This window comes from Drosophila arizonae, chromosome 5 (genome assembly GCF_054131065.1).
Source record: "Drosophila arizonae isolate 15081-1271.41 chromosome 5, UAZ_ARI_1.0, whole genome shotgun sequence".
Lineage (NCBI taxonomy): Eukaryota > Metazoa > Arthropoda > Insecta > Diptera > Drosophilidae > Drosophila > Drosophila arizonae.
In genome coordinates, this window is record NC_142925.1 from 6,183,706 (window position 1) to 6,305,601 (window position 121,896).

At 39.9% G+C, this 121,896-nt stretch overlaps 8 protein-coding genes and 1 long non-coding RNA gene across 9 annotated transcripts; 7 read left to right on the forward strand and 2 right to left on the reverse strand.

Annotated features, from left to right (window-relative positions):
• Positions 1–7,535: 7,535 nt before the first annotated feature.
• Ote (Otefin) lies at positions 7,536–9,365 on the reverse strand. The gene has a single exon (XM_018012174.2). It carries the CDS (start codon positions 9,044–9,046, stop codon positions 7,748–7,750), a length of 1,299 nt encoding a protein of 432 aa, XP_017867663.2. The 5' UTR covers positions 9,047–9,365; the 3' UTR covers positions 7,536–7,747.
• A 740-nt stretch (positions 9,366–10,105) lies between these two features.
• Positions 10,106–11,746, forward strand: pen-2 (presenilin enhancer, gamma-secretase subunit). Its single transcript, XM_018012179.2, has 3 exons — positions 10,106–11,267; positions 11,335–11,439; positions 11,500–11,746. The coding sequence occupies exons 1-3, from the start codon at positions 11,207–11,209 to the stop codon at positions 11,637–11,639; spliced, it is 306 nt and encodes a 101-aa protein (XP_017867668.1). The 5' UTR covers positions 10,106–11,206; the 3' UTR covers positions 11,640–11,746.
• On the reverse strand, positions 11,744–121,409 carry sbb (scribbler). Its single transcript, XM_089471234.1, has 12 exons — positions 121,222–121,409; positions 119,225–119,918; positions 24,213–24,489; positions 22,779–23,052; positions 19,333–22,153; positions 18,473–18,590; positions 17,245–18,409; positions 16,128–17,181; positions 15,833–16,061; positions 15,495–15,772; positions 14,124–15,430; positions 11,744–14,039 (listed from the first exon to the last, which is right to left on the reverse strand). Exons 3-12 carry the CDS (start codon positions 24,261–24,263, stop codon positions 13,966–13,968), a joined length of 7,371 nt encoding a protein of 2,456 aa, XP_089327360.1. The 5' UTR covers positions 24,264–24,489; positions 119,225–119,918; positions 121,222–121,409; the 3' UTR covers positions 11,744–13,965.
• Positions 27,354–29,325, forward strand: LOC108616754 (uncharacterized). Its single transcript, XM_018012176.2, has 3 exons — positions 27,354–28,602; positions 28,679–28,831; positions 28,887–29,325. Exons 1-3 carry the CDS (start codon positions 28,528–28,530, stop codon positions 29,226–29,228), a joined length of 570 nt encoding a protein of 189 aa, XP_017867665.1. The 5' UTR covers positions 27,354–28,527; the 3' UTR covers positions 29,229–29,325.
• LOC108616757 (uncharacterized) lies at positions 29,933–30,755 on the forward strand. The gene is made up of 3 exons (XM_018012178.2): positions 29,933–30,052; positions 30,127–30,279; positions 30,339–30,755. The coding sequence occupies exons 1-3, from the start codon at positions 29,972–29,974 to the stop codon at positions 30,669–30,671; spliced, it is 567 nt and encodes a 188-aa protein (XP_017867667.1). The 5' UTR covers positions 29,933–29,971; the 3' UTR covers positions 30,672–30,755.
• On the forward strand, positions 31,189–32,042 carry LOC108614867 (uncharacterized). The gene is made up of 3 exons (XM_018009089.2): positions 31,189–31,360; positions 31,424–31,576; positions 31,636–32,042. The coding sequence occupies exons 1-3, from the start codon at positions 31,292–31,294 to the stop codon at positions 31,981–31,983; spliced, it is 570 nt and encodes a 189-aa protein (XP_017864578.2). The 5' UTR covers positions 31,189–31,291; the 3' UTR covers positions 31,984–32,042.
• On the forward strand, positions 32,250–33,200 carry LOC108616756 (uncharacterized). Its single transcript, XM_018012177.2, has 3 exons — positions 32,250–32,411; positions 32,488–32,640; positions 32,693–33,200. The coding sequence occupies exons 1-3, from the start codon at positions 32,343–32,345 to the stop codon at positions 33,035–33,037; spliced, it is 567 nt and encodes a 188-aa protein (XP_017867666.1). The 5' UTR covers positions 32,250–32,342; the 3' UTR covers positions 33,038–33,200.
• LOC108614868 (uncharacterized) lies at positions 33,349–34,510 on the forward strand. The gene is made up of 3 exons (XM_018009090.2): positions 33,349–33,745; positions 33,804–33,953; positions 34,018–34,510. Exons 1-3 carry the CDS (start codon positions 33,686–33,688, stop codon positions 34,357–34,359), a joined length of 552 nt encoding a protein of 183 aa, XP_017864579.1. The 5' UTR covers positions 33,349–33,685; the 3' UTR covers positions 34,360–34,510.
• Positions 103,296–107,253, forward strand: LOC149268414 (uncharacterized). The gene is made up of 4 exons (XR_016270483.1): positions 103,296–104,235; positions 104,292–105,767; positions 105,848–106,300; positions 106,377–107,253. It is a non-coding gene; the product is annotated as an uncharacterized LOC149268414 (long non-coding RNA).
• Positions 121,410–121,896: the final 487 nt, after the last annotated feature.

A 121,896-nucleotide genomic window follows, 5' to 3' on the forward strand; every position in this document is an offset into this window, starting at 1 on the left:
AGTGATTCGAGATGCGTTTCGTAGTTAGCTGCATAGAGTTGCATTGTTGTTTATAGTTATTGCTATTGTTGTTGTTGTTGTTTGTCATATTGCGGCTTTTACTATTCAAATTCCTGCTATATTAAACCGAAAAGAAAGTGGGCGGCAGTGGAGCGCAAAAGCAATCCACTGAGCTTTCTTGTAGCCTTTTATTCTTCTCGTTGTTGTTGTTGTTGTTGCTGCTGTTGTTGTCCGCAACTTTTTCCCTATCGAGTTTCAATTTGCCTAGTTTTGCTTTGCAGTATCTAAATACTGTTTGATACACATACATACATACATATATGTATATGTACATACATATGTATATATATTTTTTAAGGTCACCTTTGTTGCTAACTGTTTCTTTTGCCTGGTTTACTGTTTAGACGCGTTTATTGTTGTATTTGAGAGCTGTATTTTGTTTGTCGAGCGCGACCTTCTTGGAGAGCTCGAGTTAAATACAAAAATCACTAAACAAAAATTGTTTATTATATAATATAAATATAAATTTAAATGATTAATTTAGTTATAGTGCTTCTCCTTTGCGACTTTAACTATCTTCCTTTCCTTTTTCCTTCAATATTTGTATGTCGTCTCTCTCTCTCTCTCTATCTCTCTCTCTCTCTCTCTCTCTCTCATCATTATCTCTCTTCCTTTCTATAACTCCGTATCTATCGCTTTTAAAATCTATATTTTTCCTATCTCTCTCTCTCTTCGTCGATCTTTCTTTCTAAATCTCTCCCATTGCCAACTCTCAAAGAAAATGACAAGAGCATAATAAAGGACACGAAAGTTGAGAGAAAATATCAAGCGTAAAATAGATCACAGACGAGAGTTTGGAATTGAGCTGAATTATTTAGCTCATGAGAATCGAATAGAAAGGTGCTTCCCATAGCGCGCCTTGGCTGACCAACAAATGTCAAATAAAACATGTCAACAGCTTTAATTGCCGCCGAGATTGAAAGAAAGTTCTCAATGCATACGACATGCGATAACAGCTGCATGCTAGCTGCAGTCGGAGATCGAGCATTCAGGCAACATTCACTTTTCATCATTAGGGCAGCATTTTATGTGTAGCACTTAACACTCGCGAGTATTTCGAAGAACTTGGCTAAATTGTAAATTATTTGCAATTTCTCAATTTGCAAATTGCTTGAATTAGCCCAGGCGACCAAAAGGCACAGCGACAAGGCACAAGAAGAACAAGAGGAAGAGGTAGAGGCAGTAGAAGAAGAAGCGACAACGGATACTTGTTTGCCAATGGCACCCACCCAAGTGATGGCAAATGCTGCGAACTGAGCGCGTTGCCGTCGCAACATTTTGATGGCGCATGGCGGCATTTATGCTGATTATGTTGCATATAAATTCCGTGGCAACATTTAGAGTGAGCGAGCGAGAGAGAGATAGAGAGGGAGCGAGGGAGCGAGGGAGCGATAGATGCCTCGGCCACCTTCCCAATGCCTCGTTTGCCGTCGCTGGCCGTTGCGCCTTGTGTACTTGGAGAATGTTTACACGCGTTCTCGTTGGCCGTCGTCGGGCTTCTTATTTGTCCATGGCCATGGCCGAACTGGGACGGTTCATAAATTTTGCTGCAGCTTTGACTTTAACTCGTTCAACGCACTTCAAGCCAAAGACAAGGCAGAAAGCAGCCCAGGCCCAGCCAGCCAACACGGCCAACAACAGTAACAACCCAGGCGCTGGGGTAAAAGGAAATCTCAACTGGTCAACTTGAGCGTCGACGACGACGACGACAACGAAAAATAAAGTTGCATACAAATTGTTGTTGTTGCTGCTGCTGTTGGTGCCTTCTTGGCCACTTGGCCACTTGGCCCCCCGGCACCCCACTCCCCGCTTGGTCTTGGCCTGCGAGCAAGCGCGTCACCTCCAGCAGCTCCATCTTTGCGTCGCTGGTTAACGCAAACATTTTAGCCTTTTGAGCGCGTCTTGACGACAGATTTAGACGTTAAGCAGCCGCGTTAAGTGTCCCCTGGGAAAACGCGGCTAAGCATTTGCCGTGTTGACAAAACGAGCCAACGCTGAGCAACAGCTGCTGCCCCGTGTTGCTGCCCCTGATGCTCATGTTGTTGCTGTTGCTGCTGTTGCTGCTGTTGTTGCTGTTGTTGCTGTTGCTACTGCCATGTTGCTCAAGTGCTGTTGCTGTTGTCGATTTTGTGCAGTCGCTGCAATTTGTATAGCCATAGATGCAATCGCTGGCACAAAATTTTAACACCATTAGCTGACCAGCGGCAAGTTTTTATTTTTCATGTATTTCTTCTTTTTTGTGCATTTTAGCGGCTCGCTTGTTTGTCTCACTTTGCTGCATATTTTCGCGCCTAATTTGCGGCCACACCCCCAGCCCCGCCCGCCGTCGGGCGCTAAATGAGCAGAAAATCGGTAAAAAAAAAAAAAGAGCTAACGCAACTGTCGAAATCTGTGTCCGCATGCATAAGCCAAAGCCACTCGTGGGTGCATGTGCATGTGCATGTGCATTAGCCAAGTTTATAATCTAGATTTTGGAGTGTGCAGCACAGCACAGCACAGCACAGCACAGCACGGCGCAGCTGCAGCACAGTGGGGCAAGCCAGCTAGCCAGCCGGCCGGCCGGCAATCGATATTGCTTTGGTCAATTTTGTCATAAATAATTCTAAAGTAGCTGCAATTTGTTTAAGCGCACTCAAGTTTATTATTATTAATCGGGGCGTATAGAGGCAAAGGCATATGCCACACCGTTTCCTGATGCCGGGCGTCAAACGTAAATAATTGCGATAAGCGCAAAACGGGGCCGAATTACTCATACGCCATGTGTGCCGCAACAGCTGTTCAGACTCAGGAAGGGGAGAGTGGAAAAGGGGAAGTGTGTGGGGGAAGAGGGCGGCGTCAGTTTAGGCCTCATTTCAATTGTGAAAACCGAGAATTGACAGAGCGCACTTAGCTTTGATTGATTGCCAGCTGATATGAGCCGCAATTGCGGTTAAAGTAATTCAATCGCCAACACCCGAACCACATCAAACGGCCCCAACAGCAGCAGCAGCAGCAACGGCAGCAGCAGCAGCAGCAGTAGATGTGGCAAAGCCAAGTGGCACAAGTGACAAAACAGCAACAAAATGTCATAATTGATAGCGACAAGTGACAGCAGCTGAGCTGATGCTGCATGCAGCAGGAGCAGCAGCAACGGCAACAGCAACCGTAGCAGCAGCAGCAACTGTTGCCGGCAGAGGCTCTGTGCCGGATTAAGCGCAAATTGTGTTTATGTTCAACACATAGAAACTGTGACAAGTTAATATACGAGGAGCAACAAATCCGATTATAGGCATGACTTGATTTCATTTGCATGCGGCAATTTGCTGCACGTAGCTGGCCGCCTAATTGCGATGGGGCGGGGCATAAAAATTAATTATGAAAAATTAACAGATGCACGCATATACATATACATATACACATGTGTGTATGTATTTGGTGCAATAGCTAATAAAAGACTTAGGCAACGAACGCGTTTGTGCTGCAGCCAGCTCATGTTACACTGGATAGGCCATTCGATTTAATTTAAATTAGTTTATAATTTATTTGATGCCCTCACACACACACACACACACACAACACGCAGACCACACACGGCTCACAAATTATCTCGTAGTCAATTTAAAAGCGTCGCTTAAAATGTTTAATTTAACATAAAATCAACGCACGGCGACAGCCGAGAGTCACATTTACGGCAACAGAAACACATAAACAAGCACATTACTGAGAGCTGAAAAACAACAGGAAAATGGAATAAAAGACTAACAAAAAAACAATAACAATCGAACAGAAAACATAACACAAAAAACAAAAACAAAAACAAAAAAAAAAGCCAATAAGACGCTCAACGCGATAAATTTGTACAATAAAACAAAACTGATTTCCGTCTAATGCGATTGACACCTAAAACACCAAAAATTTCAAATTACAATAAGTATACAAACTCGTCCCCGTACAGCTCCCCCTTCCACGCCCCCTCTCTCTCTCACTCTCCTCACTCTGCTTAGGCCCAGGCAGCAACAACAACAAAAATCGAAATACAAGCACATAAATAATGTTATTAAAATAGACACACGATTGTGATTTGGGACTCTCGAAGCCCAAAAACTCGAATCTCGCATCTCCACATACATATCTCGAACGCCGCACAGTCAGCCGGGTCAGCCGGCGGCCACTTGATTAGCTCATCACTTAGTCCACTAAAAGAGACACTTTCGGCTGACACTGATTGGTCGCTGTGGACCACAACTTGACAACGAGTAGTCAGCGCAAATATACATATATAAATATACATAAAAACACACACACGCACACACACATACACACATATATATAGAGATATGCCTATTTATATAGCGAGCAACAGTCAAGTTGTCTGTTTATGGACAGCCTATCATTATTTATAGAATTAAATTGTTTAAATCGAAACTCTTCGATTTTTTATCTGCCTGCCTGTCCACTTAGGCTTTGAGCTTTTTTGCAAAACTTGAGCATCTCCAGCGATTAATTATGCTGATTATTTAGTATATCTAATTCCATTATAAGTCGCGGCTCAGCTGTTCAGACAAATCGATTGCACTTCTTTGGCCTTTGACTGGGGCTTTAGTTCTTTGAAAAATTGAGATTATTCTCGAAAATACAAGCAAAGAATTGGATAAGAGAAATAGAGAAAAAAAAACTATATATATGTACATGTATTATTTTATTTTCATATATATTTTATTCTATGCATAGAAAACTCTGCAATTTTTTTTTTTTTAATTTTACCCCTTTTTTTATTTTGCTTGAATTTTTTTTCAACAATCTGTATTTATGTGAATCTGATATTTATTTGTATTTTAAAGGCGTTTATTTATGTTAGTTTTTAACAGATTTTATTCAAATTTTAAATTATTGCTGAAAGAAAGTTAATGTGAGTGAGTTTAGCGACTGCCATATGCTCTATAGTTAGTTTTATGAAGTTGATTTAGTTAGATTTACACCAGAAAAAAAAATCTGTCACATGCAAATTTCAATAAATATAAAAATAGTAGATGTTACACGTATTAAACTTAGTTGATATGTAAGATCTATATAGAGCAAAGTCTGAATGACTATTGTTCAAGAATGAAATTGCTATTTATTTATTTGATTCATTTCCAATGTCTGTATGTCTAGTATGTATGTATTTAGTAAATACACTTGTTGCCAATGCGCCAATTATATGCCGTGGGAAAGCATAGCAATCGACAAAAGTTATTAAAAAGGAATTTTAAATAGTTCACAACGCTCTTCTCTCATTCACACATTATTCCATATACTCCCTCTCACTCTCTCTCTCTCTCTCATTCACCACACACCCAATATACCCGCTCATGCTCACACCAAACAGTGTATATAATAAGCTTTTGCTCATAAGTTTCATCTACTTAAGCAAAGAGTTTGACATGTTTATGAAAAACATACATGCATATAGCTGGGCTTATTGCTGACTTAGGCCTGGTTAGCTCTTCAGTTTGAACATTAAAATTACATATTTCTAGCATTAGCTACGCCGCATGTAAGTTTGTAATTTATGGCCAATAGTTAAGGCCTAGCGCATATCGTATGTCTCGCATATGCTGGCTGCTAAACAATTCACATTTTTTGGGCAGACAGAGTTCAAAGCGGTTGCACGCTCGATTCTCTCACATTTCGCCAAGGAGTCAGTTGAACAATTAGCTGGCTGATTTATTGATGTGGAGCAACGGCGACGCAGAGCGCAATGCAGCAATGGACCAAGGCAGCAACAGCAACAGCAACAGCAGCAACCGCAGCAGCAGCAGCAGCCTGAAGGCTAGGTGCAATGGCCGAGGCGCGTTGCTTACAATTTGATTTGATTTGATGTGCGCCTACGAATGTTGCCAAGTTGCCCAGTTACCAAGTTGCCAAGTTGCCAAGTTGCCCGTTGCCAGTTGTCGCCAACGTTGCTGTTGTTGTTGCTGGTGGCTGTCGAAACGCATAATCGTAAAATTTGCTGTGGAATGTTGCAATATTTTTGCGAGTAGAGCAATTTGCGCGTGAATTATTCCAAACGTTGCATTTACAAATGATTTTTTGTGCGCAGCGACAACAACTTTAATTGGCCCAACGAGGAAGTCATTGCTCGAGTTGAGCTCAGCTATAGTAGAATGCATGCAGAAGATGCCCAGCCGACCGACCGAGCGACTCCTTTCCCAGTTTCAATTCTTTGCAGCATGCATTCGCACATTTTGCATGGTACGTGACGCAAACAAAAGGCGTTGGTCCAGCCGTTGACATATTCTAAGCAAACGACAGGCCCATAAAATCATATTTCCACTCTGTTTTCCATGAATGTCACACTTGAGTTGCCCGCTTGGTGGGTGCAGCAGCAGCGGCAGCAGCACCACCAGCGGCAGCTACATAGTACGTCTCTATTATTGGTGTGAAGTCATCGCGTGAAACGTTTTTGCAGGCTTCCATTTAATTTCCATGGCCAATGGCTGGCAAATGCATAAACTGTGCACCACTCTCTCTCTCTCTCTCCCTCTCTCTCTCCCCAACTCCCAGTTCGACTCAGCAGCTCTGACTAAGAAGCGGCGAGTGCAGCTGCAGCTGCTGGGCATTGTTTAGCTGGCGGGAGGTGCTTGGCCATGTAGGCAATTCCTGGAAGTTAATTTCATTAAGAGCAACTAGCAATGCGCGTCGTATTTATTAGCCGCACGATACATATACATATCTATATATATATACATATATATATCAGTATGTATATATACATATATATCTGTTGCATAGGCATCGGCTTTGTTTTCAAGGAATCTGCCGCAGCCGGCCAGCCAACTGATGTCGCTCGTGTATTTGTGGAATTCATCATCGGCGACAGGCGGGTTCGACGTTCCATCTTCACTCCCGTCTCCCGCTCACTCTACCTACACCACTTCGTCTTCTCCGTTTCCGTCTACAGCTCTAGTTGTTTAGCTCCGTCTGGCCGCGTTAGTTGTTTTGCAATTTTCATAACTTATTGTACATGGAGATCCGGTTGCTGCTAAATAAGGTAAAAATTTCCTTAAGAAAATTTACGCACAAGTGCGATTTCCAGTTAATAAAATTATCCCCAAACATGCCACGCCTCCTCTCGTCTACCCCACTGCCGCAGCGAATTCTTATTAATTCTTATCGCAACAACAACAAAAAACCAAACAAAAACAACAAAGATTTCTTAGCGCGGCATCTGCTCAACCACCTGATCAGTTGTGCGTGTGTGCGAGTGCGAGTGTGAGTGTGTGTATGTATGTGAGCCTCCATTTGGTCACAGCGATGCCGACAAGTGTTGTACACGCATTCCAAATACTTTTCTATCATTAGCGGCTGCTGTTGCCCCATGTGGTTGGTCCTCCAAGACACGAATGCATGGCATACCACTGCCTAGTTGCGACATAGATAAATCTTTAGAATAACTAATATATATATATATATATATATATATATATATATATATATATATGTGTGTATATATGTATGTTTGTATATTCATTTATTGGTACATGTAAAACAGACACAGTGTATGAACATAAATTTTGCAATGGACCTCATTAACATAAATGTTGCACACAGAAATAATTGAAACATGTAAGCAAAACTGAACTGAAAAACAGAACTAAAGTATTATAAAAAGTTTGACAAATGCGAGTATTTCCTATATATGGCACAGCCGGACATCTAGGTTGCTCTAGTAATAGAAGCGATAGACGGCAAAGAGCACCAGCAGTACAATCAATATGAATAGCTTAGATTTAAGTTTGTATTTGTTATCCAGTGTCTGCCACAAGCGAGCCAGTGCGTTGAGGGATGAGTCCTGTCCCTGGCGTAGAGAACGGCGTCCACCGGTAATGATGCTGCTGGCAGGTACGCTGCGCCTGTAGCTGGAGCCACGCTCCCCTATCCGTTCGGCGCGCAGGCGTGCCAAATTGCGAGCAAAGTCGCTTTCAAATTTAACGCCCTGTCCATCCTCTTCAGCGGCATCATCGCTGAATTCGTTGCTGTAGGTGCGTGGCGGCGAGCGGCGTAAGCTGCTGCTGCTGTAGCCAAGGGCTGAGGATGATGCACTTGTGTAGCTCTGGGCGGGCGAGCTCACATAGCTGGAGTAACGGCCAGTTGCCGGGCGGTAATCATAGCTGTTGATGGTGCTTGTAGCACCTAGTGTGGCGCGTGGCTGGGTGGGACTGGGTGCATCCTCGTAGACCTGCTTGAGACGCTGTTGCTCCAACGGGTTGGGCTGCAGACTGGGATACAGTGGCTTGGCCACATATTCATGAGTATTTACGGTGGTAGCCATCAGCTTGGACCTTGGCTTGGGTTTGCTGCCGATCTGTCTGTTGTGTTCACTGTACTGGTCCTCAGCATCCTGGGCAGCTTGGGCCAGCTGCTCATCCTCCTCGTCATCGGACTCTAGAATGATCAATGAATTAACCAGCAAAGGTTCCTCGCTCTCACGCTGATTGGCTGGCACTGTGGGCTCCTCTGCAATTGGCTCCGGCTTGCGAGCGATCCGTTCTTTTGGCGGTTCACGTCGCTCCGAATTGGAAATGCGACGGGACTGTATGGGCGCAGCCTTAACCGGAACTGGTTTAACGACTGTAACGGCCTCCGGCACGGCTTGTGGCTTGCTCACTGGCTGCTGCTGCTGCTGCTGCCGACGACGACGTTCGTCCTCTTTGGTGTCGCTGGGATTGACGGCAATGGTGCGCCGTGCCTTACTTGCTACTGGGGCTGCATCTGGTTTATCCACCTGTCCAGCAGTTGTACTAGCAGCAGCAACAGCTGCTGGCTGCAAGGTCTCGCGACGTGCGTTGCTCTTCTTCGGACTGCCTGCCGGCAAGGCGGCGTTGCCGCCCAATGAGGCGCGTAAACGTTTCACCAACACCTTACGGCTGCTATCTGTGACTGGTATATTCGGCAATCCCTGGGCCAGCATCCGTGCACGCAGTTCGGCATTAGATAAATTGTCCAAATTATCTGTTTCAGCCATAATTTTTGTTGCCAAACACGCTTTTCACAATTCGTTGAAATTGAAAGCAGTTGCGCGTCACTTTTTTGCGCGGTGCGATGTTAGTTAGCGATGTGCGATAAGCGTAAATAATCGATTAATTTATGAATATTTGCACACAATGAGCTCGCGTTTCCTTTTATTGATTGTTTGAAGCACTACAGATTCTGTAAGATTTTTTTTAGTTTTTGCTTTTACAATTTTTTTGGTAGCTTTATAGAAACTGGTTTTTATAAATTTGTAAGCAAAGTCTGTATATTGTATACAGATGTGGCAGCGCTGCTAGATTTGAGTGCTGAGTAGCTCCAATTTGTAGTTACTTTTCAACACTATTTCAATGGTGTCAATAGAAAGTCAAATAACAAACATTTTAATTCAATTCTCGCGCCTTGCATTGTGAAAGCTTCAATTGGTCCAATTAATCAATTGGACATTTGCTTTAGCCAAATGATCCTATCATGGGTGGCGATATAGAAAATATTCGGTAAGTGGACGCAGCGTAGCTAAAATACGATTGGCACTGGCAAAATTTAAAAACATTTTGTAACAGACTTTTAGGCATAAGCTTAAAGACATATATTATGTCATATTGCCAGTTTGACCAAAAGCCCTTATTTAATTCGATTTTTGTCAAGCGATTTGTATAGTTTACTAAATTTACTTCTAATTTATATCACTTCTCTGCCGTACTGCTTAGTGAAGCACAATAGTTCAAGAAAACAGTTTATACTTCGACCAGGGCTGCTAAAATGTCACTGAGAAAAAATGCATTTGATGATCTGGCAGCACTGGCAGTTTTCCTGAGTTGCTTCACATCGCTAAGAGAGTATACTTGGGTAAAAGCAGCTCATTGAGGTGAACCAGCTCACTCGCTCTTTTTTGTGAAGTGAGCCAACTCACTCATATGGCTCACTGGCTCACCTGCTGATTGCTCGTGAGCTGATAGTGATCGCAAGCAACTTGAACAAAAAACTGTCAAAATACGTTACATTTAAACTTAAAAAAAAAATGACACATTTAAAATTTGTTTCTTAAAGCTAACAGAACAAACTTAAAGTATATATTTTTTAGCTCCCTTCATTGGGAATATAACAAAATTATGAGATAAAATATAACAGAAAATAATAAAAAATACAAAAATAACAAAATTATGAGATAAAATATAACAGAAAATTAAAACAAAAAAATACGCATTCGAGATCCATTCATTGGGAAGTATGAGACATTAAACGCATTCCAGATCCACACATTGGGAAGTATGAGAGATTATATATACTATAAAAAAAGGAATCGATTAAGTATACGGTTTGTGAATTCAAAAAATACTTACTCAAAATTTACATGTTGTTATGCAACAACATCAGGCTTTCGACGTTCTCCGGTTTCAGTAAAGACATTCTTTTTCGCACTGTTTCACCTGCGCTCACAGGGCACAGATGTAGTGACTATGCAGAGCCGTTTTAACATATATGCGTATAGTAATGGGTACTGCGATTTTCGCTGGTTCCACCATATTAAGGGGTCGTCTTTTCAATGAATGTATTCCTCGGCATTTTGACAATTGCCTGTCAATCTGCGAAGATTTGCTCGCCGGAATTTTTGTTGTTTTTTCCAGAACAACTGAGCCTTCCACGATTTTTCGTATACCGGTCTCAAGAGCTGCTGGATGCTTGGTTTTTAAATGTCTATTCAAATTGCCTTGTGACTTGCAGCTTAAAACACTTTTGCAAATCTTGCATTTAGCCTGTTGCGTTCCCATGTCCTCAAAATGAGTCCAAATTCCGCTGTGAATTCTAATTACCGACATTGAAAGTTTGATGAAATACACGATTCGTGGGAAAAAACGTTAACTTTGTGATTGAGAAGAACGCAAAATGAGCGAGTGAGCAAAAATGTCAACCAAAATGAGCTAGTGAGCCAAAATGAGCCATATAGAAGGAACTGGCTCACTGGCTCAGTTCAGTGAGCCATTCATTTTAGCTCACTCACTCATGAGCTACCCAAGTCTATAAGAGAGCTAGGACAAGTAAATGCAAAACAAACGTAAATAAGACTAAATCTCGCTGCTGAAAAAACAGGAGATAATTCTAACTTGGCTGCCTATGCTTGGAGAGTCCACGTAGACTTCATTTAGCATACACAATGGACATATCGAAGGCACCAAACCCACGCAAACTACAGCTCTGCCGCATCTACTTTCTGAGTATGACTAAACTCTCTCTCCCTCCATCTCTCGCCCACTCACTCTCTAAAAAAAACTTTACTTTTAGCTGGCTTCGCTTTTCTGCCCTTCGTGTGGGCCGTAAATGTTTGCTGGTTCTTTGAAGAGGCGTTTCGCAAGCCGCCATACACCGAACAGACTCAAATAAAGCGCTGTAAATGAGTGAATGGCATGCATTATATATACCCTGAGTTATCTGATTTCTCCATTGCAGATGTGATATACTCAGCTATAGGGACGTTCATCTGGACAATTGCACTGATCACCTGGGTTATTCTATTCCAAGCGAATCGTGCGGCTTGGGGTGCCACCGCCGACTATATTAGCTTTATCATTCCATTAGGGGTCCCATGATCTTGAGTCGATTCTAATTTATGGTATTAAAACTAACAAATTGATATTAAACTAAATAAATGAAAACACAATATACAAGATATGATTATAGAGAACACTAAAAATCACTTTTTAAATACATTTTTTATTCACATCTAAAGCTTATTTTTTGTTATATATATTTATATATATATATCAATATATGTGTACTATACTCTTGAAATTCTCTTACACACTAATTATGTGTTAATTCTTCTTCATAATTTGTAATAATTTTGTTTTGAATGCGAATTCGTTTCATTTTGTTGTTGTATCTCGCTTTCGCTTCCGTTTCCGCTTCGTTGACGGCTTCCGGCTGTCTTGATATAACATACAATTTCATTGTTTTAGAATGTCATAAAGTGTTGTTTGCTCTTGTTATTTGCTCGATTTTTAAAAATACATAAATATTTGTTTGTTAAAAATGTCTGCGCTTGTACCATTTTGAATAATCAACTAATCTGATGTCAGTTTTCGTTTACGTTTACGTTTTATATCCTTTGTTAATTAATGTCGTCTCTACGCTGATTCCACTACGAACGAGTGAATTGAATTGTTGCGATGATTGCGAAATTGCGAAGTGAAAATGCAATGTGGGGAGACAAATCTAACACGCACACACATACATAATTAATTTTGTTTTTTCCTCAATTGCCTGTGAGTTCCCAATGGTATATGTGGTCCTAGTGTCACACACATGTCACATATCAATTAATCAATCAATCAATCAAACAGGGAATCGCAACTAATTTACAATTTATAAAAAGTCTCGATTTAAGTTATATTTACATGCAATACTTATTTGTTTTTCACTTGTTGATTGATAAATTCTAAAGAATCGTTTTTCGCTTTTATAGTTTTTAGTTTGTTTTCTTTAATATAAAACATTAAGTGCCATTTAATCACGCGTGTAGTCTATGATGAAGCGGCTAGTGAGCTCTACAACAAACAGAACATTCAACTTCTGCTCCACACTTTACATTCACAATCTAGTTAATTTATATTTATATATAAATGTAAATTACACATATATCATATAGTAATAATAATCATAATCATAATAATAATAATAATAATTATATTTTCATCATATCATACACATACATTTATATATATATATATATTTTTGTATATATAGTATAAATATTTCAAAGTACACGCTTAGAAACATCTAAATGATTCACAAAACTAAAATAATTTTTATCTTTTGTTTGTTTGTGTTTTTTTTTTTCAGGGTTTTTTTTGCTTTTGTTTAGTTTTCTCCGAGGAGAAACTACTGGATACGAATAGTACACACATACATATACATATACAATATATAAGTTATAGAAGAATGGGCGCGCCCTTTGTCTTTTAGATGCAAATGTCGCGCTGGCTCCATTCGCAACACAGATAAGGATTAATTAATACACGATGCTAAATGCTAAATTGTAAGTGCTACGGTTTTGTTGATTTTTCCTTTTTGTTTTTTTTTTGTAATTGGTAAACTGTAAACGGTAATTGGTAATTGGTAATCGATAATCGATAATAATTCGTTAAACAATATGCATTAATATTAATTATATAAATTTTTGTTTGCTTTTGTTTTTTTTTTTTTACAAGAAATCAACACTACAACAGAATTTTGCTTTTACTTCTCTTTTTGTTTTGCTATGTTTTCTTTTGTTCATGTTCGATTTACGCCTCTCTCGTATAATATATATATATACTATAATTATATTATGTTTTGTTTAATATGTATATATATGCAAAATACACTTAGGAAAAACATTGTTAATTTGTAGTTTATGCTATATAATTATATCATATTTTGTATGTACTCTAGAAATATATTCATATACATATACATACATATCTATAGATATATGCATATATAATGTTGTTTGTTTTTTCGTTTTTTCTTGTATCTGGTAATAGTAGTGATAACTTAGGGCTTAAACTAAATCTTTATAGTTAACACGTTAAACGAAACATACAAAAAATACTTATAAATATAAATAGTCGATTTCTGTTGTAGTTGCTTTTGTTGCTCTTGTTGTTTAAGTTGGGGTGCTTGGGACAGTTGTTGTTGTTGTTTTGTAACGTTTGTAAAAATATTAAATATATATTCTTTATTTATATGCTATATATGATTTATGTGCGCACGCCCAGGGCTAATAGCAAATGCATTTGGGTATTTATCAACCACTGCCTCTTCCAGTTTCGATCTCGATCTCCAACTCGATCCGCATTCGAATTCCATTCCAGCATTCCGCTAGTTGTTCTTCACATTGTAGGCTTTCTTCTCGTTGCTGCCGTTCAGTTGTTCTCATTTTGTCGGACCCGGCGGAAATGGATTTATCACAGCTACTGCAGCCGCTTGTTGGCTGGCCAAAACGGCCGCTAAAAGCAAGCAACAATCATGAGCAACTGTGTCTTTTGGAACAGATTGAAACCCCGCTGAGCCCATCTTAACCCATTACTCACCTCCATAGGGCGCCGTGTACATGGGATAGCCGAGGCCGACGTGCGTATGATGGTGTGTGTGCACATGTCTCTGCGGCGGCGGACTTCGCGAATCGGCGGCACCAGCACCACCAGCAGCACCATTGCCAGCACCGCCGCCGGCCACTCCTACAGCTCCATTGCCAGCGGGGCCGGCACCGATGGGCGGTGCACCAGGTAGCGGCTGCTTGTGGGCATCGAGTGCTGCGCCGGGCGCCACGCCATGCGATTTTTGGCCAGCCATGTCTGGTTTGTTGGACGGCGGGCCGCCTAGGCTGCCGGGCGGTGGCTGCAGATTCAGTGGAACACCGCCTGCACTGCCTGGCGCCGAGCCGGGCGGATTGGGACCTGGACCGCCCAGCACGCTGGGTCCAGAGCCGGGCCCACCGTTGCCAGGTCCGCCGCCCGGTTGCGGCAGACCCAAGCTGGGGCTGCTGACGCTGACCTTGACCGGTCCGCTGGCGCTGGTGGGAGATTTGAGTGCACGTTCGCTCAGCTCATGGATCTTGTGCGTGGTGTAGTACTGGCTGGCCGCATGATGCAGTGCGTCCAGCGCCTTGGTGCCCGTATTCCGCGACAGATCCTCGGGCGCATGATAGCGCGTTATGGGCAAATGATACGGCGGCGTATTGTATGGCCCAGCTGCGGACATCAGCACATTGCGGTACATCGGATGATTGGGATCGAAGCCAAATGGCGAAGGCGAAATGTACGAGGGATGCAGGAAGTATTGCGATGTAGGCGGTGGCGGCGGACCTTGCGTTTCCATGGTAGGTTTCTGGCCCTCCTGCTTCACCTTCAGCTGCTGCTGCTGCTGATCATCGTCGGCGGCGCTGTTGCCCTTTTGCTTGGGCGAGTCCTTGGTCAGGTTGGTTGCCTTGTTATTGGCTGCCGCATTGGCTTGCGATTGCTTAAGCTTCTGTTGTTGCTGTTGCTGCTGCTGCTGTTGTTGCTGCTGCTGCTGTTGCTGTTGTTGCTGCTGCTGCTGTTGTTGCTGCTGCTGTTGCGCCTGCTGTTGCTGCTGCTGCTGGTGTTGCTGCTGCGCCTGCTGCTGCATATGCTGGTGATGCTGTTGCAACGCTTGCTGCTGATGTGCTAGCGATAGTTGCTGTTGTTGCTGTTGCTGCTGCTGCTGCTGTTGTTGTTGCTGCTGCTGTTGCGAGCTTAAGCTGGACTCATCTTTATGCTGGGGCGGCATTCCAGGATGCGGTTGCATGCCGGAAGCATTCTGTGCCGCTGCAACAGCTGCAGCATTCTGACGCCGCTGCTGATCCGAGAACATATAGTAGCTGCCAACGAGATGAACAAGATTATAAATATGTACACCAACTAAAAGTTTCATCTGGAATTTACCGTCGCAGCTCATCCTCGCGCGCTGCTGCCGCCAGGCTCATGGAATGACGCTGATAGATGCTTGGATGATAAGCGCCCAGCGCCTGCAGATCCTTTGGATGCAGTGCATGTGGCTGCTGTGGCTGTGGCGGTGGCTGCTGTTGTTGCTGCTGCTGCTGCTGTTGTTGTTGCTGCTGCTGCTGCTGCTGATGCGTTGGCGGCGGTGGCTGCTGATTGGGTTCCTGTTTGATCTCTTGCTTGATCATTGGCTCCTGTTTGATTAGCTTGTTGCTCAGCAGCTGCAAGAGAGAATAGCCGTTAGTATTTTCTGTAACCAGCAACACCTGAGCTGCATTTACCTGCTGCTGTGGCGGCATATGCTTGGGGTTATCATGCGGGCTGGGACTCTCCTTGGTGCGCTCCTCCTTGATGCTAATGCCGGCGAGCTGCTGCTGCTGCTGTTGTTGTGCCTGCGAGCTGGGCGGCAAACCAGGATGACCGCCTAGCTTGGCGGCCTCCTCGGAGGCCACAATCGAAACGGGTCCAAAGTTGGGATCTACGCTGTAAGGATAGCCCGGCGGTATGAAGCTGCAAAGATAGAAGAAGTTTAGATTCAAGGTAAGCTCTCTATTTAAGCCTTAATGTTTAGCTCACTTGTAGGGATAGAAATGACCCAGAGCCTTGGCAGGCGATGGTCCGCCTAGACCCGCTAGCCCAGCAATACCAGGCGGCAGACCGCCAGGTGGTCCAGCCACAGCGCTGAGATTAACCGGCGGCGGTTGCACCTGCGCCGGCTGCGATGGGGGTGGACCGTTGTCCTTGCCGTTGTTGTCGGGCTGCTGCTGCTGCTGCTGCTGCGGTGGGCCACTTGGCTGTGATTGTGGCTTTGTCATCAGGTCCAATGGCGGCTCCTTGTTCTTGTTGCTGTAGTCGGTCAGGTGGCCGACAGCCTGCTGGGCGGGCGGCGCCAACAGATGCGACTGTGGCGTCTGTGAGGTAGCTGGCGGTGCCCCCGGCTGTTGCAGTTGCTGCTTGCCTGGTTGCAGTGCCTCCGGACCGGGTTGCACCATGTACTGTGGCTGCGGTTGCTGTGGCAGCGGCGGTGGTTGCAATTGCTGTTGCTGTTGTTGCTGCTGCTGTTGTTGCTGTTGCTGCTGTTGTTGTTGCTGCTGCTGCTGCTGCTGTGCCGCCGGATAGAACTGATACATGCCATAGCCGGCCAGCGAGGGCGGTATATTGGGCGTTGGCGCTGGTGGCACGCCCACCTCGCTGGGTTTCTTGCCAAGCAGCTCAATATGCTTGACCGGCTGCGATTTGTCCAGCGGCTCTGGCTCCGCAACGGGCGTGGAGTCATCCGAGATATCACTGTACGCTGGACTCTGCACATCCTCGCGCGAAACACTGCCATCGAAATCGCCCGGACCAGGCGATTTCCTGTTCTTCTTCTGCTTGCTGCTGGCGCCCACCGAAGCAGGCCCAAAGCCAGGCGAGCTCTTCAGCCCTGGCGGCGGCTGCTGTTGCTGTTGTGGCACATAGCCGCCGGCGGGTGGCTGTTGCGGATCCTGCGACAGACTGGGCGGACGCAGTGGACTCTGTCCAGGCAGCGACTGCTGCGTGTTAACGCCAGGCGGCGGCTGTTGCTGCTGCTGTTGCTGTTGCTGCAGAGCTGCCGCATCAGGTGGACCGAAGCGTAAGACGCCCGCTTTTACTGCAAGTGCGAAAAAAAGGAATTTTAATTTCGAAACGGAAATATAATCTAGCTTCAACTTACATGCCCCCTGCTGTAGCAGCGCCTGCTGCTGCTGCTCGGATAGCATTGCCGGCAGTCCGGCGCCGACGAGTCCGCCCAGCAGCTGATGCTGGGACAGCGCCTGTGTGGAGATGCCGGCCGTGATGCTGCCGCCTGCAATGGGTTGGCTGCCAGGCATGCCACCGGATGGCAACACTGCTGCTGGCTGCGCTTGTGTGGGCGTTGCTGGCGGTGGCTGTGGCACGGCAGCTGTCGTGACAACCAGCGGCAACACTGGCAATGGTGCCGCCACACCAGCAACAGCAGCAACAGCCGCTGCAGCAGCAGCAGCAGCAGCTACTGGATCTGTGGCTGCGCCTGCAGCAGCTGGCAATGCAGTGCCATTTGCTGTTGCGCCGTTTGCCTCTGCTGCTGCCGCTGCCGCTGCTGCTGCAGTAGTAGCAACAGGCACTGCTGCTGCTGTTGCTGCGGCTGCGGCTGAAGGCGATACTGCTGTTGGTGTTGTGGCTGGTGGTGCTGTTGGGGTGGCTGCTCCGTTAGCGGCAACTGTTGGAGTCGCCGCTGCCGCCGCCGCCGCTGCAGCTGCTGCTGCCACTGCTGGCAGCGGCGATGGCGGCGTTGCTGGCTCATCGGGCGCCTGCATGGAGTCCTCGTCCATGGAGCTGACACCGCCGCCGCCGCTGCTGCTGCCGCTGGCGCCGTGCGCATGCGACTGATGGTAGCGCAGCCCGTTGGCGTGCTTGTACTTCTTGCTGCAGTCCTGCTCGGGGCACTCGAGCAGCACCGGTGAGATCGCGCAGGGCGAGGCAGTCTTACATTTCTTTGTGTTGATTTGCACATTGAGTCCGGTCACTGGATTGAGCAGGCTCTGCGGCTGGGTGGCCAGGCCACCGCCGCTGGCCGAGATGGGAATGCCGCTGGCATTCACCATGCTCACCATGCCTCCGGCACCGTCGCCGGCCTCGCCGTTGAGCGGTGATGGCGCCTCGTCCTTCGACTTGCGCTTCTCGGGCCGCGGCGGCAGAAATGCTGTCGGTGAGGTGCTGGGCGTGGCACCACCACCGCCTCCATTGCCCGACGAGCTGCCGCTATTGGTCGCATTGCCAGTGGCGCTACGCGTCGCACCGCGTCCCTTGGTAGCGCCATTGCGCAGCTTCGAGTGCACCTGGGCATGCGAGAAGTAGATCTGAGAGAGCAGAGGAGAGGGGAGGATTAGGTTAGCCAATTGATCTGAGTTAATTGTACTCACCGAGCTTCTGGTTTCGGTAAAGTTGCTCAGATCGGGCGTCAGACCTGCGCTGCGTCCGCGCTTGCCGCGTCCCTTTGGAGTACGAGAATCTAATTCTTCAGTTGGTGAATCACAGAATCTGCAAAGCGTAAGAATGAGCATAAAGTGAGGTTAGAGCACATCAAACTTTACTTGAGTAGAAGTTGAGATAATGTGGGGACTTTTTAGTAAGGGTAAATTTAATCAAATTTAATTATGTAAACATGTAATCTGATTCCTCTATATATAGAGACTTTTAATCAAATCAAAATTTATGATTTATATAAAAATCTCTATGGGGCATGCCTAGCTATGATTACAGATTACAATATTGAAATCGAAAACCCCCCAAGATTTATTCAACAACCTTTTGGTAGAATTCTTACTGATGAAATGATTCCATCAAATTATTGTGTTTGTAATCCTAAACACGTAAGTATATAAAATATATATCAACATTATAAAATAGCCTATAACTGTATATGAAGCTATATATAAAACTGCCAACCCTATACAAATATTATTTAGCTCTTTAATAGAGTAAATAAATAATCTTAAACATTTTAAACACGAAAACTAATGCCCTATAGAAAAATCTCTATTATTATATTCCTCTTCAAACTGTTTGCTAAATGCAAAAATCTCTCCAAATCAAAAATTTTTAGAAACAAAAAAAAAAATGTCCAAAAGTAGGTTTTACAAAAAGGCATCTTTATTTTTGCATAAACAGTTTGAGAGCGAATGTAGCTAGCAGGGAGTGGGAGTGGGAGTGGCAGTGGCAGTTGCTAAGGATTAGGACTAGGAGCGGTAGCAAAGGAGGTTACTCGAATGCAGCTACTCACCTTGGAGGAGCCCAATCGTGTCGGGTGCAATCGAGCAGGGTGCCCACATAGGTCTTGCCGCGCCACGTCACATTCACGACGAGCACGCCGCCCTCGGTCTCGTGCCACACGATGCCCTCGAGGGTGACCGAGGTGCCGGGCTCGCAGGGGCCGAGGCAGTCCGGCTCGGTGATGGTGCCCACCGAGGTGCCAATGCAGATGTCGACCATGTCCTTGCTGTTGTCGCTATGCTTGGCACGTTTGGCAGGCGGCGATGAGCTCCCCTCATCGGCGGCACCACCACCAACGCCGACACCGCCGCTGTTGCTGCTGCTGGCGGGCACCGAAATCGTGTGGTGCATGGTGGCTGAGATCATGCCGGGCGCCATTAGCTTGGCCTGTGCCAGGCTGGCCGCCTTGCTGTCAGCATTGCTGCCTGCGACGGCATTTGCGGCATTTGCACCGCCCGCCGCAGCTGAACCACTCTGGCTGCCCGTGTAGTTGTTGCTGTTGTTGTTGTTGCCGCTGCTGCTGTTGCTGGCATTGCTGTTGCCGCCACCGCTGGATGATGCAGCCGCTGCGGCCAGCTGTGCGGCAATGTGTGAGGATATCTTAATGCTTGCATCCTTGCCCGGCGGCCCAGGCGCATTGGCAGCCCCAGCATTCAAGCCACTGCCGCTGCCATTGCCCGCAGCTGACTGCGAGGCATTGCTGGCCGCTGTTGTGGCAGCCAGCAGCGAGGCGGCCGCCGAGACCACAGCAGCCGGCGAGCCGGCAGAGGGCGTAAATACGCCGGGCGGCACAGCCGTGGCTGTGGCATTGTTGCTGCCGTTGTTGTTGCCCATGCTGCGGCGTATGCAGGCATGATGTGAGCACGGCGGCGCTGAGCCCGCAGCAACATCTCCATTGCACTGGCAATTGTTGCTGTTGCTGGTGCTGTTGTTATTGTTGTTGTTGTTGCTGCTGCTGCTGTTGCTATTGCTGTTGCTGTTGCTGGCGTTCTTTTCGGGCGTGTCTTTTTCACCAGCTGCCGATGCAGCTGACTTGTCTACGCTGAGGCGATTGGAATGTGCGTTCTTATCCTTTGTCTTCTCGCGCCTATGCCCAGAGCTCCCTCGCTTGTTGCCCTGCGGCGTTGACTGTGCGTTGTTGTTGCTGCTGCTGCTGCTACTGCTGTTGCTGCCGTGCGTATTATTTGGATTGGCATTGCTGTTGCTACTGTTGTTGTTATTGTTGCTGTTGTTGTTGCTGCTGCTACTGCTGCTGCTGCTGGAATTGTTGAGATGCTTTTTGCTGCTGCTGCCACTGCTGCTGCTGCTGTTCGAGCCGGAAGAGTTGCCCGAGTTGTTGTTGCTGCTGCTGCTGCTGCTTGAATTGTTGCTGAGGGAAGACGCATTGGCATTGCTGCTGTTGCTACTGCTGCTGCCGCCACCAGCACCGCCCCCGCCGCCGCCGCTACCGCTGCTGCTGCTGGTGCTGCTGCTGCCGCCATCCTCCTGCTGGCTGCTGCTGTTCGAGCTGCTGTTGCCCAGCGCACCGTTCTGCTGCTGCTGTTGATCTGTGGCCTTGACTATTTCGTGTTTGGCCTCGGAACTTTTGGTGCCGGGCTTCGTGCGTTTGATCTTCATTTTGAGTCCTTTATCGAGCGTTGCCTGATGATCAATGGACATTTTTGCGCTCGATTTACCGCTGCCGCTTTGCGAACCTTGGCCACCGACTGTGGCGCCACCAATTGTGTTGCTGCCTATGCTGCTGCTGTTGTTGTTCCCGCTGCTGCTATTGTTGCTGCTGCTGTTGCCGCTGCCGCTGTTGTTGTTGCTGTTGCTAGTGTTGCTGCCTGCCTGCGAGGACATACCGCCAGCGGAGAGTTTAGCTTGCTGCTGACCGCTGCCGCTGCCGCCGCCGCTACTGCTGCCGCTGCTGCTGCTGCTGCTGCTGCCGCCTGCTGTAGTGGAAGACTGACTGACGCAGGAAGAGACCAAATTGCCGCCTTTGGAGAAGCCGGCAAATGTCGAGGAGGACAATGTGCTGCCGGTGCCTGCGTTGGCTGCGCTGCTGCTGCTGCTGTTTGGGTTGTTGATGTTGTTGTGGCTGCTGCTGCTGCTGGTGTTGTTGTTTTTTGTTTGTTGATGATTGTTGTTGTTGTTGTGATTGAGACCAGGGCTGTTTAGCTGTGCCACTAATGCTGATTTGTAGCCCTTGCTAGCTGTGCTATGATGATGATGATGATGGTGATGGTGGTGATGATGATGTTTGCCCGTGGAAGAGGACGATCCCTTGCTACTAGATAGCACAGCTGAGCTGTTGGTGCTACTGCTGTTGTTGTTGCTGTTGCTAGTGTTGCTACTAGCTGCTATTGCCGCTGCTGGCGTTGCGTTGGCGCTGCCGCTGCTGGCAATGGGCTGGCGTGTGAACTTAATTGTGGTTGGCGATGTGGCCGACAAATTGCTATGCAATGTGGTCTTGTGCGATTTGTGAGCTGCCGCTGCTGCTGCTGCTGCTGCTGCTGTTGATAATGAGGATGCTGCTGCTGTGCTGTTAGCTTGTTTAGCATTTAGCGTTGTCGTTGTTGTTGATGTTACTGCTGCTGCTGCTGGAGTTGTTGGTGTTGCAGTCGTTTGGTTGCCACCACCCGAATGCTCCGCCGACTTTTCGATGTCAGCGTCTAGATCGTCCAGCAGTTCTGGTATGCCGCCAATATTCCACTCGTCCTCGTACTCAAAGTTTGTGTCCTTTGATTCACTTGAATTTGATGCGCTGCTGCTGCTGCTACTGGCCGACGCTGTTGAGTTGTTTGCTGTCGTTGTATTTCCAGCGTTTGCTTTGCTAGCGCCAATCAATTCTGGATACGGAGTAAAATCAAAGACGAACGAGAGAGTGAAATATATTAAAAATATTGAATTTTTCCAAACAAAATGTGATGCAACTCTACTGAATTCCCAAAAAAATGCTTACCGCGTCAAATTCTACACTCTTTACTGCCTAAAAGAGCTCAAGAGTATGGAAGACTAATAATAACACTATGTATGTATGCTACTCGCGCTCTCTCTGTCTCTCTCTCTCTCTCTTTCTCTCTTTAAGCTGCTTTCGATCGGCATTGGAAGTGATAGAGCCTGGAATAAAATTGTAGAGAGCGCAACGCCAGCTGTTTCTCGCCGATTGTCATTCAAAAGGCACTCTAACACGTTTGCATAGCAAATCTCTAAACTGCACTCATAGCTAAATCTGCTGAATTGAGTATTTTTGCAATTCCAATCAAAAGTTATTCCCAGTGATCTATCAATACATCATCATAGCTCACGCTTTAATTTCGCTCTTTTTTCGTGCACACACAATTGATTTCCAGTTGCATTTTGTACTAGGTATGCACACACATACATGTATGTACGCATACACACATACACATGTATATGCATACATGTTTGGGCATATACATACATACATATGTAATTGTGTGCTCTACTTACTCGTATGCTTCTTAATCGCACTGTTGCCTTGCAAATTATTCGTTGCTGTTGTTGCCTTCACTTTGTTATTGAAATTCAATGCTTGGTTTGTGGCTGCCGTTGTCGTTGCTGCTGCTCCTGTCGTTGCTGCTGCCGCTGTTGTTGTTGCTGCTGCTGTTGTTGTAGCCGCTATTCCTGCTGCTATCGTTGTTGTTGCGTTTGCCGCACTTAAATTAGCTAACAATTTACTCTTAATATTGCTTTCCGTTGCTACGTTGCTGCTATTCAGGGCCACCTGCAAGAGACAAGACCATAAGAAAATAAAAATTAATATAATCCAAATATATGTACATATGTGTATGTGTGTATGTATACGACAGAGTAGAATTTTGAATCTCAAAAAGTACATACAACGCACAAAAAAAAAATAAAACACAAATTAATGTGGAATGGGAATATTTTGTGCTGCGTGCTGCCTATGCCGTCGTTTTCTTCTTCTGCTTCTTCATGTTCTTTTTCTTTATTACCGTTTCAAGCGATTTTTCCATTCCATAACAGGCGGCCAAATGTGATCAAATCCAATTGCAAACGATTTGTTATACATTTAAATTGAACAAATTAAATATTTTTAAATAAATAATAATAATAATAAAGAAAACGCCGAAAATGCTTTGCGCGAGCGTTCTCCAGCGTCCTTTTTCGTATGGCAGCGCGGCGACGCAGATGAGACTGAACACAAAAAAAAAGAGCTCAAAGAGCAACCACCGAAAACGGCACGCACGCAAGCACACTGACACAATACACACAAGAAAACACACGCATACATTGCCACAAAATTGAACGGGAGAGTAAGCGTGAGAAAGAGAGCGAACGAGCGAGAGCGGCAAGCGCATAAACAAAAACGCCACTTTAATGCAAGTGTTGGTAAACGACATACAAAATATATAGTTCCTATGCGATTGCTGTTGTTGTTGTAGTTGTAGTTGGTTTTGTATGATTTACCCCAGTCCCATTCCATGCTCGTTCAATAATAAAGAAAGACAGCTTTAAGTAATTGCGATTATATTTTGCTCAAGCCAATAAATCAAACATCACCAATTTTAAGCTACCGCTGCGGCCATAAAAACAAACAACGAAAAAAAAAAACAGCTTGTCCAACACACACACACTCACGCATAGTAATGTCTGTACGTTAGAAAGAGTACTTTGTAGTATTTCGTATTAAATTTTTTGTGTTTGTATTTTTTTTTTTCGCTATCGTCATATTTTCACTTTATCTGCTAACTGTAAAGTCTAGTGGCCACTTGAGAAACCGCACCACTTGAGGACCAGGCCAAGCGAAACAGATGACAATAAAATAATTACGGCTCTTATCGCATTTAGTAGTAGTCGGGTTATTTGGGCGGGGTGGTTGGGATGTTGAGATGTTGGGTTTGCTACATGCCACTTACTTACCTTATTCGGGTGGTGGCTAGTGTTCGCCTCGTTACGTCTCATTGACTCCATGCAGACGCAAACGATCGGGCGGCCGCACTGTGCGGGCCCAAAGTACTGCCAATTGTGCCTAGGAACGTACTTTTTAGTGTGTTGCAGCCAGTGTTGCTGATCTTCTGCGTGTTGATGCTTTTATTCTTGTAGTAGCTATCGTTGATGTTGCACTGCTGCCGCACTGTCGCGTAGAGGGTGGAGACGCAGGGCCTCGGCCCTCGGGCCAAACTGTTCATTTTCAAAACTGCAATGACAGCAAAAACAAGCGAAAAATTAGTATTGAAGAGTGTGAGTAAGAAGCTGCATAAACACACACAATTAATATATCGCTAAAAATAAAACATGCAAAGTAAGAACAAAAATAAAGGGATAAAGAAAATAAAACAAAAATACATAAATAACAATTTTGTTGCCTTTAAAGTTTGGCGGCCTTTCGAGTTTTGCGATTAACGCTACCCGCCTTCTTATCGATCTCTCTGTCTCACCCTCTCTTCGTCAGGCTCCCTCCCTCTCTCTTTCTGACTCTCTGTCGTTCCTGTCTTCCTAGGTATAGCTGCACTGAGGCAGTGATTTGCCGTAGGAACTGCACTTGGCAGACACCTTAACGACTTGGCAATTAAAACACTTTTCGCAATTTACTGATAACCCACTCAAGTGCTTGAAATATGATTTGGGTTAACATGTTGCCGTTGCCCGAGCACACACGGTAGCTGATTTCTGATAAGATAACGTGATAGCGCAGACAGCAAGCAGAGCCCAGCCAAATAACTATTTGTCACACAACAGAAATATGTTGACAAAAAAAAAAAAAAAAAAAAAAAACAACAAAACAAAAAAGAAAACCAAATTATGCTCAAGCTTATCGAAATATTCAAACAGAAGACAGAGAGGGACAGCGAGAGGGAGAACGCACGTTAGCTAGGCGAAGAGAGTGAGTGCGTTCGTTGTTGTTGCCATGACGTCATCGGAGAGAGGCGGCGCTCCGTAATTAAGTCGTTGTGTGTTGTCAACTTGTCACTTAAAACTGCTCACTCTCTTAGTGGCTGCTTATTAAGACGTACTTAAATATACACATTGACAACTAAGCACATGTATAGGTGGGTGCGACTGTCTGCATGCTTGTGTGTGTGTGTGTGTGTCTGTGAGAGTGCGAGGGCGAGTGTGTGCACTTGTACAAGTTGTGAGCAGCTAATCGCTATTTAGTTCCCTCTTTGCGCGTCCACATAAGCCGCTTTGTCACACACTAAAAGCAGACACCACACGTGGATTATCGCTGTGTGTGTGTGTGTGTGTGAGTATAAGCCTCTGTCTGCTGTGTGTATAAGAGCGCATTGTGCTTTATGGTTATACTATCTATGACAGTGCCACAAATTGGGTCGCAACTTCCAACACTTTATGATCGTCATAACTCCCACGCTGTCTTCCATCAAATGGAATATATATATATACACACACACGTGTATGCTTGAACGGGAAAGTCTGCGGATTATTTTGTTGTTTTTTGCTTCTCTTTTATTTAAGCTCAGTCAAAAAAAAAAAAAAAAAAAAAAAAAAAAAAACGAGGCAAGCAATTAAATAAATTTGCATGTGGTTAGCATTTTTTACGATAATTAAGTAAAGCAAACACAAACATATTCACATGTTCGTGTATATGTGTGTATGTGTGTGTGTGTGTGTGATTTTTTTCCCAATGTGGGCCGCTATTTTGTTTGCCGTTTATTTGTTATTATTATTGTCGTTGCTGTTGTTGGCTTTTGTAATTCTGCCTTTTAATATGGATATTTAATTAATTGAGTTGTTGCTTTTTATTGGCATTATTAAAAAAGTGCCCACGCATATCAATAATTGGACAGACATCTGTGTGTGTGTGTGTGTTGTTGATGTTATGAGTGCTTCGTGATGGTTGTTAAGATTTAATAGACCTACGCCTGATGTGAACTTAATAGATATAATAATATCTATGTAGATAGATATAATAACAATATAGTTATGTATAAATTTGCTGCATTAGCGGAAAGGTTTTAAGCCACTTTCTCACTTCACTTTTTAGGGTTTCTTTTTTTTTTAATTTATTTATTTTTTTTTTTTTGTGAGGTAATACTATATTTAGGTACTCTGTTATAATTTTGGTGGTATGTTAATTGCACGCAACATTTCGTCACCTTCTTTATCACTCTTATAAATGTGTCCTGCAATCGCTGAATACTTAAATATTGAAGCGCCCATTGGGAAGCTGATTGCAATGCTCAGTGATTAACGTCACGTGCAGTGCGGGTGGTCGGCTGTGTGGTATGCAGCATGCAGCATGTGGCATGTGGCCATGTGGCATGTGGCATGCGACGTGCCAAAGCGCGTTAAGTGCTATTGCAGCAGCTATAACAAACAACAAACAACAAACGAGGGCCGATTGAAACACTCCATAATTTAGACAAATCAATAAATTACTAATAGCCGCCGTTCGACAACGAATTCGGCTAAAGATTGCCAACGGGGCGAATGTGGCAGCCGGGGCGCAGGGGGCGTGCCAGAGGAAGAGCCGATGAAGCTGCCGGGGCAGTTGGCAATACAAAAGACAGCGCCGGTCATCGTTCAAGTCGTGTTTTAAATTGGGTTTGCGGCAAGACTTGAAAAAAAGCCAAGAAAAAAAGGCTAAAAAAAAGGCAGCTAAAAAAAAATGCTTAAAAGAAATAAAAAATATATTTCCCTTCTGCAATTTTTATGGCTGCGCAAGGAGAAGACAGAAGAGGATAGCAAAGAGAGACCCATAGGGGGATAGAGAGAGACGCTGGGTCTTGTTATGGAGCTACCCAAAAGGCTGTCCGCACGTACTAAACATCAAGCGAGAGCAGTCGAGCAGGATGCGGGGCACTGCGCGGCGTCTGTGCGGCAACTAAGTTCAAGATTTACGACCACATCGTCAGCAAGCTCATACCCATAGCCACCGCTGCTGCCCCTACCCCTATCGTTAACCATTGCCAGCCACAGCCCCAACTCCAGCCTCCAACCTCAACGTCTCATCCTCTCATCGTCGTCATCGGTTGTTTTGCGGTTGTATAAGATCGATCCGCGGCTGCCGCTAAATGAACGCCTTTGGGGAGTTGCCAGTTGCGCGCTTTTATTAGCGAACTAACCGCAAAAAGGCACCCAAAGGAGGCAGCCAGAGATACTCAGACCGGGCCCAGCCAGGCCAGGCCAGGCCAGCGCGCAGGGAGCCTCAATCTCTGGTTTGCGTCAGCTTCAGCTTCAGCTACCTCTGCTGCGACGGCTGCAGCTTTGCCTCAAGTTGTGCGGCACAAATTGAGCTACGTTTATAATTTTGCTGGCTGTTATTTTGTTTTGATTCGCTTCGATGCGCGATAATTTGATTTTATATTCATAATACACACACACAGGCTTCAACTTTCTCACTATCTCTCTCTCTCTCTCTCTCTCTCTCTCTCTCTCTCTCTCTCTGGTTGCGTTGGTGGCTTCATCTGTGGTTCAATTGAACTAAGTGAAGTCGCCTCTGTATTAGAGTAGGTCTTAAGAGCAGCTATGCTTCAATAGAGGAACGACAAAATAAAAAGGGTGAACACACTCGAGTGTCGATCATGCCACTTAAAGCGCAGCCTGGCATTAAGGGGTACTGCAACACTGCGGCACATCATTCAATTGGCTCACACACACACATAGTACATACACACACATATTTTGTTTTCAATATCGATCACTGAATGGCCTGGCAATTGAAGTGCCTCTGCGGCATACTCAAGTGGACGTCGCTTTGGGGCCTCGAGAGATAGAGAGAGGGAGAGTGAGAAGGAGTGCAGTGAGAGAGTAATGTAGAGAGGGAGAGGTAGAGGAGTTGGATATAGACTTTGTCAGGCATTTCAACTGCATTTGTTAGTTATTCATAAAGTGAATATGGTATAAGAGCATGATGTATACAAAGTTCAGTATTGAAGAATAAGTTTAGAATTAGTTTAAATTCTTGCAAATTATGTCTAGAAAGAAGCTGATATGAAGTCGCCTAGCAACATTAAATTATCATCTAACATATTGTGAATATATACTATATATTTCTATAAATACAAACTGTTAGCTTCGGTCTATTATTGCATGCTCTGCGTTATCGTTTTATCAGTTGCCGTCGATTCAAATGAATTTGAAATACAACAATAATTTGTATTTTCGCTAACACAACTTTTATTGTTGTTAACAAGGCAAGTTGCATTAGGGATCTACATGCGATTAATCTATTCTATATAAATGGAAAGGCAACAATAACCGGTATCAATTGAAAATGTTAAAACGTTCGCTGCTGTCGCTCTCTATAGTATGGATACTGCTCTGGCTGCCTGATGATTCTGCTGGCAAGGTACAGTATAGCTAGGACATAGATTACAGGATAACGATGCATATTATAGAACATATATACATATTAAATATTACAGCGCAATTGGGACTATGAGCCGCTGTCCACCTTAACTGAATCCTCCAATGAAGACATGATCAAATTGGAGGCCAAAGTTGAGCGAGTCGGACGCGACGAATACGCTATATCTGCTGATTTATTCGTCAATTTTGATATGGATGAGACCACAATGGTGAGTCCCATTGGCATTAGCAAAGTGAATCAGATTCTGTATAGTTCCTGTGCAGGTTGAATCGTATGGATACCGCAGCTCATCGGGCAACGAGGAGGACTACAAACTATTGCCGTGGAGCATACCGAAGCAAACATTTGAAAAGTTTGTCGAAGAGTATTACGAGAAGATCATCTTCAAAAATTTGCACCAATGCTCGAATATACCAGAGACAAAGGATGCATATCCCTGGCCCAAGGGCACCTACACCTTCGATAAGTGTATCGTTTCTGGCGAGGGTATGCCCGAAATAGCACCCGAGGGCTACTACAAGGTAATGTTTGAAGTTACCGGGCAATACGACTTGCGCTTCACCGCCATCGTGAAGGTGACGACCAAAACTGATATGATTGGCTGAAGGATAGAATAGAGTACGCATCGTTGTTATGGATAAGAAATGTATGAATATGTATGAAATAATATTAAAATGGGATGAGGCATTATATATATAATATACAAAATTCCGAAAGTTTTTTATTGGGATTATCCACAGCTTGGGATGCTATGAATTTTTTACCAAAAGCTACTACAAGGACATCGTTTAGAAGAAAATGCGAAGCAACTGGTGGAAAGACAATGAAATGAATTACTAAAATAAGCTTATCTTCATTTATAATCCACTAGAATATCTATGCAAATATAACTGCACTATATTTAATTTTTGGATGAGAAATAAGAAAATGGCACTGGGAGGGTTTGACTAGGAGATACCCGGAATTTTTCATATAGCTTTATTAAGATCTCTTATCCCTCAAAAATATGATCCCAAAAAACCACGTTAGACAAATATGCCTAGATGGACTAAGCTCTTCGTTCTAATGTATAGTATGTATATGACTGTGACTATTAGTCACGTCTCTTCCCCTCTCATTCATTTAATGAGTTTAGAGAGGTATTATTTTCTGCATTAGCTGGATGAGTTCATAATTATACTATCGATACTATCGATACTCGTTAAGTTTCTGTATCTACGACTGGTGGCCTAGCATGCAATGGCAACGACATGCTGATTCACGATTCCAATTACAAATAATTTATTGCTATATTCCATCACATAGTCAAAATGTATAAATAATGTGATTTGGATAGTGCCAAACACAAATGAATATGTCAACTCGACTGAGAGACGTGCTTGCTGCGACTTTTGTAGTGATTTGCCTGTGCCATAGCTGTGCAGGAAAGGTAAGTGATATATCCGTAAAAATCAGATAAACTGATCTATTCAGAGCATATTCCTATATATCCCTCAACAACAGCGCAACTGGGACTATGAACCCATTTCTGTACACTTTGTAACTTCGGATGCCAGCAAAATAAATGTGATTTCCGAAGTCGTGCGTGTGAGTCGATACGAATATGCCATATCAGGCAATTTAACAGTCACTGAAGATTTGGATGAGACAACGATGGCAAGTGCTAATCACTGCATGATTCCAAAATATTCTATATAGATTTAGTATTTGCTTAGATTGAGGCGATTTGCTATCGTAGTAAATCAGGTGCCGAGGACGACTATTCGATTCTACCCTTCTCCATACCTAATCAGCCTCTCGAAGACTTCACTAAGAGCTACTACAAGGATATTCTATATAAGAGTTTGAAACACTGCTCGAATGTCCCGCCACCCGAGGAGGCCTATCCATGGCCCAAGGGTGTCGTAACATTTGATATGTGTTCGGCAACTGGCGAAGGTTTGCCTGAATATCTACCCGAAGGCTACTATAAAATTATCTTCAATCTCCGAGGAGGGGTCGAAATTGCTTACACTGGCATTGTAAAGTTGACCACCAAATTGTTTTGAATGGTTCAAAGACGTGTAAGAATAATATGAGATATATCTTCATATGACTCCTTATTGAAGCTGAATAAAATTGAAGAATCTAAATATTTGTTGTCGGTTTGTTAATCTTAAATAATCTTAAATAAGATCGGTTTTAATTTTTGAGTTTATATCTGAAACTGAATAAATATTTATAGATTTTTTAATTATTTAAAGTTTTCTATATCTTTCGAAAGGTATATCCTAACAGAGCTTAGATCTGTGCATTACTTCACCAGCGACTTGATTTAAAGTTTCTAGCAAAATTGAATTCACTAAAACCCTAATTAAATAAAAATTGTTCTGCATATTAATTATAGATTTTTGATAAAAACAAACAACAGTTATTATGTAGGTACTTGTAATATATAAAACAGACTTGTTAGCATGCAAAAAATATTCCATTTAACCATATCGGATTGACTGTCATGTTAATCATGCTATTCAAACCGAAATGATTAAATGAAATATTTTTGAATATATTCAAAGCTCGCTAATACTTTAGGATACATGTCATATGATCTTAGATCAAGCCAGTAAGTTGCTATATAAACCAACAATGTGTGGTGCAATATAGAAGTTGAACTGGGACAGCTAAGAGAATGTATATTCAATTCATTCCTCGCTGGATTTTTGCATTATATTTGCTCTCAATGAGCTGCAAGGCAGAGGTGAATATATGGCAATGTGAATATATAGATATATGAGGATTACCATGGATTCTCTTCATGCAGCGCAATTGGGACTATGAGGCGCTGTTCATTACAAGCAGATCATCGGATGAATCACTAGTGAGCATCGAATCGCGAATCGGACGCAAGGGACGCGGCAGTCCTACGATCTCGATCGTTTTAGAAGTTAACTATCAAGTAGATGATGAGACTTTGGTTGGTATAAATTGTATTACCCAATAAGTCAGTATTTAACATGATCGATTTACCTTCAGATCGAGGCTACAGTCTATCAAAGTTACACGGGCCACGACGATGATTACAAGCTGATGCCTTTTGGCATAGAAAAAAAGACATTTCCCGACTATATCAGGGAATTTTACGACAATGTGGTTTATACCAATTTGGGTCACTGTTCGAATCTGCCAAAGCCCGGCGAACAAATTCCCTGGCCAATAATGACGTACAAGTTCGACGACTGCGTTTTCTCCGGCGATGGCTTGCCCGAAATATTGTCCGAAGGCTATTACAAGATATTTTTTAATGTTACTGGTCCGGTTGACTGGAGCTTTGTGATCGGCGTTAAGATTGTCTCTAAGAGCAATGCAATGGGATATTATTGAAAATTGTTAAGAGGAAATTCAGCTTCAGTGTGAAGAATAAAGTTATTGTATTAAATATGTATGATTGAGGATTGAAGTTGTCTCTTTTTGAACGATCCCCTTTTCGATTTCCTCTTGAATAATCCATAATATATATACATAATATAAATTATAATATAATTCGATACATACTGTATGAATGCTAATTAACGTTATTAAAATGAATCAGATAAACTGCCATGTTAACTGGTTGTCGGTTATGCAATTTATGACCCGGTCAACGAGTTAACAACTATCAAGCTAATCAGTTGCTATAAAAGCTTCAAGCTTAATGCGCTTCACAGCAAAACGAAAAGTGAAGCAGAACAGCAGACGGGGAAATGGATATTCCATCAGTTCTTTCATGGATCTTTGTAATATTATGGCTCTCAACGAGCTGCAGCGGCAAGGTAACATATACCTAAGCAAATATATAATCCAATTATATAATAATATAACACCGAACCCAATCTCCTTATCATGCAGCGTAATTGGGATGCTGAGACCCTGTTTGTGAATAGCTCCACTTCGGATGAATCTCTATTGGAGTATACGACGGAAATTGTGCGCCAGGGTCGTGAGAAGCCTACGTTCTCAGCAGTGTTAGACTTTCATTACCAACTGGATGATACGACTACGGTTAGTTATAGAACGCATGGCGGAACGTTTATCTCAGTATATTTGCTCACAGGTCGAGGTGTTAATCTATCACAGTCAAACGGGCGGCGAAGATGATTACAAGCTGATGCCATGGAACGTGCCGCAGAAGCCTTTTTCGGAATTCATAGGCGAGTACTATAAGGATTTGCTCTATGCCAATTTGGGCAGCTGTTCGAATTTGGCCGAGCCTGGCAAGGAAATTCCATGGCCTAAAATTACCTACAAGTTTGAGAAATGCCAGATAACGGGCGATGGTATGCCCGAAATAGCGCCCGAAGGATACTACAAGATATTCTTCACCGCAACGGGCCCAGTCGACTGGAGCTTCGTTTATGGCATGAAAATTGTGTCTAAAAGCAATGCAATGGGCTATTAGCTATTGCAAATTTGCATAACAAGTTTAAAGCATAGCTAAATAAAGAGAATTCAGTAAAAAATTGAGTAGGTGTAGATTAAAATCCTCAGGGATTTTCCTCTGTAAGCTATTCTTTCAAAATTATATTAAATAAACAAATATTCTGTTGCAGATATTAGCTATGTACATCGCTTTGATTATTCAACATATATAATTCCAAAATAATATATTCATCTAAAAATATCGATAATTATCGATAGCACATTTAGATAGACTTGTCAACTATATACGTTGTGTTTGTGTATATGAATTATGTAGGTTTAATTGAGTAGCCATACCCTTGCTCTGCGTGTTTTGGCTTAATATATTTTAAAGTCAATTAACGAATTGTCAAATAAAGAGCAGAAAGTTAGTTTATTATTCAAATAAATATTAGTTTACATTCGAATTAGTTATAGTTCTAGATTACTATCTACAGTTCCTGACACGAAATATTGCCGACAATGAACGCTATCAGATGAATGTTATGGGCATGTTAACAGCCAAAATTGCGAGTAGTGGTAAAGATCTACAAAAAAAAGTACAATAATTAACGGAATCAGATGATACCTAGTAATCCATATATAAGGTATAAATGTTTTAGGTAGACCTTTAAGCGTGACATTAAAAATGTTCGCGAATTCAAGGCTAGTCGTATTTTGGTTCCTGCTCAAATGTTCTCTGGGTGAAGTAAGTGAAAATATATAAAAACGGAAAAAGATTAGATTACATTGTAGTCCTGTTATAGCGCAACTGGATCTACGAACCACTCTCTGTTGAAGCGAAAACCTCGGATCCATCGAAATTAAATATTGAACCATCATTGGATCGTATTGGACGTGATTTTACAATATCAATCAATTTGGATTGGAACTACGACGTAGACGAGACGACAATGGTGAATATTTCGTTAATTATATGAAATTTCTATAGCCATATATTTTATTATATCTGTCTATCAGGTGGAAGCGTTCAGTTATCGCAGCGCTTCGGGCAACGAGAAGGATTATACCCTAATGCCATGGACCATGCCCAAACAGACATATCAACAGTATACCGAAACCTATTATCAAAATATTGTCTACAAGAATTTAGCAAACTGCTCAAATCTGCCCGAGCCTGACAATACCTACCCTTGGCCCAGGGGACAATACAAATTGGAGAAGTGTGTGGCCAATGGCGATGGATTACCCGAAATTGCACCCGAAGGATATTATAAGATAATATTTCAGGTATCCGGCGAGGTCGATTGGGAATTTGTAATGATATCAAAGTTGACAAGTAATACAAATCTGCTTGGTTGAGAAGTGTGAGATGGGAGAATTATTGAGAACTATTCTATGTATACATATATCCATTAAGATATTGGAATAAAAGCAAAGGTTGATTATGTTGATTGATGTATAGAATTATAGCCAAGCTCAATCTCTGAATAATCAGCAGAATAGTCTTTATCCGCATTATCCTAGAATTATCTCTAGTTTTAATAGAATTATCTTGAGTCTTACGTAAAAAACCAAAGGATATAAATCCAAGTTTCAACAGCAAATCTCATCAGATTGGCTAGTCAGGTAGATGTAATCTAATAGTCCACTTTTCGAATGGATTAAACAGTGGGAAGGAAAAACCCAGCCTTGATATAAGACCCGACTCATTAAGCATATTTTCTGTTCAACTGTGAAAGGTTTAACTGGATCTCTGCACAATAGCTGCATGTTTTGTGGGCGTAACCAAACGCCTGCTGTGCCGCATTCCAGGTGAGTTTTACTGTTGAAGGGCCGAATGTGGCAGGCAGGTAGAGAAATTAGTTTGCGCCAGCTGTTGCCAGTTGCCAGTTGTAACAGCAGCAGCAACCGCGGCAACAACAACAGCAACAACTCAACGTTAGATCGAGTGTGAAATTGTCAAGACATGCTCGAAATACTTGTGGCAAAAAGTGTTAACTGTCAGGCGAGCGAAAAGCAAGTTAACGGTAAAGCTATATATATGTACACGTATATGTTTGACTGGCTAGAGTAAAACGAAAGAAAAGTCTGACAAAAATGTCGCCGTGCAAAATGCAATTCGAATCGCATTTCCAGTGAAAACTTGGCGCAGTTGCTAACTAATTTATTGCAAATTGTTAAAGCGCTGACGAGGACCCAAGTTGCTGCTGTTGCAGCTACTATGTTGATATTGTTGCAAGTTGTTGTTGTTGCACGTTGCTGTTGCTATTGCTGTTGCTGTTGCTGTTGCCTGTGTTGCTGCCCGCTGGGGCTTGTCAGGCTGCTGACAGGCGCATTGGCAGTCGGCACAGCGTTTCGCGTCTGTTATTCATATGAGTGTGCATGGAAAATGCCGTTGCACTACCATTAGAGTGGACCCAAAAACCAAACGAACAAGCAACAAAACTAGCGTAAAGCCAACGTTTGGCATTTGAATTAGTTTAGTTTTAATGAGCTGAAAATGCAGCGAACTTAACAGTTTAAGACATTTATGAATGCAGTTTGCAGAGTAACTGCAGTTGAATAGTTTAGCTCTGCTTAAGATTAACGTTAGTTTTTTTGCTGCATAACATTTACCAACACTGGTGTATTCACATAATCAGTTTTTATGTGATGATAATAAATTGCTAGTTCAGTTTAACTTCTTCGTATATACGATCTTTTCCAGCATTCGTTACCAACACTGGCTTTTCGCTTTTAGCTATTTTAATATAATTTAGTCATAGCAAGGTAATATGAATTATGGAATGGTTAAATGAGACTTTGTAATTCTGCTCAAAGAAAATTGCCTTTTCAGCCGACCTTTGCCAACACTGGCTTTATATATAATTGCTGTTCTTTTCTCTTGTAAGAACTTTTTAGCTATATTTAAGAATATAATTTTTACATATTTTTAACAACAAAAAATTCTGTTTGCATCTGTGTGTTAATTTGAATGCTTAACCAACACTGGTCGCAATTAACACTCATGCTAATCGTTATCATTTAATGACTAAGTCAAGCTTAACTATTTGGTACATTTTGTTGATTTATTTTAACATTTTCCGCTTTATATAGCTATACATATATAGTTGTCTTACTCAACACTGAAATCCAACTTTGGTTCAGCCTAATGTGTAACGTTTCCATTTCGACAATTTGCATGCACACGCATGTGCTGTGACTATGGCAGTTGCTGTTGCTTTGGTTGTTGCATAGCCCGAATTACCAACATGAACGAACGAACGAACATTTTACAGCGTCTGACAATATCAAATTGTTATCTGGCATAAAATAATTACAGCGCTTTAATGCAGACAAAATAGTTGCCGCTGCAACGGCTGCCAACCAAAAACCGTGTTTTTTTTTTTTTTTTGTATCGCCTGCCAATTTCGAGTGGCAATAAAAGCGCGTGTGCGCGAGATTTGAGCGCTTCGATAGGCAGCGGGAAAGGCAAAAGCAGCAACCACAACAACAACAACAACAACTACTACTACAGCAGCAACAGCAACGGATATGTTGCCTGGTGGCAGTTGAAACTGCGCTAATTAACCAAAAACGCAGCCAATTAGTTTTTGGCCAACACCGCAAAGCAAGTTGGCTAAAGGTGTAGCTAAAGGTGCAACGCGAGGTGCGCTGAATGCAAACGTGTTGGCATGTGTCAAATATATGAATGCAAAACTTGTTATGCGAGTCGGCTACGAATTAGTGTTGGCAGTCTCTCTCTCTCTCTCTCTCTCTCTCTCTCTCTCTCTTTCTTGCTCTCTCTCTCTCTCTCTCTCTCTCTCTCTCTCGCATGTGCGCCAGTGTTGTAGAGGTGCCGATAATTATTAGTATGTGCCATCTAATAATTGGTTAGCCAACCCAGAGCCAGCTATATTTAATAGCCAGGCGAAACTGTTAGACGATGAGCTATTATTATTACTCTTTTATTAGCATGTAAACGCAGCTAGAGCAAATATACATTAGGCTGATATTGCAGAAAAACATAATTATACCATCTGATACGGCTGGCTGAGCAAGCTTTAATTTCAGCCAGACCGACTAGTAATGCCAGTTAAATAGAGTTAGTTTGTTGAGAGCATGACAAGGCGAGAAAAAAAAACCAGAAAATCCGAATATATATATTTGTATGTAGAGGATTATTTAAATTGATTTATTTATATAAATTATTATAAATACGATTTAGTTTAGTCTTAATTTTATATTAACACTAATATCTATTTAACAAATAGACAATAGATATCAAAATAAAATTAAAATTTCTTTAATATCTCGATAATATAACTGACTGCCCTCATATAATGATCCCTAAATATATATAGAACTTTACATAAACAGCTAAAAAAGTTTCAGCAAAAATGCCTTTAACTTTATATACTCTTTAACAACACTGCTCGTCAGGCAGTCAGCCGTACAGCTGACACTTTGCAACACTGTTGCGTATTTGCAAATAAATTCAATTTCGTACGCAAAGAGCTTTTGCATATCAGACAAGAACGATGCCGGCTAAAATAAACAATCGACCAGAGAACACAAATACAGAGGGAGAGAGCGGGACAGCGAGAGGGCAGAGAGGAGAGAGAGAAGTATAGATTGTACGACTGCAAAGCTTGTTAAAATTCATGTAATGCATTAACTGAGAACAACAACCACAAATTACACAGTCCAACTGGCCTGGCGGGCCATCAGTCTGTCTGGCTGCAGTCGAAGACTCGGCCAGAGACAGACCAGGGACCAGAGACCAGGGAGCAGGGTATTTGGCCAAAAACCAATGTCCAAACGGTCGACGGGTTGCAATGAAAAGGCAATTAAAGCGCAGCGGGCACAAACTCAAACTCTGACTGAAAATACTAAAAGCAAAAAAAAAAAGACCAGAGACCAGAGATGGAAGCCAGGCACTGACTAGTTGCAGTTGTTGTTATTGCTGCTGTTGCTGTTGTTGTTGTTGTTGTTGTTGTTGTTGCAGCAATCAATTGCATGCTTCAATGGACAAATATACGAGAGAGCTAGCGAGGTAGAGACAGAGACAGAGACAGAGACAGCCAGCGAGTGCCACAGATAGACATGGCTGATATGAGCAGCCAAACGCTTCGTCGTCAACGCCGTTGTCCATGTCGGACAGTTGGGACAGACAGACGGACAGAGAGACAGACGTATGGACAGCTACGCCTAGATGGACTCAACTAGATAAAGGCCTTGCCTTGCCTTGCCTTTCCTCGGCTTGCCATTGCTTGCCATCAACAGCCAGCACCTTAGAAAATATATATAAGAAAATCAACTATGAACGAGCATTATCGACTGCTTAATACTTGCTTATCCATAGAAAATCATTCACTTTAGAGTTGATATTTAATTTTTGGTGTTAATCAAGATTGATTCATATGCAAAACTTTTGCTATGCCAGCTCTCTACATAGAGAGCTTTATCACACCCCCAATAGGCGTATATATAGAATGTTTTGTCTAACTATAGAGCATGTCTATTGTGATTCAATTGTCAATTTATTATTATCTTATTATTATTAAACTGTGAATGATATAGTTTTTATCGATTTGACCAGAGACCAATGTTCCGTATTTTCTTTGTAGCCCTTTTGCCACGCCCACAACTAAAGATTGGACGTAGAAAATGCCATATAAGCATACATATTCCTCATATGAGATATGGCAAGTCTATTATCAAAGTTAACGAGTGAAAGCCCTTAATAAGGCAATGATATACCCTAGCATAGACTAGACAGTTAATCAGCATTGAAATTTTATTTTCAAACATTTCACTTGCAGCTAATATACCCGCTTGCCACGGCAGCTAGCGAGTATAATGAAAAACAGTATGCAGTTGAATTTAGCTGGGCCCAAGAGTCATGCTCTTTGGGTCTTGGGTCTTCAATCTTACTGGTCTCCAGACTCTAGTCTATGGCGCGATTGCGATTGCCTTTTGCGCGTTTGCGTTTGCGTCTTCATTCGCTGTTCGTTTGCCGTCAAGTGGAACGGCAAAAGAAGAAAAAAAAAAATAATATAAGAAAGGAAAAAACTTGTTAACTTTTCCTAGCTAGAGCTAGCAAAAGGTTCGACAACGACGACAACGACGACGACGACGACGAATGGGCCACAACAGAGGCCAAAGCCGCGCCACGTTCAAGTCAATCAAGCGTCAGACGTTTGTGCAGCATGCCGCACGCTGCATGCTGAATGCTGCATGCCTCATGCCGTTGCACTCTCCGCCATTCCAAGGCGTCAATTAATCAAGTGCGGACCCAGGCACAGCCACTGCAGCCACTGCTGCAGCAGCAGCAGGCATAATCATTGCAATCAAGTCATTTTTACCTGCATTCAGAGACGTCGAGAGCACGTTTAATTGTCACTTGACAGCAATTAACACAAATTTCCACGACTTTTTCGGCTCAACGCCCCAAATGTGACTTCAAACGACATAAATCCGCGTTGACTTGCCAAAACACGTAAATCATTAATTGATGGCTAAAATTCCAAATTGTGTGATTATCGATTCGTTTAATTTTTTCCCCATTTTATAATTTTGCCATTCTGTTAATAACCTTAATCATCTCAATCAATCAAACAGTCTCAATATTCATATTAATCAATCAACTTATTTTAATGTTAATATTCATACTTAATTAACACTATGAATCAAGAATATATGACGAGGTTAAGCAACTTTTTGGCATAAAACAAAAATCTATTAATAGCAGAAATTTGATATTTAAAGATAAAGACTTTATGCAAGATGTATAATCTCTCTTATGAAAAACATAAGCGTATTATGTTAAACAGCTGTTAAAAAAGTAAGCGCAGCTGTCTATTCAACTTATACGCTCGTTTGTTATGTTATGAGGCTGTTAAGTGACTTAAATAAAATATATGTATGTGGCAGATATAGCTATATACATGTCTATATTGAAAATTTATATACCATGTTAGGCAACTGTTAAGATATAAAAAGTCACTGTTAAATAATTGTTACATGACATTATTAACGTCAAGTAAACAAGTCAAGAAAAGCAAAGACAAACACAATTGACAATTGAATCACACTAAAACTGTTAACTGATTTACATAAAATTTAGCTGTATTTATAAACTATGTTGAGTCATTGATTTTTTTTATAAATATTAAATATATTATATTTTATAGTAAATTTATTATATTTTTTTAGATGTAAATATATCCCTTGTAAGTCTTTTTATATCTATATCAAATATTATTGTATATTCATCTCATATATCACATCAACTAACCTATTATATTAACATACAGCCTACATCTGCTACATACGCAACTCAAGAGCTGCCCCTTCCATATCACTTGTTAGCCATTAACAGCTCCACCTTAACAGCTCATCGTTAACATTTCACACAACAATTTAGCTGTCGACCAAAAGAAATGTTAATTGCCTAACATTGTGGAGCCAAGTTAACATTTCGCAGTTCAAAGTTTTGTGATTTGAACATTTTTCATCCGAGATCTTAAACACCGGACCGGAGCGATGTATCTCTCGCTGCCTTCAATGGAAACAGCCGCTAGAGCACTTTTTTCTTCGCCTGTTCCATTCACTAGAGTCTCCTCGGATGCTGCTGCTGCTGCTCCTGCTGCTGCTGTTATTCAAGTGCTTTATACTCTATCTGTTTTTTTTTTTTTCTTTTTTTTTTTTGCTGTGTGTCCTCGGGGCCTTTTGGCTGCAGCATACTTTTGGTTTTTATGTTGCAGCGCAAAAGGGCAACAAAAGATAGAGAAGAATGAGCCAGAGAAGTAAAGTAACTGCCAGGCAAGCCACACACACACACACACACACACACACAGATTCTCATACATATATGTAGGTATACAGTTTTTGCTTGGCTTCTCCTGCCTTCTGTCTGATGAAGTTGAACAATTTGCGAGTTTGCAGGCAGCGGAACGGAGGAGTTGCCACAACGTCTGCATGCCCTGGCCCGGCCCCACGTTCATTTGGTTGCAGCTACTAGTCAAGATTTGCATGACACACACACACACACACGCACACATAGCACTTTTGGTGGCAAGTAATCAAAGTGCGACAAGTTTTTTTTTTTTACTTCTTTTTGCAACGTTAATTTATGATGGGCTTTGCATGAAGTCAACTTCTTTTTAGCTCTCGCTGTCTGGCCAAATTGCCATTGGCAATTAATTTGGCTGAAAGCTTTCACAGAGAGGGAGAGCTAGAGGGGGTGAGGCAAAAAGAGACGGCGCTAGTTTATCAGTCAAATATAATCAAACTGCCTTCCGTCTAGTCGCAGCTCTAAAATTTCATCAGCTTACAATTCCCAGGCGATTAAAGTGCTTTAAATGCGTTTAATACCTGTTGCCCACTTAAGCTTACGCTTAATTGAAATTAATTTTCATTCGCAAAAAAAAAAACGAAAAACACTTCAAGTGTTGCAACTTTTTCCTTTGGCTGCATTGTTGCCGCCGCGTCTGTGGCAAGGGCCACAATTTGCGGCCACTTGCCGCGCGCTCCGCCCCTTGACCATAATCAAGCCAATGAGCCAAGCCTGCAAAATAAAAGCCAGGGCCATAATCTTCAACTCTTGCCATCTCTCTCTCTCCCTCTCTTCCTATCCCTCTTCCCCTTTCTTTCTCACTGTATCGCTTGGCTCTTTCACTTTGCTTGTGCTGGGCCTTTCTACTCTGCCACATGCTGTTGAAGATTTATGAACGCCGCTGGCGCTTTAAATTGAATTCAATATTTTGCCAGCGCGTTGCAACGTCAACAACAACAACAACAACAAATTGTTAAACAACAACGAGCAAAGTTTGTGCTTTTTTTTTTCGTTGACAGTTGCATTTTATGGCCACGGCACATTTCATTGCTTTCCTACTCGCTCCCTCTCTCTCTCTCTCTCTCTATTTTCTTTTCTGTTTTCATTGTGCTGAAAATTGATTTTCCTTTTACCTCTTTGTCAGCTGCAGCTGAATCAGCCAGTGGGTGTGCGCGTGGGTGTGAGTGCACAAGAAAAAGGTGTGAAAGGCGGCGACGAGTTGGCTGGCCTTTGCCAAGCACCACAATTGAGATGTCTATTTCTTTCTCACTCCCTCTCTCTCTGTCTGTCTTTCTATTTTCCAACTTCCTGCACAACTATCGCTGTCATTAAAAGAGACATACCTGCAAAGATAGTAGAGAAAACAGAAAGATTTAGCATCAAGTATTAACAGATTAAACAAACTTTTAGCTTATGCATTAAAAAGGTATCGGAAGATTTAAATGGATGTTAAAGGAAATGCTTAAAGAAAATGCAATTCAATTCTGTTAAAGCAGAGATTTATGACACCAGATATTGATTCAATCAATAGTTAGTACTCTCTCAATATATAATATAAAGTTAAGCTAAATAAGAATTTTATGAATTATACAGATTAAGAATATAAGCAAACCAAAATCTCAGAGTTACATTACAAATCAAGAATTTGATGGCACATTCATCAATTTATATATTAGTTCCGAGTCTTCAAGGAACTACATCTAAAACTCGTTTCACATCTTGATTAACGTTTTGTTTGAAATTTCAGGTATTTCGATCTTTTGAGATAGAAATAAATGAACTGAGGTTCGCTTTGTTTCCCTGAGTTTGGCAATTGAAGTTCATGTGCGGCAATTGTTGCAATAGCCATTGTTGTTGTTGTTGCTGTTGTTATTGTTGTTGCCGTTGGGCGCAATCATCATTACAAAGTGCTGAGGTGCAGCGCTCCGTTGGCTGTCAAGATAAGTTTGCTGTGCTGTTCGGCTGTTGCCTATGTGTATGTATGTATGTATGTATATTCGACGTTGTTGTTGCAACGGAATCTGCAACCAGGCAGAGTCGACTGGGGCAGGCAGTTAACCAGCTCAGAGTAGAGTTCAGTTGAGTCAAGTTCCGTCAAGTCAGGCGAAAGGTGTGCAACACTCGAGTGCAGCACGTCCGCTCGCCCCCACGTTAGCTGCCCCCTTTCCAGCAACAGCAACAGCAACAACAGCAACCACAATGACGCCCCACTGAAAACAGAAAATGTTTTCGTTTGAGTGCACAAAACGCCGACGAGCAGCGGCAGCTGCTGCTGTTGTTGTTGTTGTTGCTGTTGTCGCCTCGTCAGCGGGCGCTACATTGGCGATTTTCTCGTGGTTGTTGTTGCTTTATTTTGTATACATATAGATACTTTTCTCTTATTTTGTTTCAATTTTTTTTTTGTATTTCGTTTCCACTCCCTCTGCTTTGCTCTGTTATTCGCCCGTCAATTCAATTTGAAGCCATTTAGCATCAATTTGCAGTAATTTGACGTATAAATTATGTCAAATTGCCGAGCAGCTTGTCATTGGGTGTATTCTGTAGACAGTTGTTGTTGTTGTTGTTGTTGTTGTTGTTGTTGTTGTTGCTGTTCTCACTCACTCACTTAATGCTCGTTGCTGTTGTTGTCGCCGCCGACGCCGTTGCTGTCTTTGCACCTTTTTTTTTCAATGACCGCTCACAGCACAGATTGGCTCAGGTATAGAGCGAGAGAGTTGCCTAGGTGTGTGAGTGCGAGCAGTGCGACATTATCACAAAACATGCGGAGGTTCCAGCTCAATTCCAGTCAGATCCATTGTGTAGAAATGAGTTTTTTTTTTTGCTGCTGCTCTTCTTTTTGTTTCTTTATATCGGACACGTTTCGCACTGTGTGAATTTTATTTTCGCTTGTCGACACAAAAGAATTTCACTTAACATACACATACACACACACACACACACACACACACACACACACACCACACACGATACACACATATTTATAGAGGCGCAGGCAGACACGACGACACATGGATGCCGAAAAAAAGGGTCCAAAGACCCGTACAACAACAACAACAACAACAACAACAACAACAACAGCAACAGCAACACAAACTCGAGCCCGACACTAAAAGTGCCTATAAAAAAGGCCCGATATTCGACGAGGGGGAAAATGAAACCAACAGAGAGACAGCAGCAGGCTGTGATAGGAGAAGAGGCCGAGAGAGACAGGGACAAGGGCAGCAATCTTTACGCTTTTGTGAATGTTAACATTCAAAGATATCATCGAAAAATTCACTGGAAATGTGCCTCAGTACACACAATACAAGACAATAATAAAAGGTAGAACATAGAAGAGAGGCAAGAGCGAAGGGAAGAGAGCGCAAGATCAACCTAAGCGAACGTATGGGTGAGAGTGCGTAAGTATGTGTGTATGTGTGTGTTCCCCTCCAGTTAAGGCTTAATGCTGCTGCTCTTCCCCTTTCTCCTTCTCCCTTTGTGTATTTTGTCGCCTCTTTTGTGCGGATGAGTTGCCGTTCACGCGTCGTAAACTCGGTAGCCGATTCCAAACAGCAACAAAAGACAATGGGCAAGCAGAAGAGGAAGAACAATAACAGTGAGTCAAAATTTCCGCATGCGCCGCCTGCAATTGTATGTATGTGTGTGTGCCTGTGTGTGTTTGCGTGTGCGATTGAGATTGGGGGAGCAGCAAGACAACAACATGTCATCATCATGTCCGCCTACTCTGCCCACTGACCATGTACTTGCGCTCTCACTCGCACAGCTGGTCGAGAATGCGAGCTATTTGAAGAATTTCCATTTGCATTTTAATTAAGTGAATGGATGTCTGGAATGAGGCGGATGAGGAGAGTGAGACAACGAGGAGAAAGAGTAGGAGGCGCAGGCGAAGTAAGTGTAGCAGGAGGCGCTGTTGGCTCACTCGAGCGGCAAAACTTTATTATCTGTACAAGCAATTATGCATATCATAAAACACTTTAAACATTAATGAGCCCCAGCCAGGCCAAAAGACCACGTCGCAAGCCCAGTTGGCCTCGGCTTAAGGCTCACAGCTCGTTTATTCATTCATCCAACGCGCTGGACAGAGACGGGAGGCGGACAAATGGAAGGATGGACGGACAGACGGGGGGAGAGAGAAGTTGTGAGAGTGACGGCACCCAACGCACGCCCCCAACTGTTTCGGTTAGTTATGGCAAAAGTCAGCGTGTTGCCACTTTATTGCCTGCTTTACATTTCTGTTAGTTTAGTCCGCGCCCGCCGGCAACAAACTGCTGTTTGCAACTGTGCCTAGGCATACGCCTGTGTATGCCGCTGTATATGTGTGTGTGAGTGTGTATATTTGTCTGGGTAGAAAATCGTGTTATGTTTTGCGGCTAAATTAAAATTCGACTTAATCGTTTAAACATTTAAGAGGCGAGGCAAAGCCAAAAGCTAAAAGCAAAAGGCAATAGCAGCACCAGCAACAGCAACAGCAACTAATCCACTGCTCGTTGTTGTTGCTTTTTACAATTTTTTGTTGTATTTTCTTCTTCATTTTCTGCATGCGCAGCGCAGTCGCAGAGTCCCAAAGCCAGCAGCCGCATAAGCAACATATTGCTGTCTCGCTTGAGCGCGCCATGAGCGCCATAAACAAACATGGCTGCTCCTGCTGCTGTCGTTCGCTCTGCTTTGCAGGGGCTAAGTGCAGCGTGTGGTGTGTGGAGTGGAGTGGAGTGAAGTGGAGAGTTTTTCGAGTTTGGAGTTTCAAGTGCGGCGAGTGGAAGAGAGCGTGGCGTGTTTTCACTTTGCGCTTTGGCTTTGCCGTTGTTGCCGTTGCTGTTGTTGTTGTTGCTTGGCAATATTTAGCCTCGAGGGTCGCACAATTCAAATGTTAATTAAAATTTAAAAGCTTAAACTGTGCAAATTGTAGCACACAGAAGCCCAGCGCTGCCGTCGAGCCGCACTGCCGCCAATGATTTATCTTGGCTCGACTGTCAGCGTCGACGTTTGTCATTTGAATAAAATGAAAATTATGGCATTTATTTGCTGTCATTTCTGGCTGGCTTTTTGAATTAATTGCCATTCGTGCGCTGACAGCTTAACTAACAATATACGCTTTGCTTGCAATCCGACCTTTTATTGTGTGCACGTGCTACAAATATTCAATTATGCACTGTACAAATTATTTAAAACGTGCAAATGCAATTTGCTATAAAAAGCGCTAACAATACGAGCATGTGGCTACGTCTATGGTCAATTAAGGCTACAGCAACAGCAACAACAACAATAAGTCATTTCCATTTCAATTAACTGCTGCTGCTGCTGCTCATAAATAATGAGAAAAATAATAATAATAATACTAATATAGAACACATTTTGCGCAAAGTAGCCATGAAAGGTGCCGTTACACAGATTTATGGCTGCATTACGCTGTTTAGGCGAATTGCCAACAAGTGTGAATTTGACGCAAAAGTTTTTCGCTCTCAAATTGCTTCCTTTACATTCGGCGAATTTCCAGTAGCAACAGCAGCCATCAATGCAATCGCCTGGAAGGGCAGCCATTAGTGTTTGCTCCAGGCAAGAGATTCCCATAAATAGAATGGAATCAGAGAGCCGACTATCATTTAATATGAATGCAAAAGGCAGCCATAATTGGAAGCAGCAAAGCATGAATAACTGAGTTTTGGGGACAAACAAAAAGTATTTCAAAGTATATATTATTTACATTTTAGCAAATCCAAATTTAATGTACTGAAAATACGACAACAATGCAAACTTAATCACACGCCTTGGGCACACTACAAAAGATCACAAATTTGTTGCTTTCAACCATTTAAGTGCATGTTAAACAACCACAAAAACTTGTTGTCAATTCCGCACACATTTCTTGCATTTCTTTTCTCGCTCGTTTCCTTTCGTTCAATTTCGTTGCGGCATTGCAGCGTGGCATGCAACAATCGGCAGCCTAATGCGCTGGGCGTGTCAAGTTTTGGCCGTGCGCCTGTTGGCGCCGCGTTGAGCCAACAACACGCCAAACAAACAACTTGACAACGCTTTCGATTTAGTTATTATTTAAGCAACATTTTCTTTATTATTTTTTCGGTTCGTGTAATGCATAATTTGAAAGGCAACAACAAAAAAGAAAAAAAGTTTAACGCGATTTTGACATGCAACGTTTTATGTTATGCTTGGGGTTAAAAGCCACAAACAACAAAAGAAAGAAATACATATTGAAAGGAAAAACCAATCGAAAGCAAACGAATAAAAGAATTCTAATTGAGGAGCTCAACGTGCGAGACAACAGCAACAGCAACCGCAACAACAGCAACAGCAGCAGCCAGAGCAACCACAGCAGTAGCAGCAGCACCAACAGCAACAGCAGCGAAATGTTGCTGATAGCAATCAACATCAATTAAAACAGCTGTCTGTCTCGCTGCTGCTGCTGCTGCTGTTGTTGTTGTTGTTGTTGCTGCTGCTGCCGTGTGTAATTATATTTTGTTGTTGCGCCTTGGCCATTATAATCAACATCATCATCATCATCATCATTATCATTATCATCATAATTATCTGTACTGCCAAGCTAAGCACTGAAGCATTGCAATTGTAGCCGCACTTACAGTTGCCAGCAACATGTTGCTGCTGTCAACTTGTGTTGTTGTTGTAGCTGGTCGTTTGGCTCGCCTGATGGCAACTGCTGATAATTATAATCCGCTTGTGGTTAAAATGGTGTTGCCTACCTTACTAGCGATAAGCTTGCATGAATAATTATGTTGCCAGTTGGCGAGTTGTTGCTGTTGCTGTTGTTGTAGTTGCTGCTGCTGCTGCTGCTTTTGTGGTGGCTGCTGCCTGTCACTGCTGCTGGCCAATGCGCGACAACTCATGAATAATTAATGCAGTGCCTCGGTGCTGCTGATGCTGCTGCTGCTGCTGCTGTTGTTGTTTCTGCTGCTGCTGCACGGCAGCAACTTGTTCTTTGGCTTTGGCTTTGGCTTGTTGGCTCGTTGAAATATATTTTCAATTATAGCAGGAAATCGTGAATTATACTAGCTGCCAGCATTTTTGCGCCTCAGTTGTTAACTTGTTGGCTATTATTGTGGCATTTGCTGGTGCTGCTGCTGTTGCTGATGTTGTTGTTGTTGTTGTTTGACTTATTTTGATTAAACTTGACACAGTGGCTTGTTAGCAGCGCATCACGCAAATATTTAATAAATACATAAGCGACAAGCACAAAGGCGTACCAAATTTGCAAGCAACACCTTTTGATGCTGCCGACAATAATTAACACTTGAATAGCAGCAACAGCAACAGCAGCAGCAACAGCAGCACTAATAGCCGCACAAAAGGGCAGCAGCAGCAGCAGCAACTACTATTTTATTATCAACTCAATTTGCATGAAATGCAAACACACGCACACACACTTAAAAATTCCCACCTTAAATTAAATAAGCATTCAGTTTGCCTGAGATAGAGGAGGGTAACTCGGGTTGCTCGGGTAGCTCAGTTTACAATTGGCACTTGAAAGGCATCAAAGTTATATACAATGGCAATAAATGCAGCAGCAGCAGCAGCAGCAGCTGATACAGCAACAACAACGACAACAACAAGAGGCTAAACAAGTATTACTGGCAGGCAAACAATAGCAACAGCCGCAGCAACAACAACAACAACAACAACCTCTGAGGGGTTTTTCTTTGAAATTTGGTTTTGGGCGCCGCGCGCGCGGCTCGTTTGATGGGAATTTAAAGAGCGATCCATTGAAATGTGCAAATATTTTTAAAACTTTCCAGCAATTTAATATGATTTATCTTTAGACCTTTTAGCACACGAATTCCTGAATATGAAGGAGAAAAAAAAAAAACACACACACACACAGCAATAAAAATATCTTGTTTCAAGTTATCAAAATATTTGACTTTGTTTTTGGTTCAAGTTGAAAGCTTTTTATATTGTTTGAAGTGTTTATAATTGGCTTAGCTTAAGGCTTAAAACAGCTTTGTAATGCATATGTGTGTGTGTGTTCTGAAAGGATTTTCAATTAGTTTATATTTAGATGATGAAGTGTGAAAAGTGAGGTGCTTTATATCATTAATATTAAATGTTTATATTTTAAAAAAGAAATTTAAGTGGAAAGTAATTTTATATAGGATTTTATATATAAGTTTAATTTTTAGCAGCTCTATCATTATTATTATTATTATCATTATTATGCATATATAATAGAATATATAAAGCATATCTAGTGTTAGTTAAAGTCAAGAAAATGTGTTTCATAATTTTTGCAGACTTTTGCCACGTTCATATTAAAATAAAGCTTCAATTCAATTTAATACAATACGCAAAGGCTCTGTAGTCACGTAGTAGAAGCACGATACACACACACACACACACACACACACACACACACACACACACACACACATAGATATAGATATATACATATATATGGAGTCAACTCTATGTATACCCAGAAGCGCCAAAGACATCTGTAATTCAGCTCAGTCTCTATGCACTTGGGCATTGAATTCCATTTCATTCCATTCAAAAGACGACGACGACGACGGCTGCTGCTGCTGCTATGTTGCTGCTGTGTTGTTGCTGTTGCTGTTGCTGCTGAGACTGTTTGTCATACCAAGTGAAATGGCTTACAAGCATTTCTCTCTCAGTCACTCTCTCTCTCTCTCTCTCTCTCTCTCTCTTTCTCTCTCTCTCTCTCTATCTCTCTCTTTCTATAGCTGGGGGTTTATGCTGAGGCGTGTTGAGGTGTGCTTGGCCGATAGCATCTTGCATAAAATTACTGACAGCAGCAACAGCAAGAAGGCAGTGAGGCAGCCAGTCGGGCAGCCAGTCGGGCAACCACCAACAGCCACCAGCAGCGCCGACGTCTGATGCTGTGCCACTGATAGCCTCGAAATTGTTGGCAGTTGCAATTTGCTGTTTGGAATTTTAAGTGAGCCAACAACAATGGAAGCTGCTGATGGTCAGCCAAAAAGGCTGAGGTGCAGGCAACTGAGCCGCAGACACTCGTCCAGATAGCAACATCATTCTCATGCTCATCAGCAACAGCAGCAGAAGCAGCAGCAGCAGCAACAGCAGCAACATCAGAGCCAAAGTTAAGGCGATTGCACATAAAAGTCAGCAGGCGGTGCTGATGTGTTGCTCCTGGCTCTGCCACAGACTCGGTGCCCAACACCCTGCTGCCACCTCCTGCCTCTCGTCCTCTCTCTCTCCCTCTCCCACTGCTAAGCTGCTGCCTGCTGTCCCCCTCAGCAACTGCTGCTGCCTGCTGCTGCTGTTGCTTCGTTTGCATTTTATTTTAGTTATTTTTTTTCTTCTGCTGCCTGCCTTTCAGTTTTTTTTTTCTTCCTTTACTTTACTGCGCGCTGTTTTGTTCATTTCAATTCAATTTTTTTTCTGCGCTGTTGCTTTTTGCATAAAAACAACAACAAATGCCGTGCAAAAATCGAAATAAGATATAGTCTTGGCAGCAGCAGCAGCAGCAGCACGATTTATGTTAATCAGACAACAGCAGCAGCAGCAGCAACAGCCCCAGCCAGTTGGAGTTAGAGGCAGGAGTCGGAGCTGGAGCCATAGCCATAGCCAAATGCATTCAATCATATTTTATCTGAGCACAGTAGTTGCTCGTGTGGCTCGACTTGACTTGCTTGGTTATTATGTATCGCTTAGATACTTTGGCGCACTTTCGGATTGCTTTGAAGACGGCTTGAGGGGGCGGCAAAAATTTCTGGAGCAGCGCCAGTTGTACGTTTCGACGCAACTCGCTTGCATTGCTATCCAAAAGAGCCAACAAAAAAAAAAAAAAAAAAAACAAAATAGATCTTGAACCACGTTTTCTTCTTGTTTTATTTTATTTTATTATTTTTTTTTTTTATTATTGGCATTTGTTTGCGGTCGTAGCAGTCGTTGCCTGTGGTGAGATTTCAATTTGATTCGTTATCGATTTGATTTCAATTTGCCAAATGCTTTGCTGCCATTTGCTATTGCTATTACTGTTGTTGTTGTTGTTGCTGCTGCTGCTGCTTGGGTGAAAGTTCGTTTTCTTCTTCTTCAATTCAGTTTTTTGCTTTTTATTGCTTTCTGTTACTTTGTTAATTTAAATGGCATTGAGAATGGGAAAGTAATTGGCTGTGGATTGTGAAATGCAGCCAATTTAACAGTTTCCGCAGTTTCCTAAGGGTGAAGTGAATTAGAAACCAAGGAGGAGGCGAAGAAGGAGGAGTTGACGGGGGATTAGTAGTAAAAAAGAAATCTAGTGAAGCAGATAGCAACGCGAGAAGGAGATGGATAGGGCGAGGAAGGGAAAGATAGGGAGCGAGAGAGAAGAGACAGGAAGAGAAAGATAGGGAGAGAAAGAGAGAAAGAGGAAGAGAAAGAGAGCAGAGAGAGAAATAGTTAAAGTGAGAGAGATAGATATAGCGAAAGAGAGAGAGAAAATGAGAGAGAGAGAGAGAGCAGAGAGAGAGATAGATATAGCGAGAGAGATAAATGGAGTAAGAGACCAATAGATAGAGCGAGAGAGAGGGAAAATGAGAGATAGAGACAGAGTTGGCTATATTTTTCTCTCTCTCTCTCTATATATATATATATATATATATATATATATATCTACTATGCCCTGTCAATTAAAATGAACCTAAGAATAAATATATCATAATACAGCAAGATCAGCCTCTGTCCTCTTAGAACTCACATTTCTGGATTTTCTTGATGGATACATAACACATACATATTTAATTAAAAACATATATGCTAATTCTTGAACATAGAGCAGAGGCTGACTGCTCGGCTTCGGCTTATATTTAATAAGTCTCTTGATTGCCTACACAACTCCGACTCAACTAGTTTTGATATCAACTGCCTGATTCCTATGCAAATTCAATTTAAGCTCTTTGAACTTCTAATTCCCCTGTACTCTCTGTCTGGCTAATCACACACTAACAATTCTATTAACAATTTCAATCAATTGAATTATGCTGCAATCAATTATATTTGGCTTTTCTATGCAGCATTGTTTAATCTGCTTGCTATGAGCTGGCTCTACCTCATTAGCCATAAAGCCACAAAATCAACAGCCAGCAAAATGTTGCATTTGCCACTCGCTCTCTCTAGAGATATTTATGTATTGCCAATATAAATGTGTGCAGCTTTTGATTGCACGCAAATTTCATGTCATTAAATTTGTGCCGCGATGCATAATTCATTTCAAAATTAATCATATTTACTGGGAAACGTGGGTAGTTCACAGAGAATGCACAGTTTTGATCCAATTAAATACGAACCTGCAATTGAAAAAGAGAGAGAGAAACAATAGTTAATAAATTGCAATTGGCAAATGATATATGTATATATGCTATAGTATGGATGCTGTACATATATAAATGTATAAATTTGATTTATAAATGAATTATTTGCATTTTATTGGAATGCCAATGCCATGACACAAGCGAGAAAATGCAAATGATGGCGAATAAATGTGGCATTCAATTCACTTAGCAACTGCATAATTTGAGTGCATCAACATTTTCCAAAAGCCCGAATGGCGCTGCCCAGGGCAGGCCACTTCCACTCCCACGCCCACGCCCACACTTAAGAGCTGACATCAAAACATTTAGCATTTTGTGCTGTTTGTAATTATGCTCGCTCGGGCTAGGGATGAGGTGGGTATATTAGCTGGTAAAAGCATTTGTTGGGGATGCTTAAATAGAGAATGGAATTTTTGGAATATACGAGTGTAGGCAATGGCAATGTAGGCCTTATGTATACATATATCCATTTTGATCCATGCAAAAATAGAAAACACTCCATATTTCACATTTTTACAGCTAAAATCTCTCAATTTTATATAGAATTTATTGGTAATTTACTTCATGCTTCATTTTTTCGAGCGCTGAGCGCGTATTTAGCAGTCGCTCAGACTGCCTCACACTGATTATTTTGACTGCATTGCTTTCATTTTGGGCAGGCAGAAACATAAAATGCCAAACAAACTGACGAAAATAAGCTAAAAAGCCTTTGGGGCAACGTTGTATTGGGGTGACTCAATCGAGGCAGTGTGAATAATGAATAAATGTGCAGCAGTGTTGGCAAACAGCGCTATTGATTGGGAGTACTAGTGTGTGTGTGTGTTTGTGTGAAGTGGAGAGTGAGAAAAAGTCAATAAACATTGACATTTATTTATGGCGTATAATTAAAAGTGATTTTTCGCGAACTGACTGTTAAGATTGAAGGTCGTTAACATTTCTACACATATTATGGGCATATATATATAATAGTCGAACAGTTATACGAGTGAGCATAACATAGCATTAACACTCAGTTAGACAGCTGTTGACAGGGATATATTAATTATGGCTGCTATTAAATGTGGCGTAATATATAGATATAGGAATTGCTAAAACATGCACCTCACTGTTAATATGAATGTTACTAGAAACTGTTAGCATTAGATAGAAATAACAGAGTTTTCTAACAGTAATATGCTAATATATATAATTTTCATATCTTTAACAGAATATATAAAACATTTATGCAGTTCCACATAAAACTACGCTGTTAACTATAGCATAACATAAAACTGAAGCTCACTTAACATAAAGTTAAGCTGAGTTATAGTTCATAGTTGCCATAAAATCTCTGCTCACATTAAATAATTTTATAGCTAATATTTTTGCACTTGTTATGTTTGAGCACCGCCTATTTTTTTTTTTTAGAGCTAACGTAGCCTGAGGCACCCTAAGCAACATGCAGGCCAAAAAACATGCACAGTTGGCCCAACTATTCAACAGACGGCCTGACGAACTGTCTGAGTTGCAGCGCATGCTGTTGCTGCTGCTGCTGCTTCTGCCTCTACCTCGGCCTGTACCTCTCTGCTCTCCCTCTTCTTCAGCCGCTGCTGCTGCTGCTGCAGTTGGTCTCTGCGCCCAAGCAAAAAAATAATAGCAGCAGCAAAAAATATTTAACAGTTGTGCCATATTTTTTTTTCGCATTTCATGCGCTTTTTGCGCCGGATGTGCTGCATAAAAACGCAGCAAACACACACACACACACACACACACACTCTCTCATCGCAATTCAAGAGAAAAAGTTGCAAAAAAAAGAAAAAATATTTGTATATATATTTTGTAATTTCAACAAAAGCAGCTAAAGAAACTGGCACAAAAACGCCGGCGAGTTTTTCTCTTTTCTTCTGCTTTTTTTTCGCTCTGCTCCTCTTTTGGCTCACGCCTCCAATCTACACCTAACCCCGCCTCCTCTGTTTCGCCTTCAATCTTCAATTGTGCCCTCTGCCTCTGCCCCTACCTCGTTGTCTGCCTCTACTTATACCTCATCCTTTGCCTTTGCCTCTACCTTAGCCTCTACTTCGTCCTTTGCCTCTACTTTATTCTCTGCCTCCCTCTAGCTCCCTTTCTCATCCTTTCATCCTCTCGCTCTCTCTTCCCCCGTCTCACACTATTCTCATTCCCATTCCTCCACCTCACTTTGTTACTTTTCATGTTTTTGTTAGCAACTTGGCAAAAACTTTTGGCCTAAAGGCAAAATGCGTTTTTGATGCTGTTTTCTCCCTTTACGCTCTGCCCCATGCTCTCTCTCCCTCTCTCTCTTGCTCTCCTAACACATCTGGCAGCTGACTTTGCTGTGTGGGTAGCTGGGTGGGTGGTTGCTTGGCTCACTCACTGAGTGGGTGGGTGGCTGGCGTTTGCTTGCATTCGGTTTAGCCACTGTGGCTCTGACTGTGGCCAAAAAGTTTCAGCATTAAGCTGCTGCCAATTATGTGCTGCTGGCATTGCCTTGGCTTCAACTTTTGCTTCTGCTTCCACTTCTACTTCTTCTTCTTCTTTCCCTCATGCAAATCTGCACGCATAGAAAACGATTTGCCCCACAGCTGCACAAGGGGGGGAAAAAAGCAAGAAAAACTCTTGGAAAATTGAAACAACTTTTGCAATTACTTTCCGCAAACAAAACAAATGTGTGCGAGTCACGCGAACTGCTTGAGCGCCCCTCTCACGCTTTATTCGCCACACATTCACCGTTGCATGACGAGCTGGCGCATGGAGGCGCAGTGGGCGTGGCTCGCAGGGTGGGTTAGCGATAATTATACACAGCATTGTGTTCATGCATGGCATACAAGCCATTCAATGTTAATGACAATAACGAGACACAGCGCGCTTTAACCAGCAACAACAACAACAACAGCAGCAGCAGCAAACAGCAGCAGGTGAAGGGTTGCCGCTGCACAGGTGTGTAAAACTGGTGTAGGTGGACAGCTGTGCATTAGGCTTTGACGTGTGCTTGGCAGCTTGTTCAAACTGTTTAAATTGCTGTTAACAATGAACCGTTTTTTTTTTTTTTATTTTCTTTTTTGCATAATGCATGTGAGTTGAGCTAATAAAAGGTAGCTAAGTATATGCCCTATACGAGTAATCTTGAAAGGGTATTATACAGCAATTGAAATTCTATGTTTATACCCTTATAATAGCTACATATACTTTATATTTATGTTTTAAATAGGTTCTTAAAATCCACCTAATTTTTCGTTATTTTGTCTGCATAGCCTTTATATAACCCAGACTTTTGTTTTTTTTAAAGGGTATTTCACAGCAGGCTAGAACTTGCTAAATTTCCAGCTCACAGCTAAAAATCTAGCTGCAAATTGGATTATTAAATTTGAGTTGCAAATTTAAAAACAAATTCAACTCAGAATGTTGCAAATAGATGGCAAAGACTGCATAATACTCGAAAAGTAGTTAAATCTTCTAGGTAAATCTCTTAAGAGCAAGTCTAGAGTGACCTAAATATCATATTTGACATTTGAACTTGGTTATTCTCTAGCTCAGACTCAACAATATTGCAAAATAATAAAAATTAAAATTTATAATTTTAATATAGTAGGTATATCGCAAAAATCTGTAAACCCTATTCACAAACATACCCAACAAGTATATTTATATCTAATCCTTATTACAAGTCTTCCTCAAGCTTAATGAAAACTTTTCTGATATCACAATTAAAACACCTTTATAAGACGTTATTCCCAAAAACCTTAGAAGATAACGCTCAAATGAGCATAAATTTCAAATCCCAAAGCAACAAAATACAATAGCAAGAAAATTATTTACGTGGAAACAGCCGGCAAAGCGCTCTCTTTTCACTCACTGAGCAAGTCTAAAAACATTTTCAATGGGTTCAGGGTATAAAAAAGCATTTTATAAACGGAATTTATAAAGCTATCTAGCTGCAAACATTTATAGCTGTATAAAAATGTATTTTGAGCTTGTTATCTAAACAAGTTTTATAATAATTGTTAAGTAAATAACATTTTTATTGCGGCAAAAATAAATTTAGCAAGTTTTTTAGCCCCTTTTTTATGGCTTAACTGTAGAAGAAAATGCATGGGGGCTATATATAGTTGCGGAAATTTAAATTTAACTGTAATTTAGCTGAGATGCACATGTACATGTATATATATGTATGTACTGTATGTATGTTTGTGTTTGTATTTGCTTGTGCTTGTGCTTGTTTCGTTTGTGAATTGTTTAGCTGCAATTACCCAAGCAATATTTCAAATGGAAATTGCCGAAAAACGTAGCATTTGCTGTTGCAGCTGAAATGCAAACAAAGTAATGGAAAATCATGAACACACACCCATCCACACACCCATCCACACACACAACCACCCACTCACATCGCTTTTATATTCATGCGCATCTAGAACATTTTGCATTTGATGCTGGCTCTGGGAGTCCTTTGGCACATCAAAACTTTGCTTCCAGTCCTTGTGGCTACAATTTTATTATTACGTTTATTTGACTTGATCCGATGGATATGCATACATAAGCAGGTTTACTGCCAGCAGCAGCAGCAGCAGTAGCAATAGCAACAGCAGCAAAAGCAGCAGCAACATTTGCATTTTGCAATTTTCATTGTTGGCTGCAGCTGGGCCCGGCTGCTGTGAATTGCTCGTAAATCCTTTAGCCGCAGCCACGCCCATGCCCATGCCCACCCACGCACACATAGTCATTGTCCAAATGTCTGTTGTGGCTTGCAAATTGTGTATAAACGCAGATTCCCTTGCCAGCTATAGCTATCATTCTCCCTCTCTTTCTCTCTCTCTCTCTCTGCTCGTCCATCTCACTCTAGCTGACAGAGCAGTCTCAGTTAAATTGGATTATGCAATTGCCAGCGCTTGCTGCAGTTCAACCATTTGGCCAACAACTGCAGACACCTTCGGGCCACTTCGTTCATATCTACCTTCCGCTGTCCCCCACATTGCCAAATGGAGCACACAATTCCATTAAGACCTTTTGTTCTCCCACACACACACACACACACACAGACATTACATACGTGTGCTGCTGTGTGCTCTCCCCCACTCACAACCAATAATTCAATTATGGCCTCGCATTTAATGTGCCAAGTAAATTGCTAATTTCAATTTTCCAACGTTTTGTCGTCGCTCAGACAAAACATTTTTGCCCCGGGACCCATTTTGTTGTTGTAATTAAATTTTCGGGAGGCGGCTAGCTTTTAATTTGCACAATTTGTGCATATTAGCTCCGATTACCTCAACAATTCCCAATTGTTATCGAAAAGAGTAAGAGAGAGAGAGAGAGAGAGAGAGAGCGAGAGAGAAAGTTGCACTTATATGATATGATGTCATATTATATGGGTTGTTAGAATATAATCAGGATTGCTCCTGTGCTGTTTGTACAATATATATAGATATATAGAGAGTTCAAATAGAGAGAGAGAGATAGAGAGAGAGATGGCAACTGGATGAAGCTGAATACAGCAGAGGATATGTGAGACAGATGTTCTATGAATTCAGCAGATAATGGGCGGATTGGAGTGGATAAAATGTAATGTGATAGGAGACCCATCTCAGTATTGATAAAATTTAAATTTTATTGAAAAAACAATTAAATTTAAATTTTATTGAAGAAATGCTTCAAAGATGTATTTAGAGGAAATTTTTATAAATCACACTTAGATTAAATATACTTCGAGCTAATCCATAGACAAAATCGTTAGAATAAATACTTTAAAAAAAAAAATAAATAAATAAAATAAATACTGTATAGAGGAAAGAACAAATATATTTATAAACTCCCAGAGCTTAAGCAGTCTATAAAAAAAATACTCGATAATCTCCAATTATTTTTGATTACTTCTACATTAATCACACATTCTTATATGGAATAAAAAATTACAAATTCATTTAAGTTCAGGCCTTAGACTTATTTCAGCTTTAATGAATTTTTAATTATTTTGCGCAATGCTAAAAAAGGGGGTTAAAAATAAAATGCTTGGCACTAGCAAAAAGCTAAAAAATACAAAAAAAAAAAACAAAAAAAAAAAAAATAATAAAAATAAATAAATTAATTAAAATGTTTTGCTCAGCACAAAATTGATGCTGATAATTATTGTTATTATTATGTATATAAGCAAATATATATATATGCATATTATTTTTTTAGTATTTATATTTTGATATGCATTTTAAACAGCCGCCCACATTGAGTTCAATGTCTTTGGCTCGACAAAAATAGACGTCAGCAAATAAATGCCTGCGGTGGCCGCTGTCAGCTGAATGAATAAGTGAATGAATGAGTGAATGAATGAATGACTGATCAAATGAATGGCTGCTAAATTTCAATTAATTGCGAAAATAAATTTAAAACGAAAATAAAAATAAAAAACAAATTGTTTTTGTTTGAAATATATATGCTAAGCACGTGGCAAACCTGACCTGATGGTTGTTGCAATTGTTGTTGCTGTTGCTGTTGTTGTTGTGCTTTGTATGCTAATTTTGTTGTTGGGCCACCCAAAAAGCCAACAAATTGTACTCGGGCAAGTGCTACTTAATGCTAAGCCTACTACAACCATAGGCTGGCCTCCCTCCGTTTTGATTGTGGCTATAATATCTCGTTGTTTTCCTCCCGCTCTCCCTCTGCCTATGTCTCTCTCTCTGTCTCTGTCTCGCCCTCAACTCGTTGTTGTCGTTGCTCTGCTTGTTTGCATTTGTACATCATAAATAATGCAAATTAATTAGGTATGGAATTTATTTCACACACTGCCCACTGAAAGTGTGCGCCCACACACACGCACACACAGACAGACTCGAGTGTGCGTGTGTGTGTGGCTGGCAATTTACGCCAAAATGCTGGGTAATTTAATTGAAAATGGCAGCCTAGGGCGAGGCGCTGCGAATCGGCTCGGATTGGTGGGGCTAAAACAGGGGCAGAGGTAGAGGTAGAGGCAGAGGTAGGGGCAGCGACAGCGGCAGAGGCGGGCACAGACAGCGGACAACAAACGCAGACACAAAGGCCAACACTCACACACACACTCACACGCAGGGCAAGCCGCATCGAGGGGACAGCCTACAACAACAACAACAACAACAACATGCCCTGGCTCAAGCTGTTGTTGTTATTGTTGCTGTGCATGGCCTGGGCACTTGGCACGTTCCGTGCCAAGCAAAAATATTCTCATAATAATTAAACGAAACGAAAAAAAAACGCGTTGATTGCATGCAATTTGCATTTTACGACTAACGCGACGACGAGGGCAACAACAAAACGACAACGGCAACGGCAACCCAAGTGCCGCCGTCTAAAGCTGACTAAATACACGTATATACAAAATATACATATATATGTATGTATATGTGTGTATATACAAGTGTGTGTGTGTGTGTGTGTGTGTCTATTTGCAACTCTTTAACTGCTATGCTTTAGGGGCTGCCTGGGTTAACTGCCTGCAACAGAGTTAGCGAGCTGGACAGCTGCTTGGGCTCCCACAGCAGCGACGGCACAGCTCAATGGGTAGCTCAATAAGCTAAAGCAACAACAGCAACAGCAACAACAGCAACAATAACAACAACAACAACTCTGAGTGGACAGACAGGTCGCACCTTTAGGTAAAGGCTGCTGTCCCTAACGCCCACACATACACACACATATACATATATATACTCACACACACACATACACGCACTTGCTGCTGATACACAGCGACAACATTTGATTAGCTCGATTAAGCAAATTAGCTTTGCATATGCATATGAATATTTATATAGACGAGCTGATACACAAAGTAAAGCAGACAGTTTGACTAAGCGCGAGTTAATTTAATTGTAAGAGCAATGAGTGTGTCTGCGAGTGTCTAAGTGAGTTTACGTGTGTGTGGGTGTCTGTTTTGTGTGCATGTGTGTGCTCCCCATAAAACACTTAGCGCATATTCCTATGCACTTCATAAAAGACTTTAGCTGGAGCTCCTTAGTTATTTGTTTTTACACCATATAAAACACAATGCAACAAATAAAAAATCAATTCTTAAGCTAGTCTAGTTGATGGTACAAAATGCAATTACGAAAACTTAAAAGAAACCAAAAAAAAAATATATATATATATATATATATATATTTTTTTAGCACTTGCTATTTATACTGTTTATACAAAATTGTTTAACATTTAAGAAAATAAGAAAATAAAAAAAAAAAATAAATAAATACAAAAACATTGCTGATCTACGCTTACGAAATAAATTCCAAAGAAATAATTTCATAGCAAACATTTTACAAAACATATAAAAGCAAATTTAATTTCAATAAAAATGCACATATATTTCAGCAATTTATGTGCTCCCATAAAAAAGAAAAAAAAAACATTCACCCAACTCAAAGCAATTAAAACTATTCTATAGCTATCAAAATTTGGCTGATATTAAGAGAAACAAATAAAAATATTCTCAAAAATAATAAATTTATTTGCTCTTTTTATTTTTTTCCAAGTAATAAATCGAATTTTTGTTCGCCTTAAAATTGTGACAGGTCGATAAATTTACGAGCTCTTCCGTTCAACATTTATTTTGCAATCTATTTGTTTAAATTAGTCTGAGGCAATGAGAAACCCCGAAACAAAAACAGAAAAACACACAACATGAAAACGAAAACGAAAATGAAAATCGCAGAACACATTTCGTATAAACAAATGCTGCTCGAGTAAAAAGTTTTCAATCAACAGCAAAAAATGCGAGCGGGAAAATGAGAAAAAGATCAAAAGAGTTTTTCGCAGTTTTCCATTTGCATAAAGAAAAATCGCTCAAGCGAAAAAAGCCACAAGCACAAAAAAGAAAATACTACAAAAAAGATTTATAAATATACATATGTATATATAGCTATATATTTATGGAGGAATGAAAATCGTAAAGCTGTGGCAATTTTAATTGGACGCAAATAAATTTTGCTGCATTCGCGCAACGTTAAATCGCGTGGAGCATGTGTAAACACATCATAAAACAATTATAAAACATTTCTTGTGGAAAAACAAATATATGTAAATCAAAAAAAGCAAGGCGATAAATATCGATTAAATGTGGCAAACAATAGACACCAAATGAATTATCACCAATTGACTTTGCTCAATGAAAACAAAGCTTTAAATATGTTTTGTATTAAAGCACATTTGCTATCGATAAATATCGATACATTACTATATATAGTATAAATATAATAAAGGAAATATATGGGCGTTATTTACAGACAAATTTGTTAACCGAAATTAGTGACATAATCGATACATGTTTATCGATAATTTTGTTAACTTGACAGCTGTTAATATAGAATCGATAAGCAGTGCCGAATTCATTGACTTTTGCTGAAACCAACTTGATATATTGTATTATCTCGCAGTAGATAATAGTTCTACTGATTAACTGTCGAACTATTGCGTAAACCCAGCAAAATTCGTTTAGCTTTGATTTACACTCGACAAGACCAACAATAAATTATATCGCTAGCACATCGATCGCGCTCTCAACAAGTGTAGCCCATTCGAACCTTAGACACTTAATTTGCGCTAATTTCAAATAGTTTTTGCCACCTGCCCAATTGCTGCCAGCAGTGCCCTGCTGTCTAGGCTAACTAAGTTGATATATTTGTATATATATAGATGATATGTATATATATATATGTATACTAGATATATATAGATTGAGTAATGTGTGTGAGGTTTGGCTTCTGCCAGTTGGTTCATTGCCAGATTATTTACGGATGCCAGAGATTGGCGTAAATCTGAGCGTACAAATTGTGCCTGCCAAATATATATGTATATATATGTATATACATATGTATATGCATATATGCATAGGTATATTCGACACATTTTGCGGCTGATCGAAAGTAGCTCATTATAATCATAATGATTGCAATTATGATGAATACACACATGTATATATATATATACATATATATATATTATATATGTACTTATATTTTCATATATATAGAGAGCTGGCATGATGAAGTGCCAATAATTTTCTGGCATTTTGTTTAACCAAAGTGCCTGTCATATGTTTTTTTCTTTCTGCTTCTTCTTCATTCTTTTTGCATTGCTCATTATTTATGAGCATTGTGATACGTTTGCTTGTTCATGAGGTTGAAAAAGAGGGTGTATTAGCTTTTATGCAGTCTCTGATTGACTGTGTGTTTGATTTGTTGCATGTCTTTGCCTTATAAGCTGATTAGAGACATTTGGATACGCCTAGCGTATATAATTCATTTTTCAACAATAACGCTAATTAGTAGTAAATACTTGTCTAGACTTGCTTTAATAGCTATGCTTATTAGAGGCGTGACAAATCGTCACAGATTTGTTAAAGCAAGAATTTTACAGGCGAACTACTGTTAAGCATGTCTACAGATTGATCTTTATCGGACTTTTGGGACTCGTAATATATCAATCAATAGTTATATCTTACACAGTTTATACAGCCAGCCATAGGGAAGCTATACACTCTAAGAAATGAACTATCAGGTTCATTGCTATGCTCCTTTATAAAGTGAAAAGAGTATATAGATTTTGTTTATATATAGTATACTAAGAGTATACTCTATTATTAAGGTGTATAAATTATCAAAAACCATATCTTATTAAGTTTTAGATCGAACTTTGAGGGCGTGGCATATTCAGCAATACTATTCCTAATTCTTCTCTACAAATTTAGTTCTCTTTGCAACTTGAGCGAGTATGCTGCAGTCGCATGCACTCCAACATTTTTCACCTTTAATGCAATGCACATAATTTATGAACACATTATAATCTTTTCTCGCTAGCTATTATTTTATTTTTTTAAATATTGTTATTATACTTTGACGAGGCTTGAATGCTAGCCAATGGCTAGCTGCAATTTTATTTATATGCTGTTAATTAATGTCAAGCATTTCAATAAACAATTAAAGTGTGGGGCCAAAGCGAGAGGGGTTGCTCAGATAGCGGGCGGGCAATTGAAATTTATGAATGTCATTAAAATTTTGCTTTCATTTATTAATTTTCGTTGTTGTTTTATTTGGTTGTTGTTATTGTTGTTGCTGCTGCTGCTGTTTTTGTTGCTTTTGCACATTTTGCTAGCTGTTTTGTGCTTGGCGGTGCATGAAATGCAATCGGTGAAAAAAAAAGAAAAAAAAAAAAATCAACTGAATAATGAATAGTTTTTTTTTTTCTTTTTTTCATGACAGTTGTTGTTGCTTTTGCTGTTGTTGTCAAACAATGGACGCCCAAATGCATTCAACTTTGCTACAACAACAACAATAACTTTTAAGCCTGCTCAATTTTGCCTCACCTCAAATTGTGGGCAGCCAGACACGCCCCTTTGCACGCACGTAGACAGGGCAGATACAGACATATGTATATAAATATGTTTATGTGTGCATGCATAATTTATGCATTTTTGCTTGTATGTATGTGTGTGTGTTTATCCATTTCGCTGACCGCCTCCTGCGGCTTTGCATTGCGTGCCAAAGTTGCCGCCTCTGTCTGGCCGCATGTCCTGAAAGAGCCAGCCAGCCAGCCCACAACAAAAGCTAATAAGAAAAAAATTGCTGAAGAGAGAATGCTAGACGTTGGCTATACCCTGTAAAGTTGTGGGCGTGAGAGAAGAGCAAAGAGAGATGCGAAAGAGTCAAAGTCATAGACTCAACTCTAGCTATCATCTGTAATGTTAATTAACATAATGTTAATACTGGAGTGCTGTTAAGTCAATGCTAACTAGCACACAGCTGCTGTGACAGGAGAGCGAAATGCACCAATTGAAGGTTGCGCGCAATGGTAGTTAACATAGTAAGGATATGTTAATAACAGAGCGCTAGTAAGTCTATTTTAAACAATATATGTAAACTCTAAAAGCTGCACAATATAAATCTGTATGTAATTCTATACTCTCAAAACAAATAGACTCAGAGTTAGTCATATTCCTTAAGCTAACTGAAGAAATGTTAAGGCAGAGCTGTTAATAACAGAGCAATGCAAGATTCAGATTCCAGCAACTGTAATGTCTACATTTACGTAAGCAAACCCTCTAAGCCTAACCCAAAACATGCTAGGGTATCTGCAACTAGTACATAAATCATTAATAAATTATGCACTCAATTAGCATATTATTCACAATAAATGCCAAACGGCTGCCAGCTACAGCGGACACTTAAAACTGCAACAAGCTTTACAGGGTATCATAAACTATATGCATATGTGAAGTGATGGTCAACGTGTTTGTATTGCTTGCAATTAACGTACAGCAACCAGCAACAGCAACCAGCAAGCGGCAAACCCGCAACAGCAGCATAAATGAAATATGCATGAAAACAATAATCAATGCAAACACAACGAGCAGCCGATAAAACAAAGCGAAAGCGAGGGTATCAGCTGTGGGGACGCTGTGGGGGCTTACACTGGCTGCTGCCAATGCAGTTTACTCGATTAAATTTTAAGTGCCGTGTCATTAAAATCGCGTGAGGGAGCTGCTGTTGCTGCTGCGGCTGCAGTTGCTGTTGTTGTTGTTGTTTGTATGGGGCGTGGCACAGCAGCAGCGGCAGCGATTCCATGGGACGACAGTTAAACGAGCTTAAAGGGGAGAATTCCATAAAGTAGAGTGCATGACTGACGGATATCCTAGAGTATAAAATGTTAAAGGTAGCGAATCGAACTTAAAATTTTGCCTAAGAGTGTTTTGGATGGATGTGAATTTTAAAGACATAGAATATATGTAGAATAGCTCATATAGGTTTTATATAGAGTATAGAGCAGCTGTAGATAATTATTTATTTTTGGTTTAATTAATTGATAATCTCATAAACGAACCCTATATAAATCACTGGTAGATGCCCTGGAACACCCAACAAGATGTTGCTCAAAGCAGTTCAGCTTGATATAATTTAACGATCTAGAATATCTGAGATATTTTTGCACATCTTTTCATTAAGAATGCAGTGGAAGCTTGTGAACGAATGCCAGATACTCTACAGACCATTTCAGCTTGGTTTTGTAGAACTGTAATGAGTTGTGTTCGACTGGGAAGTGCCCTACTTTCCTCTACAATCTGCAGCTTGATATATTTTAGCTCCTTTCCCATAAAATATTCATCCAGATAATCTCAGCTCTATAATATTCCTCAAATCATTCTTATCTATAAAATATTCTCTCAGCTAATCTCATCATTTCCTGCCTCTGCCTGTTACATACCTTCCCACCAAACCCATCCAACCCGCCGCTTCATTCTCAATGCAAAATTATAGAATTTAATAATAATAAGAGCAGCTACAAGCTGCCAATTGCGGCGGCAGTTACAGTTGAAAGAACTCGATGGAAGAATTCAACTGTAAATGGAAAAAAATGGAGTGAGAAAATGTTGTATTAATTTTAACTGAGCTGCGACGCTATAATTAACTGGACGGCGGCAAAATGTGGGCGGGGCAGGCCTGAACGCCCACATCATTAACAGCAACAGCACTGGCAACATCATCACCATCATCATCATCATCATCATTATGATTATTAGGTATTTTTTGTTAAAAGAAATTGAAATGGGTCGTCGTCGTCATTAGCAGCAGCAGGAAAAAAAAAAAAACGAAAAAAAAAAAAAAACATAAAAGGCGCACTAATTAAAATTACAACAAAAGCTGGACAAAAAGGTCAGAGAGCGAGCGAGGGTGGAAAATGTGTATATAATAGATAAACAATAACAACAACAACAAGAAGAAGAGCAATAACCATGACAACAACAACAGTAAACTGGCAACCTAATTGAGTTGGAAGAAAAAGAAGCGGCTGAAAAAAGGACAAACTGACAAAAGCAGAAGCACATCAAATGGAAAGCAAACATTTAATTTTAAATACACACAATTTGCCCCACTGTCTGTCATGCTGGTCAGTCAAATTGAATTAAAAATGTGATTGTTAATTTGCAATATGCGCATAATTAAAGAGAGATCAACATAAAGAAGCAGCTGAAGCAGAAACAGCAACAGCAGGAGTAGCAGCAGTAGCAGGAGTAGAAGCTGGAGCAGGAGTTCGCTAACAACGTCATATTAAAGCTGATTTGCCGCTTGACTTGTCAGCCAAAGCCAGACACACACACGCACACACACGGCTGCAAATATGCAAACAAACAAATAAACGTACAAACTGAAGCTGGTTTTATTCGCGCATTTTATCAGGCATTACGTATACGACATGTATGCTCTTCTGCTGCTGCTGTGTGTGAGTGTATATGTGTGTGTGTGTGCGTTTGCTACTGTGTAGGTGGCAAGCGCTTAGCACAGGAAGCCGGAAGGCAGCTGGAAGGAAAGAAACGCACACGCGGAACGTAGGGAGCGGCACAGTGGTGCCATTATATGTAAATAAAAACAATATTTGTATACAAATATAAATAAGGTGTATTTAGAAGCATTTTCGTATATTTTGTTTACAGAGATGAGATCATAAAAAATATTATTGTAAGATAATTTTAATATACAGTATATTATTATGTATGCATACATTTTATTATACATTATATTATATACATATATATTATTATTTATATTTTATATCATTTATTATTTGTAATAATTTTTAAATATTTTTTTTATTAATTATATATATTATTATATTATATATATTAAAAATTTTTTTTGCTTATTTATTTTTTATTTTTATTATATTTTTATTTATCTATTTTTTTTTAGCTATTTTTATTGACATTTATTTTTTATTTATCTTTTTTTTTTAGCTATTTTTATTGACATTTATTTTTTATTTATATTATTTTTTAAAACAATATAAATTATGTAGATTTATTTGAAAATATTTTCTTGCTATCTGTTTTCACATTTCTTACCTACTTTTTCCTCACCTCACAATTTACCTTAATTAACTCTAACTCAATAAAAACAAGTAAGAAAGCTCCAGTCGAGACTGCTCGACTAGGAGATACCCTGAACCCTCCAAGCTGATATTCTAATCATTCTGCACTTCTTTTATGCACACATACATACACATGCATCCACACGCACGCATAAGCCTGCGCTCTGCTAACTGCGCAGTAAGCAGCGACTGCGCTTGGGCTGCGCTGCAGTGTGGGCAATATTATGAGAATTAATTTGTTAAATAATTTCTTTTGTAGACATACGATCTTAATGAAACTTTTAGAGCGTAATCATATGGTGAATATGTGTGTATATTCCAAAGCCCAAGTCTCTAGTATTTGAAATACGCTTTTTACAAAAGTGAGGGTGAGGGGGTGAATTTAAGGGTGGGGGGTAAATTTTAACAAAAACCGAAATTGTATAAATTGCATATAAGCATACATTAAAAATTTGGAGACTCTAGCAATAAGGGTGTAGAAGATATAATTTTATAACTGGTTTTCGATAAGGTTTTTTATCGATAAAAAAAGATCGGGATGAGTTATCGATTTTTAATGATAAACTTGATATGCGCGCTGTAATTACGGACATTTTAAAAAAAATTTGAAGTCTCTAGCTCTTATATCTTCTGAAATCGACGCGTTCATACATACGGACGGACGGACGGACGGACGGACGGACGGACGGACGGACGGACGGACGGACGGACAGACAGACGGACAGGGCCAAATCGACTCAGCTCGTCGCCCTGATCAAGAATATATATACTTTGTGGGGTCTGCCACGCCTCCTTCTGCCTGTTACATACTTTTAACAAAACCATTATACCCTGATTTCCCATTGAAAATGGGTTCAGGGTATAAAAAATGCAATTTGTTAGCAGTTTTTCATGCTCTCGTCGCACTGTGCACATTTTTTTTGCGTGTGCGGATAGCACCAGGACAGCAAAGGACAGCATAGGACAGCCGAGGACGGGACAGGACAGGGCAGTTCAACCACAGCACAGGGCACACATCCTGCTGCGTTCTGCTGAATGCTCGACTGGCTGTCCGCCTCCTGCCCGCCCATCCGCCAGACTAACTGCTAAAAACCCAAACACAAACCCAAACTCAAAACCCAAACCACTGCTCAGCGCTCACAGCATGGCAGCACTGGCTTGCTCGACCCAGGGCCAAGTATTTTTTTTCTTCATTCTCATTTCGCTTGCGTTTTTTGTTGTTTTGCTTTTGTTTTATGCTCGCGTTCACAGCTCCTACATACATGGCACATCCGGTACGAGAGAAGGAACGTGCAGCATGTGTATGCGAAACGTAACGTGCCATGGCAGCTGGAATTTACAATGGCAGCGAGCGAGCCACCAATCCCCCCTACCCTTCCCCCCCCACCATCCAGCGAGCCTGTCGTCTGCTTCAGCTACTGCTGCTGCTGCGGCTCTGGCTGTCTGTGCCTTATATAAAATATCCTGCCAGTTTGTGTGGCGCTTCCTGTGGCGGTGGCACGCATACACAGATATGGATATATGTGTGTATGTGTGTGTGTGTGTGTGTAGATACACCCAAAACACCCACCAGGCCGCCGCTCACCCTCTTTGGTTACTGACGTTGATTTTGTCGCAGTGTCGCAGCGACAGCAGCAAACAAAGCGTAACCCCGCACTTTACTCCAGAAGTTGATTGTTGTTGTTGTTGCTATTGTTGTTGTTGTTGCTTTTGCTGCTGTTGCTTTAGCTGTGTTTATTGTTTGTGCCGCAGGAAAATGGAACCTTAGCTGGCATATTCCAAACGCTTTTGTTTCTACATCGCGACTTTGTCAGGATTTCTGCAGCGACGTTGTCAACGACGTTGTCCTCCTGCCGACTGCCACATTTGCTCTCCATTTCTTTTGGCTTAAATATATATATATATATACATACCGGTTTTTATTTTTCGTGTAGGAAATTTGTGCTTAAATTATGCACAGCGCATAAATTAAATGTCAATTTTAATAAAGTCATTCGACATGAGGGGCAAAAAGAGAGTTTTGCCAAATCATAGCAGGAAACGGTGTGTGGGTGTGTGTGTGTGTGTGTGTGTGTACTCGTGTACTGCGGTCGACAGACTGCCAGAGAAATTAAATTTTTATGAATCAACAGAGTGACGCACACACACACACACATACACATACACAAGAGGGTGCTGCTTTGCTCTGGGGTCCATAATGAAGTTTAAGTGTAATATAATGGGCATTGGGCATGGGCGAGGGCCAGACGCTGTGACGCCCTTTGCCAGCTCTAACACAACCCCACAATTTCACATTGTGTGCATGTTCCAGGTTAAAGTGGTTAAATAAACGCACGCGTGGCGACACAAATGAAACGTGACGAGTGCCACTGACGACAACAACGACAACGACGATAGCAACAACAACAGCAACAATAACAATCGCACCTCGCACCATCCCTCGCCATTGTAGCAAAAAGGCCACAGAGCAGTTGGTGGAAGTAGGCGTGATGTTGCAATCGTGCCCGGCATGTGCAAGCAGAGCAGAGAAGAGCAGAGCAGAGCCGGGCAGACAATGTCGAAAGGCCGGCAATCTTGTACGGCAAAGCCACACGCGTGCCACGCACTTTAATCATATCGAACGTAGCGAAATGAAAAAGGCAAACAAACCAAACCAATGGCCAGACATTATCAGACTGTAAAGCAAAGCGAACAAACAATGGTTAGATAATTCTATAGAGAATTGCCAAATGGCAAACCTCAAGTGGATGTGGAAAATAAGAATCGGCCGATCTATTGAATTGTGGGAATACAGCTGAGCAGAGACTTGAAGCAGAAGCTTAAGATAAATACAGTAGAATGCGGTTATAACGACTCCGCTTATAGCGTCTGTATATATACTGTACTGTACTGTATATATATACTGTACATATACTGTACTGTATATTACATATATATATGGAGATTCCTTATAGACATAAATTCTTTAAACTTCCGATAGATAAAAATTCCACAGACATTCAATAATTGTTTAGCCGGACTTAAGAACCAGCAAACCGGCGCTATCTATACTTAAAGCAGTCAATAATGTATCCTATACATATTTATGTTTGCAGACACAGTGCTTAGGTAAAATCCTTAATTCCGACAGATAATAACCAAGGGAATTACAAATATATTATATAGATAAAACAGGCAATTAGTTATCTAACAACTAATTCTCTAGAGACTTGTCAGCTGATAAGGCTGAAATTGAAATTTGATAACAGTAGAGCTATCTATACAAAGAGTCAAACCTAATGCCATATAGACCTCTGGATATCGAGGGGGATTCAGGCAGGAGCTTAACTAGCAATCAACTGTAGAAATATATGAATTCTTTTGCTGAGATATAATTTAACATTTTTTGGTAAGATAAAAAGGTTAATTAACTAATTGTCTTAAACTTGGCAAGTCTCAAAGTTAGAGCTCAAGTCAGAAATCGATTGAGAAAGGGGTATTTTAAAAAGTATATACTTAAAGATAGAGCTCATAAAATCATGTATATATAAGCCTGAATACCAACTGAGAATTAAACACAATTCTTTGCTCAATATATATTCAAGAAATTATATAGTATAACTATAAAAACTGTAACTAAATTTTATTACCAATAAATTATTAAAGAAGAAAACGCCTCTTCAATTTTCTTATGCTACAAAAAGCACAAGTTAAAGTTCAAATTAGCTGACATGTCCAAAGTTCCCCCAGTAATCACATTGTGGTAGACGAAACTAATTAACCTGTGCGTGAAATATTTTCCAAATTCCCTTTGAGGTTTCTATATAATTTATGTACAACAGCCACAGCAGCAACAACAACAACAACAACAACAACAACAACAACAGCAACCACAAGCTAAATGACATTGCATGTCAAGCTCAAATTAACGAAAAGTATTTTTGAACTCAGACACACACAAAGAAAGGGAGGCAAATACGTGCACGCACACACACACAAACATAATTAGAGCTCTCTTATAATGCAGACTGACTGTCATGTAAGCCAGCCTCAAAATGAGACAACAGACACCAGACAACAGCAACACAAAACATCAAGCTGAAATAATTTGTCAAATTAGTAGCCAAATTTTAAGTGTGGCTGGATTAGGGCTTGAGGCATGCTCAGATTGTGATTGCAAATGTTAAGTAATTGAAAGGATAACAGCACATGATAATGCTAAAAGTGAATGTAAGAGAGCTGTCATATCAACAGAATGTTAAGTACTGTTAAGTTAGACTGTTAAGAACAACAATTGTAATATAAACAGAATGTTAAATGCTGTCAGAGTTAAGTATATGAGAAATAAGTGACATTAGCTTAACAGCAATGAAGAATGTGAAAGTACGAATATCATAAACAGTTCTCGTAAAAGCTATGTTAACATTCAGAGTAACATGTATCAATCCAGAGAGCTTAAAGGAGAGCAACAGTAAATTGAATAAAGTGTTCTAGCTTATTTACGTCTGTTAAAAGTGAACAGAGTATAACTAACATAAAGAAAAGACCACAACATCTTTAAGGAAAATATTCCTAGGGAAAAGTAAACAAAATGAATACATTTAGGAAAATTTAATATATTCTAACGATTAACATAAATGCCAAGCATAAATATTTAATGTTATATTATATGTTATGCACATAACATTCTAAACTTGATATACATACAATTTTAAATGTTTCCATAGGTTTATATGTATATGTAACATAGATGACATTTAAAGAAGCTACAATTTGATATAAAGCAATTATATACACATAAATCCCAAATCTCATATATTTATGCTATTAGAATAAACTAAACCACATTTCCAGTCTCTGGCTTTCATTCAGAAAATAATTTATCATTAAATCTTGCTTAACGGTTTTCGAGAAATGTTTTTCATCTCGTGTTCGTTTTTTGGGCTCAGGCTGTCGAAAACTTTTACGCATTGCTGCACTGCATTTCGTTAATTAAAAGCACAAAACTATGCTGAATAATTAAATGAGCTAAGGCAGACGGAGACACACATACAGAGAGAGATGGGTAGAGAGAGAGAGAGAGAGAAAGGCTCAGATAGAGCAAGGCAGCGCAGACATGTGTCAAAGGGATTTGGGGATTATTTCAGGTGCTTGTGTGGGTGGCTGACGAGAGTCAAAGTTTTATGCAAAGACTTTAGCCTAATGCTTCGAGGTGCTCGAGTGTGAGTCGATGCTTGCATGTGTCTGTGTGTGTTTGTGGGTGTCTGCGTATCTACTAAAACACGCCTGAGAGCACACACAGCAACAACAGCAATAAGAACAAAAGCAAAACATCAATAGGCAATGCGCTGCATGTAGCTATGCATAAGCAAATACTTTGTGACTGCGAAACTGTTGCTAGCTGCTGGCAGAGATATGTATGTATATGTATATGGCAAACTAAAGCTAGCACTGCAGATACACTCTAATGAAGGTTTACTGCTGATGCCTGACAGTCTCCCTGCCTCGCTGTCTCCCTGCCTCTCTCTCTGTTTGTTTGTCTGCAGCAGCAACATTTGCCTTTTACTTGAGCCCTGCGTCTTCCAATCAGTTGACGCCCACAGTAAAACTTTTTGGCGAGAGCTTCAGCCACGTTTAAATATATGCAAATCAGCAGCAGCAGCAGCAGCAGCAGCAACAACAACAGTTGCTGCCGTCGCCAAGTTGTGAAAATCAAATTAAGCAGCAGCAGCCAAAAAGATGTTGCTGTTGTTGCTCCTCCTGCTGCTGTTGCTGCTGCTGCTGCAGTCGCATGTCAGGCGGCGCGTGGGCGTAGCCAAACATTTGGCAGTTGCTGTTGCTGCAGCAGCGACAAATGCAGACAGTCAACAATGTTGCTGCCAACATTTTGTATAACTTCTCGAGCCCCCCAACCAGCAACAACTTTAGCTACACATTTTTGAAGTGGCAAAAACTTAGTGGCGGCTGCTGCTGCTGTTGCTGTTGCTGCCGTTGCTGTTGCCAGCAGCAACCCACACCACAGCAAGCAAAGAGAGGAAAATGATGGAAAAAAGCAAACGGCAACTGTGTAAAGCACTGAAAATGCAGCGGGAATGAAACTTGGCAACTTTAGCTGGCAATTTTCTTCAACTATTTCATTTTGAAGTAGTTCCCCACGATTTTTCGGGCTAAAGGAAACGAAAGGCTTAGGGAGCTGCAAGCATTTGGCGCCACAACAGCAACAGCAGCAACAGCAACAGCAGCAACAGCAGCAGCAAGAGAAGCGAGCTTGAAATTGAATTGAAGTGTGCTTCAGTTTTGTGTTGTCAGGCAGAAGGAAGTAGTTAAGTGAACTCAAGGGAAAACTTTTACTGGGGCGCATGGCAATTCGTTGCCAGCGCTAAAAACTTTGTATGCCCTGCTGGCAAAAGTTAACAAATATAGGGTATAACTAGCATAAACAGCTAAAGAAGCAAAAGGAAATTAAGCAGGTTTTTACCTCTACTTGATAATTGAATGTTAATTTGAAACTGTTTTACAACACTGTTTTAGATTATATGCAGCACTATTATAGCAGTTAATTTTAAGCAGTTTTACAACACTGTTTCAGATAATATGCAGCACTATTACAGCAGTCAAGGGCAGCATAATTGCAGACACGCTTTTATATGTTTAACACCATACTATTTTTTGTGCATTTTACAACACTTATACACACAGTTGTTGTGCATTATACAACACTCAATTTTCATTTATTATGCTGCTGCTGCTGCTGCCTCTGTTTAATACTTTTGCATGCCAAATTGCTAAGCTGCTTATTTATTAACACGCATTTGTGAATTTTCTAACACTGTAATGCTCAAAACTTATTTAACAAGAAGTTCCGGTGAAAAACTTTTGATAATTTTGCTTTGAAAGTGCTGCCACACTTTGTGCAGCATAACAAATGGCAGCACTAAAAGCTTTTTAATTAAGTTTCTTAAGTAATTCGACTCTTTTACTTTTGAATACGTTGCATATGCGCAATTAAGAGATAAAGGTAGAAACTTTCAAGGCATATTTTAAAAGATTGAAAGTGTATTAATAGCTTGAGCTTGAGTCTATATCATATAGCTGTTGTATATGTCTTGATTGGTAACAGCTGCTTAACAGTTGAACGAAATGCTTGGACAGCTGTTACTGTAAGATTCTTGAAATAATGAAATGTTATGGAAATGTTAGATTGCATAAAATTTTACTCTTTACATTGCTAACATTATTCATTATGCAGTTGTTTTTTTTTTTTTATACATATTTAACTCCTCTGTTCTCTCTCTGTTAACTTTTGTTAATCTATCGATAGTGTACATATTTTACATTAGATACACAACAAAACTTACTCCAAGTCACTTCAAGTCCATCCAGCTGTGTAGCTCAAGTTACTAAAACTAACAACAGTTGGCTAACATTGGCTGCTTTAAGCAATATCTGCCGAAACTTTTTAGTTTGGCCAAAGCTTATAAATAAAACTTTGATATCTTAAGCAACTCGTTTGAGTTGCGAAAACAAAAGACTCGAATGTCAAGGAAAGGTCAGCTTAGCCAAGCATACATATCGTTATCTTTTATCTATGACTTTCACTCTATGTGTGCGTGTGTGTGCATGTGATTCCTCCTGCTCTTTTCCCAACCTCACGCAGCTTCAATCAACAAACATAAAAGCCAAGCAAAATTTGTTGGCAGTGATAAATGTTTGGCTTGCGAGGTGACAGTCAAAAGTTTTGCTGTGCGTCGCATGTGGCTGCCACAGTTGATGACTGCCAGGCAACCACTCAAGCAACCACTCCAACAACCACCACAAACAACCAGCCTAGCCAGCCAGCCCCTGGCCAACCACCCAGTTAGTTGTTAGCAAAGTTCTTCTCTTCTTTTTCAGCCCAGCTGGCTTTCTTGTTTCATTTGTTTGTTCGCTTTGCTGAAATGAAAGCAAAGCAAACAATTTTCGGCTGTTGGGCGAGGGAAAAGAAAAATAAAGCCAGCCACGCCCACCACCAGAAACAGAGGAGCAGGGGCGGCTGCAGAGTGTCAGCATGTCAAATGCGGTATGCAAATGTGGTACAGTGGAAAATGCGCGGAATTTAACAGAAGGCGCGAGCTGAGCAGGGAGAGAGGGGAGAGCGAAACGAGACAGCGGAAGAAGACAAAACAAATTTTCATGTGATTTTAATTTATCTCGCTTAGAAGACGAACTGCCGCTATAGCTGTGTATGTCTGTGTGTGTGTGTGTGTTGCTGCTGCCTGTGTTTTGGCAGCTAATTAAACACAAGCCACACAAAACAAAAGACCCCAAATATATATGTACATATATATATATATATATTTATATATATACATTTATTTGAACACACGCACAGTGGGTCTCTATAAATAAAATTTGTACAGTGCGGCCAAACACATTTAAAATTGAAATTGAAATAAATTAAAAAGTCAACGGACAGGCAAGGAGGCGGTGGCTGAATGAGTGAGTGAGAGAGGGCAAGACGGATAGGGGAGGGAGAGGTAGGCAGGCAAGATGCTGTCCGCCTCATAAGCCAAGTGGTCAAAGCAACGTCAATTTGTAGCAGCTAACAAATTTTTGTATAGCAATAAAATTAAATTTTATGAGACAAGCCCAAACAAAGCGTTAAATGCATATATAAATAAATAAATTTGCAAATATATATTTTTTTAAATTAACAGCAGGCCATAATTGTAAAAAAAAAAGAAGAAATAAATAATTAAAAGCAAAAAAAAAAGAAAAAAAGCGTTTCAAGACGCAAATTGTGTTTATTGATGGCCTCGACAGCACAATAATTCATAATGTATATATGTATATATATACATATATATGTATATGTACAGCTTTATATCTGTTCAGTTAGCATAGTCAATGATTCGCTTCCAAGAAACATAAAATCAAATTTCGTGCGCCTTTATTTATGATTTTTTTTTCAAAATTACATTAAGCATACGACGTGTTGCACATGTCAGCACTGTCATTTAACAGCGAATATATTTATATGTATATTTTCATCTATATGTATTTCACAAATACCCTTGAATTTTATTAAATAAAGTATTTATTACATCATATCGTCTTTTCCCATTTTTCGGTTGACGAACCTATAGTATCTATATAGTCAATCTACCATCATTTATTTTTCAAATTCGTCATTTCATCAATCTAGAATATCTATATAGGCCATTGTTTCCGGTCTTCCTATGCTCCATCTACTCTTCTCAATACTCTACAGTATATACGCAGTCTATCATAGTTCACCACCCTGTATAGTCTAGAGTATCTACATGGTATATCATAGCTCATCAACCAATTTAGTCTTTATATTATTCAAGATTATCTAAATATTTGATCATAGTTGATTTACAATTTCACCTAGAGTATCTATGTAGTCCATCAGCTTTCGCCGTTCTGCCCCTTGCCCAATTGCCGTATTTATAGAACTCTTTAAGCATTTGCTCATTTTGAGCTGTCGACGTAATACGATTTGACACATGTGCCGCAGCCGCCTCTGGGGTGCCATTAATTATAGCCTCAGATCTATCTCGTCGCTCGGGGCAGTGGAAAAAACTATAGAAAGTTCCCTCTATCTCTCTCTCTCTATCTCTCTCTCTGGGGGGCCAACTCAACACAAATCGAACAGTTTTCAAATATTTGGTGGATTGTTTTTCTTTAGCCTTTGGTATGTAAAACAAATTAACTTGTTTGTTTATTAAAATTTAAGTGGAAATCTTAAAAGTGGGCAGAAGAGGGGATGGGGGGTAGGGGTCGATGGGATTTTGTTGGGGCAACATGTTAGCTGTTGGTAGTATTTAAAATTGCTTGCGGCTCACTTTTGCCTTTTTGACGTGCACAAAATGTTTCATTGAAATTACGCGCTTTTTGGATTTATTTGTTTTCTTTATTGCGGGTTTCTTTTTTCGACTCGTTGCCCGCATTTTTCACACGTAATTCTGACAGCTTTATGTGCGTGTATGTGTGTGCGTTTGTTGGTTTTTGCCTTCTATTTGCTGATTTTGGCGTGTATTTCATTTTTGTATGCCAAATGTGCGAAATGTCATAAATTTTATGGCCAGCGCGCATGCAAAACACAAAAACGAGAACCAACCAGAATATATAAAAGTGTGTATATAAATACATATATATATGTATATATGAATATTATAAAAAAAGAAAATAAAAGTCCGCAGGCGGAGTTACATATTTCTCTGCTTCTTTGGGCCAGCGGCAAAAGTAATGAAATTCGTATTCAGTTTATTTTCATTTTTATGCGAGTTTTTTTTTCGTGTTTACGACGAGGAAGACACGAGCTCTAAAGCAAAAAAAAAAAAAAAAAAAAAAAAAAAAAAAAAAAAAAAAAAAAAAACCCAGGCAAATGGTGTCAAAACTGCTTTGCGTGCAATATTTGCCAAAGCCAAGTAGAAGAGGCTGAAGAACAAAAGAAAACAACAAAAAAAATTATGTTTAGACGTGTTTATGCTAGAGGTAATATATAATAGGGACATCTATAAACACTCTAACTTTCGAGATTGTAAGCTAAATCTTTATGCACATATACATATATAAGAATATATATATTTTGCAACCATAAACATGTAAAGTTTTTAGTATTTGACTCGAGAGCTGAGAGAACTTGAATTTATTTGACAGCCAATATTAGCAACGATAAAGTTTAACACTCGTTTCGGGCTTGCTGCATGCACATCTGGCCCATAAAAATATGAAATGCTAATAGGGTAGAACGATGCGTTAAATATGTGTGACAGCAAGTCTTAGCAAATATAATTGGAGGCTAAGTTGCGATTATTTTTGCAGTGAGAATGGAGCACATAAGTAGTAGTAGTAGTTAAGTATAGCAGCAGTATAGTATAGTGGCAGTAGTAGAAAAATTGTAGTAGTAGTGGTCGTCGTAGTAGTAGTAGTAGTAGTAGTAGTAAAATTAGTAGTAGAGTAGAATAGTAGTAGTAGTTTAGTATAGCAACAGTATAGTATAACGGTAGTAGAAGCAAAATAGTAGTTGTAGTAGTAGAAGTAAAATAGTAGTAGTAGTGGTAGTAGTAGTAGTAGTAAATTAGTAGTAATAAAGCATAATAGTAGTCCTAGAGTAGTATGATATATAGGAATAGTAGTAGTACATTAATAGTAATAAACTAGAATAGTAGTAGTAGAGTAGTATGATATATAGTCGTATAGTATAGAAACACAAACTTAAGCAATACGTAAGCTATATTAAATCTCACATATTGTTCTGCAGCTCATTTCTACACTAAACTAACCCAAGACATCAGTAAACAAACAAATGGAATCCAAATTTTTCTGTTGCCCCACTAACCGGCTGATCAAGTTATTGACACAGTTAATGTATGCCACATTATGCATAGGGTATCAAGTGCACTCGAGTCAACTCGATTGTTGATTTCAAATTATATTGCTTTGCTTTGATTTATGTGAGGTTTCTTTCAATGTCTATTCATGTGTAAGTGTGCGTGTGTGTGTGTGTGCGTATGTTTACCTTTGATTGTACTTGAAGTCGAACAGGTAAACAAATATTTGCCAAGCCATTACGAATAATGAGTTGAATATGTTTTCCGTATTTGTTGTTATTTTATTATTTTTTTTTTCTCTCTGACCAATTGAGTCATAATAATTACGAGCACTTCCATATTTATTATTTATTATGATGAATATTTTAAGCGCTGTCCAGTTGATTTTCCCAATATGTATTATATAAACCTTAAAGTACTTTACTTTTTATATAAATTTTAATATTTTATGCAAATTTATTTATTGAATTATTTATCAAAATTCATTTACATGTGGGAAGTATGTTTGCCAAAAATATAACGAAAATATTTGAAAATTTCATTTATTTTTGTTATCAACATACACACACACACACACACAAATACATAGAGAATTTTAGCCAAAAATAAAATAAAATTTTATGGGAATTTGAATTTTTTTTTTTTCGAATTTGAATTTGAATACGAGTCACCCTCAGGCAAACAGGAACTCAATTGTTTTTGTTGTTTGTCGGTTTATTGCGATAGAAAATTTGCGGTTGTGTGTGTATATATATTTATGTGTGTATGTGTGTGTGTGTGTGTGTGGTTTATATAAAAACTTTTACACATTTTTGGCTGAAACATTTCCAACTTCCTAACGCATCATTTGGATGGGGTCAACTGGGGCAGCTCTGCTTTTATATCGTTTGTCGGCGCATTCGGAAATGTTTTTAGCAATGCAAAGCACAAAATGGGCATTGCGAATAAAATGGAAAAAAAATCGTGTACCGCATATAAATTTTTGTTTGTTTGTCGAACCACCGCAGCAAAAATACCAAAAATGTTTTTCACAGTTTGACCGTGTTTCTGGAAGCCCTATAGAAATGGGAAGCTAGAAAGGATTTGGAGCACTGATTGAAGGAAAGAGAACGCAGTGCCAGCTCCGAGAAGTAAGATATTACAGGGTATCTCTTAGTAGGATGGTGATTTTTCAGACCAAAAAGGAAAATATTGAGGCAAAAAGTATAAAAATCTAGCTTATACAGGGTATAAATATAAATATTAGGGTATATTCATTAGCTACATCATTTAGAGCATATACAGAAAGAGAAACTATAGGGTATACTCAGCAGCTAGAGTATATAACTTCTTCTCTGAGCAACTCACTTTCAAAACTTGTAATGCAACCAAAATGAACTAGGGTATCCCCTAGTCACAACTCTCACAATGCTCCATCATTCATGCATATTAGCTGCAGCAACAGCAGCATTTTTGCTGCACTAATAAAATTCCATTTTAATTGCAAAACTTTTTTAATTAGATCAAATTTTCCCTTTTTCACACAAAGCTGGCGCCATCTAGCGTCGAGCAGTTTGCAACTTTTACTCATCCATTAAGCCCAGCCAATGGCAAATTGTAAATGCATACCTGCAATGAGAGAGAAAGAGAGAGGGCGAGAGTTAGTTACAATGCAAAAATATAATTAAAATAAATAATAAAGGAAGCGCTTGTTGAACGAGCAAACATTGAAATTCAATTTACTGCACATTTTGGCATAAATAAACGCAAATCAAATATACACACACACACACAGACACACAGAGAGAAGCAAATGTATATGCACTGGGCAATTGTTGCTGCCACACGGAGGCAATTAATGTGACGCATAAATAATTTATTGTCATTCGCAATGACAATTCAATGGAAGCGCGCGCACAAAATGAAATTGGCTAGGTAGTAAAAAAGAGTGAGGGAGATAGAGAGAGAGCGCGGAAGGGGTGATGTAAGAGACAGAGGGAGTTGCATATGTGCGTTCGGCCTGGGTAAGGGAGCTGCACAAATAAACGAACGACTTAATCTGTACATATATAAATATATTTATGTATGTGTGCATGTATGTATGAGTATATAGTTGAGCTGCTTATTGATTTCGTTTGATTTGGGTTTGCAGCTTAATTAAAAGTTAACTAAAAACTTGTTGTATTTAATCGTTTATACTTGAGGCTTAGTCAGTTGTGTGTGACATATAATTCAGTGTAATTATTATGACTAATTAGTCGAGTGATATGAAATGTGTTAAGCTCATATCAAATGAGGGGATAATTTATGAATCTATGGAATTATTGATATAGTATTATATAAATAGTAGCATGACTGTTTCAAAACCAGAAATCATTTGTACTTTTATCTAAAAAAAAATAAATTTAATACTGTTAGTACTTTTGCTACTACTTTACTACTACTATTTCTTATAGTAGTACTATTTCTGCTACTACTTTCCTACTACTATCAGAATTAGTAGCTGACTGTTACTTTACTACTACTATTACTCCAGCTACTACTTTACTACTACTATTACTATAATAGTACTATTACTCCAGCTACTACTTTACTACTACTATTACTTCTGCTACTACTTTACTACCAATAGTAATTCAGCACTACTTTACTACTCCTACTACTACTGCAACTACTACCTTAATAGTACTATTACTACAACTACTTATACTACTATTTTGAAAAACACTGCTGTTTTCATAATCTATTACCATTCTTTACTACTCTTCTACTACTATTATACTCCTATTTTCATTTTTATGTAGCATGATAGAGTTGTATAAACAAAACTCATAAAAAACATCTATTTAAAATGAAAAATTATACATATTTATATATGTATCTGCTATTTCAAAGTAAATCTCCAACTGTTATTATAGAAGAAAGAGCTGAATACAAAACTCCAAGAAGAGACACAACTTTAGCTGTCAAGAAATACAAAGAAAGCTAGTTCCAACTATGATATAACAAAAGAAGACAATGTAGGTGCATCGAATAATCAACTCGAGCTGTATATATACAAAGCACACTCTGTATAGATTCAGAAAGTTCTTGAGTTCTCTCTGCCTATTAGGCTGTCATGTTGTTATGCAATGAACTGCCGCTGCAATCAAAATGCATGCATCCAGAGCCAATTGAGTTAAGGAAATGGAAATTAGAAAATTGCAATGCATTTTCAAGTTGACATTTGAGTTGGCTTGACACACATGACGTGCCAGCAGGCACAGTTGGCAAGTGTGGCAGCAGTTCATGTGAATTTTGCGGCTGAGAGGGTAGCAGCAGCAGCAGCACGTTGGCGCTTTTACTATGGGTCAAGACGTTCAAGTTGGCTAACAGCAACGGCAACGCCAACTTTCTAAATGCAGTACACACAAACACACACACACACACACGCACACACACACTTGAAGTCATTTAACTGTTTGGCTGGAGCCCATTCATCATCGTGCAACAAACAAACTGCGCAGTCATCTGAGTGATGATTCGTGCAGGCAAATTGCCACGCCTGCATCTGGCTGGCTGGCTGGCTGGCTGGCCGCCTCTGCCTGAAAATGGCACTGGATATTGGGGCTGTACGCGCGTACAAATAACTTAATTCCCGCGCTGATTAATCGGCTACGTCGCAACGCGTCGTTGTCCGCCTCGAGGGCCAACGCTCAAGTAGCTTCAATTAGAGCTCCGGCCGCCGCAGCGACAATCTCATTATGGGGAAGCTCTCGAGATTGACTTTTAATGACCGGAAATAAAATAATCAAAAAACCAGCCACAGCCGTAGCAGCAGCAGCAGCAGCGAAAAGCAACGGCAGTTGAGCAACAGCCAAAATGAGAAGAACTCGAAACTACAGCAAAAAAGACAAAAATTACAATGAGAAAAGTTGGCACTTTTTTTGTTGTTTTGCTTTATTTTCTCTTCGTATCTCTCTTCTCCTGCCCGCCCACTCGACCAGCCAGCCGAAATGAAAAATGTTTCCACTGCCGCCCATCTCTCCAGTTGTCCCCAGTCGGCCCAGACCCTCCGCGCCAGTCCGCCCCTGCCCACGCCCATGCCACAGCCAACTGGCAGCAAAAGGTCCCAAGTCACCGACTGAGCCCTGCACAGACAACGGCCGCACTCACTGGCTGACAAAGAGCTCCGAGCAGCTGTTGCCAAAGCGACTAACTGTGCACTCTAGAACAGCATTGGGGATTAAACTTTATGTGGATTTAAATAAAATATATTTACAAAACAAATATAAAATATATGAAATTAAAATAGATATATAACAAAAAAAAAATAAAAATTTATAAAATATAATACATTAATAGATATGTATATATATATATATAGATAATAAAAAAAAATAATAATAATAAATTAAAAAAAAAATCGTAATATAAAAAAAATAATTAAAAAAAATAAATTAAAACGATAAAAAATTTGTAAACATAAATAAAATTAAAAATTACAATTATTAAGAACAATTTTTAAAAATAAATAAAATTAAAAATTACAATTATTAAGAACAAATTTTAAAAATAAATAAATAATAATTACAAATAAAATAAATTAAAAAATGTTTAATGTTTTTTTATACATTTTTATTTATTATATATTTATTATTATATTATATATTTTTGTCATTTGTATTTCTTAATTTTATTTAAATTTTTGTTTTTGTTTTTTCTATATTTATATCAATTTTAAGTTAAAATTGTTTTATTTTACGCAATAGAAAATAAAGTTAAGATTAGTAGCTCACCCAAGCACAACAAACCCCAATCTGAGGCCCTAGCAAATACAGCGTATTTGAGCAAAATATAAAAAAAATCTACACAGATTTCATCGTTATGCCGTTTGTTTTATTTTTTATTTTTATTTATTTTTAGTTTTTTATTTTTGCTGTGGTTCTCTGCCCAACGTTCGCCTGGCTAGGTTTCACTGTAGCCGCAGGGCAGCCGCACGGAGCAGACCGGCCTGGCCTGGCCTGGCTTGGCTTGGCTCGGCACGGTTCGGTCTTTGTGTTTATAAAAATTGAATTGATGAGTCGCTCGAAATGAGTTCAAAAGGTTAATAAACGTGGCCCCATAACGCAAAAGCGCGAGACACAATTGAGTTGCCCGCTTTGAATATTTTTGTGGAAGATTTTTACTGTGACGCTTTGTTTCTGGTTTGTTTTCTTTTCCCCTGCCCGATTGCAGATAAAGTAATTTATCTAATTGCCACGCCCAGGCAAGCCAAAAAATGTTTAACACATTCGTGTTTTAGGCCAGCATTTGGCAGATGGCCAATACCAGCTACGAGCTAATACTGAACAACAACAATAGCAACAACAGCAAATATAACATTTGAAATGCTGTTGCAAATTATGCGGCAACAAATGCAAATTGAGGCTGACAATAATTGTGGGCGTTGTTCAATTGTTGTTGTTGTTGTTGTTGTTGTTGCTGCTGCTGCTGCTAAATTGAGCAACGCCAAGTGCCAAAAGTGTTGCCAGCACTTGAACAATTTAATTATAGACCTCGAGACCAGGCAAACACTTTAGCCAACGGCAAGCAACAACAAAAAGTTGTTACACCAGTTGCCAAACAGTTTGTCGACTATACATATATATATATATATACTAGATATATATCTGTTTTTTCTTTTTGGCAATCGCACGTTTCACTTGACTAAAGCCAAAAAAAAGTACTTTAGGGGGGCGGCGGCGGCGGCTCGCTGTCTACATTTGACAACCTGTGCGTTTTTTTCTATACCGGGGCGTATACTTAATATAAAGACATTGTCACTTCGGCCTCGAGACAGTCTGTTTATAATTTATGCACAATATCTCTATCTATGTATATATGTATATATAGCTTCAGCAATGCGGAGGTGCGCCAAAAGAGCTGTCATTAAATAGTCTAAATAGCATTGGCCAACAACAATGAGCGCTATACGATATTGATTAAATGCCGCTTGATTTGCTGCAATTTAAATAATTAATTGAGGCGGGCGCCACTTAAATCGCCAGCTTCAAGAAGCCAACAGCAATTTATGTGCAGCAACAACAACAACAACAACAACTACAGCAACAACTGTGTTCGTGTAGAGAAATCAATTTGCATATGCAAATTTTTTTCAGCTGTCGCTGGCTTGAAACTTTTCAGCTCTTGTTGCTGCTGTTGTTGTTGTTGCTGCTGTTATTGTTGCTGCTGTTGCTGTTGACTACCGCTTGGAGTGTTAATAAATTGTCACAAGATCACAAAAGCAATGTTTTGTCCAAAAACAATGTTGTTTTTTTTTTTTTTTTTTTTTTTTACTGCTGCCATAAACAAGGAAACAGAACGCTTTGGAGTACAACGATTTAAAGATACTCTACTATAAAGAGAGAAACTCTTTACATTATTGACGAGAGTTTGTTGATCTATACAGCAGATAGTATACTCTTAGTATAGCTCATAATGAGAGAGTTGAGCTATAGAGCTAAGAAATTTCAATGAACGGTTTTTCTTATGATCTTCTATTTCTTTACCTAAAATTACTCAATCAAGAGATGCTCTCTATGGTAATTATGATACAAAATATATAAATTTATAATAGAAGAATATCTCATCATAAATATTACATGTAAGTTTCTCACTCAAGGAATTTTCTCTATAAAAATTATTATCAATATTACTTCATTACGAATAACTGAACATCATTTCAATAAGGTTCCTTCATTGCTTGATCCTGCATGAGGTAAATATTTGTATATATTTTTATAGTAAAAATAAACAGATTTAGAAACTCATTTTTAAAGCTGTTGCTAATGTTCCCATTACAGTTGTATAATATAATCTTTCTTGATAGGTATTAAACTTGAAACACTTTATGAATTTGTTGATTATTACTAATCTATAATGGAAATATTTATAAATAAAAAGTAAACTTCCGGTTTTATCATTAGCAAAACTTATCATAGAATATTAATTAGTTTAATACAGCTAATATTAAAGCTATAAATAAAAAACTTTGATTGAAATTCGATAATATCAAGTTTGATCTGGAATTCATAGAGTAAGTAGATAAAAGCAGTTAATGCTAGAACTTTATTAGTGGATATAATTTCTATGAGTGCTAAATTTTTTAGTAGAACAAAGCGACTGTAAAATTTATATGATTTTTTTTTTTTTTTTTGGTTATCTTGTTATAGAGTATACAAAATAGTCACACTACATATACTTTAGTCAATTAATATCCAGAGCTAAATTCGAAATAGTTGTTCAGTTCGTTTGCCTTGCCTAGCTCTATGAAATTCCTTAAGCTGATTTATGCACGATTGTCTATATAAATTATGCATGCATACTCGTATATATATATATATGTACATGTTCCTGCTCAATTCTATATGCATACGAGTTTTTTTTTCTTTTCAGGAAAATGAAATTGAATTTGTTTGTTGCTAGCGAATTGACTTAATGCATTATCATAAATTAGTCAAGCAAATTTTTATTTTGCCTTTTTTTGTCTTTGACCAATGAACTTTTTGCAATAAAAATTTGTAGATATATATATATATAAATGTATTTATTTGTTTGCCAAATATGGACATACGAAAACCAGTAGCTAATATTCTGAAGCTTATCTTAATGTATTTATTTATTTATTTGTTTATTTTGTTTTACGATATTTTAATTTACATTTTCATGGCGCGTAATATATGCACAAGAAATTAGTAGCTTTTAGCAACCTTTAACAGATGTGCATTAACATTTGACTACGTCAACAGCTGCTAATGAAAGTTGAGCAGTTGCGAGTTTTATGCGTTCAACAGATAAGGATTTAATGGCTCACAAGATTAATAGTTTAGATAAGAGATGGCATGGACATGATGTGGTTGTATGATGTAGAATCATAGAGAAAACGAGATGGAATGTAAAGTAACAGCAGTTAACATTTCAAGCACTGTTATGTTCAATTTATATGATTTAACTCTTTTTAACATTGGTATAACATTTTTGTCTGATTGTTTAGAGAGCACTTCTCTCTCAAGTGCATATACTTTACTTCGCTAATAAATATGGCAAATATTTTGTGTGAATTTTGACAGCTTTATTAATATTATTTATAGAAATATTTATTTACAAATATTATTAACTGGAGCAGCACTTTAAAAGCAGTGCCAAATGCACATTTCACATGGTTTCATTTTACAAATTGTTTTTTTTTTTTTTTCTGTATTATATTTACATCTAATAGCGCCGCATATGTGGAGTTACTGATATACTGAAAGTTCCTCGCTTTTCGCATTCGTCATCAAATTCCGCACGGCTTATTCGGTTACAAAATGCGCTCTCAAGCGCACTGAACTCGATTCCACAGAAAAAAACACACAGAAAAAAACTTGTCAGCCAGCGAATACAAGTCTAGAGTGGGAAGTACATGACTAGCAGATACCCTGTGATGATTGTGAAGCAACTATAAGGCATATTTCTAGGTCTTATCTGAGTTGCTATGTTGATTGAACTTAGATAATAAATTTTAAGATTATGACCTTTAGATATGCATTTACTATGCTGAGTCTAGGCAATAAAAGTACCTTAATAGCCCACCTAGCTGTATGTAGAGTAAACTTGCAATATTTATGTAGTAGTAGATGGAAATACTACAAATTGCGACACATATACGTATTATATACATATATAGCTAAAAAGGTTCCAAAACATCTGCTTCTACTCTCTACATAAATTCCAACAAAACCAAAATACCCTTTTCAACCCACTTGCTATGGTTGAAACATATAACAACAACAAAGAGCAGAGAGTATCTTTTTGCAGTTTTTTTTTTTTTTTTGTTTTCTTGTTGCTTTTTTAATGTATCGCACGTCTGACTCTGTTATAATTTTTTATTTCATTTTTTTTTGACTCTCCTCCTTGCCCCTTGGTCCGTTCAACTTCCCCCTATTTCAATTCGTCTGTCACTCGTGTGGCGCACTTTGCCTTTGCGGGTGGTCTTCGATATAGCTAAAATGCGATCTGTATTTTTTTTTCCATTTTTGCTGTATTGCGACCCCCACACACTCACACTCACACTCACACACACTTACACACACATCGCTTGCATTTGTGTGTTTTGTAAATGTATCTCTGTGTCGCTGTATCTCTACATGTATCTGTGTCGCTGTGCGCTTGTTAACTTGTTCGCATGTCATTCGTTTCATTTTGACGTGCTTTCATGTCACTAAATTTGATTTTGTGTCGCAGACAACACGGCTACAACAACAACAACAACAACAGCAACACTGACAACAACAACAACACTGACAACAAAATTATGGCCATTAAATTGGCTAAGCTACTCATAGCATTTCGCCCGTGTCTCCACATCTCTGTTCCTGTCTCCTGTCTCTGTCTCTATTTATCTCTTTGACTGTATCTCGATTTGGCTTCGAGCCCCCCATTGTGGCTGCTCACTCATTTATTATTGATATTAGCCACGCATTTATTATAAATGACAAATATATAACCCAGCGTAACATTATGTGGGATTAGTTATGCATAGATAAGAGATATACACATATACACACTTACATACACACATGCATATATACATATTTAATATACCCTTTGGGTATATAAAGTTGTGAAAACAAATGTGAAACTTTTAGTGCGATTTTAACAACTAAATATATGTAAATAAATATATATGTATGTATGTATGTATGTATATATATGCATGTGTTTACAGAGACATAAAATATATATATGTATATGAAATCAGCTCAAGTACTTTTTTATGTTTGCACGCCAGTTGTGAAAACTTTCTTAAATATGTATGTGTGTGTGTGTGTGTGTCTGTATCTAGGGTAGAGGAAAATGATATCATCTCTGACTAAGGCGTGTATTAAACTTCACGTGAACATGTCAACAACATAATTCGGAGTTAAGAAATATATATATATATAGCATAGCTTATAACGTGAATATGTGAGAAAAGTATTTCTAAATATATGTAGGCGAAATAGTTCGGAGTGTTGTCTGCGGGCACATGTTATCGATTAAATTCGGAGTAAAATTTGTGCACAGATGGCGACAACACATTTGGAAATGATATCAAGTAATATGCACAAGACATATTGAGGAGTAATAGCAATGCTATGATACTCAATAAATAGTGTATAGCGATGAGATTATTCGGAATAAAATACTTAGAAATGCGGGAATAGCGTAAAAAGAAATGAGATTATCTGCAAATGATACTCAAAGAAATGGGAATGAGTTAAATGAAAATGAAGTAATCAAAGATATGCCTATGAAGTACTTCGGATTTAATCGGAAACATATTTCGAAAGAATCTATATATTTATTTGGGACGTAATGCAAAGTAAAATCTGCGAAAAATGACAATGAAACATTTCGGAATTGAGTCCATAGATAAATCATATAATTCGGAGTTAAATTTGTAGAGTTATCAGAGTTCTCATCGAAAAAGTTCAGATTCGGAGTTTCTCTTTAGGGTCGACAACATAATTTGGAAAAAAAAAGTCGTTGCTGATATACATACAACCAAATTCGGAATTATTTAGTTGCCACTATATATTTCGTTAATCAGCAAAGACGTCCAAACAACAGCATTCGGAGTAGAATAAAAGTAAATATAGACCTCAGGCACACAATTCGTACTAACTATAATGTAGTTATGTCAAGTCCGAATAAGCTAAGCTCTTTGAAATTATCATCTTGTATATTCACCCATAAGAATCTCTTCTTTTCATAGCTTTCTATTCGTTTTTTCTCATTAAATGCTCTCCTATCTCTAGTGTAGTAGGCCCCTTTTATTCCAATAATTTTGTTAGCGCATTTCGACGTCGATTTCACATGCCGATCTCCACTCACATTGTCACACACACACACACGCAGAGACAATTTCTTGCGGTGTATAATTTATTTGTCATTTTGTTGAGTCGTTGGTTTTGTTTGTGAATTTTATATGGTCGATTACTTTAACGCTGGTCCGCCTTTAGGCGTCTTCCCGACTTCGGACTTCGTTTCAATTGTTGAGTTCGAGTTTATTGTTTATTAGCGGCCGTTTTTTTTCCTTTTTTGTGTGAGTGTGTGTTGTGTGTTGTGGCTTTGCCTTTATGGGGCTTTAGTCATACGTTGCCACAGTTTGTGGTTGTTGCTGTTGTAGTTGTTATTTCACAGTTGAGCGCATTAAATGCTTAATAATACGCATGTCAAAAGCGTTTCTCGACTCGACGACAAATCCCCGACCCGCAATATCAATGGCAACAAAATTGGCGCCATGTCGCACGCTTCGCTGATTGCCGCACCCCGTACCCTGTACCCCGACCACCCACCCTACCCTACCATAAATGCCGCCCTACACACACGAACACAACATTCAGGATAGTAATTGATAGATTTGGGTTAACTATCGGAGTGAGAGAGAGGGAGAGGGAGTGAGAAAGGAGATGAGCTACTCCATGCGTAACTACTGGAAACTTCAACAGCTGTGACAAAAGTCGTTTCGTTCTGTTTTGTCATTAACAAATTGATGAAGCAATTGAATATATCGATTCATTGAGCACACCATTTGAGTGTTTCAATTATTAGGCCAAACATTATTCACACACCCACGCACACACACACACACATTGAGACAAACTTGTTCATTAGCTAGATACTTAACTCGTTCGATTTGAAATACAACATTTACTTCTCCACTCAAGCAAACACAAATTGTTTACGCAAATCGATGAGTGCTCAATTTTCACACCTTTTTGCCAAGTGTAATCTATATATATACATATACATATATATATGTATGTATGCAGTATTGCTTGACTGACTCTTAAACTGTAGTGGCTTTAAAACTGTATTGAAGAATTTATATTGTATATTTTTAGCTTGAATTTTAATGCAGTTTTTGAGCAATTTTTAAATGTTTCATAAGATTCATAAGGCTCTTAAAAAGTATATATGTATGTGTCTAACTACAGTCGAGTCTCGATAATTTGCACTTCGCTAAATCAAAAATCGCGAAATCGAAGAAATTATATCCTCTTGAGAAAAAAAATCGTTATCGATAATTATCGATAATTTGAATTTCTTTGTAAATCAAATTCGAATTCTTTGTATCAAAGTGGATCCAAATTAGACTGTGTATGGATTATTCATATGACTTTCAAACTGTATATTTTTGTTTACTTTTACTTGCTTTACTTTAGTCATATATTCTGAATTGTACAGCTCATTTTTTGTTGTTGTTCAATAACGGAGTTTCTCTGCTTTGCATTATCTATGCAGACAGATCATGCTGAGTATACCCTAATATGCATGCTCTTACAACTTCGTTACTTCCCCTATCTCTCTCACTTCTCTTAGATGCAATGCTGTGATTCGTATGCCCTAAAACCCATTAAAAAACTGCCTCTATAAAAACCTATAGACCCATAGTTGTTCATGGCCTTATATACCCGCTTTTACACTCTTTCAACACGTTCAAAAATGCACTCAGCATTCCAGAGATTTAATCACGACGCGCACAACATAATTCTAATGAGTGCGCAATCTTTGATTGAATCGCTGCACAAGCTGTTGCTCCATCAAATACGCCTAATTACCGGATGTTGTGCTAGTTGTTGTTTTTGTGGCTGTTGTAGCTGTCGCTGTTGTTGCTGTTGCTGTTGCTGTTGTTTTATATATTTATACATTTTCGGTTGCTGAAATTAAGCTCAAAAGTGAAGCGTGTCAGTTGTCAACTAATTGCTATTAGGCGCCGCTAAATAATTTATACAAAAACAAAGCAACAGCAAATAAAGTATCGGAACTGGTTGTTGTTGTTGTTGGGGTTGTTGTTGCTGTTGCTATTCGCTGTTGTTTGTTGTTAGCTGCTGTTGCATTAGTGTCATAATTTATTTCCATGTTGCACTTTTGCAGTTTGGCGCTCGCGCTGTTTATGGCACTGCAACATGCAACATGCAGCGCGTACGACCAACCAAATTATAGCCAAATGCCGTCCGTCCGTCCGTCTGGCTGCCTCGCCAGTTCGCTTGTCCGTCTCGCGGTCACTCTGACCAAAAACGTAACCCAAACCGCAAACGACGTCGGCCAAACGTAACCACAGTATGCGACTGCCTTTGCCTCCACCTCCTGCTCTTCCCCTCCTCCTCCTGCTGCTCCTCTCGACTCACTTATTGCGTCCCCCTGTGTGTGTTAAATGCAACCGAAGCAACGAAGCGTGCAAATCATGTTAGTAGCAAAGCAACCCCTCTGTCACTCTGCCTAACCCCCTGCCTCTGCCCCTACCCCTACCACTACCCGTAACCCCACTCCAGCTCTCTGCTGCTACAACTGCCCTCGTTTGATCCCCGCCCCTTCTCATTCCCTCGCCCACTCGGTACATTTTGCCCGGCAGCTGTGCCCGGCACAAGCAGCACTCGCTTTGCAATGCAAACGACCGCAGGGGTCCACAATCCCGTCCGCCTACCCCACCTCTTCCTCTCGGCGCTTCTCACATTTTGCCAGTCACAGGCCATAAAAGGTCGCCCTCTGTGCTGCCGCTGCCGCTGCCGCTGCCAATTGACTGAGTGAATGGACAAAAAGTGCAAAAGAGGGAAAAGTGTTGGCCAGGGCGCCGCGGGTATTGGATAACAGCAACTGCCCCGGCCCGGCCCGGCCCAGCTCAGTCCTGGCCTTGCCTGCCGTGCCTGCGTGCTGGACATGACGCACAATGTCCGCAACAGCAGCGCATTTGTCAAATTGCCTATGCCGAATGCGGGTATTCCGTGATGATTGGGCTCTCGGCATAAGCTGGTTAACTGCCACTCGCCTATCTGATTAAAAACAGACAGGCAAATGTAGAAACAGATAGACAGCCAGAGAGAGAGAGAGAGAGAGAGGAGGAGACACACAGAGTGCGAGTGAAAGACAGAGGGTGGGCGCGTTAAACCCACCCACAGATAACACGCTGATATCTCTGTTTAGCGAAATGAATTTTTATTGAATGCAAACAAAAATTGCGTGAAATCATAATGCCTTAGTGAAGCAAACCCCATTCGAGCGATAAGAAATACGTGTCGAACGGGTCTCAATGGCTCAATGGCTCAATGGCTCAATGGTTCATGCCTAAATCGAATATGAATAAATGGGTTTTTCTTTATGATTATATTTGCTTCGATTATTCAAAATTTAAACACATAACAAATCGTAAATAAAAATTTATTTCCTTAACAGATAATAATTGTATAACAGAAATTGATTTATATTGGCATTTATTACAGAGTTTTTATGGTTAGATTTCTTGACTATTATAATATATAAAGAACCTATTATTATATATTATCTAGTCTTTTAAGTTGGTAACTAATTTTTACGCTACTCTAATAACATTTCTTTCTATAGATTGCTAAACTTTACTCAAACTAAATCTATGAAATGAGTTGTTAATTTATTCATTTTTCTCTCTAATTCTCTTTCCCTCTACTCTCGTTCTTAAGAGCTGAGACTTAGTCTCATAAAACTTTTTCAATTTCTTTGTTCGCTTGCGAAAAAAAACTTTAATTTTATCTACCCTTTGATGTCACATTCGTGAAAGTTTGTCAGTTATAAATGTTCTATATAAAGACCGAGAAATTAATTAATGATTTGCTTTTGTTCTTAATATGACATTAATTAATGACATTTTTAACATTCAGATATTCAACTTTTTATAGACATATTTCTGAATATTCTGAACTGTTTTTTTCCATGCTAATTTTTCACATATTTTCAGATCTTAATAGATATCGAATGTATGTATGTAAATCTTTAGATTTATCAAGAGATATAAACAATGTTTAGAGGAAAACAAATAATAAATATTTTTAGAGATATACGTAATAGAGATATATGTAAATTAATACATATCTCTCTATATCATATATTAACTACAACCATAACTGATTTAATATATTGCAAATTTCCAACTCAATTAGGCATCCAGCAGTCAACAGAGCTCTATAATTTAAGGTATTTAAACTATAGTTCAACCCATCGCATTAACAACAATTTCTCATAGACTATTATTAAGAATAATAATATCAATTTCATGAATAATAATTCAAGAGCCAACTAGATTGTACAAGTTTTGAGCTAAAATGCAATTCATGCATATCGTTTGGCGAGGCCCCAATGAGGCGTGGCAGCTGCCATTAACTATGCCAGAGTGTGTCTGGGGCTCGAGCTGCGTGTTCTAAATGCTTCATTTGCCAGGCTCATGAATTATGAAACAGACAAGCGGCATTCAACACTCGCACTGGGGAGCCGGCAGGAGGCGACAGATCGAGGGGATTGACTCGCATTTTGGACAGCTGTTAAAAATTATCGATAAATGTTTAATAGCTCAACACGCACATAACGCGATAGAGAGCCAAGCTGAGCCGAACTGAGCTGAGCTGAAGCGCGCATAAATAAATAAACATAAATAAATAAATAGTTATGGCTCTGGCTGGCAAGGCGGAGGTGTGTGGGCCGCCAAGTAAAGTAAAAAGTAAACCAAACAAAAACAAAACAAAACAAAATAAAAACTCAAGACCCCAAAAGACGACGACGACGACGTCGACGTATTTAATATGAGCAAACATGCGACGAGCGTGTAAATATTTACTAATGAACAATATTTACTTTGTTATTAAAGTAGTCGACGCGCCCGTCGACTGGAACTGAGAATATATATTATATGTATGTAGTTATGTTTGCTATGCATGTACATTCATATATATATATATATATATGGACTGGGGCAGCTGCAGGGGGAGATGTCTCTACACTTTGCGTGCTTGCGCCTTGGCCTGCCCCGGTCTGGGGTCTGGCTTGGCCTGGCCTGGCCTGGCGTGTTAATGGCTGTGAGAGAGCTTCAAGTTACCAGTTTTTTTTTTTTCTCTTCTTTTTCGAGCTCGAGGCAGTCGTGATTGCAGTAAAATATATACATATATACATATACATATATGTATGTCAGTGTGTGTTTAATAAGAGGGAAGCCAAAGTGTAGCCTATATGAGAGACCGCAAAGGCGACCACAGCGCGCTGCAGATAGAGGCTCACCAAGTCTCGGCAGCTCAAACGTTTGCCCTGTCATAAACAACTTGATTGCAGGGCTTTTGAAGTGAGTGAAGGAGTAGAAGATGAAGTAAGACAAGAGACGACAGCGAGGAGGGGGCGACCAAAGAAGGGACAAAGCCGAGAAGGGGCAAGCAGAGAGGGTAAATACCGTGTGTAGACTAGCAGGAGACGGGTAGAGGCAGAAGCGGCGATAGGAGCCATGGGTAAAGGCAAGGGAGAGGGGGTAAAGTAGGGAGCAGTAGACGGAGTTAGAGCGTAGGGGAGAGAGCAGGGAGGGAGAGACTAAGGGAGGCATTGCGTGAAGCAAAGGCATGAGAGAGGCGCAAGGCCAGGAGGCGATGGCCATGGTAGAAGGGGCATGGGTAAAGGCAGAAGACATGAGTAAAGACGAGAGCTACAGGCAAGGGGGGAAAATACTGGCATTAAAAGGGGTAAAAGCAGAAGTCGGTGGAAAGGGGAGAGGAAACTTAAGTAAAGGCAAGGAGAAGTTAAGAGAAGCTTAAGAAGGGCGCAAGGAGTGAGCAGAGCGGACAAGGGCAAGGGGGAAGACATGAGTAAAGGCAGGGGCAGGGAAGAATGGCATGAAGCAAAAGCAGCGGAAAGGGGAACATGGGTAAAGGCAGGAGCTAGAGGCTAAGCCAGAGTGAGGGAAAGGGAGAAATCAGAAAGGGGCAAGGGCAGTAGGCGATGGCCAGGGAACATGGACAAAGGCAGAGAGCAGGGGACTGAGGCAAAGATTGAAGCAAAAGCATGGGAAGGGACCGAAGACAGGGAGCAGGGGACTCAGAAAGAAGCAAGGGAAGGAGGAATGGCAAGAGACGTGGAAGGCAGCGAAAAGCAGTGGCAGAGAGCGATCAGGCAACCGCGACACAACGGGCAGCGTGTTTGGCAGGCGATAATTGCCCTGCAGCTCAATACAAACGCACACAGTCACACACACACACACACACACAATCTCACACACGCGCAGAGTGACAAAGTGGCATTACTTTTCAATTTTACAAGTGCGTCTGTCTCTTGATATTTCCCTATTTGGCTACAACATAATCAAAGCGCGGCAATCGTTTAAATTTATTTTAATTATCAACGACTGCATGTCACCCTAGATATAAGAATACGAATGAGCGTAAAAGAGGGCGTACACTGAGTCCCCTTTTTTTTGGGATTTTTTTTTTATGTATTTATTTTTTTTTTTTGTAAACAGGGGGCAAGCCAGCATGAATCATGGCCACAGCTCAAAAGTGTTGAGGCAACAACAAGCAAAGCAGAGCTGAGCAGAGCTAAGCAGAGCAGCGCACCGCAGCACCGAGCTGAGCTCAGTTCAGTTCAGTTCTCTGGGTTGCTTGCATTCAAGACCTGTTTCATTATAATTATGACCCTCATCAAAATTATTTGACTCAAGCGGTTTGTCGGCACAGCGTAAAACGTGCCCAAATGCATATGCCCTTTGCTTACCCTCGTTGCCAAAACGGCTACGGCGACCCTTTTCCTCCATCATAATTTCATTTGAAGGATAATTTGAAAATGTGCTCTGGACCCCAGCGCAGATAGATGCATATACGTAGGGGTTTTTCGCCGGCAAAAAGTGCCAAAATAACGATTAACGTTGAGCCCAAAAAGAAAATGTATCTTAGGGGTTGCTTGACAGCCGCCAGCTAAGGGTTGTTTCGCGCCCTCTCTGCATAAGTAATGAATGTAAAATGCGTAGATGGAATGCGAATTGTTTTTGGGCTTTGACTTTCTCCCCTGGGCTGGAACGAGCAGCACGCTTCTCTGATTGAGCGAACCCTCCCGCGGCAGGGAGCAGGGCGAGGCAGCTGTTTGCATCAAGTCGAACCCTTCTTGAAGTTTTTATTTTATTTTTATTTTTTTTCATTTTTGGGTTTTCGGTTTTGTGGTTGGGATATCGTAACAACAGATTTGTAGCATTTCCACGCAACACGGCAACGGCAACAATAACAAGAGGATTGTAAACTAATGCCAATGGCAGCGCGCGTGGCATTCGTCCTTATACAAATAAACGACGCCAATGGGCATATTGTGGTGTGGTCAGTGACCAGGGCATTAAGTAGTTCCGACAACTCCCAACCACTTTCAATTAATGCCCGGCCATTTCACCCAGCCTCACACCCTCCCAGAGCCAAACTCCTCTGCTGTAAATTACTAGCAATGCTGCAGTGGCAGTCGCATTCGCCTCCTCCTGCTCCTTCCACTCCTCCGCCTCCTGCTCCTTTCATTGCAGGTAGCTGCCAATTGCACCGACAACCAGACTAAGGCAATCAGCCGCAAAACGAGCCAACAACCAGCAGTGCCCAAGCACTCGGCCTCTCTGTCTGTCTGTCTGCCTGCCTGCCTGATATTGTAGTTCAAGTGAACCGATTGCAAACACCTATTGATACCCTATAAGTATAAGTAAGGCTGTATGGGTACTATGAACTACAAGTGAAGCAAAAATGTTTTATATTATTTATACATTTGTAATATTCGCTTAGTTCATAAACCTTTTACTGGCTGCTTGACTTCAAAATTCTTTTTTTTTTTTTTTAGTTTAAGGCTTATATATTTTCTCTTTCTCATTTATGAAAGTTTTACTGGCTTTAATTTCCATGTTGCCTTTCAGCTTCTCATTCTTAAACGTTTTACTGGCTCTTCCGTGCGAAATTAGTTCTTTTTTGTTAAAATACTTTTTCCAATTATTTCCAGCTTGACTTCAATTCAAGTTTCATTGGATTCTAAGACTTGTGCCCCTTCTGCTTGTCATTCCTAAACTTTTCACTGACTGCTTGAGTATAAAATTGTGTTGTACCGAGTTACTTTTCCCAATACATTTGCTTTCATTAACATCTCAGCTCACATCACAGTTTCATGGTCTCAAGGCACTACCACATAAAATTGTTCCACCTTGTCGCATACATAAACGTTTTACTGGCTGCAGTAATACAAACAAATTTCTTTTATCTCTGAATTTTTCTGACTGCATATAATTTGCTTAACGCCCGAATCCACATGTGACATTAAATTTTATGCTCTCTGCGCATGTGTCCATTACATTTTTATCACGGTGTCGCATCCATAAATGTTTTACTGGCTGTATTTGATATAAAATTTATGTTTTATATAGCTTTTTTCAAATTATTTAGGTAGCTTTACTTGTGATCAAAAATGAAACGAAATTTGGCTTGAATGCTTTAACTTTTCTTAAAGGTTATACTTTGTAAACGTTTTGCTGGCTGCATAGCCAAAATTTGTTTAGATATATATATATATCTTAATTAATAATATCATTTATTGACATTTGAAGTCATTCATAAACGTTTTACTGAATGTTTTCGTTTCTTAGAGTGCATGAAGTGCATGAAATGCATGTGATATATATAACTGATATGCCTTGCTCTGCTGGCTTATAGGGCATAAAATACTGCACATGCCACAGGCCAGCAAAAAGACGCTAGCTAGGCTCGCTGGCAGCCTCGACTGGCTGCTCCCTGCTGTTGCCTGCTGCTGCTGCTGCCGTTTGCATCGCTTCACGTTCCCCACACAATAAAACTCGACATGTGAACAACAATATTATCAACGTCATGGGTCCCGCTCGGACAGACAGCCGAAGGGACAGAGACAGAGACAGAGAGAGGGAGAGGGAGAGGGATATAGGCAGAGGCAGTAGCAGAGGCAAAGTCTGCTTGCTTGTGCCCTTATAGCAAAAAGGGCCACAGCGACGAGGAGGTTCCCTTATGCCAGTGCATACATACATATACATATACATATATATATATACATGCATACGTTATTGTTTGTGTGTGCTTGTATGTGTAACCCCTGGGGATTTCGAGCGTGTAATGTATGCTTTTCATGTTTTTTGTTAGCCATTGTGTTTGGCTAAGTTTTTCCTCTGCTTTTTTGCGCTTCTTCATTTTATTTTGCTAGCAACGCCATCTAGCGGCGCGGTAACTCACTAACTCACTCACTCACTGGCTGGCTGGCTGGCTGTCTGGCTGACGACATGTCCTGCAAACAGTTTTAAATTCAAATTCAGACAACGGAATATATATATATGTATTAAAAAAAAAAAAAAACAAGGAGGCAACACAGTCAAGTTTTGCTGCGAGTTTTGTTAATTTATTTCAACTCTTTTTTCTCTGCGTTTTTTTTTCTTTTTTTCATATTTTTCTGCCCACTGCAAAAGGCAGAGCTCGTTGATTGCGCTGCCTACAGACACACACACACACACACAAACTGAGGGCCATTCCTCGACATGGACCTGGCAATCGGGCTTTAGCTTGTTGTGCGTTTCCCCCCGCTCTTTAGCTCCCGCTGCCACTCCCCCCCCCCCCCTCTACTTCACTCTTTTTTGCGGCGCTTTTGTAATTGCAACGAGCGTGTGTTTCGTGTGTGTGTGTGTGTGCAGCAGATACGAGAGGCTGCCGCTTTTTTGCGGCCCTTTTTTAAGTCACTTTTGCAGTGGTTTGCTATAATACCATGTAGGGATTATATATACATAAAATATATATACACACACATATATATGTATGTATATATACATACGTTTTCCTCTTATATTCCCTATGGGCAGTAAGCCTATTAAATTCTTTAGCATTTTGATAGTTTGTTTGTTTAAATTGTATTTTATTTTTGTGCATAAAGGCTTTGTTTATAATGCTGTTTTAATTGAAAGTTTTGCTATTGCTCAAATTGTGTGCCAAAGCCCTTAAACAGTCTGCTTTAAGCTCAATGAAGTGGATGTTCAACTCAAATTAAGTCGTTTGGCAAGCTTTAGGTTCATTGAAGCGCATTAAAATATTTGAAAATAAAAGCTTGCATAAACCAGTTTTTATTTTGATAAATAGGTATAGGTTAAGGTACATTATATATAAAATATACATGTCTATATTTTTAACAGGACTAAAAGCTTTCATAAAGCGCATTAAAGCTTATTATTATTATGGAAGACTTATTCAAATTAACAAAAATTAAACTAAATTAATAAAAATTGCACAAAGTTCAGCAGGATAAATCAAAGTCACGAAAGATTAGTCCAAGTCCTGAAAGATTAATCCAAGCAGTCATACCAACTACGAAAGATTAATCCAAGCTATGCATGACTAAGCCATATTACAAGAAATTAGTTCCACTCATTAAAGATCAATCAAAGTTATGTAGGATTAATCCACTGTATGAGAAATTATTGCCAGTCACATCAGATTTGCCTCGAGATTAATCCAAGTGAGGGTAGTATAATCGTTTGTTCTTCACAACAACGGCTAATGTACTGTAAGTATCTTTCAACCTGTTCTCTATCACACAGGAGGACTGTCATTAGCAATTAGCTCGAAGGCAGAAAAACGAATGAGTATTTCAGCATTATAATATGTTGGACTTAATTAGCTGAGTGCGACGCGTTGCTGGCTCGCCTCCTCGGTCGCTTTTAATGGCAAATAGCAACATGCACAAAAGCCACTTCAAGTAATCAACTTGTGTTGAGGTGAAAATGTTGATTAATGTCTGTGGGATTAATTACAGTTAATTGTTATAAATATTGGCGACAAGGTGAAACGACAAAGGATGTCGCTGGAATTTGTAACAAACTAATCCCAGGTTCAATGTGCGCAGCTGCGTAGCGTTAGGGCAAGGGCGGACCGGAGCAGGCCGGGCGGGGGGGAACGTATAGTGTAACAAATATGCTTAATAAATAAATGCGGAGAGGCAATGGCATGCAGCAGGAGCATGAAATGCGAGGTATGAGACGGATGTGGCACGTATAATTACGTAGCCGACACCTTTGCCACTTTTGGGGGTTGCAAGCGGCGCAAAGGGGTGGCAAAGAGGCAGACGTTGCTACAAAATTATTTGCTGAACAAACAGGAAACCCTAAATGGGATGAGCACAAAACGGAACTGGAGGGAAAAAGAAAAACAAAAACTAAATACGGAAATGCCAAGGGTACGAGTCAAGCACAATACAAGGCAATCCGAATGAGGGTAGAGCCATTTCGCACCCCTCGACGACTGCTGATAACCCAAAAAATAATACCCGAGGGACAGACGGACGCTGTTGCAGCTCAGCATATTAAATGCTAATTTTCATTTGATTGAGTGAGTTTGGCAGCCTGAAAAGGACAAAGGACGTAGGACGTAGAGCCGTAGAGCGTTGGACGCCGTGGCCCGGCATAACTGTGATTCATTGTCCGGCGCAACGAAGCGTAAAAATAAGCAAAACAATGCGAGAGAGAAAACTAAGTTAAGTGGCATGAAAACTAATTGATTTGCGGATTAATTTTTTGACAATGTGTGAAAAGCAAAAGCGGAAAAAAATATTCTTATAAAAAAATCTTGCACAGCTGTCGACGAAGTCAAAAGTCGTCGCTGCACAGAGAGTGTGAGGGACTAGAAGTGGAAACTAAAGCAATTGTACGCTCAATTCAGCCTCAAGTGGCATTAAACTGCCAGAATCCGGGGCTACAGAGATACTTGAGTCACATATGCATATTTTCGTATATACGTATATATAAATATATATTGAATGCGACTCGCAACATGAATAAATAAAATGGCAAACAGTTAGCGGGGCAGGGCTAAAGCAGTGCAAATATGTACATACATATATACATATCCTTGTAGCAAATGAAAATTCAGGCACACACAAGCTGAAGCCAACGATTGCATAGCATGAGAAATGCGATTTGTACGTGGGCACAGTGGTACAAGACATGCGCTAAATCAGTACAAAATACTAACTGTTGAGGCAAAGGAGAGCTGTTACTGTTAAGCAAAATGCTGTAAACGTCAAATTAACATAATGCGCGTATGCTAAATCTTGATACATTACAGAGAGTGACTGCAAGCTGTTTACTGTTAACAGGAATATGCTGCAATGCTCATATGTTAATAACAGCGCCACTCACTGGCCAGAATTAGTTACGCTCAAGCGCAAAACAGAAATAATCAAAATATCCCAATCCCATCTCTCTCTTCTTCTCTCTCTCCCTCTCTTAATTCCCCTCCCGTTGCCCACTCGAACTCATATTGAAGATTACTTAAGCTTCAGGTTTACTCGCAAGCACTTTTTAATTGCAGTTTGCTTATCTGATGAAGTTCTCCGTGTACCACTGTGTTTTCGTATGTTCTGTAGTTGGGTGTGTGTGCTTCGATATTTTATATGCTGTTTGGCATGCAAATTGTGTGCTGCCTCTGCAACTGCCACTGCCACTGCCTCGACGTCTGTCTCTGTCTCTGTTTCTCTTCCCCTTCCTTTCCATATTATACTGAAGCTTTGGGCTCTGCCCGTTTCCAGTTCAATGCACAAATACACAAGCTGGCAAAAGGCAGTCCAAAGAAACATTCAGAGACGATGAGGAAGAAGAAGCAGAAGACGACGAGACCAAGCGGCAGCAAGAGAAGCAATTCAATGAACGGCCAGGGGGAGGAGAACAGAACAGCAAAAAGGGGTGACGACGACGGCGTCTTGAGTTACAAGCAGAGCGAAAGAGTGAGATAGGGAGGGAGACAGAATGAGAAGAGCAACTTTTGCTGATGCATATCTAAAAGCATATTAAGAGTCTACAACAACAACCACAACGACGTATGGCTGGTAAGTGTGTAAAATGATCAGCAATGCAAGTTGCAAAAGCAAAAGAGAGATAGAAAGCGGGAGAGACGGAGAGGGAGTGACAACAGAGACAGAATGGCAGGCAGTCAGTCAGTTGTGTGGTTTGGACAAAGCGCCGGCAACAGCTTAAGCAAAGAGATACACACACGCACATACATATATACAGATACATACATATATGTATGTGTTCTGGACAGACAAAAGCTGGTGTGGAGTAGGGCAACGTGCCAGGCAAGACAACAACGGCATTAAGCATGCACAGCCAGAGAACAGAACAAAACGTGAAGGAGGCGGCGAAGGAGCAGTGAAAGGAGCGCTAACAACAGGGGACTGCACACACACACACGCGCACACACAAGGAGAACAGGGCGCGTCCATGTCGCACATAAAACTGATTGCGGTGAACTATGCGAATGTTTTAAGTGTGCGCCCAAGTACACGCACACACACACACACACACATTTACAAAACTGAGAATGTGTGCGTGAAACTTTTGTGTTTTTGCTGTGGCTGCAAAAATCATAGCAAAGAGCAAGCAGGATGTTGTGCCATGTATTGAAAAATCAAAGCAGCAGACAATTTATGTAATTGCAAATTTGAAATTTCTAAGATAAAAATTTTCAAGATACAATTTTCTAATGAGAAATATTATGGGAATTTCAAGTAGATACAAATTCTGAAATCTGAAATCTCACAATTTATGCTCTTAAATTGATCAGTTGTAAGACGCGCGGCACCCACGCTAAGAAGATGTTGCCCGAGGCCAAACACAAGCAACAACCCCAACAGCACCAGCGCACAACAATAATAAAACAATTCCATTCCATACACACGCAAAAGCCATTCCCCATTTGCGATTGGGCCATGCGCCGTGCCAGAAATAAAATCTATTGTCTGCCAAAAAGTTAACGCACTTTATTGCTATTGTGTTCGGGCTTGATGAAGAGCGTGAGAGGAAGAGAGTGTGTGACAGAGAGAGGGGCGAGCTGGTTGAGGGCCACTAAACAGCTATTGCTTTAATGTTGTAAGTGTGCGAGCATGTGTGCGAGTCTGTATGAGTGTGTGTGCGTAGAGCTGCTTCAAGTAGCTCTAAAGCTCATTTGTCAAGTGAGCTTCGCAACTTTGCGGCAAATGCGAAACAGAGCAGCAGAAAAGAAGCTCGAGCAGTAGAGCAAGAGTTGTGACTAAGAAATACCCCGTACTTTAATGAAATTTAAAAACCTAACTTTTTCATTTTATATTTTAACTCTAGATTTTTCAAACACTCAATTGTTACAGCTGTTTGATCAAAACCCATATACCCTTTCTTTCTCACTATAGGGTATTACAACGAAGACCAGGCCAGGCCAAGCCAGGCCATGCCAAGCCAAGCAGCACAAAAATGTTGGCAATACAATATTTTGCCATTATGTCGAACAATAACAAGTCGACATAAGTAGATGCCGTCGCAGCAGCAGCAGCAAAAGGAAAATAAGAAGTAGAAAGCAAAAGAAGACGTAAGGCAAAGAGAAAGAGAGAGAGAGAAAAAGAGAGATAGAGAGGGAGACAAGCTGAAGTAGCATACGATGCCGGGGCAGCAGGCCAGCAGAGACCCGAGACCCAAGACCCAAGATCCAACCAATAACAGCAGAAACAACAACAACACAAAGCAGGCAAAGAGCCAAGCGAATGCGAATAGCTGCCAATTTCAGGCTTAAGTGTTCTTTTGACCCAAACCCCCCTCCAGCCCAGAGCTGCCCCCCACCCCGCGCACGTACGAAGATAATGATGGGCACAGACATTGGCATATAAGGGAGAGCGCACAAGCAGCGAAGCAGCGCAGCAGCAGAGCAAAGAGTAACGACGCATATGAAATTTAATACCACTTCACCTTTTTTTCTTCTTTTGCGTTCTTTATTTTTTGTGCAGAGTAACTGCGTTGGCATCCGGCGCTCGCACACTTACACATACACACGCACACACAGTGTCGTCCCGCTCTTCAGCTTACATTCAAACAGATTGAGCGCTTTATTAAGCGCATTTAAAAATTATAAAGACGCATAATAAAATACGCGTTTATGTTCATGTGTCTGTATGTATGTGTGTGTGTGTGTTTGTAAAAGAAGAGTTATGCAATGTAAAAGCTGTGAAAAGTTAACGGCTGAAAAATGCGGCCATTTCCCAGCGAGCACACAAAAAAAAGGAAACAAAATGCGCTTGAAATTGAGCCAGGAATTAATGAAAAAAGAGAAAAAGCAACAGCAACAGCAACAACGTAAAAATATTTGTATGTATTTCGCATGAGCAAGCACAAACAATTTTCAAAACGACATGATTTTTCAGTGAGCAGCAGATGAAGGCGAGTGCAGAGAGCGGGTGAAAGAGAGGGAGAGGGGCAACTGCAAGGGGAGTTGAATTGAAAAAGAAACTCGAACTCAACAGCGCGCAAAGCAAGCGAGCAGGAAGAAGCAGACAAAGAACAAGAAAGAAGTAAAGAATTTTTTTGTTGTGTGTGTTGCTCTTCCATGGCAAGAGAACGTGGCATGAATAGCAGCAACTGCAACAACAACAAAAACAGCAGCAGCAAAAAAAAAGCAAGAGATCAAAATTAATATTAAATAAAAAAGTATATTGCTTGCCAGCAAGAGGGAGGGTCACAAGAGGGTCGAAGAGAGCGCCAGACAACGGCAAGCTCTTGTATGAACAGCAAGCCAAGCAAAAGGAGTGCGCTGCGCTTCAAGAGAGCAACAGGGGTGACGGGCAGCAGGCAGTGACAGATTGCAGGCACTGTGAGTGCAGTTGTTATTGTTGTTTGAGATACAGCAGCAACAGCAGCAACAGCAGCAACAGCAGCAACGGCAGCAGCAGCAGCAGCAGTAGAGCGATTAAGGCGCCCTTGGCTGCGGCGCTCAACGACGAAACAACTGTCGACCTGTCGACTTGTATCTGTTGTACTTCGCTCCCTGTCGCACCACCGTCACCATCCGCTCACGTTCCCGTGCCAACGGAGAGTTGCTTAACTCCGGTGGCTGGTTTTACGGTCTCTGGTAAGCTGCGGCTTAGCGCAAAATAAAGCGCAACAAAAACAAAATGCAAGTGAGCAAATTTTTAAAATGCCCTAAAAAGGTATTAAAACAGATAGCAGAGACTGACAGAGCAGCAGAGCTAGCGACTTGACGAAGCTCGTTACGTATACACATTTATAAAAGAGAAATATACCCGCAATATAATTTATGCCACACTTCAAACGCCTGCCTGACAGTCAGCTCCACCTCTTTTCTTACCTCTCTCTCTCTCTCGCACACTCTGCCTAGATAAGCTGTTTGTTTTAATTAAGCCGGCGAGTAAAGCTGTAAAGCAAATCGAAGCGGAAACATTTTCAGCACCATTAAAAATGCATTATAAATACCATGAATAAGAGAGACTGGCAGAGGGAGAGGTTTGCATTTTGTTTTCATGTTTTTTTTTTTTTTTGGGTAAACGACGTGTAAATGTGCATAAAATGTGTGCCGTATATATACATATATGTATGTAGATGTGTGTGTGATTAATTGCATGACAGCACATGCATACGCAAAGCAAAGGGGTGGGTTGAACAAATTGCAACAACTTGAGATTCGTTGCGTGGAACAAAATTAAAATGAAATTAACATAAAATTGGCAAGGCAAACGGCAGCCACAAAACAGATGGTGGCATAAAAAGAGAAAATAACCCATGTAATTGAGTTAAGGAAGTTGCGGTGTTTGATCCTCAAGCAGATTATACTGCAGCGAGGGATATTTTTTATTGGAAAGGAATTATCTGTAAAAGTAATTGAGGTAATGAAAAGTAAATTTGTTATTTGAAAGGAAATATATTTTAATGGACATTTCACTCTTATTGTCTTTCTCTACTACAGTTACGAACAAGTCGCAAGAGCATCTGCATGCACGCGATGATCGCTAATTTTAAATGCTGCACGCTGCCGTCTGCTAAGTGGCCGCGGTCCATAAACTAGACTGCATAATGATGTTGCGGCCGTCGACAGCTGCAACAACAACAATGACTGGTGGCAGGCCCATGCACATAATTCACTCAGAGCAATGCGAAGCTGGAGTTGCCAAGGCATTTGAAAAATTGCAATTGAAACTAATTCGGTTAAGTGCAAAATGGAAGAAGAAGCGCAAGATGGAGAAGCAGATGAAGAGAGCAGACGGTGTAGTGGACACACTCTTAGAGCCAACTGGTTCATAATTCATGAGAGGAGTTCCCGCTGTGAAACAAGTTGCAGCAGTAACGGCGAAAAGAGAAGTGAAAAAAGAGAGGGAAATGAAGTGAAGTGTTGTGCGTGCGTGCGTGTGGCTCTCTATGTGTGAGTAAAATTAACACCGTGACTTGCAATCAGCTCAGTTGTCATTATTTTTATTAATTTAAATCTCCATTTACAGACAACTCAACCAGTTAAGCATTTGCGTGTGCTGCGCCACCCCTCTCCCCCTTCTCAAAGTTTCTCTGCCGCTACCACAACAATTCCCGTTTCGGACTGCGAGTTTTTCCGCATGGCTAAATTTATTAGCGCGACATTTTTATTGATTTTTTTTTTCATTTCTCATTTTTTTGCTTTGCCATTTTTTGTTGTTATTGTTGAACCGCGACAAATTTGTTAAAGACAATAATTGCAGTAAAAATTTGCCGACTGTTTTACAGTAATTTACTAACCATTTTGTTATTTGCTTTTTCCTTTTTTTTTATATTTAACTGCTTACCTAATGAAGCCTACATGTGCGGGTATTTAACAAAATAAAAACAAAAAACCTGGTCTAATTACAAATGCAATCAATCTGTTCAACTATTTGCATAGTTATTATGTTAAATAAGTAAGAAGAGAAAGATCAAAGCAATCGGAGATGCTTTAAAGGCTTATAAACGAATTTGGACGGGTACTTTAACTCTTTTCTAACTGTCATACTTACAATAGTCATGCTCTCCTTGTTGTTCACTGTCTCAGTCAGTCTCTATTTGTATATGCACGAGCTAAACTAAGTGTTAAATGTTAATTTGCATGTCTCAACTTTCGGCATTTGCCTTTGGCAGCAGTTGCGTAAGCGCTCTCTTGAACTTTGAATAGCTAAAGTAAATTAGCGTTCGCGCATTGAACTACAAGCAGAGTATATTTCCCATTGCTAATCTGTCAATCAACACTCTTTTAAAATCTTGCACCTCTTCAGACACTCTGTCTGTCTATGTATGTGTATTCAGCGTTTAATTGTTTGCGCTGGGTAAATCTTGTACTCATACAAAAAAATAAAATAAAATAAAAAAAAGTAAGCGCAAAATATAATCAGAAAATATTTACTCAACTTATTTGTGTGGCTGGTAATATTTTTTTATTTTCGTATTTCTTAGCCGCAATGCGCTGTGTAAATACAATAAATACTTGACTTTAAAACAAGAAAAAAAAAATTAAAAATAAAACAAGGCAGCGCGCTGCAATTGGCAAACAAAAACTGCAGGCAATAACAAAGCAGGCAGAGAAAAAAAACGAGCAACACCAGAGAAACAACAAAAACAACAAAGGAGCACGAGGTGTCTGTTTTCACAGCCTTTTTGGCATTGTGTGTGTGTGTACGTGTGTGTTTAAGTATGCGTGTGCTTTGCCTTCTCTTTGCCATTTCTGCATTTCTGCCTTTGCTGCTGCTGCTGCTACTTCTTCTTCATCTACTTGTTTGTCCAGCCAAGCGATGCGGGCGTCGCTTTGTTGCCTTTTGGTTCTCACTCTCTTTAAAGCTTAGCTAATTTGCTTGGCGCGCCAATTGAGACCGGCGGACGGCTGCACAAAGCGCAACAAGCAACAACAACACAAAGACGAACAACAACAAGTAAAAACGCCGTTTCGCAATTTTCAATTGTGCACGTCAAAGTGTTAAAACGGCACGCGATTTATTGCACATGCCGTTGTGTGTATAAATACATACATATGCATGTGTTTAAATGGGTGTGTGTGTGTGTATACGCTTCTGAGTGGTTTTTCAGTAGCTGACGCTGCCGCCGCCAGTTCTGCCACATCTCTTACGTCTTAGATGCGCTTAATTAGACAGTGACGCTCACGTCAGCAGCGACGTCGACGTCAACTGCGTAGCAACGCCAACGCTTTGGCTTTATTGATTTACGGCCAGCAATCAAGTGTGAAATTGACTTTTACCAACATCGCTGCCAACCCTCAACCCTCCCTCCGCAAACAACAGCAGCGAGGCGTGTAAATATTTGTTGCGCTTCAAATATGCAACGGTTAATGTGTGTGTCTGTATCTCTCTCGGTCTCTCTCTTTAGCAGGCACGCCTGCATTTCATTTACGCCTCATTCGAATTTTCTTTTAACAACTTTGTCATGATTTATAAGCTGCTCATTAATCTCGCTCGTTGTCTAACTTAAACGCGTTTTTAGCACTCCCATTGAGCGTGCGAGTGAGATGGCCAGAAAATCAAACTGCTGCCATAAATAATCGCAATATGCGTTGTCAATAGACTCCACTCCAAGCTATGGAATTTCAAGCCAGTTTAAGAGAGTAGCTCAAAAAGTTTAGCTAAGTGTCAGCAAATATTATTAATTCAAACTCTAGTGACTTTCTACAACACTACTTAACTTCACTCAAGTCATCAACTCAACTCATTTCTCTTAAGCTGCACAGCTTATTGGCTTATGCCATTATTACATACTCTACAAAATATCAAATTACCGCGCACTCACACACATGCTCTTAATCGTTTGTGAGCTTTTGGTTTAGCCCTCGCTTAAGACTTGTCGCAGCCGCAAGAGAGCGACACTTGGAGAGTCGTGTGTCAGTTATGCGGCTTCCCACCCCCTTTGGCCCCTCTCACACAACTGACCAGAGCAAAAGAGAGCACAACTTTAAATGCAACTAATTTGTGTGATGACTGTGTATGTGTGTGTCTGTGTAGCCCCCACACTTGAAATTGTTGTTGCTCGTTTTCAAATTGGGTCTCATAAATTACGGCAATTATGTTAATGCACCCAGTCGCCGTTTGCTCTGTGAGAAACCACAGAATCGAGTTGAATGTCCATATTAAGCAATTTGTAAAAAAAAAAATAAAAAGAAAAATACCCTGAGGTCTTTTTTTCTAAATATTGAATTGTATGTGTATGTCTATAATCGACTCGTGTACACCACGTCTACAATTATCACGCAAATGTCCAGAGTAATAATAATACTAATAGTTATAATAATGATGTTGATAATCATATAAGCTAATGATTATTATGATAATCAGGCAAGTAATTGCAAACAATTGGCAATTGAAGTAAATTGCACAATGCCTCAAATGCATTCAAATTAAATAATTTTTCAAAAAGCCAAGACCTCATCTGCCTCTCTTTTATTGTTTAAAAAAAATTAATAAAAAAACAAACAAACAAAAAAACGAGCACACAGCTAATCATAAATCGCAGCAGCAGCGAATTCATTAAACATAAAACGTGGCTACATAAAAAATTCATAAGAAAATACATAAATTAAGGCAAAATATAAAATAATATGCCATAATCTTTTTATGGCCATAAAGCTTAAGCCGAATTGATATGTGGGAGAGAGCGTGAGAGAGAGGGTGAAGAAGAATGTTGAGGGCTGAGCGCAGCTGCTTGTCTCAAGAGGGTAGATTAACTTATACAAGTTGAACTTAACAGAAATATATTGCATGTGCTTAAGAGATAAATATTTACAGTTAGGTTGAGATAAAGATTATTTGCCTACATTCTTTAATGTATGTTTCCAAGAGAGGAGCATTAGTCTAACTATGTACATAACTGCTTTATAGGGCATGTCAAAGTCGAGGCACATTCAAGTTATTGTCTGTCCACTCTATTGCTATCTCTCTCTTTCTCTCTCTCTCACTGTCTGTCGCTGCTTTATTTACATTCAGCCGCGTCTCAAGCAGCGCTGTCGGCGGCCGCATAAAATCAACAAAACTGGCGAGTTTTATTTGCGTGGCGGGGTAGCTAAGCCGCCAAATAAAGTACCATAAAAGATATCAAAATAAATATGCGAGAAGAACTGCTGCTGCAGCAGCAGCTGTGCCAGTGCCAGCGGCAGCGCCGCAGTTAGCGCCGCAGTCAGCGCCGTATTCTGCGCTTGGCCATAAAAGCTTTGCTCAGTAGCAGCGCAGCACAGCGGGCGCTCTCGTTGTTGTTGTTGTTGTTGCAGCAGTAAACAGCAGAAAAAAAAGGTGCTTAGCTCGGTATTTAAGCGAAGCCGCAGCCAAAGGAGACAACCTAAAAAAAAGTCATCGTCAGTCAAAGACGCAAAGAGAGCGGACAGACAAACAGTTAGGCAGCGCTGGATGTTGATGAAGAGAGGCATGACAAGAGATGCAAAGAGGGGCATGAGAAGAGAGGCTGTTAGCAGATGCTTTTTGCTGCTTGATTTGAAAAGCACGCTTCGCTTGATGAACTATGCTGAGCGCGCCCCTCACGTCCCCCTTACCAACATGCTCATTACTTTAATGCCACGCCCAGACGCAACAAAAGAATAAAGCTGAAGATGAAGAGGAAAAACCGACAGCGCCGTTTGACGATTCAACAACAACAACAACAAGACAAACGACATACAACAAAATAAATATGCAATAACAAAAGAGCGAAAGAGCCACAAGCAGTAGAAGAAGAAAACAAAAATAAATAAAAGGCCGCTGGCAAAATAAACAAACAGCGTGAATTTTATGAGATACACGAAAAGCCCAGCCATATAAAGAGAGGGAGGGAGATGGAGAGACACAGATACATCTGTATCTATTGGATACATTTTTATGACTCTTGTTCATTTTGTTTACAACAAAAAAAAAAAAAAAAATATAGTAGATATATATAGACATTGTTGTAAAATCAATCTTGCTGGCATATTGCCCAAAACCGTGTGGCCTAAAGATTAATAATTTGCTATTTGGCCAAGGCGCCAGGTGAATGGCGTTAGGCATAGAATCAACTATGTATATTCAACAAATTATTCGATACAAAGAGCCTGTTGTTAATAAAGCCAATTTAATAGCCTCTTTTAGCTGGGGAATAACAAATGAGAATTTTGTTGAAAATAAAATTGAGGCCTGGTTATTCATAAAATATTTGTATATTGGCAAGTTATATAGTTTTAATATTGTTATGTATTAGTACAAAATATCGAGTCAATCAGACAATGTGAACTCTCAGTAAATTTAAACTGCATATTTTTAAAATTTACATATAAATATTAACAGTATATTCATAGTGTAATTTTTTTCATTAAACTTTACGTATACTTAATATTGACTCATTGAACAGCCGTATATGTATAAATAAAATTAAAATTCCTCACACTATTAGCATAGTTATGCTAAAAGTTACATTTAGCTAGTCTCACATTCCCTTAAGACTTCGCTTTCTGTTAAAATTATATTGAACAATGGCAGCTTCTTTCAAAAATTAGAGAATTTTTAAAGTTTGTCTAACATTAACACAAAGTGTTAAATATTCAGCATAACATTTTGTGTATGTCTAACATAAAATGTTGCATGCTTAACATAACTGTTGAATGCAAAGCAAATGCATTCAATGCAGATTTATGTAATCTATTTATTTATCATTAACATTTACAACATGTTAGGCAAATAAAAATTTCTGCAAACACTAACATAATTATGTTAGGTCTATCAACATTAAGATGCTTGCCATTGCCTCGCTAACATAGGCTTAACATAGTCTTAACCAGAGCATCTAAGCTTCGCTGTAGCTTTAGCTTTCATATTTCATATTGTTTTTGTTGTCTCTTGCTTTTGATTACGCTGCTAAATTAAATTTAGCGCATGGCGTTTGCGTGTTGCTATTTCTGGCCTCAAATGACGGCGCGTGTAGCGATCGCAATTTAGATACAGATATGTATAGCGATACAAAGAAGAGAAAGATATAACAGACATCTACACACACACACACACACACACACATACATATATTAGACGTATGTTAACAACGCACATTTTGGCATTTATCCAGAAATGCGATTAGAGGCGTATAAAGATCTCATGTGAATGATCGCCATTTGAAAGCATCCGTCAATTAGCAATGAAATATAATGTTCAAGATAATTCCAACAGAATGAACGAAATAAGGCTGAAAAGATCTTTAAATTGTTCACACAATGTTTTCGCATTCATATTCAAATTTTCTGACGATCGCGTATAAGGCGCCAGACATCATTAGAAAAATACTATTATGTATATACATTTATATTCATATATGTATATAGAAAGAAATTTATGCATATTAGATTATTTTTTTCGTTTATCAGGCTTCTAAATGAGTCAGGGCTGAAGAGCTGAAGTTTCAGTCTCTATCAACCACACTTAAACTATAGTTTACCTATTCGAAAACCCATCCATAGAGATCCAGACAGCCCCTGCCACTCATTTTAAGCTTAATTAAAGTTAGTCTATAAAAATGTTTTATGTACAATTATGAGCTGTCCATTCAAATATTGGCTGATTAAATTATTGAAATAAAATCCCAGACAAAAACTGGTCTGAAAGCTGTGTGGAAAATTGTATGGCCAACTCTCACCTGGCCACATTTTGTGCCCTCTGTCACTCCGGCTCTGACAAATTGCATGATTTAATTATGTGTATAGAGCCGTAAAGAATTTATTGCAATCTATTTATTTGTAATTATGAAATATTTGCATTTCACATGCCAAACTGAATAATTACGCTTTTCCACATAGTTTTCCCCACAGTTTTCCTTTTTTTTTTTCATTTTCATTTTCTTTTTATTGATTGCATGTTATCGGGAATTGTTTGCATTTCATTTGGAATTTGTTGCTGTCAGAGATATGTGAAAATAAATATTAATTACATTTATCGGCTTTTTATGTATTCAGATTTTGTATTTTTTTTTTCATATTTTTTTATTTTAATTTTAATTTATTGTTGTTGCTTGTTTATTGTGATATTTGCAATATTTACGTATTATAATTAATTGTTTTTATTTATGCACATTTTATGCCGCCAACAATGAATTAGTGGCTATCAAATGTTGACTCGCCCATCTACCCCCACCTCTGCCCACACCCTCTTCCATTCAGAGTTAAATTGAGTTATCTGTGCTTCGAGTTGTCGCATTAAATTCAACTTGTTTAAATTGTTTTTTTTTTTTTTTTATATGAATTTATTTTTTATGCCGCTTTCATTTGAGTTTGCTGTTTCTGGAAATATGCAAATGTAAAGCTTAGTAGATGTGACTAGCTGAATATATTAGTGGACAATTTTATTTGTATCTGTATCCGTAACAATGACTTGAAATCTATCTCTATCTGCATCAATAGCTGTTGCCGTATCTGTAGATCTATAACAATATCTTTAGATTCGTATCAATACGTGTATCTATAGATGTAGTATCTATACATGTATCTATAGATGTAGTAGTATCTAACTAAAGTTGATATTAATATATGTATCCATGTATTTATTCCCATCTATATTAATTACTGTATCTGTATCTATAGCTAAAACTGATATGTATCTGCATATCTTTAACTGTATATATAGCTATAGTATCTGTATATGCATCAATAGCGCTAACTGTATTTATAGGTCCATCTCTAACTGTCTCAAAATCTACAACTTAAAATGTATCTGTATCTATATGTATATGTATAAATTGCTGTATTTCTAGTCGTATCTATGGCTCGCAATGTATCTGTATCTGTGCAGCATTAATTAATTATCAAAGCAGTCAATTTACATCTCTGACTTGTGCGCCTGGCATTGGCTGTGCGGCGTGTGTATCTCAAAAGAAACTCGCCACAAACTTCAACTCAATTTTCGCATTGACTTTTAAATATGCGAGAAAAAACGCAAGTTAACTGCGAGTAACCAGATCGTAGATACCCAATACTAAAGAGTTTTATGTTTTTTCTTTGAACTACATAGAATGTTAGACCTAATATATTATTCATTGTTATTTTCCTAGTAAAATTTTGCAGTTTTGACTCATTCTTGTTGTCTCTGTTTCATATACCCACTTTTCTTTACTATTTTCTTATAATTACAGGGTATTTAACAACGAAAATTGAAAAAAAAGACCTCATCACAATCAATTTGCCAGCCGCTGCGCCTCGTCGCTTCTCTTGTTGCTGAAAATTGAGTTTTTGCAGCTTTTATTGTAGTTGTCTCTTTTGTTGCTTTAGTTGTTGTTGCTATTGTTACTACTGATGTTGTTGTTGTTGTGGCTATTGTTGTTGCTTGGCCCACATTATCTAGTGAACGTTGAACGCTTTCGTGCCTCTGGTGTTGTTTTTTTTTTTCTTGGCTATTTTTTTTTTTTTTTTTTTTTTTTTCCTACATGTGTTTAGCGTGTTCAGAAATTTGCTTTTTTAATGACGCTCTTGTTGATTGCGGCTTGTTTGTTTTTACTAAAAACCCGCCATATCATGTTCCCTTGCCCCTACCGCACTCGCTTCCTCTCTGCCTTCATCCTGCCTCCCTCTCTCGCTCTGTTTTTAAACGTTCAGTTCGGCCTTTAACATTCGTTTATTATTATGAAATGTTGTACAAATTCGCAAATAAAAATACGATTTTTTTTTTTAATGTTCAATTTTATTATTGTTTGAAATTTTGAGACTCGCTTAAAGTGGAAAGCAAAAACAACAACAATCATTTTTATGAGCTCTTGTCATCAAGCTGAATAGCATTTGAAATTGTTATTGATTAAGCGCAATTAGAATGAATGCTATAAAATTTATTTATATGCTGAGGTTAAAGTAGAGCAAAAAATAAAATCAAATCAAATTCCAATTAATTGAACATCCACTTTTGGCTAGAGTATATTAATTTAATAAACTATATTAGATATGTTACGATAAATAAAAACAATTCTAGAGTATTCAAATAATACTTTACATTCAATTTAATTAGGGATATATATTTACTGAAGTTTAATTGGAATGTAGTTTTCATCTAAACAATTTATTATGATATCATTGATTATTGTATTTATTATTTAATTAGCATTTGATTTAATATTCAATAGTATTCTCTTATAGTGTGTATAAATTTTATTGTCGTTCAGTTTTGCACAATTGAAACTCGCTACAAGCTTAAAACTTGACTGTTAATTTGCATGGGCGTATTGAAACGAGAGGCAAGTAGCAAGAAAAAAATAGTAAAAAAAAAAAATGGGAAAAAAACGTTTGTCACTGTCAGACATTTATGAGAATTGAACAAATCAATTTGCTTTAATCGTGTCGACGAGGCGGGGCCCTGACAAATGGCCCAACTTAAGCGACTGAGCCGTATCTGTCTGTACAGATGTATATACGTACGTACATAGCTCTGTTTGTGTCTCAGACTGATTTATATTAAGTCGCGAATACAGGGAGCCGAATACGAGTGGCGCTTGAAATAATTTTGAAGTCAGCTCAATTTCCATTTCTGAGCATAATCCATTTAATCATTTCAAAATTGTCGAGTAATACATGTATGCAGTTGTGTGAGAAGTAGAATGGATCGGTATACAAGAGAATGTTTCTCCAAGTTTGTTAAACATTTAACACTGCATAAAGTTGAAGTAGCTTAACAGTAATGCACTAGCATTTGACATATTATAGCGTTAGTTAACATAAATCTAACATAGAAAATAGTTAAAAGTGACATAGCAGAAACTTAACATAATCGAATAACATATTTAAATCAGTTAATATAGCATAGAAATGCTTAAAGGCCCATTAACCTATCCACTGCTTATTTCAATTGAAAGAAATTTGACTAACATAAAATGAACAAAAACTTAACAGCATTGAATTGCCAGTGATATGGTCTAATTATCTTTTGCACGTCCTTCAACTGTTATCACAAAAAATTCGTTGCAAATTAACAGCAAGCAATAGACATTTCAACAATTTATCACTAACTAATGTGAATGTCAACAGCAAAATTAAAATGTTATCTATGACAGACAGTTAGTGATACTAAGTTAACAAACGTAAGCTCAATAAACAGCTTACAGATCATTTAAATAGCATGAAGCACCTTAACAGCGACCTAACAGTATGCAAATAACAGCGCAATAGTATTCAATTAACATTTGCAGGCATCATCAGCAACAGCTGTTATAAATAATTATTAAATATGATGATATGACAATTTTAATGCTAACATAATGTTAACAGCATCAAATTAACATTTCGTGTTGATTCGCATGTTAATTAAGCTCCGAAAACAAATGACAATGCTTGCCAAAGCAAAGATTAGGCGCAGGCAAACCAAGTCTTTAACTAAATATAATTATATTTACGTACAAGCATGTATGGGTGTGCTTATATGTGAACGTGTGTGTGTGTGAGAGAGTATGTGTGCATGGAATGTTTTGTCAGGCAATTGACACATTTGTAGCGTTCAAATTGTTATCGTCTCGAGGCGCAGAACGGTGGCAAATGCCAAACAACCAACAACAGCAACAACAACAACAACAACAACAACAGCAGCAGCAGCAGCAGTAACAACAACATCAACAAAGCCAATTACACTTTGCAGAAAAAGGCAAAAGCTCCCAATACGCCAACTAAAAGTCAGTTAACGTATGTGTGAGTGTCTCTCTGTGTAAGTGTGTGTGTATCTGTGTAGTTGTGCATGTATCTTGTACAAGTCTTGACTGCTGCTGCTGTTGTTGTTGTTGCTGTTATAGCTGGGAGCAACTTTTACCAGCGTTTGCCAGCGACTCCGACAGTGTGACAAATTATTATGTATGCCTGTGTGCGTGCCGGTCCCTGTATGTGTGTCTGTGTGTTTAATACATGCATATAGAGCATAGGCAAGCAGCTTTGGCCTGTCGCTGCCGGCGCTGCTGGTGCTAATGACCGTAACTAAGTTGGCGTCACGATTGTGCGCGCCACCAAGCCACCCTCTCTCTGCCTGCCCCTCTCTACTCCCACTTCAACCCCAACTGCCACTTGTGTTGCTTTTGTTTTGTTTTTTTTTGTGTGACTTTGGATTTAGCTAGCTTTTGCGGTTGCTCAGCTGGCTGGCTGACTGGCGAACTGGCTGGGACTGGTGTTGGGGCAGGAGCAGGGGTTGACTAGCTGCCTTCTTACTGCGGCCTGCTCGCTGCTGCCCATTTGTGTAAAGCATTTTTAATGTTATGACCGAGAGAGCGCGTCTAATAGATGCTTAATTGTGCGGTGGCTGCTACTGCTGCTGTTGCTGCTGTTCTGTATCTGTCTATCTATTGCTTGTATCTCTGGCCGTATCTGTAGCGCCATCTGCAGTCGATGACTAGCTGATGTTGCGGCTGCTGCTGTTGCTGTTCTGTTTCATTATGTTTGTTTATAGAGCGTTTAACGCAGTTCGTTTGTTTAATTATCTGACAGCGCAAAAATAAAATACAAAAATTTCTATAAATGTATACAGCAAAATAGTAGCGCGACTAAGCACTAAATGCTGAATAAAAATAGGTGATAAACCGAACATTATCAAAACATTTTAATACGAATTTTAAGAATAATAGCTTTTATATATATTTTATTTATATAAGTGCCTGAAAACAATTTCCGCCCTATGCACAGCTGATAAATTTTATGTTGAGCACAATTAAATAAAAGCCATATTTTCGCTCTTGATTATATAACAAATATTAAATCTATAAATCATATTCAATTTCCTTTTTCATCAACTTTCAAATTTATTTCACCCTTTATACTATTACTGCACCCTTAAAAGCGTGCTACTAAAAACTCATTAAAAATCAATTCTTTAAAAGTTGTAAAAGAAAAAAAACTTTCAATTACTCTTTATCTTTATTCGCATGGCAAACGTAAGCGAATTGCACAGTCATAAGTCATTAAGAAAATAAATGTCTTTATCATAAACACAAACACCACTTGCTGTACTCATATACACACAGACACAGCACACACACACTTACTCACTGTTGAAATTTCATAATTTCAACTAAATGCAAAACACGCCCAGGCAAGAACTTATCAAAGCAAAAACAAAAACACGCAACACAGCAGAAGCCAATTCTCCGTGCGCTAGAACAGGCCAAAGAAGCAAAATGATTTGGTGCGAGAGCGAGCGAGAAAGAGAGAGAAAGCGACAAACGCGGCGCCCAAAAGGGAGCTGAGTGGGCTACGTGCGCTTGGTCCTCCTATCCCTCCCCCTTCATTGCTTCTCTCTCATACTGCGCACACGGTTTGTTTATCGTTCGTCTTTCGGCCGGTTCGTCGTTTGGTCGCTTCGTCGTTTGGTCGCTTCGTCGTTTCGTCACTTCGTACTCCCCAACATGGCCGACCTGACTGCGCTGCGCGCCGCAGGCTTCATTAGGCAGCGTGATTCCTTTTTCATTTGTATTTATGCATGTATTTGCTCTGTTCGTCCCTTTTGTTTGTCGACGACGCCCCTTTTATGGGAATTTCTCTTAGCGAGTGTGAGTGCGTGTGTGTGACAGACTGTGTGTATTTGTGTGAGTGTGCTCCTGCACTTTAAATTCGTAATAATAAAAACTCAATGAGCCGTCATTTGCTTGTCACCGCCGCGTCACAATACACACACATATATACATACATACCCACACACATAGAAAATAGCAGCGGGGGAAATATTTAATTCCCTAAATACTTAAAAAGCAAACTTCCCACGTTTAATGAGCGCGACATACAACAAAAATACGAAACGCAACAATTTAAATCGTCAGCCATAAATCTGAAAATGGCAATTTTTTTGACATGTTTTTAGCATGTTTATACATATTTATGGGCAAATTGCTGCGCAGCCGCCTGACGATTTCTAATCGCTTGAGCGGACAGCCCGGGTGTGCCGGGAGGTCAGATCAAACAAAAAAAAAAAAAAAAACCCCATTTAATTACAAATCGGCTTAAATTGAAACACCTTAATTGGCATTAACTTGAGGCAAGAGAGAAAAAAATCAAAAACGAAAAAAAAAAAAAAAAAGAAAAGAAACATGCGCCCCGCAGCAACGGCAACAGCAGCAGCAGCAGCAAGCGGCAATTAATCAAACTGGAAATCAATTTACTCTCTTGCCCGCTCTCGCTCTGCCACACGCAGCCAACTATCTCGCTTCCACGCACAACAGCGAAACGTAAGGCGGCGGGGGGCCGTCTTTTGGGATTTATAGCATGCCACATTAAACAAATATACACATGTACACACATACATACACACAGAGAGACGTTCACTCATATATTCATACATACTCACACATATGCATACATATGAGAAGTGTTTGGTTAGGTTTGCTTACTTGCCTTTTTATAAATCCAAAATAATCGCAATTTCTGCTGTTGATATGCTCGTTCCTGCTTCATAGACGACAGCATGCAGTCGCTGTTGTGGTTGTTGTTGTTGTTGCCGTTCTTGTTGTTTTCAGTTGTTGGCGGCGACGGCAGTGAGCGACGTTAGGGGAGAGACACAGAATGGTGAGTAGTAGTGGATGGGTGAGAGTGGAGTATGAGAGAGAATGGTGGGGAGCAAGGTGCGAACGAGGATTTTCGTTGCCTGCTGGCTCTGGCTTGCTCGCGCAGCGACCCTTGCACTCGCGTGCGACAGAGAGCGACTGAGTGAGAGAGTGCGGCCCGCAAAGTGAGCAGCGGTTTTTAGGTAGTAATAATCCACAAAAGAAACGCCGACGAAAGCGTTGTTGTTGGTGCTGCTGCTGCTGCACACAGGAAATGTAAATCCACAAATTTTCGTTGTTGTAGGCAGAGCTTTCCTTTTTCACGTCGTTGTTGTTGTTGTAGCCAATCTCAAGAATTATTTGCCATTTATATAAGAGCAAGAGCGAGAAGGGTACAGATTGCGCACACTCTTTTACTTTTCTTTTTTTCTGTTATTACTTTTTTTATTTGACAAATATGCTTCTGGCAAATTTTCTTGGTTTTTTTTTTTTCACTGCATGAACTTTTTTATGAGGTTAGTTGTTTTCTTTTTTTATTTCTTCTTCTACAAATACAAAAACGGCACTTTGTGTGAGAGCGAGAGCGGCGAAGCTGTGTGTGCGAGTGTGTGAGTATGTTTGGAGCGCGCGCACACACACAGGCATACACAATTAAAGTAAAAAATACACGGGGGAGTTAGTTGTACAACGAAATGACCGACCAAACGACCAACCGACGGACCGAACGACAGACAGACGGAGCGACCGACCGACTTGACGCACGCGCGCAGACGTCACAATTAGTGAGAGCGACTAAGCGACCAGCGACGAACGTTTGTCGGCGTTCTTTTACCGCAATGTTTGTGCGAAACATAAAAAACTCGCATATTCACACACACACACAACCATACAAAATGTACGCATACATGTGTATGCATCGCAATTACAAACACACAAACATTTGCCTTAACGCCAACAACTTCGCTACGCGATGCTTCTGCTGCCCAACATTGTTGCTATAACCGAAAAAAAAAATAAAAAACTGTCGCTCACTGCAGCCATAGTACAAGAGCGACAGAGAGCAGCAGCTGAGAGCGAGAGCAAGAGCGAGAGTAATGCACACATACATATGCACAGCTCATGTGAGAGAAGACGACGACGACGTCGACAAACGCGCTGTATAGAAATTTTATTCCGGTATTATACGGCTGCTGTGGTTGTTGTTTTTGTTGTTGGTGGCAACATATTGCCACTGCCTTTTTGGCCGTTTTACTACTATTGCGGCGACTGCTTACTACTTTTTTGTTTGCATCAGTATTCGTATATAGTAGTGTATGTATATATATATATATGTATGAGTGTAGTTGTAGCTTTGCTTGTGTCAGTCAACGACTGCTGATGATGATTACGCTGCTCTTTTCACACATATACAAATATATACACACATACGCACGCACGCATAACAGTCAAGCCCAAGTGGGTAATTTGTTTTATGAGTAGCGGCGGCAAAAAGCACTTGTGTATTGTTGTTGTTGTTGTTGCTTTTGCTGTTTCTTGTGAATGACAGACAGCCAACGAGTAATAATTTTTAATGCGTTTTTGGCATTTCTACACTGCTGCTGGTTAATTGCTTAAAACACTCATGCACACAAACAGACAAACACACACACGAATACACCGAGAAACACACAAGACGCGCCGCGGCGAGCACGAAGAGAAGGTGGCATAGACGCAAGACAATTTTTTTTAACACTTTTTGCTATTGTGTTGTTTGAATAAATTAATACACAAATACACGCACATATACACACACATGAGCACTTTATTATTTGCATAAATTATTGTGAGGCATGATATATGATTTACTACCTTTGCCTATTTGCTCATGGAAATCTTATGGTTTAGCACACAATTTATGCTAAAAATGTTGGATTGTTTTTTATTTTTATTTTTTTGTTATTTCTCATAGAACTTTTCGCCTAGTTTGCGTCGACAGTGTTTCATCCGTACTGTCCGCCACGAAGGAGCAACGCGTACAAAAAGCGCATAAATTGAGCGGCTCTCGCTGGCAACACAGCGGCGCGCAAGCCAGGGCTGCCAACTAAAGTCTTTAAGTAAACAAGCCAATAAATTGACAACAAAAACCACGAACTTTAGAACTGCAATAATCCACCTATTTTTTTGGTTATTATAAATATAATCGTATTGTCTAAAATTTAGTATATAACTTAACTTGACTGATTATTTGGTTTTATCGCTCGTAAGTCGACAACTCTGCGGCATTTGCACACGCATGCCGCACACTAAAGCATTCCCATACATATACACGTCGCACTCTCTGAGAGGAATTTCTTTAATGGCGGCGTTTTTGCTGTGCGCTCGCTCTCTGGGCGCTCTCGTTCTCGCTCGCGCTCAACGCCAGTGCCGCTGACTGCTGCTGACGCCATGTTGCGCAGTGCTGCTCTATGTTTATCTCTTTTCATTTTGTTTACTGTGACGTCGTGTGGTCTCACTTGCCAGCATTGCTGCTGCTCCTTTTGTAGA

Bases quoted from the DNA above. Each gene is read 5' to 3' on its own strand.
- Ote (XM_018012174.2), bottom strand. From the start codon at position 9,046: ATGGCTGAAACAGATAATTTGGACAATTTATCTAATGCCGAACTGCGT.
- pen-2 (XM_018012179.2), top strand. From the start codon at position 11,207: ATGGACATATCGAAGGCACCAAACCCACGCAAACTACAGCTCTGCCGC. The intron at 11,268-11,334 runs GTATGACTAAAC...CTTTACTTTTAG, and splicing joins CTGCCGCATCTACTTTCTGA to CTGGCTTCGCTTTTCTGCCC. The intron at 11,440-11,499 runs GTAAATGAGTGA...TCTCCATTGCAG, and splicing joins ACAGACTCAAATAAAGCGCT to ATGTGATATACTCAGCTATA.
- sbb (XM_089471234.1), bottom strand. From the start codon at position 24,263: ATGGAGTCAATGAGACGTAACGAGGCGAACACTAGCCACCACCCGAAT. The intron at 18,591-19,332 runs GTGAGTAGCTGC...TACGCTTTGCAG, and splicing joins CACGATTGGGCTCCTCCAAG to ATTCTGTGATTCACCAACTG. The intron at 16,062-16,127 runs GTGAGCTAAACA...CTATCTTTGCAG, and splicing joins GGTCATTTCTATCCCTACAA to CTTCATACCGCCGGGCTATC.
- LOC108616754 (XM_018012176.2), top strand. From the start codon at position 28,528: ATGTTAAAACGTTCGCTGCTGTCGCTCTCTATAGTATGGATACTGCTC. The intron at 28,603-28,678 runs GTACAGTATAGC...TAAATATTACAG, and splicing joins CTGATGATTCTGCTGGCAAG to CGCAATTGGGACTATGAGCC. The intron at 28,832-28,886 runs GTGAGTCCCATT...GTTCCTGTGCAG, and splicing joins ATATGGATGAGACCACAATG to GTTGAATCGTATGGATACCG.
- LOC108616757 (XM_018012178.2), top strand. From the start codon at position 29,972: ATGAATATGTCAACTCGACTGAGAGACGTGCTTGCTGCGACTTTTGTA. The intron at 30,053-30,126 runs GTAAGTGATATA...CCTCAACAACAG, and splicing joins GCCATAGCTGTGCAGGAAAG to CGCAACTGGGACTATGAACC. The intron at 30,280-30,338 runs GCAAGTGCTAAT...GTATTTGCTTAG, and splicing joins ATTTGGATGAGACAACGATG to ATTGAGGCGATTTGCTATCG.
- LOC108614867 (XM_018009089.2), top strand. From the start codon at position 31,292: ATGTATATTCAATTCATTCCTCGCTGGATTTTTGCATTATATTTGCTC. The intron at 31,361-31,423 runs GTGAATATATGG...CTCTTCATGCAG, and splicing joins CAATGAGCTGCAAGGCAGAG to CGCAATTGGGACTATGAGGC. The intron at 31,577-31,635 runs GTTGGTATAAAT...ATTTACCTTCAG, and splicing joins AAGTAGATGATGAGACTTTG to ATCGAGGCTACAGTCTATCA.
- LOC108616756 (XM_018012177.2), top strand. From the start codon at position 32,343: ATGGATATTCCATCAGTTCTTTCATGGATCTTTGTAATATTATGGCTC. The intron at 32,412-32,487 runs GTAACATATACC...CTTATCATGCAG, and splicing joins CAACGAGCTGCAGCGGCAAG to CGTAATTGGGATGCTGAGAC. The intron at 32,641-32,692 runs GTTAGTTATAGA...ATTTGCTCACAG, and splicing joins AACTGGATGATACGACTACG to GTCGAGGTGTTAATCTATCA.
- LOC108614868 (XM_018009090.2), top strand. From the start codon at position 33,686: ATGTTCGCGAATTCAAGGCTAGTCGTATTTTGGTTCCTGCTCAAATGT. The intron at 33,746-33,803 runs GTAAGTGAAAAT...GTCCTGTTATAG, and splicing joins TCAAATGTTCTCTGGGTGAA to CGCAACTGGATCTACGAACC. The intron at 33,954-34,017 runs GTGAATATTTCG...TCTGTCTATCAG, and splicing joins ACGTAGACGAGACGACAATG to GTGGAAGCGTTCAGTTATCG.